Source organism: Canis lupus, chromosome 32, assembly GCF_048164855.1.
Source record: "Canis lupus baileyi chromosome 32, mCanLup2.hap1, whole genome shotgun sequence".
NCBI classification, from domain to species: domain Eukaryota; kingdom Metazoa; phylum Chordata; class Mammalia; order Carnivora; family Canidae; genus Canis; species Canis lupus.
This window is the reverse complement of record NC_132869.1, coordinates 26,477,474-26,621,652: the sequence shown is the minus strand read 5'-3', so window position 1 is coordinate 26,621,652 and position 144,179 is coordinate 26,477,474. Positions and strand designations below refer to the sequence as shown.

The 144,179-nt window shown below is 40.5% G+C and overlaps 1 protein-coding gene and 1 long non-coding RNA gene across 2 annotated transcripts; one reads left to right on the top strand and one right to left on the bottom strand.

Moving 5' to 3' along the window:
- Nucleotides 1-42,680: 42,680 nt before the first annotated feature.
- Nucleotides 42,681-138,823, top strand: ALDH1A2 (aldehyde dehydrogenase 1 family member A2). The gene is made up of 13 exons (XM_072808809.1): nt 42,681-42,910; nt 82,843-82,947; nt 83,132-83,272; nt 86,328-86,457; nt 98,806-98,867; nt 100,876-101,004; nt 101,133-101,246; nt 124,326-124,428; nt 126,155-126,339; nt 127,716-127,880; nt 128,549-128,706; nt 129,075-129,149; nt 136,991-138,823. The coding sequence occupies exons 1-13, from the start codon at nt 42,794-42,796 to the stop codon at nt 137,061-137,063; spliced, it is 1,557 nt and encodes a 518-aa protein (XP_072664910.1). The 5' UTR covers nt 42,681-42,793; the 3' UTR covers nt 137,064-138,823.
- LOC140622975 (uncharacterized) lies at nt 130,304-130,957 on the bottom strand. Its single transcript, XR_012022641.1, has 2 exons — nt 130,831-130,957; nt 130,304-130,428 (listed from the first exon to the last, which is right to left on the bottom strand). It is a non-coding gene; the product is annotated as an uncharacterized lncRNA (long non-coding RNA).
- Nucleotides 138,824-144,179: the final 5,356 nt, after the last annotated feature.

Below are 144,179 nucleotides of genomic sequence, written 5' to 3'. Positions count from 1 at the left end.
CTTGATAGTGCATTAGCAATAACAACCATGTATAGCTCAGTTACTATAATAGCTGCAACTTTAGTATTACAGAAGCCTAAAGTATTTGTCAGGTTGGGGATCAGGGTGAGGAGTCACATGTCCCACAAGCACACGCGTTGCTCTAGAAGTCCATGCAACCCCCCCACTAGCAAGGATGCTGAGCCCAACATCCTGAGAAAGGCATTGAAGTAACCCCAAATCTTTCAGCAATTGGGATAGGGATACATTGCTTGTTTTTCAAACTCTGCCAGCGGAGAGCCCCAAATGCCTACTGCTTGCTGTATTATAATAGCCCAGTCTGCTCTCCATACAGTCCTGAGAACCTGGAAGTTCTTTCTTATTTTAGCAAATAGCAAACATTTGTACAGTTGGTTATATTGTCATTCATATCTATGAAAGTGCTAGATCAGAAGAAGTCTTTCCTTTCAGAAGCACAAATGTTAATTCTAACTGCTTCATTTAGGCCAGAGGGCACAAATATCTGTTTTTAGAGCTCTTTTCTGGGTAGCCCTCTTCTGCTAATTTTATATTTATTATAGCACACTGGAGAGAGACAGCAATGATTATTGATCCACTCCCCAGTAAAGAGATTAAATAAAGGGTTTAAGTAGAAGGTGACATTTACCTGATCCTTGGAGAAGACATGGCATTCTAAGCTAAAGAGCATCCTGGAGCTCTCCGTAGACTTGTAGGAGACTCCCATGAGACACTGAGGCACACATGGGAGGTAAGTTTCCCTCATCTCCTAAATCCACTAAGGGCTTTATTATTATTACCATTTTAAAAAATTAACTTCTTAGCTGATAAAAAATAAAATGACCTCTAGAAATTTTAAAACAAAATCATCTTTTCAACTAGACCATTATCTGGGAACTCACTGCAAAGCACACCACTGGCAGCAAAACTTTTGTCCTTGGTAGTAAGTTAAGAGTGTGCTTTGAAATGCTGTATTTTTCAAAGGAAGTACACTCTCAAAATACCTCTAAATGTCTTCTATTTTAAAACAAAGAATTTAGAGACTGTGATAGTGGCCACCAACATAGACCTTTTGCAGATTAATCTCCGAATAATTGATCAAATCCCCACATGGCTAAGGTGCTTAAACAGTTGAATTGAAAAAAAGTAACCAATCAATTAATAATCACATAAGCAGTATAGAAAAAATCTAAAAACTCCATTTTGACTGAATCATCTGAATTGAACGTAGTTATAACTAATGTGTGCTCATGAAGGGATCTTTGACTCCATGATTTTCATGACCTCTATGATCTGTGTTCATTGATCTTCTTGGTACAAAGACAAAGAATATCTGTTTACCCAAACATTTGCTCAGAGAAAATTTGCTTAAGGGAAAGTGTGTTGACTAAAAGCAAGGTCACTTTTATTTTTGTTTGTTCTATGATATCAAAGGGTTTAACCGTTGAAATTTGGTATGTCACTAAAGAACATAAGGGAAAACATAATCAGTTTGAAACAAATGGCAGTCACTCACATTTATTAAATGAGCATTTAATTTATACTTTAAAAATATCGATTATATTTTGTACACAGAGAGAGGTAAAGTGATATCTTTATCCACTACCTGAAACATATTGGGCATATTGCCTGTATTGCCTATAGTGTGGTATATTGTTATTATCCACATTGATTCAGTTCAGTTAAACAGTTTTTGAATATATAAGTGCCTGCCACTGTGCTAGGTCCTGGACACATGAATATCAGTGAAAGCAGCCTGGCCCTTTAAGATGATCTCAATCCAGTTAAGAAAGTACATAGATTGTTGGTAAATTTGCTAAATGCATGAGTGATTGAACTGGGTGAATCTAAGCACATAGAATTCCTGGAACTTCTTGTCCCTAAAAAGATGTTAAAGAAAAAAGCTAACTCTCTTATGAAAGGAGATTGTCCTTTGAATGGAATCAACTGAGACCCAGGATGTTGTCTTTAGCTTCAGAGGTCTAAAATTTATTTATTTATTTTTAAAGATTTTATTTATTTATTTGAGAGAGTGACAGAGCAAGCATGAACAAGGTGGTGGGGGGATGGGCAGAGGGAGAGGGAGAAGCAGACTCCCCTCTGAGCAGGGAGCTGATGCGGGGGCTTGATCCCAGGATCCTGGGATCATGACCTGAGCCGAAGGCAGATGCTTAACCACCTGAGCCACCCAGGCGCCCCCAGAGGTCTAAAATTTAATTTACTATGTTTCCGATATGTGACTAAGCCCGGAAGACTGACTCAATAAATGGCATGCCTGCTTATTAATTTGTAATGTGAATAACCACCAGGTCACTCTTCTTGGCTAATCCACACACACCTCTTCAGGAATGGAGAGGATTCAGAAGGTAACCTGATTCATGCACCGATTTCTACTGTGAGGATGTGTCCATGGAAGGAATCAGAATATGTGCCCATTGCTTAGGACTCCATCGGCAATTCTGGAGACCATTCCTTCCTTTGAGAGAGAGAAAAGGTAGATTGTGGGGTTGAATGTGTAAGCCTCAGAATTAAGACAGCTTGAGTTTCTATTTTCCTGTCACCATTCAATAGCTGTGGTACTTTGCAAGTTATTAACTGTTTTGCACCCCAGTTTCCTCACGTGTAGAAAGGGGATTATAATAGCTCATACCATGTTTCAGAGGACTTTCTTGAGTAGTAAATGAATTATTTCACACAACACAATCCATATGGCCACACGGGAAGCACACACTTGTTCCTGCTGTTTGTTTATACTTTTTCTAAGTTCCAAGCAGCACCTTTCCTTTAAGATAACACAATGACCTGAGATGTTTCACAATACAATTGAGTGGGTTATAGTTTCAGAGTAACACCCTCTTGATTTGATGCAGGACTATATTAGATTAGACAGCACGTTCACATTTGCATACCATCTCCAGAGTACGCAACTTAGCAGGTGCCTAATCACAGTGATAACAACCACCAATTATGGAGCACTTTTTATGTGCCAGGTACCACGCAGATTGCTTTGTGAACATTACCACACATAACGTTGACAACATCCTTGTGAAGGAAGGTATTGTTTTTGCAGTTCTAAAGATGAGGAAACTAGGCTTCCTAGCTTTAGGACATTTGCTTGAGATGGGTAGCAACTGGAGGAGCCCTGATTTGAACCAAGGTCTTCCTACTTTCAGAACCCATGCTTTTCTTCAGAACCCTCTGTTGTCTCCTTCATAAAATTCAGAGTGACCCTTTCCTTAAGTAGTCTGCATATTGAAGGGGTACTTTCTTATAGATTCCTCAAATAATGACACAGATCTCATTGTCCATAATCAATTCCACCCAGATTCCCAGAACTTCTTGGGACAATGCTGTCCTTGTACCCTTTGGCACTAGACTGTCCAGCATTTTATTTATTCATTTGCTTCTATTGTTGGTATTGTTATTTTGGCACCAATTCAGGATTTCTTATCTTAACAGGAGCCAACAAACTGAACTTTTTTGTCTGACTAGTCTTCTGACTGAAAACCAATTTACTAATCATAGAGTTAATGAATTCTTGACCGAGTGTTCTAAATTCCTCTTCTCCTGTGGACAGGACTGGTTCTGGGGTAGACCCCCAGGTAGAAGTCAGAATATCTCTTAGAGGAATTGGTGGCTACATATTGAGGGCATCATCTTCACGGCCATGAAGCTTCCATGGTGATCATCCCATCCCTTCTTGGCTCTACTCAATTCCTGGCTGAGGAAACACTTCTTAGAACTCTGTCCTTGGGTGCTCCTTCAAGCCTGAGTCTGGCTTCTGGATTTTCCACATACACACACATGCTCCCCTTAGAAATCCTAAATCATAAACTGGGAACGGGATCCTGGCCCCATAGAACTGGCTTGTAACTGGGGCCCATGGTTGCCAGAGTGCTTGGCTCCAGAAGTCCCACTGGCAGCTGACAAAATCCAATGGCAGAGAGATGAGTGTGGCGAAACCAGATAAAGGAATTTCTTTCAGTGAGGCCAGCATGGGGAAGACAGCAGGCTAGATCCCAAAGACAGTCTCCAAAGTTCTGAAAAGACTTCTGGGGTCAGGTAAGGAGAATGTGGGACAGAAGTCGGTGGGCACATGCAGGTGGACAGTCCAGGTCAGATCCATCCTGGTCTTGGCGTCAATTTTTCGGGCTCTTGTTGGCTCAGGGCAGTCTTTATCATCTGAGGGGAGAGTTTCGGTTCCCCTTAGGGGATGCTTTGCCCACCGCAGGGTCTTTTGCCTGAATTAAGAGATAAGCTAGAAAGAAGAACTTACTTAATCAGTTAGAAAGTACAGACCGAGGTCAGAATGGAGGTAGTTGAAGTCCTCTTTCAGGCTCTGTATCATGGGTGTTCCCCCATAACTTTTCCCAGAAAACTTTCTTGTCTTTCCACTTTCTCCATTTCTTGTTAACATTCTCTTGGTCTCACAGATTTACACACCTTCGATGTGTGTCTGTCCTTAGACTGCATGCTTAGCCTTTTACCTGTTACTCATACATCTATGTCATCTTTTCCTACCTCATTGTCATAGCCCTAAGCCTTTTGATTATGTGTATTAAAATAATCTGTGAGCTCCAGAGTTTTTAACCTAAGAACCAAACACCCCCTACAAAGTCAGTCCATAAGCTTTATGGGTCTGTAAAACCCCTGAAATTATTTTTTTTAATGGTGATGTGCTGGTGTACAAACATGCATTTTCTCTTTTTTTTCAAGTTTTTATTTTAATTCCAATTAGTTAATACACAGTGTAATTAGTTTCAGGTTTAGAATTTAGTGATTCATCACTTACATACAACACCAGGTACTCATCACACGAAGTGCCCTCTTTAATATCTATCATCCATCTAGCCCATCCTCTGCCCACCTCCCTCCATTAACACTTAGTTTGTTAACGGTCTATAGTTAAGAGTCTGTTTCTTGGTTTGCCTCTCTCTTTTTGCCCCTGTGTTCATTTATTTTGTTTCTTAAATTCAACATGAGTGAAATCGTACAGTATTTGTCTTTCTCTGACTTACTTATTCCACTTAGCATTATACTCTTTAGCTCTATCCACATCATTGCAAATGACAAGTTTTCATTCTTCTCCATAACTGAGTAATATTCCAGTGTATATATGTGTGTGTGTGTGTACCACATCTTCTTTATCCATTCATTAGTCTATGGGACATTTGTGTTCTTTCCGTAATTTGGCTATTGTTGATAATTATGCTATAAACGTCAGGGTGCATGTAATCCCTTCAAATCAGTATTTTTGTATCCTTTGGGTAAATACCTAGTAGTACAATTTCTGGATCATAGGATAGTTCTATTTTTAACTTTTTGAGGAAACTTCTTACTGTTTTCCAAAGTGACTACACCAGTTTGCATTTCCACCAACAGTGTAAAGAGTTCTCCATTCTCCATATCCTTGCCAATACCGGTTGCATCCTGTGTTGTTAATATTAGCCATGCTGACTAGTGTTTGTATTTTCCTGATGATGAGTGATGTTCAGGATCTTTTCATGGGCTCTATTAGCCATCTGGACGTCTTCTTTGGAAGACATGTCTATTAGTGTCTTCTGCCCATTTTTTAATTGGATTATTTATTTTGGGGGTGTTGAGTTGTGTCGGTTCTTTATTTATTTTGGATACCAACCAACCCTTTATCAGATATGTCATTTGCAAATATCTTCTCCCATTCCATAGGATGCCTTTCAGGGTTTTTTTTTATTGTTTCCTTCACTGTGCAGAAGCTTTTATTTGATGAAGTCCCAATAGCTTATTTTTGCTTTTATTTCCTTTGCCTCTAGAGAGATATCTAGGAAGAAGTTGCTATGACCTCAAAGAGGTTGCTTGCTGCCTATCTTCTCCTCTAGGATTTTGATGATTTCCTGTCTCACATTGAGGTCTTTCTTCCATTTTGAATTTATTTTTGTGTATGGTGTAAGCATGTGGTCCAGTTTCATTCCTTTGCATGTTGCCGTCCAGTTTTCCCAATACCATATGTTGAGGAACTATCTTTTTTCCATTGGATATTCTTTTCTACTTTGTCAAAGATTAATTGATCATAAAGTGTGGGTTCATTTCTAGGTTTTCTATTCTATTCAATTGATCTATGTGTCTGTTTTTGTGCCAGTACCATACTGTCTTGATCACTACAGCTTTGTAATATAACTGAAGTCTGGAATTGTGATGCCTCCAGCTTTGCTTTTCTTTTTCAAGATTGTTTTGGCTATTCAGGTCTTTTGTGGTTTCATACTAATTTTAGCATTGTTTGTTCTAGCTCTGTGAAAAATGCTGGTGGTACTTTGATAGGGATTACACTAAATGTACAGATTGCTTTGGTTAATGTAGACATTTTAACAATGTTTGTTCTTCCAATTCATGAGCATGGAATGCTCTTCCATTTTTGTGTATATGTGTATACGCTCTTCATTTTCTTACATCAGTGTTTTATAGTTTTCAGGGTACAGATCTTTTATCTCTTTAGTTAGGTTTACTCCCAGGTATCTTATGGTTTTTGGTGCAATTATAAGTGGTATTGATTCCTTGATTTCTCTTTTTGCTGCCTCAGTATTTGTGGATAGAAACACAACAGATTTTGTATGTTGATTTTATATTCTGAGACTTTACTGAATTTGTGTATCAGGTCTAGCAATTTTTTGGTGGAGTCTTTTGGGTTTTCTACATAAACTATCATGTCATCTGCAAATAGTGAAAGTTCTACTTCTTCCTTACCGATCTGGATGACTTTTATCTCCTTTTGTTGTCTGATTGCTGAAGCTGGGAGTTCTAGTACTATGTTAAATAACAATCATGAGATTGGACATCCTTGTCTTATTCCTAATCACAGAGGAAAGCTCTCAGTTGCTCCATTGAGGATGATATTAGCTGTGAGTTTTTCATATATGGTCTTTATGACGTTGTTTGTTGAGAGTTTTTATCATGAATGGATGTTGTACTTTGTCAAATGCTTTTTCTTCTCTATTGAAAGGATCATACGGTTCTTATCCTTTCTTTTATTAATATGGTGTATCACATTGATTAATTTGCAAGTACTGAACTACGCTTGCAGCCCAGGAATAAATTCCACTTGAGCGTGGTGAATGATTCTTTTAATGTACTGTTGGGTTCAATTTGCTAGTATTTTATTGAGAATTTTTGCATCCATGTTCATCAGGGATATTGGCCCGTAGTTCTCCTTTTTGGTGGAGTTTTTGTCTGGTTTTGGCATTGGGGTAATACTGGCCTCATAGATTGAATCTGCAAGTTTTCCTTCCATTTCTATTTTTTGGAATAGTTTGAGAAGAATAGGTATTAATTCTTCTTTAAATGTTGGAAGAATTCCCCTGTGAAGCCATCTAGTCCTGGACTTTTGTTTGTTGGGAGATTTTTGATTACTGATTCAATTTCTTTGCTGGTTATGGGTCTGTTCAAGTTTTCTATTTCTTTCTGTTTCAGTTTTGGTAGTTTATGTTTTTAAGAATTTATCCATTTCTTCCAGGTTGTCCAATTTGTTGGCACAGGATTTTTCATAATAATTCTTTTACAGCTGTTTGTATTTCCTTGGTGTTGATTGTTATCTCTCCTCTCTCATTTGTGATTTAATTTATTTGGGCCCTTCCTCTTTTCTTTTTAATAAGTCTGATTAGGGGTTTATCAACTTTATTAATTTTTCAAAGAACCAGCTCCTGGCTTCATTGATCGGTTCTATTGCTTTTTTAGTTTCTGTATCACTTATTTCTGTTCTACTCTTTATTATTTCCCTTCTTCTGCCAGCTTTGGGCTTCATTTGTTGTTCTTTTCTTTTCTTTTCTTTTTCTTTTTTTTTTTTTTTTTTGCTTGTTGTTCTTTTTCTAGTTCCTTTAGGTGTAAGATTAGGTTGTTTGAGATTTTATTTTATTTATTTATTTATTTTTTTGCTTCTTGAGGTAGCTCTGTATTGCTATATACTTCCCTCTTATGACTGCTTTTACTGCATCCCAAAGGTTTTGGACTGTCATGTTTCCATTTTCATTTGTTTCCATGTATTTTTTTTTTTTTTACTTCTTTGATTTCCTGATGATCCATTCATTCTTTAGAAGTATGTTATTTAGCCTTCGTGTATTTGTGATCTTCCCAAATTTTTTCTTGTGGTTGACTTCAAGTTTTATAGTGTGTGGTCAGAAAATATGCATGATATAATCTCAATCTTTTCGTACTTTTGAGGTCTGATTTGTGACCTAGTATGTGATCTGTTCTTGAGAATATCTCATATGCACTCGAGAAGAATGTTTATTTGCGGGCACCTGAGGGGCTTAGTTGGTTAAGCATCCAACTCAATTTCAGCTTAGGTCATGATCTCCAGGTCGTGAGATCGAGCCTGGGGTTGGGCTCTGCACCCAGTGGGTAATCTTCTGGAGATTTGTTCTCTCCCCCTCTCTCTGTCCCTCCCTCTGATCACTCTCTTTCTCTCTCTCTCTCTCTTTCTCTTTCCCAAATAAATAAATACATATTTTTAAAAATGGAAAGAATGTGTATTCTGCTTTAGTACATACATGCATTTTTCTATGTACGATGATAGTTTTCATCAGTCTCTCAAAGGGAAACATTTTGATAATAGGTTTGCTACTATCACTGAAATAAATTATCAAAAGTTTACAGTCCTAAAAACCCCAAAATTTATTCTCTTACAGTTCTGGAATGACAAGTCTAAAATCAAAGCATTGGCAGGGCTGCTTTCTTTCTGAAGACTATGTTCTGGTGGTTTTTTGGTTTTTGGTTTTTCGCTTTATTTCTATAGGCCACCTGCATCCTCTGGCTTGTGGCCCTTTGCTTGCACCTCTCCAACCCCTCGTTTCTGTTGCAATATCTGCTGTTACTCAAACTCATCTTCTGCCTCCCTTTTAGAATAACTCATGATTACATTGAGCCCACTCAGGTAATCCAGTATACTCTCTCCCCACTCAAGATCCTTAACTTAATCACATTTTCAAAGTCCCTTTTGCCATATAAAATAACATTTATAGCTTCTGGGGATTCGAATATGGACATGTTTGTGGGGGAACATTATTCAATTTACCACAGGGATTAGTGCTCCAAATATGCTATCTTAATTGGCTTCTTTAATAACTCCACAAATATTTCTCAAACATCACTCTTATCTTGTTATCTTCTGCATAAGTTTACAAATTTACGTGTGATTATCTATCGGATTAATATACTCTCTGAGCCCAGCATTCAAGGCTGTTAGTGGATGAGCCCCAATTGATCTCTCTAATCTCCTCCCTAATGTTCCCCAGGATGAGACACTCAAAGTCATTCCCTTAAGAATGCATTCTTATTCCCAGCTCTGCCCCTGTTCACCTGCCACACATAACCTCTTGACTCACTCCTCTCTACCACTGTAATTTCCTTCCTTTTTTATTCAAGACTTTCCTTCACATCATTTATCATCCATAATGTTTTCCTTTATGAAGCCTTAGAATCACTGCTGATCAAAACTATAATCATGTATTATCTCTAGCTGAGGATGAGCAAATATTCTAAGGGCAGAAGTTTCTTTTACATTCCTCAAAACAACTAGAAGAGCTTATAAATGAACAGCTCCTTCTGTCTCTTCCACCTTTCTCCAGAAAACAACTCTATACTCCAAAATTACACTGTGTCCTTCTTTCTGGTTCTTTCTCCACTATCTAACAATGACTATTGTGAAATATGGTCTACCATGTGACTTACACAAAGGACAAAAGCTTGATGGATAAGAATTTTAAAAAGATTTTTTTTCAACTAATAAAACCATTTTTTATTTCAACCTCTGATATTTAAAAGCCCAAGAGATGTTTTGCAGGTTTTCCCCCACTATAAGGGATGGAAAAAAGGCACAATTTAGAAAAGTTCGAAGGGGGGATTCTTTTAATTTTACTACAAAATAATGTGTTGTTTATCTATAGTGAGTTGAAAACACACTCAGTCTATCTTTCCCTCTTCCCGTCAACTGGAGATAGGCTTGGTCAAAGTGCTTGGACAGCTTCTTGAAAAATTCTCCTTAGAATCCTGAGCAAATCACCTGGTTGATAACAGGACTCCTCCACATTCACCTTCTCTATTTGCTTCTCTTCTTGGCTCTAAATGCAAATTGTCTTACATCTAAGAACCCAGTTACCTTTGTGATTCTATTTCCAATGCCTCATTCTTTTATTCCTTTCCTGTCTACATCTTCCTCTACCCTAATTCCACTGAGTTCCGAATTCTTTAGCCACATTATGTCCTAAAAACATGCAAATTCTCCATGCCCCGAACCAAACTGACTCTGCCCTATAAATCTTCTCTCTCTTGTGCCCCCATCTCCATAAATGGAGTATGAAGTGTATGGAGTATGGATAGGTATCATCATTCACCCAATCACTTCATCCAGAAACATCCTTAAAGTCGTGCTCTACTATAAACTCTGTTTGCAATCCATCATCATGTTGCCTCAATCCTGTCCCCTTTATGTTTCTAGAATTTGTTCTCTCCCATTGCCACAGATCTAATCTAAACTGATATATTTTCTTGTGTGGACTACCACAAGAGTTTTCTAATGGAACTGGCTTTTCCTCTGGTCTTGTTCTCCTCCAGTCCATCCTCCACACTGCCATAAGAGTGACTCTCCAAAATGCAGAGTAGAACATATAATTCTCCTATTGTCAACCCTCCACTGGTTCAATCAGTCTGCGTCTCATTTGAAGGATCAGGCCAAGTGAGATGAAGTAGAGTCTATGGGTGATTTTTCTAGGAAGCATTTCCTGGCCTTTTCCAGGTGGAATGCACTCCTTCCTGCTTTGTACATTGTCTCTCACACATACTCTGTATGTTCTTCTACCACAACACTCATTACACTACAACACAGTTGTTCATATGCCTATCTTTTCCTATGCAAAGAAACCCTCTTGAAAGCAAAGACAATGTAGCAGACGATGCTGATGCCCTGCTTTATGACCCTTTTGCTGATTCTGAGCTTCCCTATAGCTACAGTGGACAGCTACTGGGCACACTGACACCTTCCTAGCTCAGGTGTTATGTTGCTCTATTTTGCTGCTTGAGGGCTTTCTCCTGTGCCATTAGAATTTGCTCTACTATGCTCTGGAGAACAGTTCAGAAATGCCAAGGATGTATTGCTTTCAGGAGAGAAACCTTAGCCAACAAGTGAAAGAAATCTATGGAGAAATGCCCCACCTTCCTGGCCCTTCATAGGACAATTCTGAAGCATGTTCTACATAGTTCCCAAGAGGATTCACAGAGGAACAGAAGACTTTTTTAATTTAATTTTATTTTATTTTTAGAAGACTTTTTTTTAAAATCACTTTATTTCCAAAATATTATTGTCATTTACAACTTTGTAAAATGCCCATTGTTACAAAAAGAACTTGACAGCATGTTTGAGTCTCTCATATAATATTTTTAAATTATCTTGAAGAATGTAAATCATTCACACTTCGAGCCCTTACTTTTACTTTTGGTTTCTTCTTTAATTTTCAACTGAATAAGTGAGTGTGCCAGAGCACAGAGAATTAAAAGGATTAGAAGAAACACAATGGTCCTGATAAAAAACAAAACAGCAAAACCCATTTCAAATTCCAAATCAAGAAGAGCAGGTCCATGACAATTTTACATGTGTACATCCAAATTCTTATTTTTGGCCAACACTCATGTTCATACACCTGGCAGGAAATTCCATCTCTGACCCAGGAAACGTATGTTTCTAAACTTTTTATATTGATTTTCCTTAAGTAACTACCCAAATATTTTCAACAGAGAGAGAGAGACAACTGATTGAATTGAGTAGAACCAACAAGGTCCTGAAATACTTAGATTTATAGCACAAGTGAATAATGAAACAAATAAACAAACCCCAAGATGGAACCATGTTTGGAGACTAAACCAAAGGCCAACCTCTCTCCAGTATGAACTGAAAGGAGGAACTGATCTAGAAACTGACAAAATGTAAGTGTCTGTAGGGGAAGGTGACCTGAAAATTGTCAACAGAGTCTGACGAACTGCCCAGGTTTATTCTGGAGAAAAGAAGAATAGGGTGGGACATAATAACTATCTTTGAAGGTATAAAGGACTTTGATGTGGAAGACAAAGCAGATGGCTCCAGAGGCAGGACTAGGATCAAGGGATGGAATTAATAAGGATGCATATGAGTTAATTGTTAGGAATGGAACATTTATTTGTTCATCTCATGCCTGTCTTAGGCTTAATAGGAAAGATATGGGACTCAGCCTACTTAGGAGTCACAGAAGGGTCTATGACCCTTCTTCCCAGTGGGTTTGGAGGCAGCTTGCTCTTGTTACCCTCATCACCACTTCCCCCACTAGCACTACATGTACTCCAAAGCTGTCTCTTTCTGTTGCTATTGCTATCAGTGGAGTCACTTCTTTGCCATAACTTCCTTGCAGACTCTGCTCTGTTTTATAATCTAGGGTAGAATTCTGTCCCCAAGTGATTACAACTCTTTTGACCAATTTTACTGTTAAGTCTTTGAAAGACCTGAGAGCTGACTGCTGGTTTTTACGTGAGGAAAACCAAAGGTCGGCCCTAGCTGAATCTATTCCAATATAAACAATAATTAGCAAAAATGTCCCTACAATACCTAATATTTGAATGCCACCTTTATTAGTTTCTAGCGCTGATTTATTTTATAAGATTTATATCCCGTGGACCATCATGGAACATCCAATCACTATCTTACCAAGAGTTCACTTTATTTACCTTTGAATTATTTTTGTCCAACATAAAACCAGGCTCTTGGGCTTATAAATGCTGAGGGAATGAATGAAGTCTACAGGCAAATCTGAGGTGCTAACAGGAAAAGAAGAAATGAAGGGTACCGTGGGTACTCACTTTTCACTGTTTCTCATTGTTTCATGGTCCTGTTTTTGTAAAAATTCCACTCAGCCTTAAAGATTCAGGTTTTTTGTTGTTGTTTCTTTTTTTGAATTAAAAGGGAACTTCTAAATGTTTTTCAAATAGATAAATGACTAGACTGAAAAGGGCACTTTGATGCAAATCGGTAAAATACTCACCCAGTGGTGAGGACTGAGGTGAATGTATATACCATGGGTCAGCTCAGGGAGCATAAAGACAGTCTAGCTTCAGCTTGGAGCAAGTACCTGGAGGGAGTAGGTGGCAACACTTTTTATTAACTAAGCTTGGCCTGGCCTGCTTCATTCTTGGTTCCCATAGCAAAGCTTTCTTCTGAAATGCATTGGGCACCAGCTCTTTTCCTACCTCTGCTAGGCTGCTGTATATTTAGTATAATAAAGAGAAAGGATGAAAATTTAAAATTCTTTATCTTTCCTTTCTCTGGGTTTTGAACATGTGCTTGGGGACCAATATCAGTCTCTGTCCAACATAGCTCATCTTAAAAGTTGGGAACCAATATAACCATCTTTAAGGATAACAGAAAACAAAATAAAATCTCCAGGCATGTGAAAAGATTCTGCTCTTTAAAAAAAAAAAAAATCGCTCTATGTAATAGGAGCAAATGTCTTCTTATAAAAGATTAGCTTCTTATTTAAAAAAAAAAGATAACTTTGGAAAATTTCTAATTCATGATTTCAAGATGATTTAAGAGCAAAAGAAGGAATTCCTGAGATCAAGAAATAAATTCATGGAGATGAAAACTTAAAAATCACAGTGGAAGACTTCCATGTAAACCTGGTGGTCTCGAGTAAGATCACTGATTTTTTCCTCCCCTACCCACTTTCTTAGGAAATTTACTAAAAATAAAGAGTGAAAGATTCCTGAGCAGCAACCAGTCAAGAAAGGAGTAGGACATTCCACAAATGGTCCGGAAGAAAAAAACATAGATAATATGAGTCTGAGGCAGTCCAGTGTGGCACCTAACACGGCCCCAACTCTCAGAGGCCGAGTGAAGGGAGAAGGTGAGGGAATTCAATCCTGAGGATTCTCAGAACATTCTCCAGTACTATAGCACCAAGTCAGGAACCTTTGTAAAAGCTAAGCGGAAGCCCTAAGAGCAGATGCTTTACCAAGTCACCGTGGAACCCTAGCGAAGGCTGGAGGGATTGCAGACTTGCCATTATCTGGGGCATGTTGCTGGCTTGGGGGTAGTCAGCTGGCATCCATGGAAGCGGTGCTTATGCCAGCCAAGAGGATGGGAGCTGATGGACGATGAGCGCATTCGTTTCCCATAGCTGCTGTAACAAATCTCCACAATCTTAATGGCATGAAACAAAATAAATTTATTATATTACAGCTCTGGAGATCAGAAGTCTTGAGCTATTCAGAGTAAACCAAAAAGAAACACACAAGAAGGGGGAAAAAATGAGGGAAAGAGATTAAAGCAATTAGAGAGAAGGGAACAGAGGAGACATTCCAACATAAGGGCAACCCCTCTCTCTATTGTAGAAAGCCCAAAAAATGAGACAGAGAGAAAAAAAGTTTTCAGAGAACGTTTTAAACGTCTCTAAAGTAAATGAAAAACTGAATCTTCAGTTTTTGGTTGAAAAGACAAACCATACATACCAATAAAAATAATACAGAATGATAAATAAGGGCATTGCTAGTTAATGAGGAAAGAATTCTTCAAAGCAAACAGGCAGAAAATGGGACCTATATTCATATACACAACACGAATATCCAATTAGTTGTTTATGTAAAGTATAAGGACGGATACTATGAAGTTGAAAATGTCATATAGTTGTTGAGGCTTTTGGGGGCATCCATGTGAAGAATATAAGACTTCAGAGGTTGACGTCACATGGTTTTTACCTTTGAGAGTTTGATGGAATCTGTAGGTGGGCAAGTTTTTATAACTGTGTAGTAACATACCTGGAGAGGGACAGCACAGCCTTAAAAAGTGCACGTAGTATGTGAACCTTGTTATGACCTAGGTAGGTGTAACTTTGACCTAAACAGATTCAGTTTAGCTTCAGCCTGGTTGAAGCAGGGAATAAGTCATTGGGAACTATGTCCTATAATTCCAGGAAAATTTTACCTCAAAATAGAGCTTCAAGGTACAAGTGTTTTAGGCATTGGTTTGAGGAACAATTTTCATTGCTTTTATTTGGCGTATCAACAGTTAGCAACTCTTTAGTCTATAAAGACAGGCCAGTTCTACTTGGGCTATAAAGCACGAACACGTGAGTTTCTTGCCAGGCCCATTTAGGAAGAACCAGATAAGCCCCTTTGTGTTTGAGCTGTTGCTAGAGCCTAGCGAAGTGGTGGTGAATGAATTAGCCTTTTAGAATTACATCGTTTGTTCATAGGCTCAGGTGCTCTCTCAAGCTGGCCCTGGTTTTGTTAACTTTGTCACTTATGGCTATGCTTTGGGATCTGTTTTCTTCTACAAAGTTATCCATCATTTAATTGTCCTCATGAACAAATCAAAATAGGACAAACATTATATGGTTTCACTTATGTGGGGAATGTAAAAAATAGTGAAAGGGATTATAGGGGAAAGGAGAGAAAATGAGTGGGAAAATCAGAGAGAGGAACAGAACATGAGAAACTCCTAACTTTGGGGGTAGTGGAAGGGGAGGTGGGTGGGGGGATGGGGTGACTGGGTGACGGGCACTGAGGGGGGCACTTGACGGAATGAGCACTGGGTGTTATGCTATATGCTGGCAAATCGAACTCCAATTAAAAAAAATCCAAAAAAAAATAGAACTTTTATTATAAAGAGACTATAGTATCCTTGGGTTACAGAAAAGAAATTTCTTAATGAAATTATTACAAACACAAAAGTAAAGAAGAAAACAGAAAAGGCCTATATCTAAAATATTGTCTTTGGAAATAAAGTATGTTTAGAAAATAAAGAAGGTATTGTTTGAAAGGACTAGATGTGGATGCGGGTTTTGTGAAGAACGAAGAGCTACAATTTGGGCACCTTCTTTAAGAAAAAGAGTACAGGGACGCCCGGGTGGCTCAGTGGTTGAGCATCTGCCTTGGCTCAGGTCATGATCTTGGGCTCCCCACAGGAAGCCTACTTCTCCCTCTATGTCTCTGCCTCTCTCTGTCTCTCATGAATAAATAAATAAAATCTTAAAAAAAAAAAGAAAAAGAATACAACATTTTAAAGCAAAATTAATGACTCAACATTCTTAACTTTAAATGTAATCCAATTTATTAGTCTTTTGTAGTTTTTCATATCTTGTTTTTAAAAATCCTTCCCCCCAAAACAAACAAACAAACAAACAAACAAATGAATAAATAAATCCTTCCCAAATCCTAAGGTCACCAAGGTATTCTCTATAAGCTTCTTAGAGATTTCTAATTTTGCCTTTTATAAAAGATTTTTAATTATCTAGTATCGATATTTCTGTATAGTGTCAGGTAGAAATCTAACTTCATTTTTCCTCATCTGGACAGGCAACTATTTCAGCCCCATTTGTTTAAAAAGTCTTTTTTTTCCCTACTGCCCTGTAGCACCTGACTGTCAGTACTCATATAGATCTGTTTCTGGCCTCTCTATTCATTCCAGTTTTCTATTTCTTTATCTCTGAGCAAATGTCACACTAACTTAATTATGATAGCTTTAATATAAATCTTGATATATGGTAGAGTAAGTTCTCCCATCTTGTTCATTTTTAAAAGTATCTTTGATCTTCTGGGTATTTTGTATTTCTGCATACCTTTTAGACCCAGTCTGTTAAGTTCCATAAAAATTTCTATTAGGATTTTTACTGGAATTGCATTAAATATGTTAATCGTGTGGGCCAAATTGGCATATTTATAATATTAAGTCTTCTAAGCCATAAATATTAAATATCTCTCATTTGTATAAGTGTGATGTTAATATTAGATAAAGACCAGTTTCTCTTTGGTATTTGCCAGATGATTTTTTTTAAGATTTTGTTTATTTATTCATGAGAGACACAGAGGGAGGCAGAGACATAGACAGAGGGAGAAGTGGGCTCCATGCAGGAAGCCCATTGTGGGACTCGATCCTGGGACTCCAGGATCACGCCCTGAGCCAAAGGCAGACACTCAACCACTGAGCCACCCAGGCATTTCTTGCTAGATGATTTTTGATTTTTTTTTTTTGACAACTGTTGATTTTCTTTCAATAATTCTGGGAAAATTTTCAACCTCATGCCTCTTCAAATACTGACTCTTCCTCTCTGACTCTATTATTCCTCTCTGAAACACCCAATGACACATTCATTAGTCCTTCATATCCTAGACTCTGTGGCTCTTTACCTCTTTCATATTTTCTATCCTTTTACCTTTTTGGGCTACACTCTGGAAATTTTCTTTGACTCTATCTTCAAGTTCACTAGCTATCTCTTGAATTATGTCTAATCTTTAATATCAAACTTAAATTTTTTAATTTCAATCACATTTTTATTTCCTAGAATTTCTATTTGACTCTTTTTTAAGTCCTCTTGGTTGTTTTTATAGTCTCCTGTATATGTTCAAATCTTCTTTTTTACCTCTTAAAGTATGTTAAACATATTTTAAATACATATTAAGCATGAATTTTATATTTTTCACTAAGTCAAATATCTGAAATCTTTATGACTCTAATTCTGCTATGTATTATTTCTGCTGGCTTTTCCTCACAACTTATTTTCTTGTGTTCTGAGATTCTATGATTTCTTAAGTGGGAATTCTTTGAGACTGAGGCTAATCTCTTGTTCCTTCAGGAAGGATTTGAGCTTACTTATGAAGGTTGCTGGGAGGATTATCTTTCCAGGCTCACTACATTTTCACTTCACAATGATACTTGTATTTATATTTTTTAAAGAACCTCAAATTTGCAGAAAGTTGCAAGAATTACACAAAGAGCTATATCTCTGAACTATCTGAAAGTGAGTTGCCAGGTGATGTTCCATCACTTCCATTTATCCTAGTGTTGCCTACACACAGGGACATTCTCCCACATAGACATGATACAACCATCATTGATATATTACTATTATCTAATCCTCAGACCCCATTTATGTCTCAGCAATTGTTCCAATAATGTATTTTATAACAGAAGAAGCCCATCTAGAATCATGTGTTACTTATAGTTATCACAGTAATTCTTCAGTCTCCTTCAATTAGGAAGGGTTCCTCAGTTTTTCTGGACTGTCTTGATCTTGACACTTTTAATCATTACAGACCAATTACTTTGTAGAATGTCCCATAACTTGGATTTGTATGCTGCTTCTTTATGATTAAACTGAGAAAGAACACAACAAACCAGGCAAGATTCTGGGACTGAGAATAGAAAATAAGCTCAAGAATGAAGGTATAAGGTAAGCCCTAGCCCAAAAGAATGGATTTCTTTAGAAATAACTAATATTAATGAGATGATTTTTAAAAATCAAATGGTGAAGCTGATTAGGGGGAAGTTGAAGCACTCGTGTCCTGTGGCCCACTCTGTACCGCCAAATATCTTAAAAGGCAAGTCTGCTTCCACTTCCTCTTCACCCACTCACTTCAATCCCATCATTTCAGAGAAGAAATCCCCCTTTTAAAGGTCACCAGTGAACTTTTAATCATCAAGTTCTAAGGTCACCAACAAACTTTTAATCATCAAATTCTATAGCCTTACTCAGTATTCATTCTCCTTGACCTTCCTGCAAAAAGTGACACAATGGACCACTCCCTTTATTATTTTTTTCTTAAACAGCTAGACTGAGATATAATTCACAAACCATGCAATTCATTCAAATAAAGTATACAATTCAGTGGTTCTTATTGTGTTTACAGACTTGTGCATTGATCACAATCCATTTTAAAATACTTCATTACCATTTGCTTCAACGTGGATGGAACTGGAGGGTATTATGCTGAGTGAAGTAAGTCAGTCGGAGAAGGACAAACATTATATGTTCTCATTCATTTGGGGAATATAAATAATAGTGAAAGGGAATATAAGGGAAGGGAGAAGAAATGTGTGGGAAATATCAGAAAGGGAGACATAATGTAAAGACTACTAACTCTGGGAAACGAACTAGGGGTGGTAGAAGGGGAGGAGGGCGGGGGGTGGGGGTGAGTGGGTGACAGGCACTGGGGGTTATTCTGTATGTTGGTAAATTGAACACCAATAAAAAAAAACAAAAACAAAAAAAACTTCATTACCCTAAAAGAAACTCCACTCCCTCCAATCCTTCCACTTGGCCCCAGGCCTAGTAACCAATAACCTGCTTTCTGTCTCTATGGATTTGTCTATTTCAGACAGTTTATACAAATAAAATCTCATATGTAGTCCTTTGTGACTGGCTTCTTTCACTTAGTATGTTTTCAAGGTTCATTCATATGTAATATGTAACAGTCCTCTATTCCCTTTTATGGATGAACAATATTCCGTTGTACACATATATCACATGTGTTTATCCATTCATTGGTTGATGAGCATTTGAGTTGTTTCCATTTTTGTCTTTTGTGAATAATGGTGCTTCTCTTCACCTTAAAACCCTTCCTTCTTTTGTCTTTGACACCACTGTATGTCATAAATAGTTTTTCTGTTACCTTCTGAAGAAGGAAGGAAGGATGCGAGAGGGAGAGAGAAAGAAAAAGGAAGGAAGGAAGGAAGGAAGGAAGGAAGGAAGGGAGGGAGGGAGGAAGAAAGGTATAGATTTGTTTTTCTGTCTCAAACTCTGCTCATCTCTTTTTTTGTTTAAAGATTTATTTATTTTTAGACAGAGCATGAGTAGGGGGCAGGGCAGAGGGAAAGGGAGGAGAAGAGAAGCAGATTCCTCACTGAGCGCAGAGTTCAATGAGAAGGTTGATCTCACAACCCCTGAGATCATGACTCAAGCCAAAATCAAGAATTGGATGCTTAACCGACTAAGCCACACAGGCACCCCTCTGCTTATCTTTTTTAACTGGAGGCAAACCATATCCAGTGATTTTAAGCCTGGATTTTTAGATGCTTTTTCATATGTTCCATTCCTGCCAAAGCCATCATTTTCTATCTTTCAAGGACCAAACAAAATCTTCCAAATCAAAAAACAACAACAAAAAACTCAAAATCTTCAAAGTTCATCTCAAATGCCACCAGAAACTTTTCCATAACCCAATTTTTAAGATAAATTTTTGCATGCTTTGTTTCTTGCCACTCTTCCAACACATTCTTCACATTATGACTATTTGTGTACTCACTACCTTCCCTACCAAACTTAGTCCTTGAGGACAGAAACTAAGTCTTATCTTGTAGCACCTTGCAAACTTGACTTATTCAAAGTAGGGTTTGATAAATATTTACTTGTGAAGCTACTTGAGGGAAATCATGTGAATTGTCTCAATATTTCAAAAGAATATCTAGACATTTGGGGGAGAGCTATTTTGTGATTCTAAATTATCCAGAATCCAAAACTTCAGTTATTTTTAATTTGAGGCATGACCACAGAGAAGACAGTTGTCTTCTGACTAATTCCTATCATATTTGTTAAAGATTTTACTTATTTATTTATTTGAGAGAGAGAGAAAGAGCATGAGTGAGAGGAGGAGCAGAGGTGGAGAAAAGCAGACTCTGTGCTGAGTGTAGAACCCACCGAAAGGCTCAATCCCAGGACCCTAAGATCATGACCTGAGTTGAAATCAAGAGTCAGACACTCAAACAATTGAGCCATCCAGGCACCCCTTCCTATAATATTCAATTTGAGACAATGACTCATTTTTAAAAATATACTGTGATTCGACACTACTTATAATTAAATATCTATGTATATAAAATGAATGGTGAGTGACTTACAAAAGTAGTTGATTCACTAGAGGTGGGGGATCATAGTTTCTAAAACAGTACTAGATTACAGCCTTTTATTAAAAAAACACACACACAAAACCAAACAACAACAAATGCTACAGCCACATTCAATGGCAATGTAAGTTAAAGAAGTTCTGTCGTCAACTGAATGGAACTACCACCATGGCCATTATATGCCTGGATTTGTGGCAGAGGAAGACTTTTGAAATTGATTGTAAAATAGTGAAAAAGACATCATTAATCATTCTCAAAATGCACACTTTATGAAGCATTCTTGTCTATACAATTTGGACATGAACACAATCAAGCCTCTGGATCCAACCACCCATTTACAGGAAATGTAGGAGATAGGGGAACAAGTTGAATAACACCATGAATCCAGAACAAAAGCTGAATCCAGAATGTGAATAATTCTATGACACAAATAACATGTTTGTTTTTAACAAATCAGTGGCATAAAGTAAAAAATATTTTTTTAAAAGAAGAAACTGCATTTATTAAAAGACATAATGAATGCAGTTTGTGGGTCTTGTCTGAATCCTTATTCCAACAAATTGACTAAAAATAGTCACTTGAAGATAATCAAGAACATTTGCATATCAACCAGGTTATAGATGATATTAAAGAATCACTCTTAATTCTGTTAGGTATAATAACAATATGGGGGCAAGCTAGAGATGTGTACTAAAGTATTTACGTGTAACAGAACAGAAAGTGTTGAGATATAAAAGGAGTTTGACAAACTGTTGACATGTGTTGAACAGTGGGTAGTGGGTACACGGGGGTTTGGTATAATTCTTCTTTTTCCTTCTGTATGTTTGAAAATTTCCACAATAAAAATATTTTTTAAAAAATCCTAACACAACGGACTTGGATTTAATGAAGATATGCCATGCACTTTCTATAGGTACGGCCCTGTGCTAGGTGTAGCACTGTTATAAGCTAGACTCTATGTAATTCTCAGTATAATCCTGAGAGAGCTATTCCTCTCCCCATTTTATATATGAGGAAGCAGAGACTCAGAGAAAGTAAAGAATGACATGGCCTCACAGGGTTGGTAAAGAGCAGAATCAGAATATAAATCCAAATCCTATGACTGTAAATTCAAAACTCTTTCACAGCTGTATTACAGCCATTTCATTATCTTATCACTAACTTTAACATGATTTTTTTGCCACATAAGTTAAATTGATCATTCTTTTATGTTATTTATTTTTTTTTCTTTTATGTTATTTATGATGGGAAGACAGAACAGAAGGCTATGAAAAAATTCAGAGGTTCATTTCTTTCTTATAGGGGATAAAATCTTAAAAAGGAGGTGCGGAAGTGTTGAGTACTACTGATCAAATGAGAAATCTACTTTAGGAGAAGGAGAACAAGAATGAGTGAAATCAATGCATTCTGGAAAATGGGAAATCAGACAAGACAATTTTGAAGATCTCTCATACTGAACTGCACTGACTCCATTCCCCATCGCCCTGGTTGTACCTCCTCCCCTTACGATAACGGTATTTTAGTGAGAAAAACCACTTGCAAATGAGCAACAGGATGATTAGAGCTATTTGATTATAGCCCATCCATTTAGGAGCATGTCCCTTCACGTCAATCTCCCAATACCTCCAGGAATGACTGATACAGGAGATGTGAACCTACAGTTTTTTTGTCCTGACAGCACATGCTTAGCTGCTTCCTCCAACCTCCGTCCTTTCTTTCTGCTCTTTACTGATTGCCTCCTTGAGAAAGCCAAGTCACAACTATTTTCAAGTTAAATGATCAAAAACCTCCAAAGTAAACCCACAGAAAATACTCTGATCAACGTTGGCATTTCCCAGCAGATCCACTTTCTGTGTCACATAAGCATAGCAGCACCTGGCAGGTCAATGGCAAGTCACACAAGGGGCTCACAGGGGTGGCTTATTCTTCTCACTTACCCTCCCTTAGAACTCAGCAATCCAGCCAAATGCCCGAGAGGATTTTAAAAGCTCTCGTACTCCAACTGCCTATACAGGTCTACAGGTCTCCAACTGCCAGGGACAATATCCTCGGGAAATTCTGGGGATTTACATAATACTAGTAACAGACCACAGCTCCTACCCAGTAGATGTGTTCATGTAAAATAATCTAAGTAGTCACGCTATGCTTCCCCCCATCCCTGCCCCATTCATATGTTGAAGTCCTAATGCCCCCGGAGAATGTAACCATATTTAGAGATAAGGCCTTTTAAGAGGTGATTAAGTTAAAATGAGAAACTAATCCAATCTGATTGGTGTCCTTAGAAGAGGAAATTTGGACACACAAAGTCATACCAGGGATGTGCTCACACAGAGAGAAGACTATATGAAGAGACAGCCAGAGGGTAGCTACCTTCAGGCCACAGGGAGAGGGACCTCAGGAAAAACGAGACCTTTTGGGACCTCGATGTTGGACTCCCAGCCTCCAAATCTGTTAGAAAATACATTTCTATGTGTAAGCCATCGATGGCATTTTGTTATGGCAGCCCTAGCAAACTAATACAAGTCATCACTTATTTTGTCTAGATACCAGGACGACTGAAGAAAGAGAGATTTTTCAAGTTCCAGACAATGGAATTTTTAAATTTTGGTTGGAAAATTAGACAGTGAAAGGAAAAAAACAACACAGCTATATACATATCCACACATAACCACACATAAATGTGTGCTATTAAATTGTCATACTGATTCCATACTGATTCCTTTACATTCCTGGAATTGTAATAGTAGTAGTAGTAGTAGTAGTAGTAGTAGTAGTAGTAATGTTTAAATAGCATTTATGGGATCCCTGGGTGGCTCAGCGGTTTAGCACTTGCCTTTGGCCCAGGGTGCAATCCTGGAGTCCCGGGATCGAGTTCCACATCGGGCTCCTGGCATGGAGCCTGCTTCTCCCTCCTCCTGTGTCTCTGCCTCTCTCTCTGTGTGTCTATCATAAATAAATAAATAAATAAATAAATAAATAAATAAATAAATAAATAGCATTTACTATGTTCCAGGCAATGTTCTAAGACCTTTATCTATATTCACTCATTTAACACTAACCACAAACTCACAAGACACACACTGTTATTATCTACATTTCAAAGGCAAAGTCACTAAGGCACAGGGAGGTTACATAATTCTTCAAGGTCAGAGAACTAACAAGGGGCAGAGTTAGGATCTGAATCCAAAGAATTGGCTACAGAGTATGAGTTTTTAAGCACCAGAACTGTCTACAAATGCTCATAATTGAATGGAAAGTGATCGAGTGACAGGACAGTTGCTCACACAGCGCTAGTGAAACTGGCCACATATTAAGAGGCTTAGCAACCCAGATCTGAACATCTAACCAAGCATTTGGGTATGACTTGTCAGTCTGTCACTATGTGAATAAAAACAAATTAAATGATCATAACTGACAAAAGCAGTTTACCTTCAGTTACAGCCGCTGTAAAGATATGGCCTCAGCCCATCATACTTTCGGGTACACAGTAAAAAGAATTTTGAATCTGAAAGCTAAAATACCTACCATCAGGGCCCTGCTTTATTATTGAGAGCCATTTAACCTTGAGCATGTCATTTAACTTAGAATCAGGAAAGTTTTCCTAACTATAAAATAGAGATAAAGCACTACTTTGTGGACTTAATGTGACAATTGAGTAAGGTCATGAATATGAAAGATCCCGGCAGAAAAAAAATTGCTCAATAGGGGAATTCTGAAGAAGTTGAATCAAAAATTCTAACAAAATGAATAAAACTGCGTGACAGCTCATGTAAGATATTACTGCCAACTACTTCCAGATAAATTTAGAGATGAATCTAATATTTAGTAGGAAGAATGAAGCATAAATGAAGTACAGGAAAAAATTTAGTTCATTTTATTTTGGGTCTGTATTGCTTTTCTTTTTTTTTTAATTTTTATTTATTTATGATAGTCACACAGAGAGAGAGAGAGGCAGAGACACAGGCAGAGGGAGAAGCAGGCTCCATGCACCAGGATCCCGATGTGGGATTCGATCCCGGGTCTCCAGGATCGAGCCCTGGGCCAAAGGCAGGCACCAAATCGCTGCGCCACCCAGGGATCCCTGTATTGCTTTTCTAAATATCTCTTAGACTTTTACATTCTACTATATATACTTGACAGCTGTTAACAGTTAAAGAGTCTTTTTATAAGTGGTAAATGATATTATACTGTGAACACACTATGACCAAATTATGTATATTAAGAAACACATCATTACTCCTTCGGTATTTACAATCATCTTTGGCGTCAAAATGGTACTCAATAGTATAAATCATATAAGTCTCAGGATTATCGTTATTTTACTCATTTATATTGAAAAAGCCAGGATCTACCTCCCCAACAGTTGAGATCCTCTTTCCCTCAAACATGTCCTCCCACGCCCCCTACAGATCTCCATGACTAAGGTTTCCTCTGAACCCAGAAGCCCATGAGCTAGAGGCAACAGAAACTCTAGACTGTAAGACTGGCACCATGACCTTCTTACTTGGAGAGAAGGCAAGGAAAAGACACCAGCCAGGTGAAAAGATTCCTCAGCTAGGAGGAATGTGCCATTGGCCACAAGACATCATTAGGAAGGAGTGAGGGCACCATGAACATAGACTCTCAAAGTCTAGGATCTGTATATAAGAGCAGAGAGGAAGGCAGGAATCAGAGAGTGAAAGAGAATCAGCTCAAGTATTTTGCTGTCTTTATTGACTGTCACTATTTGGGTACATAAAAGTAAGAGAATTCTTACACTGGCCAGTGTAAATGGGGACACTGGCCAGTGTCATCCTCCCAGGTCTGGGGTCTAACTCGGGCCAAGGGCCAGGTTTCTCCATTTGACCTGGCCTTCCTTACAACATACTGACTTCCAAAGACAAGGGTCCAGGAAGCAAGCGATGGAGGCAGGAGGAGAAGATAAAGAGGGAGGGAGGGTGGGTGGGGTGGAAGCACAGCGGGTGGAAGCCATATTTTATTCTATGAGCTAGCCTTAGAAGAAGCCTTAGAAGTCATGCTGCAGCACTCCTGCCACATCCTATTGGTCAGGGAGGTTACAGAGGTAGCCAGGTTCAAGGAGTGGGAACAGAGACCTCACCTCTGGATGGAGGATTGTAGATCCTGTGGGATGGGATATATATTGATGAAGCCATTTTGAAAAATGGTATCACTTGAAAAATACAGTCTGCCCTATGGTAGACCCTTCACTTCCCATCTACCCCTTCAGGATCACTTCCTTCTACTCTTTGTCACTCACTCTAGATTTTCCATACTGAAATTCTGTTTTGCTTAGTTTTTTTCTTTGAACGTGACAAAGTTTTCTGTGCCTCTGTACCCTTGTGTATGCTGTTCCTTATACTTGGAATGTCCTTCCTTCTCCGTGTTAACTCCGTAGTAAAAACCTTCCCATGCTTCAAGTCCAAATTCAAGTGTAGCATCTCTATAAAGCCTTCTTGTTTCAGCCCAAAGAAGGTTAACTATTCAGTTCTCCAGGATGCTGTGTATGTTACACATATCTCTGGCAGTATTCTCTGGTTGGCTTTTCATCCTCACCAGACTGTGAGCAAGTCAAAGAAAAAGACCAAGCCCTGTTATTTGTTATTATTATTATTATTTTATTTTATTTTATTAATAATATATCTCCCCGTTCTCTTCTGGTTGCTAAATATTCAACATAGTCCTTACTTAACACAAGGTCCCCACTCACTAAATATGAACTAATGGCTGAAGAAAAATTTAAGGCAACCTTTGGAAAATTATCATTTCAAGGGCAAGGTGACTTCCTTGACTTTCTATCACATTTTTTTTTCTATTTCTACTACTGCCTGAAATAATTTACTTTTTTAAGTCTTACAGAGATAGATAGAGAGAAAGCTGGATGGTATAAATGCCCGGTCTAAAGCAAAACAGTGCCTCAGTCAAAGTATGGCTGATGACAACAAAGCCATTTCTATGTATCTGGAGAAGAAAGGGTTGAGAACAAGGACTCACTGAGGGGATGAAGAGGTGAGGACACTAACAAGCCAGAAAAGGAAGCAAAAAGGGAAAGCTAGAAACGCCAGCAGCAGATTCTGCTGCACTCACAATTTTGCCCACAAGTCAAATCTTGTGTACTTTCAGCTGTCTCTGAACAACCAGAAGCTTCTGGTTGGGGCCAGAAGCTGGGGATGTTGCTGTCACGGCCCCATGGGAGTGATGGGAGTGGGAGAAAGGCCCCTCCCTGCCTGGATCATATACTGCTGAGAGCCCCAAGGTGGACCTTAGATTAGGCTCTGTCACCAACACTCTGCTGACATTATCATGAGGTCTGCAGTCTCATTCACAACTCTCCTGCTTTCAGGTCCCTCCATTCTGGAATATGGCCTATCCTCATCTGTCAAACAAGGTCGTGGACTCTCTCACTGTTTCCCCAAACCACCTGAACATCGGAATACTCTGGGAGAGCTCCGGTTGTTAAACACACACACTCCTGGGCCCTTTCTTCGGAGACTGATCCAGTGGGCCTGGGAGGACTCTGGGAGTCTATGATACTCATAAGTGATGAGGGGAGTTTAGGAAAGCTCAGACTGGGTGACCTCGAGTTCTCTTGTCAGGCTTGAATGAATGGTCTACTTCTCTCAACATGGTTATACAATGGACCCTCCAAAGTCATAGCTCTGATCATTTTCTGCCACATCAAGGAATTTGGGTTTCATCCTATAGGCACTGAGAAGGCGCTATGCAGAAGAGTAGCAGGTTCATAGTCGAGATGTCAAAAGGACACTCTATCAGTTGCGTGAAGGGTAGGACAAGACCAGAAGCGGTAGGACAGAAGTATTATAATAGTCCAGGAATCCTCTTCTCTTATCAGTGGCTCAAAACATTCCTGCTTCCGACATCCCACAGGAACTGACCTGGTGTCACTTAATTTCAACTGAAATTCATTCTTGTCAATGTAGAACTTTGCAGAGCTACCTATGCTATTCAGGACATGGGGAAGAGCAGGACCAAAGCAGTGGAACAGAGCTGGAGAGAAAGGGCTGGACAGGAGAATGGTAGTGAGCTAGAAGATAGAGTTTGGTGAGGAGACGGTTAACACAGAGACCAGCCTGTACCTTGCAAGGTACTGTAGCCAGTGAGGTGGAAGTGACTCTTACCTCCTTCTTAGCAACACCTCCAGGCATCTCACAACTCTTTCTTCATCACCTTGCCTCCTTCTCCTATAACCCTAGGAATTTCCCTCATTCCTGGGAATCCTTTGATTCATAGACCTTTTGAACCTTTTTTTGGTTTCACCTGGCTATTTACAATGTTGAATGGCAATAGCTTACACATTACACTTCTCTACCATCTATCTAACTCATCATATCCTCATGTAAAGAGGTGTGTGTGTGTGTGTGCATGTGAGAGAGAGAGAAAGAGACAGAGACAGACAGACCGACAGAGACAGAGATAGAGAAAGAGACAAATAGACACTTTACTTGAGCTCCCTGTTCTATCCAATCATTTCTTAGCTTATCATCTAGGTTATGTCCTTACCATTGGTCTGCAGGTATGTTATACTTTTCTTTTCCAAAATTTGTTCCAGTCTTCCTACCATCATACTAGTCTTGCCTGTGTGCCCTACCATGTAGGTACAGCTCAAATGCCATCTTCTGGTTGCCATGGAGATATAACTATTTTCTCTTCTGATCTCTGTAGCACTGCACACCTGTTAGAGCACCACTACGCTCCCTGCTGGTTTGAACACAGACCTCTTTCATCTGAGGCAATGGCTTATGCATCTTTATAGCCCTGAGTTCCTAATAGTGCTGTAGGTATTTTTGTTGGATTATAAAGATGTAATGTAATAATCATATTTCACATATACCATAACTTGTTTAGCTCAACCACATCCTAATTCTCTATTCCACAGTTTTGAGAGTGGCTTTGTACTATAGAAAATTGGCATTGTTTACCTTTGTGGTTTAAAAAAAATGCAGATCTCCTAATACAAACTTTGACACTTTCACATGAGGATATACTCACATTAGCATAAACGTTTTCTACCAGGGGATGTTTCAATGGCTAAAGCATAGTGAGTAAGGGAATATTCAGGAATAGAATTTAGGTTTCCTGAATCCTGATCCAATGCCCTTTCCATATTGATATAGGGTAAACAAACCAAAAATTATCATGAAAATAAACATCAAAATCAAAAGCTTTTGCACAGCAAAGGAAACCATCAATGAAACAACAATGCAACCTAAAGATTGAGAGAAAATATTTGCAAATGATATATCCGAAAGAGGTTACTATCCAGAATTTATGAATAATTTGTACTGAAAACCCAAAAACCTACAAATAATCTGATTTTAAAATGGGCTGAAGACTTGAATAGATATTTTTTCTTCAAAGAAGACATACCGCTGGCCAACAGACAAATGTAAAGATGATCATTGTCACTAGTCATCTAGGAAACGTAAATCAAAACCACAATGAAATATCATTGCACACCTGTCAGAATAATAAAAAGATAAAAAATAACAAATGTTGACAAGGACATGGAGAATAGGCAATCTTTGCGCACTGTTGGTAGAAATGTAAATCGGGGCAACCACTGTGGAAAACACTATGGAGGTTCCTCAAAAAATTAAAAATAAAAATACCATATGATCCAGTAATTCCACTACTGGGTATTTTCCCAGAGAAAACAAACAAAATAATTCAAAAATATATACGCACGCCTATGTTTATTGCAGTATTAATTATAATAGCCAAGACATGGAAACAACCCAATTGTCTATCAGTAGATGAATGGATAAAGAATATGTGGTATGTATACAATGGAATATTACTCAGTCATAAAAAAGAATGAAATCTTACTATTTGTGACAACAGGGATGGATCTAGAGGGCATATAAAGCTAAGTGAAATAAATTAGAGAAAGACAAATATCATATAATTTCACTTACATGTAGAATCTAAAAAAATAAAAGAGTAAACCAACAACAACAGCAACAAAAGACTCAAATACAAAGAACAAACTGGCAACTGCTGAAGGGAAATTGGTAGGTGATGGGGATTAAGAGGTAAAAATTTCCAGCCACAAAATAAATAAGTAATGGAGGTGTGAAGTACAGCACAGGGAATATAGAAAAAAAAATGAGAGAGAAAACCTCAATAACATTGATTCAATCTATTAACTATGCATGAAAACAACTTATAACTAAAAAGGTAATTAACATATTAAGTTCAAATTCAAACAATGTTTCTAGAAATACTTTACACCCCTTTTTAGAGAAAGGTTTTAAAATATGCGAGGGAAATATCACAGGATAGTCAACAAAAGAAAACAGTTACCAACTCGCCTAGGTTCTCCTAGAAGTTAAGGGGAATCAGGACACAAAGAAACATAAATCTCTTAAGCCCCTGGAGAAAAGCAGATCCTTACATATGGGCCCACTCCTAACATGGGTGGGGTCCAGATAAAGAGAACAAATGGAGACCCAAATACTATACATTTAAATATTTTATAATTTTTAACTAACTTACAAATTGTTAAATATATTTTTCTTTTCTGATTTAATAGAATTTCACGATGGCAACATCTTTAAATATGTAAAGCTATACTTTTTTATTTGGCTGAAAGTCAGCAAAATGTCAAAGCTACTGAATTTCATTATCATACAGCTTTCTAGATCCATACATGTTGTCACAAATGGCAAGATCGCATTCTTTTTTATGGCTGAGTAATATCCCACTATATATACACCACATATTCTTTATTCATCTATTGATAGACACTGGGGTTGTTTTCACGTCTTGGTTGTTATAATTAATATTGCAAGGATGCCTGGGTGGCTCAGTGGTTGAGCGTCTACCTTTGGCTTGGGGCATGGTCCCCAGGTCCTGGGATCGAGTCCCACATCAGGCTTCTCTCGGGGGGCCTGCTTCTCCCTCTGCCTGTGTCTCTGCCTCTCTCTCTCTGTGTCTCTCATAAGTAAATAAAATCTTTAAAAATAATAATCAATACTGCAAAAAACATAGACATATTGTGTATGTTTTAGTGTTCTGTTGACGGGCCAGCAATGTGTGGGTAACTAATGAAATAAAGAGTTGGGTGGTTTGTAAATTATATATGTATTCCACAGAACGCAAAATGCAGCTTTTCCTTTCATTTCACCAAAATCACTATATTGTTACAACCAAGATTTTCACATAATTTGATGATATTGATTTGAAGTTTTTTAAGAAGGAATTATATTTGAAGTGTACAAATTTGACTATGTTTCATTAGAAATGTGAATTAAATAAAACTAGAAACTGGGTGACGGGCACTGAGGGGGGAACTTGATGGGATGAGCACTGGGTGTTATTCTATATGTTGGCAAATTGAACACCGATAAAAAATAAATTTATTTTATTTTTTTTTTAATTTTTATTTATTTATGATAGTCACAGAGAGAGAGAGAGAGAGAGAGAGAGGCAGAGACACAGGCAGAGGGAGAAGCAGGCTCCATGCACTGGGAGCCCGATGTGGGATTCGATCCTGGGTCTCCAGGATCGCGCCCTGGGCCAAAGGCAGGCGCCAAACCGCTGCGCCACCCAGGGATCCCAAAAAATAAATTTATTAAAAAAAACTAGAAACAGTAAAATATTTCTCATAAAAGCTTTCAAAAGTTATTTTTTCTAAACTATTTAAAATTTTCTATTAAAAAGGCAAAAGAGAAATTAAAATTAATGAGTATCAAACTTAAAATTACCCAGTTTTTAAAAATATAATTACAAAAATATATATATAATTACATCTCATAAAGTGCTTTTATAAAAATAAAACTCTTAGACTCTACATAATAAAGGTCCCATATGAAAAACCCATGGCTAACACCATACTCAATGGAAAATAACTGAGAGCTTTTCCTCTAATGTGAGAAATAAGACAGTCCACTTTCATCACTTTATTCAAATAGTTCTGGAAGTCCTAGCCACAGCAATCAGTCAACAGAAAGAAATAAAAAGCAACCTAATTCATAAGGAAGAATTAAAACTTTCACTATTTGCAGATGACATGATATTATTTATGCAAAACCCTAGAGATTCCACCTAAAAAACTACTACAACTGATAATGAATTCAGTAAGGTTGCAGGATACAAAAATCAATGTGCAGAAATCTGTTGCATTTCTATACACTAAGAATGAAGCAGCAGAAAGAAATTAAGAAAGCAATCCCATTTACAATTTCACCAAAAATAGTAAGATAAACCAAACCAAAATTGTGAAAGATCTGTACTCTGAAAACTATAAAATATTGACAAAAGAAATTGAAGATGATATAAAGAAATGGAAAGACATTCCATGCTTGTGGATTGGAAGAACAAATATTGTTAAAATGTTTATACTACCCAAAGCAATCTACAAATTTAATTTAACCCCTAACAAAATACCAACACCATTTTTCACAATACTAGAACAAAAAAATCCTAAAATTTATCTGGAACCACAAAACACCCCAAATTGCCAAAGCAATTTTTAAAAAGATTTTATTTATGTATTCATGAGAGACACAGAGATGCAGAGACACTGGCAGAGGGAGAAGCTGGCTCCCTTCTGGGAACCTGATGTGGGACTCAATCCCAGGACCCTGGGATCACGACCTGAGCCAAAAGTAGATGCTCAACCACAGAGCCACCCAGGTGCCCCATCCAAAATAATTTTGAAAAAGAAGAGCAAAGCTAGAGGTATCGTAATTCCAGACTTCAAGTTATATTATAAGGCTATAGTAATAAAAAGACTATGTACTGGCACAAAAATAGACACGTGGATCAGTGGAACAGAATATAAAACCCAGAAAAAAAACCCCACAATAATATGGTCAATTGATCTTTGACAAAGCAGAAAGAACATCTAATGGGAAAAAGACAGTCTCGGGGATCCCTGGGTTGCTCAGTGGTTTAGCGCCCGCCTTTGGCCCAGGGCGCGATCCTGGAGTCCCGGAATCAAGTCCCACATCGGGCTCCCGGCATGGAGCCTGCTTCTCCCTCTGCCTGTGTCTCTGCCTCTCTCTCTCTCTCTCTCTCTCTCTTTATGTCTATCATGAATAAATAAATAAAATCTTTAAAAAAAGAAAAGAAAAAGTCTCTTCAACAAATGGTGTTAGGAAAACTGGACAGTTATGTGCAAAAGAGTGAAATGAAAATAATGCTACATGGAAAATAATGAAATGGGACCACTTTCTTACACCACACACAAAAATAAATTCAAAATGGATTAAAGGCCTAAGTATGAGACCTGAAACAATAAAAATCCTAGAAGAGTGTACAGGCAGTAATGTCTCTCACATCATCTGTAGTAACATTTTTCTAGACATGTCTCCCGAGACCAGGGAAATAAAAGCAAAAGTAAACTATTGGGACTACATCAAAATAAAAAGCTGCACAACTAAGGAAATAATCAGCAAAACTGAAAGGCAACCTATGAAATGGGAGAAGTTATTTGCAAATGACATATTCAAATAAGGGTTAGTGTTCAAAATCTAAAAAGAACTTACAAAACTCAACACTGGAAAAAAAATAATCCAATTAAAAAAAAATAGGTAGAAGAAACAAATAGACATTTCTCCAGAGAAGACATACAGAGCGCCAACAGACACATGAAAAAATGCTCAACATCACTCATCATCAGGGGTATGCAAATTAAAACTACAATGAGATACCACCTCAGATATATCAGTATGGCTAAGATCAAGAACACAGGAAACAACATATGTTGGTGAGGTGGTGGGGAAAAGGAAATTCTTCTACACTGTTGGTGGGATAGCAAACTGGTATAGTCACTGTGGAAAACAGTGTGGAGATGCCTCAGAAAGTTAAAAATAGAACTACCCTATGATCTAGTAATCATGCTACTGGATATTTACCTCCCAAATACAGAAACAGTAATTTAAAGGGATATGTGTGCTTCTATGTTTATAACAGCATTATTTACAATAGCCATATTATGGAAGCAGCCCAAGTGTCCATTAGTAGATGAATGGATAAAGAAGATGTGGTATATATGCAATGGAATATTATTCAGCCATTAAAAAGAATGAAATATTGCCATTTGCAATGACATAGATGGAGCTAGGAAGTATTACCCTAAATGAAACAGAGAAAGACAAATACCATATGATTTCACTCCTATGTGGAATTTAAGAAACAAAACAAATGAACAAAGGAAAAGAAAGAGAGAATGAGAGACAAACCAAGAAACAGACTCTTAACTATAGAGAACAAACTGATGGTTACCAGGGGTGGGGGAGGGGGGGGAGATGGGTGAAATAGGTGAAGGGGATTAAGGAGGGCATGAGTTGTGATGAGTACTGGGTGTTGTATGGAAGTGTTGAATCACTATATTATACTCCTGAAACTAATATCACACTGTATGTTAACCACACCAGCATCAAAAATTAAAAAAGTAAAACTATTAGAAATTCTTGAGTTCAATATCTGTCTAGTTGCCAAGATAAAGAATCAATATCACACTTAATGCATGTGATGTCTAGACATACATATATATATGTTTTAGAGTATTACAAATTATTTAATATTGCAAAATATTCCTCAGTTAATTTACACAACTGGCAAGAACACCATGTTAATTTGTGACTACTGCAAAAACCATCTACTGGAATACAAAGAGAAGCAAGAAAATGGACACTCGGCATTCTTGGGCAACGATGCTTCCACTTTGGGATCCTATTGCATTCACGCTGTCTGGGGAGAGGACGTGATGAGGTAGCTCACTTATTCTCTATCTCACCTCCACTCTCGCACGGCTCAGACCCTTCCTGTACACTAACGAGGACCATGCTTAAACACACTAACTTTCCAGCACTTGAATATTGTCTTTTGTTTTCAGGAAAAAAAGACAATAGAGATGAAGAAGAGCCTTTCCCAGAGGTCTGAACCGTGATCAAGGGTGACCGTGGATGTTCAGGGCTCACTAGCACTGAAACGCCAGATCTTGACCCACCTAGGTGCCTGGGTTTTTTTTTTTTTTTTACTAAATTGGCTCCTTTTGCATTTGTAACTTCAGGGACCTCTGTAGCAAGGGTACCAGGGCAGGCTTCCCTCTGACTCAAGTATTACGTGTTCTCCTTCCAGGCCACCTGAGCCGATCAGGAGCCTTTTTTTTTCTTTTATTTCCTTTTTTTCCTTCTGTTTCTTCCACTGGGAGCAGCATGGAGAAGATTTACTCACACAGGCACTATTTTTCAGACACTGAACAGGATAAACCACCCTTGAAACCCAGCAAATCTTGTGGGACTGGGTATATGTGTTGTCAATTATAGAGATTTTTTTATGAGGATCAAATTATTAATCCCTTGAGGTGTGACCAGAATTTATATTTTTCTTTATCATACTCCCAAGGAGTGTGGCCAGTGCTAGGCACGTAAGAGGCCATCAGTAATAGACATAATGAGTATCATAGTAATTCATTTTAAAAATATTTAACAGGGGATCCCTGGGTGGCACAGTGGTTTAGCGCCTGCCTTTGGCCCAGGGCGCCATCCTGGAGACCCAGGATCGATACCATGTCGGGCTCCCGGCGCATGGAGCCTGCTTCTCCCTCTGCCTATGTCTCTGCCTCTCTCTCTCTCTGTGTGACTATCATAAATAAATAAATAAAAATAAAAATAAAATATTAAAAAAAATTTAACAAATGTGCACTGGATACTACAGCAAGGATATTGGGACTATGCAATTCTATAATTAAAAGTAAGAAATGTGGTCTTTGCATGATTCAAATGTTAGCTTGAATGTAAGGAGTATAAAATGAAAAAAAGAATAAAAGATTTATAATCCCTCAATATGGTAGGATGCACATGTCCTCAGTTACTAATTACTGTCACATCACAGACACAAGTCCAAAGTCACTTGTTTAACTCTTGCTCCGACGTGGGACCTATCACATGCTTGGGAGGGAATCTGATTATTTTCCTCACAATCTTGCCATCTCTAAAAAGAGTCTTTCACATGAATTCTAGCTCCAGCCACCTTTCCTGAAACTCATGACTTTTTCATGATTACTAAAAATGTCTGTTTTTCATAGCCAAAGAAATAAAAAAAAACAGAATTTCAATAATTGAAAATATTGTGGAAATTCATTTTAGACCCCTGAATTATCTAGACTCCCAAAATAACAGATTACTGAAATATCCAGTTCCTAAAATAACGTCTGGTCCTATTTTTAAATCTATAAAATCACCTGAGCTTGGAATGATCCTAAACTTTAACAGTAAGTTAAAGATTTTGTTTAATTTGTGACATTAGTTTTTCCATTGAATTTATTTTCTTAAGCAGTTTTCATGAAAAATGCAGGTTAGAAAAACCTCAATAATTTGAAGTGAAAATCTAGACCTGTATGGGTTTTATATCGCAAAGGGTCTGTACATGTGTACTTCTTTCACAATTCTGATTCTCATATTTCTCTGTAAAGGCAGTTATCTCTGGAGAACATATTGTCTTTCCTATGTCAGCAGACCCCTAAAATTCCTTCCGGGCATTATAGTAGCAGAAATGGGAAAACTGAAAGTTCAAGCTGTTTTAGTTATGTAACAGATTTTTCTTCTTTCATAGCAGAAAAGTTTGAGTCCTTTCAACGGCAAGCAGATGTTGACCTAGTGCTGCCTCCATATTCATTAGCCCATAATGAATCTATTAATTGAATATGTAAGTTTGGCTAATTAGATGTAAGACATTTCTTCAGATTTAAAGGGTAATAATAAAAAATTTAAACTGCAACACCAGATCGAGCATTTAAGAGTTGATAAATGTGAACTGGAAAGTGCACGATTCCAATATAAATTAGTTAATTGCCTCCGTTAATTTAGGTGAAATACATTAGCAGAAAGGTCAATCCATTTGAGGCTTGATGTGTTTTTCAAATAGTAAATTAAAAATAGCAAATCAAAGAGCACTACAGAGTAGGAAGCATGGAATCCACTTTTCCAACCCAGAGGCTGCAGAGTGGACTCAAGTAACTCCAGAGTTAACCTCCCATGGGTTGACCAGTTGGTTCTCCAAACAGGCTGTGTCTTATAGTCACCAAGAAGCTTTGTTAAAAGGAGTGCCTTGGGTGTTAAAAAGCAGTGTCTGTCTACCTTAGACTAACTGGTATCTTCGGAGGTGAAAGCAGGCCTCCATATTTTTTAAGGCTCCCAAAATGAGTATCATCGGAAGCTGGGTTGAAAACCACTGGACTATTCCATGCCTGTCTGATCCCCTCAGCTCAGCAGGAAGGAGTAAAGTGGCAATGTCAATCCATAGTAGGTATGTCAGCATTAGAAATATGACTTAATGTCACACTTAATGCTTTCTTTTCTCCTAACCTAATGAGGAAAAAAAATCTGCTGCCCTTGGTCCTTCTACTTTCTCTTCTGGCCAGGTCTGTACCGAAAGGTCTCCTACTTGAACACATTTCACTCAGATTTGGGAAATGGGAGGAATCTCAGCTCTGAGTATTTGCTTTTGGGAATTGCCATTTTACAAAGTTAAGCTCTCCAATCACGTTAGCTAGCTTTCCACCAAAAGCTATCAAAGGAGCTCTTTGGGGGACATGTTTTGGGGGATGCTGTCCTTACCACTTGTGTCTTATGTTCCCCATGGCACCAAGGATTACAAGGCCTGGGGAAAGGCCGACTGAGGTATTTGCCAACAGCCTGTCCCTGTCTGCCACTGCCTTTCGCTGTCGTTGTACACCGCATCTTCTGACTTCTTTCCTGTCCCTTCCAGCCCTTGAATAGCTTCGTAGATGCAGCTCCTGCCATCCCACACACTCCTATTTTGTTCTCCATAGACTCCACGTCAATGCTTGGCTCGTAAGGTGCTGTCAGGGAATATTTGTTCACTCGGAGCTATCTGACCGGTAGAGGGAGGACAAAGTCTGTGTTTAGCACCAGTAGTCAAGGAGTCACAGATGCCCTGGAAGGGAGAAGACGTATGCCTGAAGCAGGAGATCGGCCTCTGCCATTTGGGGCAGGAGGTGTACCTTGGAAGTCAGGGTTCTGGCTCTGAATGTCTCCCATGTGTGCCCCGTGGCTTTCACAGATTGAACTGTGCTGCTGAGAAGAAAGGAGCGGCATTCCCCTTCTGTTGCCAAGACATCTACCGTGAAAAGATCTTCGGTGGCTCATTCTAGCATGTAAAAGAGGGAGACAGTGACTGTTCAATTAGCCTCGCTTTCTAGTGAACATGGATACGGATCCCAGTCCCAAATATCACCAAAGTTCATGTGACAATTCCACAAGGAGAAGGACCCTTTGGATGACTGACTGCCTAAGGGCAGAGGCACCTGGAGAAAGAGCTATGTTTAAGAATGGGAGAGCCCGAAAGTAAGGAGTAGCAGTTAAGAGTTACATGTAGATGTGACGCATTTTAAAAGTAAAAGTAAAACTGCAAATTAAGGAACATGAAAGGAAAACAGAAAAGCAAACTTAACTTAGTTACATGCCAAAGAGTTCTTTTTTTTTTAGTAACCTTTCCTCACCCACCATGATAAAAATAGTTGCTTCCAATCTGAGACACACTCATGTGATTTGCTCAGGGATACCACATGTTCTGAACTACTGTGTGAGCAGGACTGGGGGGGGGGGGGACGCGGGGGTGGCTGAGTATTTTACTTTCTATGCTATCCTAAAAGCCAAAACCTTTTTTAATGAAAGTCCCTCCTAAATTAACTGTAGTTTGAAATCGGTCTGCATTCTGAGTTGCACCCCCCACCAGCCTGATTCAAATTAAAACTGTAACATCTCCATATATTTCTCATCAATGGTGGATAAAATGCACTAAATTCAAACTATTGCCTTTTGACATTTCGCCTTCATTTGCACATACATGCCATCAACTGCAGAGGGAGCTAATGCCTTTTTCCTGGGGCCTGGCAGAGAGGGCTGTAGAGCTGGGATTTTAATTTCTCCCTGTGCCTGTTAAGTATGACTATTGATAAAGTGCTGAGCTCATCCCTGCCCCTAGATTGATGCCTCTAAAACATATATGAGGTGGAACTGGGCTTTATAACAAAGACAAATCTAGTTTCCACTTTTAAAATAGTCTCTCGAGGCTCCCTAAAGGTAGAGGATATATTTTAAAAGGAAAGAACTGTGTTTTGTATCAAAACATTATTTTTGGAGTCATAACCAATTAGGAATCTAATCCCTGCAACCATAAATACCCCTTTTCATGGAATACAGTGACCAGAGGCCACACTGGGGTAGGAGGGACTTAATATATAGAGAATTTTTATAGTTAATAAATGCCACAATCTCAGCCTCTTTTCTTCTAGATGTTGGAAGGAACAGGATAATTAAATGAGTGTTTAGATCCCAAATAAAAAGTTACTATTCACGTTAAATAAAAATATAAGTATATTTGTTTTATAGAAGTTTTCAGAATGGATCCAAAATACTTCATTAAGCATTTCTGGATAAAAACATGCAACGCTCTTTACAAGCTTTTGTTAATAAATTAAATACCATCTCTCTATAAATATACTTCGCATTAAGCTTTCCTGTTAGAATTTTCAGGAAACATTTTAAATGAAGTAGCTGAGCATATCCCGTTTGAGATGAATGAGATCATTAGGAAACACTTATATCTGAAATAAGCACTGAGATCATTCTGCATACAACCCAAGGGCCCTAATTTTTTAAATATTTCAAACAATGTGCTCCTTTTAAATCACTAGAGTTAGAGACATTTAAGGAACTGATTCAATTAACCCGGAAGAGAGAAATGCCATAACGTGTGATTTATTTTTGCAGATAAATTAAAATGCGAGTGTATCTGTTAGAAAAGGTAGGCTGTCAGCATGGTTAGTAATGGGAACAGGAAGGCAATTAAGCAGAGCCACCTGAGGCTGACACAGCCCCTGAACATAGAAGCTTGAAGTTCAAGCTGGACATTGTTGTTGTCAAAACCAGAAGCGTTCCTTGGTTGGGAGGAGGAATCTTTGTGCTCCGTTCAGTTTCCTTCATTGATTTTTCTAAAGCATGTTTCTCAATTTGTTTCCCCATAACTGCCAACTAAAAATAAGCCCAGACTGCTATGGTTTCATATTTTTTTAAAAAAAAATCAAACTTCATATAAAGCGGATGCCTTAAAATTACAACTTTGCATTCTATTATTTAGGTGAGGAAATATGAGGCAAGAATTTATTTTTCTCCTCTACAACTCCAGGATATTGGCTCCATCAGGCCTAATAAATTGTTTTCACAAGGAAATAGAGCATGCTGTAGCTTGTGTTCCCTTGTGCAAGGGGTTTTATAAACATGATGTATCCTAAACAATAAATAATTACAGATGGGAGGGGGTGGGAGAAGGAAACATTATAAGGGTGGGGGAAAATGTTTCTTAACCAAATCACGGAAAAGAGTGATTTTTAAAATGCTACAAATCTGAAGGTAGTTGTGGGGAAGATGGCCTCTTTAATGGTGGTGAAATCTACAGAGGAAATGAGAAAGTAAAAGAACAAGAGAGTAAAAGAAAGAAAAAAGGCAAAGACTGAGAATGTGAGAAGAGAGGTTATGGCAGCCTTACAAGTAAGTAGCAAAGTCCTATGAACAGAAATGAAGAAAAATGTACACTGAAGAAGTAATTGTAATCCACTATTCTTTTCTGCAAAATCTTGTCTCTCATCTTGAATTGGACAAAGAACACAAAAACCAAAAACCAAAATACTAGACCTTTTGGAGTGGCTTAGGACAAAAAGCTAAGAGAGCCTCCTTTTCCTGCCTGGAGAAGAGGGACTCTCTTTATTTGTTCCCCATCACTGTGCAACCAATGCTAGTGATTCCATCATACTTCCCTGGGAGAGATTTTCCAGCCGTGGTGCTAGAACCAGAGTCAGCAAGCAAGAAGTGAGGTCAAGGGTGAACCATCCTGTCTCGTACTTTGCGAAGAAGATAGCTCAATGGTTTCTAGTTTGTGAGAGTCTTTCCTGACAATATTCATTCATCAGTCCAATTTATACAGATTTCCCTTTTTCTCATCCTCAGAATCTTCTGATGGCATCTCAGTGTCTCGAGAACTGAGGTCCTTACACCCTGAGTCAACTGCCTTGGCAGCCTCATCCGCTGCTCCCCCAGCCACATTAATCCTACCCCCTCCCCCTGAGTTTATATACCTTTGCTATTGTGGACTCTACTGCCTATTCTCTCCTCTCCTTTGCTGGGGGTGTCTCACCTCTCCTTTTCAGGCCCAGCTCAAAGGCCGTGGTTCCCAGAGATCAGGCCTCTTCCTTAGCGGAGCCCCAGATCATATGGGTGATGCTCTGTTCTAAGTTTCCCCACAGACACAGTCAGTGATCCTATCTCCCTGTGGAGAAGGGATTCCAGCTCAGTGATGGCAAAGGCTACTCATCTTGCTTGAAACCCAGCCTCCAGCCTCCTGCCTTGCAAAACATGTTGGCAGAATGAGCACCATTGGTTGGTTCCTCCTTGTTTCTATCTTCTCCCTCTCTCCCCAACTAACTCTGGGACCGTTTTCTTCATTCCTCCATTGTATCTCCGACTCTCTCCAAGGCTTTAAAAAAAAAATCTGTATCTCACCAACATATACGATTTACTAAAGGACAATTTTTGACCCTAGTGATCCCCTGTGAATTGAGATCTTTCTATTGCCTAAGCTCAGGCAATTCACTCAGGTAGCCTCGGGTAGTTAACTTTGGGTTCTGAGGGGCTGGAATTTATTTCTACGGCCCTGAAACCAAAATGAAATATTTTTGTCTATTTCTGCTATTGGTTAGCATCCAGGCACTGACTGTTTGGCACTTTTAGTTAGGGAAAGTACCTGAGGGGAGATCTCTTCTGGCTGTCCCTTAACATCCAAAGAAATGAGGTTCGAGGGACCCTGAAAACGGCATCCAAGATTAAGAATCAGTAGGCCCTTGTCACGCTCACACTGGAAATCTAGAAAGGTCTAGATTTTTTACCTGAAGCCCGGATTTGGCCCACCCAGCCCAAAGCCCATTCTGGGATGGGATCTCTGGGCTCTTGATGTACATCTATATGCTGACCTCTAGGATCCCACAAACTAGAAGAAGGCCTTTTGGAGCTATGTCGATACCTAAGTTGGGGGGGCGGCGGGTATAGATATGGAAGCTCAACACCAAAGGAGCAGCTCAAGTAAGGAACCCGCTCCAGTGCCTGTCGGGATCGTAGCTGTTGTGAGAAACAACAACAAAAAAAGCAAAGCGAGCATATCCTTGTATTATTTGGGGGCGAGGAGGGAAGGATTGGAAGGGGGGATCCGAGAAGCAAGATGCAAGAAGACTCCGGAGAGCGCGTGAGGACCAACGCCCGCATCCCGGGGCGCAGCCCCGACCGCCCGGGGTGGTCCCCGCCGGCAGAGGGCAGCAGCCGGGCGGCAGAAGCCCGGCCAAGGCCGCCTTGCGGGGACACTCGGCTTTGAGCGCGGGGCGAGGGACTCGCACTCATCACTCCCCGGGCGGGATCCCGCGGCCGCGGCGCACCCGGGCTCCGGTGCGGGGCCGCCTGCCCAGGGCGGAGAACGGAGGGCGCCCCGCCCCCACCCCGGGGGTCCGGCACCGCAGGGGCGACGCGGGTCGGGCCGGCCCCGGGACGCGGGTGGGTGGGAGGGGCCCTGGGTGCGCCCCGGCCCCTGCCCGGCCCCTGCCCGGCCCCTGCCCGGCGCCCCAGGAGCCGCCCTCCGCCCGCTGAGCTTCTGGGGCCGCGACCTGCGCCGGACACCGGCCGAGGTGCGCCCCGCGGCCCCCGCCCCCAACCCCCCCCCGCCGCCGGGCCCGGGCCGAGCGAGGCGGGTGCAGCTCTCGGAGCGCCGCGGGTTCCGACTGTGGCCGTCGGGGCGGGGGCGGGGGGCTGTCCCCGCGGCCGGGCGGGGGCGGGCCGGGGGCGGGGACGGGGGGGGCCGCCGGGCACCCTTGACCGTGGGCGCCGCGAGAACCGGCCGCGCAGCGCGGGCGGCGGGCTTTATGTAAATCGGGGCTGCGCCCGAGGCGTCCTAGGTAGGATGGACCAGCCCCCCGCGCCTCGGCCCTCACGTCCAATAAGAAAAGCCCCAGCTTGACACCTGCCTATATACAGGCGAGCGCGCCCCCGGCCCGCGGACCGCGCGCACCGCCCGCACCGCCCACGCCGCGGGCCCGCCAGCATGACTTCCAGCAAGATCGAGATGCCCGGCGAGGTGAAGGCCGACCCCGCCGCCCTCATGGCCTCCCTGCACCTCTTGCCGTCCCCCACGCCCAACCTCGAAATCAAGTACACCAAGGTAAGCGGCCGCGAGGACCTGCCGTCCGCCGGCGCTTTCTAGAACCTTCCTCCCTGTCCAGGGTCCGTTAGGGGGCGAGGGCGGCGTGACGGGGTCGGGGCCGGTGGGGCGGAGGGTGTGTGTGTGTGTGTGCGTGTGTGCGTGTGTGCGGGTGCGCGCGCGTGGCCGGCTCCAGGCTGTCATCCGTGCGCGGCGGAGGGACGCCCCGTCCTCGGGGCTGGAGCATCCCGAGGCCCCGGGGGTCGCCGTCAACGGCTCCTTAGGAGGCCGCGTCCGCCGCCGCCTTCCGAGCGGGCCCTCGGGGTGCGCGCGGCGTCGGACTCTTGCACCCTCCGCTGCAGGTGGGAGCCGGGGTGGCCGCCAGGTGGGCCGCGCGGCGCGGCCGCTCTTCCCCTCCGCCTGCGGGCTCGGGCCTCGGAGGGAGCGACCCTGCGCCGCGCGCGGAGACCTGGCCGCGGGCGCCCCGCCGCTCCGGGGTCCGCGTTTCGTTCGCGCGCTGGCGGCAGCTCTCCTGGAAGCTTCGGAAACCCTCTCAATTCGTGCAAAACGAACGGGGCTCGCCTTCGGACTGCAGGAAAAAAAAAAAAAAAAAAGCATTTCTTAGAACGAACTCTGACGTCTTGGGTTTGCCAAGCAGGATTTGTCGTTGCTGTTGTTGTTGCTTTTGCACCACATTAAAAAACAAAAAAAAAAAAAAAAAGACTATGCCATTCGCTGCCTTCGTGTAAATTGAATTGACTTCCTACGAATTTCACGTAGAGAAAAATATATTAAGACACACGAGGGTGATGATAACGTTATAGCATGATGATGATGGAGGGGGGAGAGGAGGGAGATGGATGGGACTGAAAGGCATGTTGCTGGGAGTTCATCTTAACAGTTCTCTTGATTTTCTATCCTTTCAGTTGATTCCTTCCTCAGATTTCTCCCGGTTAACTAAAACACGCGCTGTGCGCACACAATAGGGTTAAAGTTGTTTTCCGTCCTGCTGATTACAAGGTAAACTAGATCCGTTAAGGAAATTGTTTGGTTCCCGGCTTGATGGTTAAAAGAGAAAGTTTTTTTTTTTTTTTTAAAGATCCGAATATCCAAATTTGACTTGCATTGGTTTAGGACACCAGTCAAGATGGTTCTTGTTCTGAATGCCCAATTTATGATGGCTCTGATGTACCTGTTAGCTTTTTTTTTTTTTTTTTTTTTAAGATGGTGTGACAAAGTTTTGAAGGCCATTTTAATGGGAGGTCGTTAATGGTTACAGCCATTTAGACACTGTTTGCATAACAATAGTGCCAATGCGGGACCCATCGCTGGGTTGGGACACAAGCAGGGAAAGTACACAGCGTAAACGTTTTGTTTTATGAGGGTCCCTAACCTCTTCAGCTTCTCTTGAAAGCTCTTAAGATCCAAGATCTACCCGGGAGACAGGACCAAACTCTCACGTTTGGGAGGGTTTGATTTTAGTCTTGACTTTTGTTTGGATTTTCTTCACAGCCCCGGAAAGGAGTTTTAGGTATGCAGTAGGTATCCCGGAATTTAATTTGGAGGCTCTTCCAGTTCTCTTTTTTCCTCCAACTACCCCCGCTCTCTTTTTCTCTTGTTCTCCCCCAGTAGGAAAGACAACTGATTTATAGCTAATTGAAGCCTTTAATGTGGAGTCTTTTAGCTCGGGAGAGACTTTTATCCAGGATCCACTTTCCCACTTATTACAAAGAAAAACAATCAGAAATGAAATAATGGATTGTAACTTGACTCTTTAATTTGTGGGGAGGAGGCACCTGATTTTTGGCTTGACAAACAACCCTCATAAACATTGAGTAATGCTAATCTAAAGGCAGGCTCTTTGCACAGAACCTTGTTAAATCAGGTATCTGTGAACGTTCCCAGCAGCTTTCTTCCTCAGCTTTTTAGCGAGACTTCTAAATTTTCTGAGACAAGCGTCATGGGCGAGCAGCTCTTTTAACACGAAGAGCAGAAGCTGCTCTTTTGGTAGCTGAGGGTAATGGGTAATGATCTTTTACTTACAAGAAAAAGATTAGTGGAAAGGTTTCTGAAAGTTCACTTCTGATCCGCAGTGAGGGATATTAGTAATTTTAAACAGGAGAATGAAAAAGGGAGAATGGACAGCTCGTCCTTTCGAACAGTAGTACCACACTCATCAGGAATTTTTAAGAGTAATGGCTTAGAAATGACTGTGCTGGAAGGCTGGAGGAATAACATAAACAAATACGGTGTTTGTGTCACAAAGTGGTATAAGGCAAACAAGACGGATCCTTCATCCCTTTTGTCTTCTTAAACGAATACATCTTTAGGGAAGGCTGGTACGACAGGATTTTTAAATGTGTTCTGGGGACCAACATGAAGTTACTACCTATGGGTAAATGGTCAGAGTATGAGGATTTCAAGTAGCATGCATTTAGAAAACTTTGCCTTTGTGATCTTGCATTTCCTGTATTTTTCATCATTCTTCTAAAAGTATTTTGCATTTTTTAAATAAAAGGGGGCGTGGAGGAGATCATCAGAAATAAAAGTTACAGCTTTGTGTGTCAAAGGTCCAGTGAAAATGCTCCAGCATTACAGCTCAGTCCCCGTGGATGCTGAAGGGGCTAAGGCTGTGCTCCTGTGTTGACTTTCATGGAGTTAAATTTAGTTTTTAATATAAACCTGCCTCTGTGAAGTTCTACTACCCATCTTAGACTAAGGATCAATGGCAGTACCGCTTTTGGTATATGTCTAATTTTATTTCCTTAGTGCGGTGAGCTAGATCCCAAGAATTAAAAATGATTCCTTATTAAGGAATATGGGGGTGGTTGTTGGGTTTTTTAAATTATTATATTTTAAGACTGCGTTAGTCAAGAAAGAGTGCTGACTCCATCAACAAGAAGTAGCAAGGGGACCGCTTGGAGCCTGAGAGAGTGTGTACTCCCTTGCTTGTATCCTGAGAAGCCTGCTTATCAACTGTCACAGGAATCTGATTGCTTTTAGCTGTGTTTTTATGAATTAAAGCTTTTCTGAATTGTTTCTCTTTCTTCAGGCTGGCTTAAAACTTCGTATGACTGAATATATTATAGGAGCTCACACACTGTCAAATAGAAGCTAGCCCTTCACTGACTGCCCCGAACTGCAGGGGAGATTTCTTCCAGATTCCCCGAAGGTCTTTGGAATCTTCCCGTCTTTATCCCGGCCCTACCTTCTCTATTGTCTCTATCATCTCTTCTGGCACCACTAGTTCCTCCCTGCTGCCACATCCCCCTTCCACGTACACACACACACACACACACACACACACACACACACATTGTGCTGTCTCTGTGTTGAGCATTTTCTCAGGGACAGTTTATGCCTATAACTAATAGTAATGTAAAGGGTGTGTTTTATTGCAGCATCTGATGCTGTGGGGAGCTAGAACAGGGGGAGGGAGGGAACATTTACAGAGTACTGACCTACTGAACTAGAAGAGAAAAAGTAAAAGACAGCTGAGAATCAGCGCTTATGTGTGTTGGGTAACTACTGTTTATTTATTTATTTATTTATTTATTTATTTATTTATTTATTTATTTAAAAACTTCTTATTGATCATCTGCTCTTTTCTAGAGTCCATTTCAATTCAGTCCAAAGGATGTTTGGGTGGTCGTTGAGTGTCGTTCGTGTTCTGAACAACAGTGCTTTCCATTATGCTAGTTGGGCATTTGCCTTCCAGGAGCTTAGGGTCTTATCAGAAAGACTGGGTGCCAAAAATTAATTGTCAGCATGGCAGGAGTTGACTCGATCGATGTAGTAACAATAGTGATAATAAAATGTATAATGCCACTTACATAGTTTATAGGGCCTAATGGTTTACTTAGCACTTTCATTGTGTCTTATTTGATCCTTGCAAAACCTTTTGAAGGAGAGAGAATAGAAAGAAGTAGAAATAATTGATAAGGAAGACCTTGGCCTTGACTTTTAAAAAACTGCCAGAAGGGCCCCTGGGTGGCTCAGTGGTTGAGCCTATCTATGCCTTTGGCTCAGGTTGTGATCCCGAGGTCCTGAGATCTAGTCCTGAGTCGGGCTTTCCACAGGGAGCCTGCTTCTTCCTCTGCTATGTCTCTACTTCTCTCTGTCTCTTTAAATAAATAAATAAATAAATAAATAAATAAATAAATAAATAAATAAAATCTTACAAGAAAAAATAAACTGCGGGAACTTGCCTCACCGTACACTTTGTTTTTTTCTAGCAGTCACATAGTTGCTTGTTTTTGTTTTGGGATTTTTGTTTTGTTTTGGTTGTTTTTTTGTGAGAAAGAGTTTAAATCTTTATTCTTTCTGTTGCTTCTATTGCAAACATGGAGAGACCAGGTACTGGCCCACTCCTTTTAAGAAGCAGCTGCATCTGTGGCTTTTTCGTTCTCTGACTTTAAATTACTAATTTTTGATGTGCCTTTGAGTTTTGTTGTTGTTGTTGGGTCTAGGGCAAGATTCTTGCCTGTCCTAGGGATTATTTCTTAAAAGATGGGGTGGGTCTAGTTCTTTCCAAACCTCTAACCAAGGATCTCTTGATGGTAAATTGTGACTCACACACTTCCATGTTTATAGAAACATCAGATTTTCAAAAGAATACTTTTTCATAATTGTACAGTTTTTTTGAAGTTTATGTCATCTCCATTTAAGCTAGAGAAGCTAGCCATCTTAATTGTATGGCTTGAATTAGATAACTCTCCTGGGGTCCTACCCTGATGCCTTCTACTGTACAGGTGTATGCTACCGTATGGAATCATCATTTGCTGAGACAATTCTATAAAATGAGGAATGACAGAGTTTTTTGATAATTTTTGTATTAGAGGGTAGAAGATTCTCTGAGGAGCCTATTCTATAAGGTCTTATTTCCTTGTAGCAAGGCTTAGGAGAAGCCAGGCATGCGTAGTAAGTTCTCTGATGCATTACCCAAGCACAGTGATCAAACCATGACCACATCAAAAAACATCTCAGAGTACCAACATTGGTAGTTCTGTCTCAAATCTTGCTCAGCTGGACAATGAAACAAATACTGATGTATATTTTTGTCTTTTTCACTTATCTTAGTGACATCTTGCAGTGGTTAGCAAACTCCAGACTGTCTGCCTGATTTTGTAAATAAAAGTTTATCCAGCTACGTGTTAGCTGGAGCTACTTTTGCACTGCAATGGTAGAGTCAGGTAGTCACAACAGAGATCATATGGCCTACATTTTAGAAAAAGTTTATAAGCCCTTGATTCAGAAAAAGAAAGGCTCGGAGTTAAACTAGGACTTTACTCAAACCTTAGACATGTACTTATTAGCTATGTGGGCAGTTAACGTGGATTCAGCACCCAGGGCCACCTATGCATGCCTCCAGGCTCTGGAGGTGCACGGTAAACGAGGTGTGGATGTTGTCTCCTGTTGGGAGTTTCTTCACTGAGTGCCAGTTTCTACATCTGCCAAATGCCAGGTAATAGTAGCTACCTTGTGGGGTTGTTGTCAGGACTAAATGAACAACTATGTGAAAGTACATAGGATGGCAATCAGCCAAGGGCTAATTCCATTTCATTTTTTCATTTGGAGCTATGGATTAACTGAGGCCCATTTTAAGAAAGATCAAAACTGTATGGTCAATAAAGTTTTATAAAACAGGCCACTGTTTACTGTTTTAATTAGTCATAGGAGTTTAATATTATGGGTAGCTATGGATCCCTTACAGTTTTACACTGGATTTTCATCAAATGAGATATCTTGGAGGTTTCCCTACCAAGGGTCTTCTCTTTATTAAAAAGTCACTAAATCAAACAGTTTCCCAGCCAGTATTTTAATAATCAAATCAGATATCTTATTAGGTATTAATATGCCTCAGTATACCCAAGTGGCTGGTCCTAAGTGACAGATGGCAAACAGCCATTTCTGGCATTTTAAGTTGTTTGGGCAAAGATGTTCCCTTGTTTTTGGCACATAAATCTGGGAGGTACGGCAGCATTTGAGGACATTCTCAGAAGTAGAAGTGGGAAGGTATCTCAGTTCATATGATTTAAAACTAGAGAGACTTTGACTGATCCTGACTGCCCAATTTTATGGCACTTCACCTTCCAGAAAGTAAAACCACCGCGCAGTGACTCTTTTGAAAGCCCTTCTAGCATTTCACTAGTTTCTTTATTCACTGTGACAGACCATTTCAAAGCCAGTCATTTCCCCTCAGACACCAAATCGGATGCATATAAAGACCATTGCCACAATGTCACTTGGCACAATTTTTCCAAAGATTTTATTTGTTTATTTTGAGAGCGTGAGAGAGAACAGGGGTGAGAGGCAGAAGGAAGGAGAGAATCTCAAGCAGACTTCATGCTGAGCGTGGAGCCAGACGCAGGGCTCAATCTCATGACCCTGAGATCATGACTTGAGCCAAAATCAAGAGGCAGATGCTTAACCGCTTGAGCCTCTCAGGCCCCCCACTTTGGATAATTGTTAATTGCCTTTTCATACATCTTTGAGCTCCATTCCATTTTATCTTTCAGACATGAGATTATCCACATTTGAGAATTTCTAACCTCTGGCATTTCTCATTGCTCATTTGTTGGCCTTTATGATGAAGTTATGTTTAAATTGTTTCCCTTCAAAATCTTAGGTCTTAATGAGTTTATTTACAGCACGTCTCTGTTGTGTCACATGATTTGGAAATACTTCCAACCTTTGAAAATTCCAGTTGGAGTAATTGGGTGCTTTCACCACCTAGACTTTTGCTGGGCTCTCAACAAAATTTCCCTGGGGCTAAACACGGGGGTTTATTGACCTCTATAGAATGTGGTTAAAAATTAGAATGTCTGTGAGTGAACATTCAAATTTTTATTATAGAAGGAAGCTTTCTCCTTACTTCAGTTCAGCTCTGTTACCTCCGAAAGTAGTTAGCTGCTCTGCTTCCTTTCCCCCATCACAGGCTGACCTTTGGAGAGCCAGAGAAGCTATTGCTTTAGCCCTAGATCTCTGGAAATATAAAACTTACTGTCCAGCTAAAACTGGACACACCTGTCTCTTATTGGCGAAGAATTTAGGGTATCACAGGTACTCATACACTTTTGAGTCTTGATTATAAAATATAGGAGGGAAATTTCAAAATAATTTCAAAATAGTTAAAGATTATATTTTTATACATTTTATTGTACATTTTTTTCATTCCTCTAGTCTACATCTTCTGACTTCAAGTCCAGTGACTCTCAAGAGTTTTTTGTTTGTTTGTTTGTTTGTTTTGCCCCAGGTCACTTCTAGAGATTTCTCAAAGATTAAACTTAGTCAAAAATGGTGGTTCTTCCAATAGATAAGTGGATCTTACAAAATATTGTGGGTTAAGTAAACCAAGAAATAGGCAAAAATAACCTAGTTCTTTCCCTAGTCCCCACAACCAATACATGCACCCATTCTGTGAGCTGACTGATAGGTGTGTAATGATGGAGTGTTTATGGTCGGAAGGAAAAGAGGACATAGGAAGGCCTTACCTGAGAAGACAAAATTATGAAATGTCTGTAGAAATCTATAGAGAATAACTGAAGTCATACTTCCCTACATGTGAAAATTGGACTTTTGCATAGAAGAGATTTTGGGGAGGAGATCAGGAATCAATATAACTGGTTAAATTCCCAAGCAAACCCAAGCCAGTGAATTTTGGTTTATCATGTATGTTTTAGAGTCTGATACTCACCATACCAATATACCTTGATTTTCATAGGAAAGGATATCTAACTGTAATCTCTTGAGGTCATTTTTATTTTTAACTATAGCCAAAGCCACACTTTGGCTCACCTGAAGTTATTAATTTGTTCATTCATTTGACATTTATTTGGGCCAGTTGTGTACAAAGCATTGTTCATCACTCTGTGGCATGAAAAGTTACACAGATGTGGGCCCTGCCCTCAAGAGGCTGGGGAGAATTTCCACTTGGATGCGGGGTAAGGACATGCGCACAACTATGGTGCATAATAAAAGATGCAGATGCTTGAGATGAATGCACTGAAAGCACCATGAGCATCAGAAGGTAAAGAGATGCTTCAGGCTCGGCCAACCAACTGCACACTGTGTTGTTAGACCTACTTGACAGGAAATGAAATGTTTCAATCCTATAGAAGATTATAGACAATAATATAACTAGCATGTCCTGGCATGTCCTGTACCTGTACCCAGACGTGTTAGTGCTTAACAACAATCCTTGCTTCTATTTTTTTTTTTAAAGAAATGCATTGAAACTCCACCTATGAACTTCTTCCATTCCTCTCTTCTTCTCCGTTCTTTCCTCAGAGACATTTATCTCTACCTTGGGTTATGTATCTGTACATCTATTTGTATTCATAAATAATATATACTCTTATTTTGCATGCTAATTCTATTTTTTTATATAAAGGGTACCATGCTACAGTTTGCTTTGTTTGCATAGCATAATATTTTCAAGATTCCTCCATGTTACTGGATGTATTTGCAATTCATTCATCATCATTCATTTATTCATTCGTTCATCGTCAGATCCGATTCTTTGAATATATTACATTTTTTAATTCATTCCACTAGTGACTTTTTTTCACTTTTTAAACTTGATTTGTTCATTCTACTAGTGACTTTTAAGATACTTCCAGCATTTTGCTATTACAGTAAAGCTGCATTAAATATTCTAAGCATATCTCCTTATGTGCCTGGATGAGAAACTTTTCTAGGATGTATACTGAGAAGTGATATTGCTGGCTCATGGAGTATGTGGATCTAGATCTTAATTAGGGATTGCCAAACTTCCAACACTGTTAAACTGGTTTCCCCCTGCCACCAGCAGTATATCAAAGTACCTGCTACTCTATTTCCTCACCCATACTTGGAGTTCTCATACTTCTTACATTTTGCCAGTCTATGTGAAATGATATTTCATTGTTGATTTAATTTGCATTGCATCGATTTCTTGTGAGGTTTAGTATCTTTCCATATCTTCATTGGCCATTTGGCTGTTCTTCTTTATGAGTTGTTTAGTATATCATTTGCTCATTTCTGCTTGCATATGTGTGTATTTTAACTGACTTGTAGCAATTTTTATGTACTTGGGATTATAATTTTTTGACAGTTATGTACCACATGAAAATTTTCTACCCCTTTGTACTTTTTCTTCTTCTTCCTTCAAGGGTAATGCCATATGGTTTTAAATGCAAAAAGAGAGGAATATTTCTTTTCTTTATGTTTAGTGCTTTTGGTGTCTTTCTAAAGAAATCTATCCTTATTCTGAGTTTTTCAAGATATTCTTTTATATAGTCTTCTGAATCTTTTTTTTTAAGATTTTATTCATTTGGGAGAGAGAGAGACAGAGCACAAGCAGGGGGAGAGGCAGAGGGAGAAGCAGACTCCCTGCTGAGCAGGGAGCCTGATGTGGAATTCGATCTCAGGACCCTGAGATCATGACCTGAGCCGAAGGCAGATGCTTAACCATCTGAGCCATCCATGCGCCCCTGAAAGTTTTTTATTACTAAAAAATGTATCTTTCTCATTGTGTCTTAAAAAATGTATCTTTCTCATTGTGTCTTAGGGCATCTGTAATTGGTATTTGTACGTGTATAACAACACAGGTAGATGTTAAAGACAAGTGATGTAACATATGGGAAAATAAAATGATACTAATATGTAAAGAATTTTTCAAATTGCATTCCAGGCAATTTTTGAGATTAGGAGGTTCAGAATGTGTGGTATTCCTAGTCTGTAGTTTCCTACAGAGAAACCTAGTCTTCTCTGTAACAGGAAAATATTAGAAACTAGTCCTACTTCCATGGATGATTTTAGTACAAATATGTTTTAAACTAAGAACAGTAGTACATTCTATAAACCTACCTCTAAGGACTCATTGTATAAAACTTTAAGATAATATGATCATTATAAGTTTTTCATGTCAAAACTTTTTTCCCCACCTTTCTTGTTTGTATTCCCTAGAACAGAATACATGCTCATGTTAGCTACTGTTCTCGCTCTCTCTCTCTCTCTCTCTCTTTCACACACACACACACCCCTCACTCATTTATTGAAGGAGCATTACCAGGTAAATAGGTAAATTCCTCACCATGTGCTATTTGTTTATATGACTGGAGAAAAACTAGAGGGATGACAACTAATATAAAGTGAAAAAGAACTTCCTGTCGACTTTTCTCTTGAATGACTAATTCAATACTGTGCTTCACCCTGTTAGTTTAGAGAATTTAAATTATTCCATAGCACCCAGCTTGAAAATAACACTACTTTGTATTTCATTAATGTTTTAACTCCTTGTGTTTTAAGCTTAAAGCGGTATTACACATTCACATTCACTTTTGTGTTTGGATTTCGTAAATTATTGAATGTGTGCTTGTGTACCTCTAGCTCTAAAGAAGCTACCGAGGAAGAATGAAATTTTCCAACCTTAAAATTGAATCTAGCCCTTTTGTGCATATTACAGATGTAACACCTGACAGTTGGCCCCACACTTTTTTTTGGGGGGGGGAATAAACCCATTTTCTCTGAATGCCTAATATTAATTGTTTGCAGTACTCAATAGTACGATTTTTTGCATGATGATTACATTTTCTTCGTAACTCCCTACTCCTAACCTGTACTAGATTATAACTCTTGCTCATCTTGGTATTGCTGAAACTTTTAGCTCAGTGCCTTACAGGGAAATGCTTAGGAAATGTTTGTTGAATGAATACTTGTTATATTGTATTGTCATTACTGGCTACACATAGTTCTTTTTAATATTATTACTGTAATATCCAAAGTGCTACGTGCATATGATTACATTTAATAATTGCAGCCAGCAGTCCTATGACACGGATATTACGTTAATAGTCTCACTTTATAAGTGAGAAAGTCAAGCATATTGAAGTTAAAAACATTCTTCCTAATAGCTAGGAAGTGGCCATCCCAACTTGGTCTTCTTCTTTCTCTGCTCATAACAACAGGAGCAAGCACGAGAACCACAACAAAGCCAATAAAATTGGAAATATTAACCTCAAGCTCTGCCAAGTATTGCATAGGACAATCCCAAGCCCAGCTCTCTGACTACAGATCCCAAACTTAATTATAGGAGGCACTGTAGTAGCTACCATTAGCAACAATTTCAATTTCATATAAAGATGAGAGAGTTCATTGAAAAAAATCCCCACAATAAAGGATTGATATCATCTTTCAGGTAGGTGTAATTCTTTGGGCTACAGTAAAGAACTGTGTTTTTGGATTCCTACTGGTTGGGTGCCTCATACTGCCCTTACCAACACCTGCTTGTTTGTTTGTTTTTCCATGCAGAAAGTGCTTTTCTTTGTTATGTGTTCTTTAGATTTACCTGGAAATAAGTATTTATGAGACCATTGAGAGTAAGTAGATTTCACATTCTTTCTAGTGCATCCTCTCTCCATAGGCCATCATTTTTTGTGTAACTTGACTGTAACCTATGTGGAAGAGATACTTGCCAGAAAGAGTCGGGGGGGTATGTTCCGCCCTGACTTTTATAAGCCATCATTTCTCACTAAGGTTTAACCGCATTAGATTCATCTGTTGCTTGCAGCCTCAGTGGGAATGCAGAATAGAGAAATAGAGAGTGGGCCCCAGAAATTCATCCAATATCTATCCTTTAACAGAGCTTCAGTGCCAGGAGGGTAGTAGTTGGGATGCACGATTAATGTTTCATTGTAAATGATTTCAAAAATCCTACCTAAGGAATCTGCTAACAAGTTGTTTCCTTGAAGCCAGATCTCATAGTCTTCAGATTTCTGTCTTCACTTCTCGAGAGAGGACATTTTTCTTTCTTCTCTACTTCTCAATCAGAGTTACTCTTTCTCACCTTTTCCATCTTTTTCTCTTCTCTTCCTTGTCTTTCTTCTGCTTCTCTTCCACCTCCCTTAAGTGTTTCTGTCAGGCGGGCCTTTGAGGACCCTCATTCCTTGGTCAGATTCATTTACCTGTTTTCATAAAATGTCTAGTTATGCCTGGGAATCTTTGTAGTCAGCTCTTCCAGCTGTTGGCCTGAATGCTCCTTTGGGAGACCAGAAGCAATGAACCTGGAATAACCACATTTGACTTCTGTGAGCCCTCCTGAGAATTTAGTAATTACTTAATGGATTGAATTGGTGACATATACTATTCCAGATAACAGCCTGGGTTGCATTAAATTAACCTTCACAAATGGGTATTTATTGGTGTACTCTTAAAAGACTACATGTGTTGGCCGTAATTGCTCTTCCATGTTTCTCCATGCTGATAGGTATTTGTACTGAGTGAAAAATTTCTCAGATTAGAGCCTGGGTGGTAGTTTCAGCCATTTAGTGATGTGTGTCATTGTGTTCAGCACATTGAGCATAAATCCTGTCTTGTAAACAGCAGGGAGACTAATGAGGTTTGCCCACATTCTGGTATCATTAACAGGAATTCCAGCAGAGAAAAAGAGAAGGCTTGGAAAAGAAGCACACAAATCGGTGATTTTAGGAGCTCTTGATGATCTGAATTAAGGAGAGAGATTATTGCTCAATATATAGTGTAGATGTGTATGTACAAATATGGGTACATAAACTATATTTAGCTAAAAAAAGAAACCAGACATTTGCTTTTAATGAACATTTGCAGAGTCACCAACTTAGTTCTACAGAGAGCTAATGAGGGGCTTATTTATGAGTGTCTCTAATTGTGAGTGGTATAAAGGAGAAGGCTATTGAAATAATGCAGCTGTTAAAATGATAGCACACTCTTCTTTCTGAGGGCTCTTCATCATTTCAGCCAGCTAAAGTTTCATACTAATTTTAGTCTTACAAGTCTTGGAATGATTTGGTTGTTATTTTTATAATAAATGGCTTCTGAACTTGTTGCAAGAAGCCTTTCGAATGTATTTTTTTAGGTTTGTTTCAGATCTTTATTTTTCTTATTACTGTCGAATAACTTGCATCTCTGATAATACCAAAACAAGGGATCCAATTATTGCTTAATGCCTAGACTGGTTTTCTTCCTGGACTCAAATTCTCATAGAACCGAGTTATCATGGTGGTCTTGACACAGAGTGTGGTCCACCCATCTTCGTGTTTGAATAAATGAGTAAATGAATGAGTACTAGGAAAGAAAATTGTGTGGTTTCATTTGCATGGTTACTAATTGAAAAAATCCCAGGACTAGAAAGTGAATTCCGGCTAAAGTATTTTGCAAGGAATAGCTCTCTTCTGAGAATAACACACACGCACACGCACACACACGCGCTTTAGGATGAAAAACTGCCCCCCTTCAGTCCCACTCACCTACCCTAGCTTTGAAATAGAAAATCTTTAGGCTGCCTGTAGAGTCGTGAACAAGGCAGCAGACTGGTCCTACCTCTGCCACTGACGCATGCTTTTTAGCAGTTCTTTGTACATGCAGGCACACAATAAATATTCTTGGAATTAATGAATGAACAGATTCTTTGGTAACTTTTTTTAGATTATTTATCTATTTATTCATGAGAAACACACAGGGAGAGGCAGAGACATAGGCAGAGGGAGAAGCAGGCTCCCTGTGGGGAGCCCCATGCATGACCTGAGCTAAAGGCAGACTCTCAACCACTGAGCCACCCAGGTGCCCCAATTCTTTGATAACTTACGGAGTCCTTTCTTCTATAATTGATTCTGGGGATATGAAAATGCTTTATAATACTAGGTTAGTTACTCAAATTCCCTGGACATCAGTTTTGTTACTTATAAAATGATAAAGCAGAATGAGAGGCTTATTTTTTAAAAGATTTTATTTATTTATTCATGAGAGACCCAGAGGCTTATTTATTAACCCACATACTTATAGAAAGAACTGGATTAGAAGAACTGTAAGATTTCTTTACCCCTACCTTGACTCTTGAGAACTCTTCCATTTCCGGAGCCCAAACCTGGGATTATGAGAATCAGAAGGAAAATACTGAACTTGTTTGTACACCTCTTTGCAGTCTTTTTGGAACCCCAAATTTTTATTCAAAGCAGTGTTTGAAATATTTGGCTAATGATGTCCTTATAATGACCAGAGAGCAGTCCACAAAAATCTGTTAAGGATTCTCTTTACGTGAGTGAGTGATTTAGCAGTGTCCTGACAATCCACCAGAAATTTAAAACAAAAACAAAAACAAAAACTATGTTCCTTAAAGACTTATAGCACTAGAAATTAGAGCAGTGACCTCCCCCACCCCCCGCAAGAGAGTTCCTTCTTTAAATTTTAGGGAAAATTGATTTTAGTACGGGTAACAGTGGTAGAAAGAAAAAGCCTATTGGCATTTTTCCTGCAACCCATCTCAGCAGCTTTTCTGTTAGCCGAAGCTCGTGGAAACCACGGTGGGCCTGGTGAACTCCGCGGTGAGGGAGCTTGTCAGAAGCCTAGGGCTTTTCACTTGAGTCTAATAGAGACTTAGCACTTTGCAGGTCAGTGCCACTGCTATTTGTCTCTGACCCAAGAGATCTGGAGTTCTTCACATCAAAACCACATCTTGCTGAGCAGAGATCAAACGTAGGAAGGTAAGGATCCTGCCAGTGATTTATCATGCCAGTGAGGGCGATCAGGCCATATGGGGCCACTGCAAATGAAGTTGACATTCTGGCAGTTTCTCATATAAGGTCTCACATGTAGTTATGGCTAGTTTTTCTTGTAGAGGAATTCCGGGTCAAGTGGCAGTTTTAGGTGGCATTTCTTAGCAAGACTTAACCTCTAGCATGAGGTTATTTCAAAATCAAGTCCTAGCAAGATTTTTCTAATATTTTGTTTAAATGGCAAAGAGAGATTTTTTGCTCAGATATTTGAAGGTTAATTTGAGCCTTTCATTCGACGTCTCCTTTCCTTTTCCCTTTGTTGTTAAGGTGCCTATTTTAAAAAGAAAGGAAGAAAAGAAGAAAAATTCAGGTGATCTGAGGTCTGCAAAAAAACCCTTTCTTCCTAAATATTAGACGTGACTTTAGGGTGATGAAATTGGCTCCATAAGCTATGCACAATTAGGCTTTTTAGTTCATCACATTTTATGAACTGAGGGGTGTTAGGAATGAATTGCTATAAATATTCCATTCCAATTCCCGGGTAGAGGAAGGCATCACACAGACTTTTTTTTTTTTTTTTTTTTTTTTGCATATTTGTAATGGCAGGAAGCAAGGAGGAAGAATTTAATCATTTACAACATAGATATAATTATGTTTAACAGTATTTGCTCAGATTTGAGTCAAGGGCAATAATTTTAATTTTAATTGAAAGAAAAAAACCAATAATCCTTCTCTTTAACTATATCAGCAGATACATGGAAATGATTGTGCTGTGTGAAATCATGGAAATGATTGTGCTTGCTTTTTGTTTACTCTCACAAGCAAATGTTTAGTCTTCTGTGGAGAAATCACTTATTTATTGTTTTGAAGGCCTCTTCAACCTTAGGATATGCACTGGGATGTTCAGCCTCTCTCTTTGCACAGGATGTTTGCTTTGTAACATAAATGAAAGATGACGCTGACATTTAAATGTAGTAGTTCATGACATGAAGTTCTAATTCAACCAAAGATACCAGTTGTCCCTTTTGTGTTTTCCTTTTTCGTAATGAGAAAAATTAAAATAAATGAATGGGTTTTGGTAGTTAAGAGTAGGCCTCCTTAAAAAAAAAAAAAAAAAAAAAGAAGTAGGCCTCCTCCTGTAGTGAAAATTCATTTGGTTTCCCAAGGTTATCTGTTTATCTCTTCATAAACTGGGAGTATTATTCTGACTAATGAAGTACTTCAACTCTGCAAGAAGCCAGTTTAAGTAGGATAATGAAATAATGAAATGGAATTTCTCCTAGTTTCCACTTGGCATTCTTGGAGCGTGTACAACATCCGTGAAAACCTGGTAGGGTTGCCAGATAAAATACACAACGTCTAGTTAAATTTGAATTTTAGGTAAATAACGGATACTTTTTAAATATAAGAACGCCCCATGATTTGCCAGTGGTTTGGGACATATTCATACTGAAATTCAATTAATTGTTTTTCTGAGATGCATATTTTACTGGGCATCTTGCGTTTGCGTTTGCTAGACTGGCAACTCTAAACCGTGAGGCACATGGTTTGTGATTTTTATCTGTGACCAGCAAATAAATATCACTTTAAGGTAAAATTAATTGGCAATAAAAATCAAAGACTCAAGGAATTTTTAAAAATCCCTGCACTAGAATAACAAAGAGTGTAGTAGAAAGACTTCTCTAGCAATACCAGTGAACAAATAGGGCAACTGGGCCCATTGTAAAGACAACTTAATCTCCTAAATGAATTGCTCCAACCTTTTAATTCAAAATCATACAAACAAAAACATTGAGATAAGCTGGGTGCTTTTTCAAATGGGGACCCCTGTGGCTTTGAAAATAAACACTTCAGCCTTCTCCCCCCAGCAACACCTACACCCACAGTCACTAGCCTTTCTGATGTCTGCCATTTGCAAATGAACAGACTGAATTCTGAGAAAGACAGAAGACTAATTAAACCTAGGGAAGATAGGCAGAGGAACATTTGTTTCCGAGCAGAAGACCAAAGAAATCATGTTACACTCCTCTCTCTCAAGACTGACGGGAACGCCTTAAAGCCCTTTGCAGAACTTCCTCCTCTCAGAGCACATTTCCCAAACCGCTGCTCAGACCCTCTCAGGGCCCAGCAATCAGCCTGCCTCAGCCTCCCTCAGGGGGAGAGTCAGAAGAGGGCAGCGGTCAGAAATTCCCAGAGACCAGTTAATGTGTTGGGTGGCCTTCACCATTGTTACCTTCTTCCCTTCTTCCTCCATCCTTTTGCCCTGTTTGTCTCTGAGAGTTTGTCAAAGTTGCCTCAGTTACTAGCAATGGGAAGAAGAATAAAATGAACGAGCGAACAAACAGAACAAGCAGTGGCTAGTTTTTTTTTTCTTTTAAAGATTTCATTTATTTACTAATGAGAGACACAGAGAGAGAAAGAGAGAGGCAGAGACACAGGCAGAGGGAGAAGCAGGCTCCATGCAGGGAGCCTGACATGGGATTTGATCCCAGGACTCCAGAATCACACCCTGGGCCGAAGGTGGCGCTAAACTGCTGAGCCACCCAGGGATCCCTGAGTGACTAGCTAGTCACTCAGGGGCCAATAAATTGGGGGCCAATAAATTGCCTTAGGTTGGTCATTTACATTCAGAATCTGAATCAGTTAAAAGCTTGAGTGCATGCTACTCCAGGCTTTTTGGCAATCCAATTAATTCTTACATCCACTGGTCAAGGTAGTTTTGTTATCTGACTTTACGAATGGGAAAATTGAGCCACAGAAAGTTTATTTTACATAATTTATTTTGTTTTTAAAATATTATTTATTTATTTATTCTTGAAAGACACAGAGACACAGGCAGAGGGAGAAGCAGGCTCCCCACGGGGAGCCTGATGCAGGTCTCGATCCCAGGACCCCAGGATCACACCCTGAGCCAAAGGCAGATGCTCAACCACTGAGCCACCCAGGCACCCTGAGCCACAGGAAGTTTAAACGACATACCAAGTCACACTATCTAGTAATCTTTTTTACACGTAGAAGTACACCCATTATATATATATATATATATATATGTTATGAGAGCAACGGGGAGGCAGAACTTGATTTTAGGACACCTTTGTCCATTTTTGCGATTAAAGAAGACCAAAAGGACATCCGTGAGATTCAACCTGGGTGCCCATACAATCAAGATCTGGGAAAATTAGACCGTCTCAGTCTGTGGCAGAAAAACCCTGCCTGCCCCGTGGAATTCTGAGTCAAATGGAACACTAGGTCTTCCTTGATCTGGATCACAGGTCCCTGGAGTGACCCCAAAGCCCTTTAATCTGGAAGATTCAGGCAGCCTCCTTCAGGGAAAGAGGCCAGCCTCCCCCACCCCTTACCTCACCTCCCAGTTCATTCGGAGCTAGCCTTGTTCCCCGAAGGCTGCCCAAACTGAACTGTCCTCTGGGAACATGACTAATGAATGACCTTTTGTCTCTGGACTCTCATCAGTGTCCTTTCACTTTCAGAAACAGACCTTGAGGTTAGATGGATACGGGAAAAGCGGGGTGGATCTTTGCTACCTAGAACTGCTAAGGTCATAACTTACTTCTGTTTACAACACTAACACAAGTCGTGTAAGCATTGTACATTAGTGTCATGTGTTGGGCATGCAACCTTCATTTTTAAATACTCTGGCACAATTGCTTTGAATTAATATTTTACAGCTATTTAAAAATGTTGCCTCTCATTTCTCAGTTCTTTTGACCTTGTGCTATTTGCATACTTTGAAAGTCTAGTTTGTAGTCTTTCCTAGTGAAGACTTTTCCCTTTTCCTACCTTTCAGCCTAAGACTCAAGATAAATGGCATTCAGAGTATGTAATATCAGTTCCATTATTTAAAAATGGCTAATTGATTTAAAATTAGAATTGGTAAGTTAGTCCTTGTCAAAGCAAGCTTTATAAAGCCCTGCTTTTGCCAGTAAGAGATTACACCTATTGAACCAAAGCCATGTCTCTATAATATCAAAACACTGACTTTAAAGTGAAAAATGCAATCAATCATCTAGGTGTTTTCCTATACATTGCCATTTGGGTGTTTTTTCACTTTTTAGCCAGATGTTTTGGCGTGAAGCAAAGCAAAGAATGGAAGTCAACAGATTCACTTCTGCTCTAACTACCTAGATATTTCAACAGGAGGCTTCTCTCCTCCCAGGAATGATCTGAACATTTGCTTGATTATTTTACTTTATGTAGATAGCCTCTTAATTAGAAGTAAGGTAGGGATTTTTTTCATTAAAGTTAAAAATAACCTTTTTACCTTTGATTATAATAATCAAAGTCTCCCAGCTTTACAGAGTAGCACACTGAGGTGATCAGTACAGCTCCTTATTACAATAGAAACTTAATTTTGTATAGTTAAATGATAGTGCTGTGTGTTCTCTTTTGTCCACAGATCTTTTTAAAGTGCAGTGTATCAGTAGAAACAATGGAGCAATCACGTAAAAGGAGATAACGGATATATGACAAGTCCTTAAACTACTTCTTTGTACTGCTTAATTAAAAGTAATTGAACTTTTTTCTGTAGATAGATCAATCTGGTTATTGATTTTGCTATCTGCTACTCTCCTTTGATGAGCCAAAAGCAGTTTAAAGTGGCAAGCTGAGTAAAATTCAACTCTCCAAGGCACAATCTACTGCAGGGTTTAATACAAATCATTTGAAGCATTTACTATTAAAAAAACAAAACATTTTATTACTGAAATAAAACGTGGCAGCTTTATGTTAAAGATTCATTGAAGATAGGAAATTATTTACACCTAACTCCTATTAATGCCTGCTGCTTTGGAATTTCGCGGGGGGTTTAGAGTCCCCAATTAGAAAATTCATGGCAGCCTCTCTGTATTATCACAGTCACTTTGCTGTGGGCTGGAAAGTGTGGCAAATCTGATTTATCCTCGATTATCTTCCTGCTGCAGAAGTGACCAAGTAATGTGGCTTGCCTTGCGTGGCTAAATTCACTGTTTTGAGTCTTTATCCAGGTAACTGCTGAAATTTATAAAACAACGTAAAGGACTTCTAGGTGCATCAGATCCCCGTGGACAGTCAATCTGGATTCCTTATCCCATCTTCACTTCTTTCCACAGTGATGGGATTTGTTATATCCCTTGAACACTGAGTGCATGTTAAGTGCTATTTAGTATATGGAGGAAGCCAAACGAAGCCAAGCGAGCTTTTCTCAAGTAACTTAGAGAAGGAAGAAACTTCTGTCTTAGCCAGCTAAGCCTTAGGCACAGTCACGTTTTATCTCGCTTAAATGTACAACAGCCCTGCAAGGTAGATGGGCCTTATTTCTGTTCTTACAGAGAAGGGAACAAAGCTCAGAGAGTTTGAGAGTCTATTTGAGATGGCTCAGGATTGCATAAGTGATAAAAGGCAGGTGTACATGGGGGTCTTTGAGCTCTTGTATCTCCACTCTGGTTGGTTCTATACGGAAGATAAAGGAATATGCGCAAGATTAATCACCTCTTCTTCACTGAATTTCCTTATTTCTCTATTCTGTTTTACATTCACATGCAACTCTCATAACACTTAATCTTGGTGATTGATATATTAAGCAACATCAGTCTCTCCCCTTGTCCTAGGGAGAACAGACTTCATGTTGCTTTGTTATCCTGATGGTTTCATTTGGAAAAACAAAATAAAACAAAATTGTATAAACCAGCCCAGGCACCTTGAGTTGGCTTTCAAAAAACCTGTCTTTATGGTTCTTACTGTTTTAATCCAGAAACACAATGTTATACTCCATTCACATTTCAGATCACCTCTCTTGGATCCTGAGATACTGTTCCTTTCAGATTTGGGAAAGCACAGGTCTGTTTGGCGGAAGCCTTTGTTGCAATAGAGAGTTGTACTTGTTAGATTTCTTAAACATATTCCATCAGGAAGGGGTAATATTTCTGAGATAGGGAAAAACATGACGTTTCCTGCCCAGAATCTAGGATGCCATGAAATATTTACAGGAGAAAATTATACTTACAGATTTTTTCCTCCAAATACCTGTGTAGAGTATTCCTAACAAAGTGCCCTAATGAGTTTACACTTTAATTCCTTTAGCCAAGAAAAGGAACCACGAGCCCAACAGCTATGAGCATATTATAAAAACTTCAGCATTTGATGCCCTTTTCTTTCTTTTTTTTAAAGATTTTATTTATTCATGAGAGACACACACACACACAGACACAGAGAGAGAGAGAGACAGGCAGAGGGAGAAGCAGCCTCCATGCAGGGAGCCCTATGTGGGACTCGATCCCGGGTCTCCAGGATCAAGCCCTGGGCTGAAGGCGGTACTAAACCTCTGAGCCACCTGAGGGATCCCTGATGCCGTTTTCTTCTTCAGTCTTGGATGCTTAGATTCTATTGAGAAAGGAACATATGGAAAAGGAATCACTTTGATGCAGTGAAATTGTTACCAGCTCCTAAATGAGTCAAGGTTGGTCATTCCCATTCTGCTCTGTTTATCCAAGACCACCTGCCTGCCCTGTGGGAAGTCATTAGGGTGATTTCGAAGTACCCTTCCTGGGTCCTCAAAGATAGCCCCATGGTTGTAAGAGCACAAAGCTGTTCTTTAATAAGTCCAATAAATAATTTTCTACCAGCATATCACAGTAGTCAGACTGCTGCCTGTCCTCTGGCAGAAATTCATGCTTCCACACTTGGGGGGACTGCAGAAAACATCCCAGGACCTCATCTCTAAGCAGAATCACATCAGGAATGGAAATCACCAGTTTCCCTAACACATTTTGCTTTCAAAAAAGGAAATGAAAAATTATTTTGCTGTCACCTGTGTTGATTGTGTTGAAGAAAAAGGGGACTCAAGCAACATTCCTTGTGCAGAGTAATTGTTTAGAGACACGGTGAAAGAAATGCAGTGAGGATTGCTCTTATGACCCAGGAAGCCATCACATCTGCTTTCCAGAGGAACATCAGCGAAGATTAAATTTAGAGAAGGCACTAGAATGGGAATTAGGATGGGGGATTTCAGTCCCTACTCTGCCACTGGCGGTGGGGGTGGGGGGGATGTAATCTTAGGCAAGTCATTGGACTCCTTTTGAGAAGTTTATTTAGTAACATTTCTCATTGGCGTGGAGTATAACTAAGGCCCTTTCCAGCCTTGTGAATCTATCTCTTCTTGACCTGAGCAGACTCCACTAACTATATTTAGGTCAAGAAAAAGATATTCATTCATTAATTAGTGCATTTAAAAATAATGCTTTAATTAAGATTTGGCTGCTAATGTATGATTGTGGCATACCGCATAGTTTCACAACAATACAATACAACCAGTTCTTTGGGAGAGGTGGGCAATTTCCAGTTGTGCTCAGTGTTGACCTTGCGTGAGTTTTAAAATGTTTGTTGTGGGACTCTTTTTGACCTAAATTTCGCTTTTTCAGAATGGTGTCTTTCTAGTATATCAGTTGCATGTTCAAGTACTAGACATAATTGGAAGAAGAGACCACCGCTTCTGAACCCAGAGGACTGACTCTGATGTGGGTACAGAAATAGGTTTTTGAAATGGTTGTAGAAACATCAACATGCACTTGGAGAAGGAGCAAGACAAGGCTGTGGGGGTAACAGAACTGATAAACTCCTATTGAGCGCCCACTGGTGGCCATGAGTGTTGGACACCCAGTAATTCAGATGAACCCAGTCATTAGAACTTGTAAGCCACTGGGGAAGACATCTTCCATTCAGGTGGCAGTAGCTTTCTAACGTGACATGTTGAAAAGTATCCAGAAGTTCAACTGGAAGATATTGTGATCAATTATCGATATCTGTCAAGGGGCTGGACAGGAGGCTATCACAAGTACCCTAGATTAGCCTGTCCTCAGTTACCGGGGATGGTACCGTCATAGACACAGAAGCTGAGGGCTGTGGAAGCTGGGAGACTTGCCACACAGTTGGTGTGAAGCCAAGAGCAAAACGCTAGCACTCTGCCTCCTTCACCTCCTTTTACTGTAGAAGAAAATTAGACTGCTGAAGTGATGTCGCATTATAGATAAACCCCTCGGCGTAGTCAGTTGAAATAATGAACCACACTACATAATTGGTAGTGGTCAGATGAGAAGACTACAATTCCAGTTTGGCTTTGCAGATTGCAGATCACTCAAGAGAGCTCAGGTGTCGATGTCCAGGGCCCCAGAAGAAAGGGGTTCCTTCTGAACCAGCTTTATCCTAAAGAGACTTAGCAAGGTACTGTGGCTCTTGCAATCTTTTTAGGTAAGTAAATAACTCCATTATCTTGTTGTCACAGAGTGTATCTAGAACAATGTCCTAGATGAACACTGATTGTCGTAATCTCAGTCCAGACAAGAAAAGGTAGGGAGCATTCAGTTAGTGGGATAGTATTCAGCATCGGGTAGGGGCCTGCTTCTCTGGATGGATGAAAATGGTTCTAGGAGTCCAGAGACCTGGCTCCCGGAATTAAAACACATATGGTTTTGGTTTTTGTTGAAAAAAAGCAACGTCTAAATGTTGAGCAACTACCTTTTCACGGTGCCTTTTGTAGGTACTGGAGATACAAAAACAAGGATGACATAGGGACATGGTATTTGTCCTTAAGGAGCAAACAGTCTAGGGGGGACCTAGGTAAAGTATTATAGGAAAATATGACACACAGGCAGAAGTCAGAGAACAGCAGTTAGCTTTGAGGGGATTTGGGAAGACATTCTCAAGTATTTGAACTGAGTTTTGAAGGATGACCACATCCTAATGTCATGTCAGGTAAAGAAGGGAGGGAAGGACAACAGGCTCAAAGACCCTTACTTATGACAATTCATGGCATGTTTGGTGTGATTTCAGTATGGAGGGCATAGAGAGGAATTTAGATGCACAGATTTTGTATCATTGTGCTCCTCAGTTTATGGCACACTATATGAAAGAGGAGTCTTATTTTTTTTTCCACAGGCACCCACCCCGATCTGTATTTAAGTATAGGCATATCCTTGATGGGAAGCACAGTCTTACTTTGTCACGATCTGTTTTTCACTTACATGCGTGGTGCTGTGCTATAGATGTCAGTCCAGCTTAGATACTTGGTGAGGACTGGCTAGGGATGAGACTAGAAAGGCTGGTTGGGACCAGATTATGAAGGAACCCACCCCTTGGGAAGAAATCTGTATATTTATTTTGGAACAGTACAAGTGTCCCCTTGAAGGTCATGCAGTAGTGAAGGAAACTGCCTGCCCCAGGGCACTCATCAGGGTCCAGGGCTGAGGGACGAAGGTGCCAGACTATGTAGGTTTTTTTTTTTTTAAGATTTTATTTATTTATTTGAGAGAGCAAGAGAGAGAATGGGTGGGGGGGAGGAGCAGAGGGAGAGGCAGAAGCAGACCTCCAGCTGAGCAGGGAGCCCGGGGTTGGACCTCAATCCCAGGACTCTGGGATCATGACCTGATCCAAAGGCAGACTGAGCCAGCCAGGTTGCCCAGACTCTGCAGGTTTTGAGTTCCAGTTCCACTAAATGCCTAGCTGTAGGCAAGCTCCTTTACATCTCTGAGTTTCAGCTTCCTCCTCTATAAAACAGGGATAATAGTGCCTGCTGCATGTGATAATTTTGAGGATTAAAAGAAGTTAATACGTGTAAAGTGTGTAGAACAGCACCTGGAAAATAGTAAGCACTCATATGTTAATTTTTATCATCATTCTCTTGATTGGCTGGGTTTACGATTCTGACTTTGCGGGAAATGTTCTAATTATATTCTTTCTGTTGCTTTTGGCCAAACTGAACATAGATCTTTAACTTAAGGTTATAGTTTAGCAGAGATGGGGAGCGGGGTAGGGTGGGGAGGGGACCAGTAATGTGGAAAGGAATGGAAAAGCTCTGTACTTAGCATTTAGAGACCTACACTCAGGTTTTTGCCCTGTAAATTATTCTCAGGATAAACTTGCACTTGTAACGTGAGCCTTCATTTATACATCTGGAAGGAAAATACCTACATCGCACGTTTGTGACATAGATGAAATGAAATAGTGAAAATGCTCCAGGATACCATAGGCATCTAATACTGTTAACAACCTGAATTATTCATTGACTGCGTGTTATGCATGTACTTTGGGTTAAAATAAATTCCTCTCCCAGGTTCTCTTTCTGCAGGTGGTTTTCCTCTTCACGGTGTAGTGAGGCATGGTTAGATGGTTCTCTGTTAGCAGGACTCTCAGAGAAGGCCTGATTTAGCAGACAGCCTGTCTTTTTAAGCTGTGGGTCCACAGAGCCAGGGCTTTTTCTGAGGTCACCTGTGTCCCATCCTCATAAGGATGTCCTCCAGGCTTCCGCCAGGCAGGTGTGGCTCTTTGGTTGGATTTCTCTGAGGCCCACCAATGACCAGTCTGGCATTTTAGAAAATTGGAATATAGAGGATATTACCTTTCAGTGGTATTCAGAGTAGGTGTTCCATAAATACTTGTGACTTGTTGCCAAGTCGTGTTCTCAGAGCTTGTACGGTGACAGTCTTCCCTCTGCAGAGCAGGACACTTGCTCCAAGGGCAGGTGCTGATGCTCCCGTATTTCTGTCCCTGTCATGCCTAGCACAGAGCCTCAAGGGAGGTAGGTGCAGACTGAGTGGTCATGGCCAGAAGAGGTAAGGACTCGAAGGGACACAGAGAGAAGATGCCAGCTGCTTCCCCTTTCCCACACAGCTCCCCTCCCCTGTCCTCCTCTTCCCTCTCTCATTCCAGCTCCTCCCTCCCCATAACCAGTGTGGTGACTCGCTTCCTAGTCTGAATTCCCCTCTTTAGGAGATAGTACAGTATTTCTTTCGTGTCCTCTCCTCTCAGAAATGAAAGGAGACTTTTCTTCGTTTATAAAGAAATGGCCCTGGCCACTTCTGGAAAAACTAGTGGTTAATCAGTGACTTTGAATGTAAATACATATGCTTAATACAGAATTACATTGTAAAATTCCCAGGCTGATTTATGGCCTCCGTCCGCCTTCATTAACGTCGATTCTGGGGGAATAGTAAATGGGAATGGCCTTCACAATTGAGGTTGAACAATGGACGCTCTGGGTGTTGTCCACTTTGTAACATGATTTACATGGAAGCAAACCCTTCCTTTCCCAGGGTCACCCCTTTTTCATCTGGAGTGTAGGACGGGTTATATATAATCCAGAGATAGGAACATTTGCTGTCAAATACTTGTGCTGATTTAGAGCTGGGCCACGAAATGGTCACTATTAATAAAGAAGGAGAAAAAAACCTAAGCTGAGGCTTTGCAGGGATTCCAGGTTCTTGCTATGTGTCATCGCTTGTCCAGTCTCTGGCGTTTTTACGAAGTGGCCATAATGAAAGTCAGATTAAATGCACAGGATATATACATTTAATCAACAGCCCTTGGAGTCTGTGGTGCTGGAAGAGTTATAAGAGCCCCGTGAATGCAAATTTATTGCAAAAGAATCCAAGGGGTGGGGGAATGAATGTCTGCTGAATGGTACTACCTGACACGGGACACCAAAAAACCTTCCAGTGTGAGTGATTTAAGTGTAAGGTTTGGCTTGTAAAGCTGCCAGCTGCTTGGTTTCAAAACTTGAAACATTTCCAAAACATTGGATGAGGCACTTTATATGTGCACTAGAGTAAATACTCTGGTTTTACTGCCAATTTAAATGTGCTCAGTTTACAGTAATGAGCTTGTATAGGCATTACCTTGTTTATAGAAAGTGGAACAGGAAGAAATGAACATTAACCATTACCAGTAGCAATTCCCATTGCCTTCTACCACAACACTGACGGCAAGTATAGTTCCTTCTAATTTGGGAACATGTCACAACTGACATTGGTGAGTACTTGGCTTTAAGGCCATGTTGCTTCAACAGAGTAACAAATGCTGTAATTCAACGTGACTCTGATAAAGCTGCTCAGACCAGTTGGCTGTTTCTTACTATTTTTCCTAAAACAGATGTCAAGAGCATTCTCAGATATGGGAATCGTGGGGCCGTAGAGTAGGTAGGACTGATTATACATAATTGAGTTTGTTTTAGCCAAATCTGTTCTCTACGAGTGAATCAGTCATGGGAATGATTTATTTTCTCTTTAAAAAATTACTCGAGTGTGTTTTGATGCACTCCATGGAAGCAGTGGCCTTTGTCTTTTGGGATAACTGGCACCAGAACCCCTTTGGCCCTCCTGTACTTTTGAGATCCTACACTGGAGCCAGGCAGACATATGTAGCCTGAAAGACATAATTTGCTCAGCCTAGAAAAGAAAGAAAATCTAGAAATCTAAGGAGACACTAGCAAGCACAATGCCTAGAAGAGAGTAGGTGCTTCATAAAAACTGTGGAAGGAGATAAGGGAACAACGGATGGGAGGTTGTTAATAGGAGGAGAGCATGGAAATTCGTATCTTAAGAGACTTAACGTCATGAGTTCTGCTGTGTTTAGACTAGACTTTTTATAACAAAATTGTCCCTACTGATTGCCTGGGACTCCCTGTCTTTATTTCTGCATTTGTTTACATGGCTTCTGAGAACCTTTTGGCCCAAGTACATGTACTTAGGATAGCAGGATTATGCTACCCAAGAATACCACACTTCCCCCACAGTGTAATCCCTTCTCCATTGTGTGGGCTACCAACAAAATGCAGATGTTGACCAAAACCACGAACATGATACATGTCTGCCAAGAGCAAGATTCTGATGACACAAGTCTACGGCTATCACATTGTTCTTCTACTATGAGCTGTGTATGTTTTCTGGCCAGTCTGGCTTTAATGCTTTTTCTGATTGTATTTGCAGGGCAAAAAAGAAAAGAAAGCTAGTTACCCAGTATTGAATAGTTCAGAATGCTCTCAGACCCTCTCCTTTTCCCTCTTACCCCCCGCCCCCCTGCCCCATTTCTCTTCCTCTTTGGTCAGTAGGAAATCCATAAGGCTTATTTTTCTCAGTCTCTTCTATTTTAACAACTGTATTTAACAAATATATTTGTTTTCTAACACTATTTTTTCAGTGTTTAGTTTTATCTTCTCTAAGTCTCTTCTTCCTATTTCCTCTGCCATATTTTTCACTCCTTTTAATTGCAGCTTGTTCTAAATATATCAATTTATAACATTTAAAAGAATCTCTCCCTTCTTTCTGTGACTGTGACTAGTTTGATGAGTCTGACCTCTGTACTCTATGGGTTTTTGTGGTTTGGGGGCCCTGCTTGCCCAAAGGCACCCTGCTTCCTCTGAAGACAGTGCTGCAGCAGAGGCTGGGGCCAGGATTCCAGGGCTGCTCAACCACCAGAGCTGCTTGGTAGGGTTCAGTGACTGCTGGTGGGAAGGAGAGCAGCTAAACTTCCATTTCTTCCTTCTCTGTCACCCTCCTTAAACCAGGGTATCGGATCATCTTCAAAGAGGAACTGAAGTCAGGGAGGAGGGGCTGATCGGGCCAGCTGAATCATTTTATTAGGGATAGAGTTTCTTTCTTCTACTTTATCCCTGGGTCATACTCCCTCATTATTTCTTGTTTTCCTGAAGTGTTCTGCTAACATGTCAGCCCACACTGATGTCTCTCTCCTCTCAGGCAGACTCCTTCAGTGGTTATCTCTATCATTCATCTTGACACTAAATCATAGAATACCTTACAGTATTTAACTTTTCTGAAAGTAATCTTGTCTTTGAAACATAATAAGCTCAGGACAGCAGCGAGTAGAGTATGTGTCTTCTGTGGGTCTTCAGTAATACCTGCAAACAACTCAGTGTTTAGAATTGGCTTTTTGGTTTTTTTTAAAGATTTAATTTTAGGGAATCTGCACAACCATTCTGCAGCTTGAACACACAATCTCGAGATCAAGAGTTGCATGCTCCATTGACTGATCCGGCCAGGCACCCCATAGTAGGCTTTTAATAAATATTTGTCCATTTTTTCTGTGAACCCAGATTTCTGCTCAACTGTTCCTTTCTTTCTTAGTTCCAACTCACTTTTTTTTTTTTTTCCTATCGAAACCTGTTTCTACAGAGGAGGTTTGGGAGGGTGAGAGTTTTGCAGGTCCCTCAGTTTTGTGAAGTGGTTACATGGCACCTAGGAGTCATAACTCTTCTTTAGACCTGTTTTTTATTATTATTTTTAAAATTCACATAATTTAAAGGGTTAATAGTTGCTCCCCAGTATTTCCTCTTCTGGCATTAAAGTAAACTATATGTTCTAAATAGAAGGGACTTTCTTTAGAGTTCACAGAGATCTAGTTCACAATAAACTAGATCTTGCATGAACTAATGTGTGTGAATAAATATATGCATTTAAATTTCAATTTCCAATGATTTGTTAGTAATATATTGATCTTGAATCTTGAGGTTTTGCTAAATTATACCTTTGGTTTTGTGTTTTGTTTTTTGTTTTTGTATATTTCTTAGGAATTTTTACACAGTCATGTCTGAAAAGCAAGACAATATTACATTTTCAACCTTTTTTGCCTTTCATTTCTTTTTCTTGCTTTATTACATGGTATAACATGAAATATTACAATATGACACCAAAACAACTATCCATGCATACTTTAATTTTAATGCATTGATTAATTGAAAGAACATTGATCTTAAAATGATTTGGGGACAGAAAGAAAATGGAAAAGCTGGCTTTTCCATAAAATCATGCTAATATCACCTTTAAGAATAGTAAAGTAAACCTCCATCAAACAGCAGCAGAATATGCATTCTTCTCAAGTTCACATGGAGCATTCACTAAGATAGACCACGTTCTGGACTAGAACGCACACTTTAACAAATTTAAAAGAGTAGGAATAATATAAAAAAACACTCTCAGACCACAATAGAATTAAGCCATAAATTAGTAACAGAAAGATAGCTAGAAAATTCTGAAATATTTGGAGATTAAGTAGCACATCTATCAAAGAGTAAGTCTTGAGAGGAATTAAAAACATTTTGAATGAAATGAAAATAAAACTGTTCAAAATTTGTGGAATGCAGTGAAAATACTACTTAGAGGAAAATTTATAGCATTGAGTTATATATTATAAAATAACAAATAGTCTAAGCTTCTACCTTAGGAAACTATAAAAAGAAGAGTAATGTAAATATCAAGCAAGCAGAAGAAAAATTTAAAAAATTATGGCAGAGATCAGTGAGATTGAAAGCAGAAAAACAGTAGGGAAAATCAATGAAACCATGGGCTGGTTGTTTGAAAAGGTCAATAAAATTGATAAATATCCAGCCTGTCTAACAAAGAGAAAAAGAGGGATGACATAAATTACTAGTAACAGAAATGAAAGAGGGATCATCATGGACATTAAAAAGATCATAAAGGAATACTGTGAGCAGCTTCATGCCCACATTTGATAACTAATGGGCCAATTTCCTGAGAGACGCATTCTACCAAAACTCACACGAGGAGAAATAGATAACTTGAATAGCCCTATATTTATTAAAGAAATTGAGTTTATAGCTAGAAAACCTCCCAAAGAAAACTCCAAGACCAGATACCTTAACTGGTGAATTCTATCAAATATTTGAGGACAAAATAATACTACTTCTACACAAATCCCTCCAGAAAAATGAAGAGAATACTTTCCATATTACTCTTTGAAATCAGTATTATTCAGATACCAATACTAAAGACTTTTTAAAAATACAGAAATTCTTAAAATCTCAATACCTGTTTAAGTTGGCACCCACTCGAGATATTCATCACTTGTTGCCTGCCCCTCCACAGTTCTTTTGAAAAGAAAGTATTCTGACCCAGGACTTGGCCCTTTAATATAAGCCTCAAACTAAACTACATGATCTTCTTCTTACTGGTTTCGTATATTTGGACCTAAGAGCAGTCATTTAATTTACAACTGGAGGTGTTTGAAAAAAATGTGCTGGAACCAATCAGATGTTCTTCTCAGGAGGTTGACCTAAGAGACACATACAAAAGGAATAAATAGTTGATGGTGAGAGCTGAGAATGGAAACTCATATTTGCTAACCATAGATGGGCCCATATAAATTCAAGAAATTGAATTACGGGATCCCTGGGTGGCTCAGCAGTTTAGCACCGCCTTTGGCCCAGGGTGTGATCCTGGAGACCCTGGAACGAGTCCCACGTCAGGCTCCCTGGATGGAGCCTGCTTCTCCCTCTGCCTGTGTCTCTGCGTCTCTCTCTCTCTCTCTCTCTCTCTCTCATGAATAAATAAATAAAATCTTTTCAAAAAAAGAAAGAAATTGAATTAATAATGAATAATATTCCAAAAAAAGGAGCACTGGTCCAGATGGTTTCAGTGGTGACTTCTACCAAACATACCAATTCTCTGCAATTTTTGCCAGAAAACAAAAGCAAAAGGAACACTTTATAACTCATTTTATATGGCCAGCATTACTCTGATACTACTACCAGATAGACACTTATAGGAAGAGAAAACTACAGACCAATACCTCTTACTAACATACATGTAAAAACTCTAAAGAATATTGGCACAGGGGATCCCTGGGTGGCTCAGTGGTTTAGCGCCTGCCTTGGGCTCATGGTGTGATCCTGGAGTCCCAGGATCGAGTCCCACATCAGGCTCCCTGCATGGAGCCTGCTTCTCCTTCTGCCTGTGTCTCTGTCTCTCTCTTTCTCTCTGTCTCTCATGAATAAATAAATAAAATCTTTTAAAAAAAAAAAAGAATATTGGCACATAAAATCCAACAATATTTTATACACCACAACTAAGTGGATCTATTCCAGGTATACAAGACTGGTTCAAAATTCAAAAATTGTTTATTACAATCTGTCAGTCACATCAACAGGCTACTGAAAAAAATCACATGATAGTATATATACATCTAGAATTAGCATATGACAAAATCTAACATCCATTCATGATAAAAAAAAAACTCTTAACAAAATAAAAACAAAGGGGAATTTCCTCAACTCAGTAATAAACATCTACATAAAACCTATGCCTAATGATGAGAAATTAGATGCTTTCTGTCTATGGGAACAAAAAACTGCATTTTGTGACTCTTGCTTAGCATTGTGCTGGAAGTCCTAGCTAACACAGACCAGAAAAGGAAATAAACTGAGAAGGAAGAAATAAAACTGTCTTAGTTCATAGATGACATGATTGTCTAGGTAGAAAATCCCTAAGAATTCACTAAAAACAAAACAAAAAACTCAGAAAAAAAAAACCCCTTCTGGAACTAATAAATGATTGCAGGATATGAGGTTAATGTACAAAAGTCATTTGCTTTTCTGTATATCAGCAATGAACAATTGGAATTTGAAATAAAATACACAATACCATTTACATTACCACAAAAAGAGAAATATTTACGTATAAGTCTAACAAAACATGTATAATAAGATCTGTATGAGTAAAATTGATGAAATTAATCAAAAGAGAGCTAGATAAGTGGAGAGATAGTCCATGGTTTGGAAGACTCAATATTTTTTAAGATGTCAGTTCTTTCCAATTTGATTTGTAGATTCAGGCAATCCCAATCAAAATCCTGCTAAGTTATTTTGTAGACATAAACAAACTAATTCTAAGGTTTATATGGAAAAGCAAGAGACTCAACAATATTGAAGGAGTAGAAAAACGTTGTAGGACCTGCAATACTCAACCTCAGGACTTACTGTGAAGCTATAATAATCAAGACTGCGCTGTTGGCAAAAGAATAGACCAATTAATAGAGAGCCCAAAAATAAGTGCACACAAATATAGTTAGTTGATCTTTGACAAAGGAACAAAGGCAATAATGGACAAAGAATAGCCTTTTTGACAAATGGTACTGGAAAAACTAGACATTTACATGCAGACACTGAATTTAGATACTGACTTTACACCTTTCATACAGATTAACTCAAAATTGGTCATAGACCTAAATGTAAAATGTAAAACTATAAACCCCTGAAAGATAAAATAAGAGAATGTATAGATGATCTTGAGTTTGGCAGTAAGTTGTTAGATACAACACCAAAAGCATGATCCATGAAAGGAAAAATTGATATATTGGATTTTCCTAAAAATGAAGAGCTTTTTTATCTGCTAAGACACTGTGAAATAGAAGAAAAGACAAGCCACAAACTGAGAGAAAATATTTGTAATACACATATCTGATGAAGAACTTGTATCCAAAATATACAAACAATTCTTAAAATTCAACACTAAGAAAACAACTCAATTAAACAGTGGGCAAAAGATCTAAGACACTTCACCAAAGAAGATATATAGACAGCAAATAAGCATATGAAACCATTTTTAGCATCATATGTCATTAGGGAATTTCAAACTAAAACAACAAGATGCCACTACACTCATGTTAGAATGGCTAAAGTCCAAAAACTGAAAATACCAAATGTTGATGAGAATGTGAAGCAACAAGAGCTCTCTCATTCATTGTAGTGGGAATGCAAAATGACACTCACTTTTGGAAAACAGTCTGGTAGTTTCTTACAGATCTAAGAATAGTCTTACTATCTAATCCAGTTATCCTGCTCCTAGGCATTTACTTACATCAGTTGAAAATTTATGTTCGCACAAAAACTTGCACGTAATAGCGATTTTATCCATAATTTCCCCATTTTGGAAACAATAAGATATCTTTTAGAAGGTGAATAGATAAACTGTGGAACATCCATACAAAAGAATATTATTCAGCCTTAAAAAAATCCAACAAGCCATGAAAAAAATATGAAGTAAAATTAAATGCAGATTGCTAAGTGAAAAAAGCCAACTTGAAGAGGCTACCAGCTATGTGATTCCAATTATATGTCATTCTGGAAAAGGTAAATTGATGGAGACAGTAAAAAAAAAAAGATGAGTGTTTCTGAGGGGTTTATAGGAAGGGGATGAGATGAATTCGTGGAGCACAGTATTTTTATGGCAGCGAAGAAACTACCTGTATTACACTTTAATGATGGATACATGATATTATGCATTTTTCAAAACCCATTGAAGTATACAATTCAAAGAGTAAAGCCTAATGTAAATTATAGACTTTAGTTAATAATGTATCAGTATTAGTCCATAAATTGGGACAAATGTACCACTCTAATGCAAGATATTAAAAAGAGAAGAACCTGAGGAGGGGAATATGGCATATGGAACATCTCTATAACTATCTGCTCAGTTTTCTACAAACTCAAAACTGTTCTAAAAATTAAAGTATCAGTTTTGAAAACCAAGACAGCATGACCAAGCATATTTGAAAAAAAGTACAGCAAAACTCTTAGAAATAAAAATATAAACATTAAAAATATAAATATTAAAATGAGCAGATTAGACCCAGGTAAAGAGAATTGGATAACAGGACTGAGGAAATAGCTCAACTGCAACACAAAGGAAAAAGGAGATGAATGGAAATAATTAAGCATTCTTCAGTAGAAAGTTGAGGAGGGAATAAATTCAGCTACACACATACATGCACATGTATAACCTGCACAGTCACCTATATACGTAAACATACACATTGGGATACAAATAAACCATTAAAAATGTCTATAGCATATTGTTAAATTTTCAAAAACAAGTTATAAAGCTCATGTATATGGGATATATTGTTTTATAAAATTATGTGTGTATGTATGTATTGGGCCTAGAGATATGAATATATGACCTTTGGTTATCTGTGGGTGATGAAATTTGAGGTGAAATTTTACTTTCTTGTTTTTTTTTTTTGTTTGGTTTAAATTATTTAGAAGAATATATCCCACATTTACAAAACAATAAAGCTATTTTTACATAAAATATTTTTAAAGAGGGGTAAAACATGAGTAGTTACTGGACATTGAGGGTAGACTACAATGGTGTAACTCTTAAAGTTCCAGAAGGAGACGGTACAGAGAAAGGTGTTCAAGGAAATTATGATAATGATGAAGAATACTCCAGAATTTATGAGACAATTTCAGACACTATAAGCACAATGCTTTACTGTTGAGATAAAGAAATTGGTACTTGGACATACTGTGATGAAACTTAACACCAAGTCAAAGACAAGATCTGAAAAGCAACCAGACAGAAAAGGCTAATCATAAACAGGAAGTTATAATCAGAAATTTACGGCAGACTTCTTATAAACACCATTGCAACTTAGAAAATATAAGAATAATAGATATACCCAAAGTATTGTGAAAAAATACTTGTCTATTTAGAATTGTCTAACCTTCTTGGGATATCTGCTGAGAATGAGGGTGCAGTAAATATGTGTTCAGAATTTAGACTTTATTCCCCCAAAATCTTGACTAAATGAAAATCTAAGCAATCATGAAAATGAAAATCTTTAAAAATAGCAAATATAAGAAGATGTTTGCTATATAAAATAATAATTTACAACAAATAAACCCCTGGAGGAGATTAATTAGATTAATTAGATTTAGTGTTCTAAAACTATAATGTTAAGATATATATTAACTTTAAATTTGAAGTTGTTAAATATGCATGATAAAATATCATGGATAACCAATGAAAGAATAGAAATATAGTGTACAACTTCCAAACCAATAAAGTGAGGAAATTGAATTGTAAAGCCAACAACAGTTACTTAACTAAAAAAAAACAGGCAAGAGGAAGTAAACTAAACCAAGACAAATTGAAAGCATCCAGCCCGAATATCACACGGTATAAAACACAAAATATAAATACAATAAATACAAATGTATTAAATTTGCCAGTTAAAAGACAGAAATTTTTATATTGACTAAAATAAAATTTAGCCATACATCATTTGAAGACACTCAGCAAGACAATAAAGACATAGTTGAGAGTAAAACGATGGGGAAGATCTATCAGGGAAATGTTACAGAAATACACAAAAGCTTAGGTAGCTTTACTTATATTTTTTTTTAAATTTTTATTTATTTATGATAGTCACAGAGAGAGAGAGAGAGAGAGAGAGAGGCAGAGACACAGGCAGAGGGAGAAGCAGGCTCCATGCACCGGGAGCCCGACGTGGGATTCGATCCCGGGTCTCCAGGATCGCGCCCTGGGCCAAAGGCAGGCGCTAAACCGCTGCGCCACCCAGGGATCCCAGCTTTACTAATATTAAACAAAATAGGCTTTAAGACACAAAGCTTTGTTAGTAATCAGGAGGACTACTTCATATTGATAAATGGTTCTGTTTACCAGAGAATTTAATAGTTACGCACTTCTATTCGCTAACAAAATAACCTAAAATTTATAAACCTAAAAATGATGACCCTAAGGGATATGTTGACAAATGCACCACCAAAGCAAGAGATTTCATCACAGTTTTCTAATTATTGTTAGGACAAATAGATAAAATGTCAATAACAATTAATTTGTTCCATTACTGGCAGTGTTAACATTGATCACTTGATTAACGTGCCATCTGCCAAGTTTCTCCAAAAGTTCCTGTTTTCTCTTTGTAAATCAATAAGTATCTGGAGGGAAGATACTTTGAGACTACACAAACTATCCAATCTTTCATTGTGCTTTTATCCGCTAATTTTGCCATCCATTGATGATTTTTGCCTCTAGCAATTACTACTGTGTTATTTGAAAAATGATTATTATCTAATTTCATCATTCTTTCACAGCTATTAGTTGGAACTCTGCTATGAAGCAGAGCTTTACCTTATCCCCAATTTAGATATTCTTTTAAAAACTTGTATCATTTTGGGCTCTTGAATGTCTTTTTCATTCTATGGGTGATAATTGATTGCTATCATTATTTTGTTGCTTAAATTATCCCTGTATTGGTCATTGGAAGCCCCTTCACTTTGGCTTCTGTGGGTTTTTTTGGTAATGTCTCCATCAGTTTTTGAGTATGTACTTGATTTCCAGCACCACGATAGTCCAGGATCATCTTGTGTTTTCCCTGATACAGCCCCGAAATGAACTATTTCTCCAATGATCCCTGGTCAGAGAAGAACACTTTAGACAGTACTCAAAACTTTTAAAATTGAGAAGTTGAAAACCTGCAAATATTGGAGGTATTTGCTAGCCTGTGCACCAACCAAGTTATCAGTACAAGTTTTTTAAATGTCGTATTATAAGGTTAGGTCTACAAAAAAGAATAACCAATAAAAATACCAAATATTTTAACCTTCAGCATACCAGGAAAAATAGTCATCACATTTACTGTCTGGGTCCAACGAACTCTTTATATTTTTAAAAATTTAAGTTATTTTATGAAAAATTTACAGAAGTAAGAATAGATAAAACAAGAATTTAAACATAACAAACCAGATTTTTCTTCCATATTTTCCTGGGTCTTTGGAGGTATTGCCCAGAAATGGGCAAGAGCCTTTGAATCTGCTCATCAGTCATAATGTATGAAATAGGAAATACTCACATCATAAATATTGATTGCAGATTTTAAACACATCTCTAAAAGGTTATAGCTTATCATTACTTCTGGTTTCTTCTTGCATGTGTATTTTCACAATGTAATAGTATTGGAAAGTTTGAGTGCTCATAATTTTGTATAAAAGAGGATGGCTATCTTTCTACTCCATTATAACAAAATGTTTCTATTTTTAGTTTTATAAACAAATTAAATTGATCAATCCAGTGAAATTTTCTATTTCTACATAATATTTGTTCTTCCAGTCACCTTTGTAAATACATCTACCTTCAGCATTTGTCCATTTATGAACCATATCAAGTAAATTTTGCCTACAAATATAAAAGTTAAAAGAATTGTCACATTTGCTTTTGGCTAAGCAAGATGGTCCAGGTTTTTGTTGCAAAACAGTAAATAATTAACTCTCCTATTGAATCAGTTAGAGTATCATATTTTCTTTGTGTATTTATAAATATCATTTTTTTGCTTTTTGATTCTTGAGTTTGAGAAAATTTACTTATTTATCCTAAAGACTTGTAGTCCAAGATTTTCCTGAGTCAACTTCAGTAGTTTCCAGTGTTTCTCTTTGCCTTCATCTTCTGCTCATCTACAATTGCAAAAGATTCACCTTTCTTTGTAAATCTTCTCTATATCATCTTGGGCTGAGATGAAAAATTCTGAATTCCTAGCTTTTCAGTGAAAGCTAAAAGAATATGACAAAGATGGTCTCCGGACTTCTTGTATGTGCTTTCAAAAGATGCTGCATTTGTTTGGATAGCACAATAAGAAAACAGAAGGATGATAAGATAGTTGTAATGTACTTATTTATTCCTTATTGGGCAGTCCCATAATTTTTTGTTTTGTTCTTTTTAGCATGGTTGGAAATAAATGATGAGTGATAATGGAAATTCCTAGGATGATGAAATAGCAAATTGTTTCAAGATACAGAGAAAGGTCACTAATATCCTATAATGTATCTTAAATTTATAATATGACCGTGTACCTTAATGTATCTTAAAATTATAGTATGACCGTGTACCTAAAGGAAAACAGAGATTAAGTTTTATTCCCTTAAAAAGTAAGTAATTTTTCTCTTTCATCTTTGGAAGACCTCTAAGAATCAGTAAAAGTTGTGAAATATCAACTCTTACATATAATTAGAACTGCTCAGTGAAGAAATTAAAAATTAAAATTGGATTAAAAAGGTTAAGAAGTTTCAGTCAAAGAGTGAATAAAGAGAATAAGGAATATTGGCAAGACCCCTCTTCCTTAAACCTGATAATAGTTTTCACTCTAGAAGTGAAACTGATCTCTTAATTTTTTTCCATTTGTTTCCTTGGAGATCATATTGTGTTTCAAAGAATATGCAGATCTGATGAGCTGGGAACTGTTAGGAAGTTTGTTAAATGGAGTAGAAAGAGAACTAGACCAGGAGTCCAAGAACTATGATCTGATTAAGGCTTGGACTCTAACTAGTTGTGTTTCTTTGGGCTGAGCAGTCCTGCAAATTCTAATGTGGTAGAAGGAGCAGTTGACTGACCCAGAACCACAAGAATGTGCTCCGCCAGACTCTTAATCTGCCATCCTCCCAACTTTCTCATCTTTAGTAGAAATAATAAAATTCTGCCATTAGAATTGTTGTGAATATCTAATGAACTAGTAGAGACTGGAAGACCCTGGAGGGCTGGAACTGCTAGTCATCTTTGCCTGTCGTATATCTAGAAGTATCTATCTATTTATTAAATAAATGCATATATTACATTAAGCATGTTTATAAATTGTACATTTAAAATGTCATGCAATTACAAGGTCATTGTGTTTGTGCTTGTTATATATGAATTAAATGCTTAAGCAGATTTAAGGTTTTTTTCACTTGATCTTAAAAGCCTTCAAGAGGGCTCCTAGATGGCTCAGTTATTTGAACATCCAACTCTGATCTCAGCTCAGGTTATGATCTCAGGGTCCTGGGATTGAGCCCTGTATCAGGCTCCATGTTCAGCAGAGAGTCTGCTTGAGATCCTCTCCTTCTGCCCCCCCCACTCCCCCATATTGCTCTCAATAAATAAATAACTCTTTTTTTTTTTTAAACCTTCAGGAAAAGAAATCTTCTTCAACACAGGCTCATTGTTTTATCAAATCAAAGAAAAATAAAGCTTTGGAATAATCTAGAACTAGATATTTAAAATTGTAGATCTATCCTCATTAGCCTCATCTGTGACTATTAAAATGGCAGTCAATAACAAATCAGTTTATCATTGTGCTTATTTTAAACTGACTGATGGCTCATAAGTTCAGAAATTTTCATTGTCACACTATAAATTTTATAGAGTAAAATATTTTTGTCTATTCTTTGAGCTTTCATAGTCTAAAAATACCTGTTTGGGTTTCCCAATATCAATAAAAATTTTTATATTTCTTTACCCACATTTTCTTTTTCATCAACTCATTTCTTAGAAATATTCTGAGATATTAACTTGAATAATTTTTAAACTATTGGTCTCTTTGCCATTTTAATAGAATCTCCATTTCCTTTATAAGGAAACCAAAGGTCTTAAGAAATCCTTGAGAGACCAGTTTGAAAGACAGGCCTTTTCCCTTTGTTGAGCTGTGTAGCCTACTCAGCAAAAGGAAAGAAATCTAACTTGGATTTACACATGTAACTTGTTTAACTCACTGATTAGTTTGCTCAAAGTCATTGCTCAGTTTAGGATCTGACTCTAAATTAAGTGAATGCTTACTTATTCCAGGCTTCCTTGAGTTCCCCTGGGAAATTACTTATGCCTCTGACAAAGAAACTAGGATCTCAAGCTTGATGACTATCCATTTGTTCTATGATTTACTCCTTTTGGATAGTGGCCAGAGTTTGGACAATCAGTAAATGTATTCTCAGCCTTAGTGTATCATTTGTATGTATGTGGCACTCTGTCCTTCCATCTTTGACTCTTTCACTGGTTGGCAGGTTCACTAAAGGTAAGAAATATGTTTAATCTTCAGATGACCTTGGGGTAAAAAATATCATGGAAGAAATTCCTGAATTCCAGAAGAGGCTGGACTGCATGCTGTTGGAGGGTCTCTGGTAATGCTTCGAATTCTATGCTTCCCTTAGATGCCAGCAAGCATGGAGAACAAATACTACTACCGTGGTACTTCCATAATACTTCACCATTGGATGGCTTCCTCTCACCCGTCTCACCAACCTCTTTCTCTTGTTTGCTCCCTCAGATTTTTATTAACAACGAGTGGCAGAATTCAGAGAGTGGGAGAGTGTTCCCTGTCTATAATCCAGCCACAGGAGAGCAGGTGTGTGAAGTTCAAGAAGCAGACAAGGTATGTCTTTCTTAGAAGAAGGTTCCCTATGACATAACTGCCTTCAGACAGCAAAGCACTAAGCTTGTGTTCTCCCAATGCCAGCACTGACGTTCGTTCATCACCTCTTCTGGGAAAGCAGGTGGTGTTTTTCCTTGATCTGGAACATTCTGTCTCTTCAGTTGTGCCTCTTCCTCTCTCACAGGCAGACATAGACAAAGCGGTGCAGGCAGCCCGCCTGGCTTTCTCTCTTGGTTCCGTGTGGAGAAGGATGGATGCTTCAGAAAGAGGCCGCCTGTTGGATAAGCTTGCAGACTTGGTGGAACGAGACAGGGCAGTTCTTGCAGTAAGTAGTCAAAAAAAAAAAAAAAAAAATCAAGGCTTGACCGTAAGTTTACCATTCCAGTGAAATGTAGATTCCTCAGTTTTCCCACAAGTGTGATGTGAAGCCAACCTGGGAACGAGATGAGTACGTCATATATGTGAGAAAGGCGAGGTGCGTGGCTTGTGGGAGCAGGCAGGGAAGTGCAAGAGCAGCTCCGTGTCTCTTCTAACTGAATTTTAGAGAACAAAACCATAGCCTCCCATGGCTGGGAAGGAACTTCCTGCCTTCCTTTCCAGCCTTACTCTACCCTCGTCAGACAAAACCCAACAAAAACAGTTAAGTGGCAGGAGAGTCACCAAAGCTTGCAGAAAGCCAATCCCAGATGATTCATTTGAGAATCAAATAGGACTGGTCTTTTTGTTTTTGTTTTTGTTTTACCCCCCAAGAGTTAACCTCTCCTGACTAAAGGAGAATCCTTCAGAAGCAGAAGGCCTCTCAGACACTTCTCCCTTTGTTCTTCTGCCACTTTCTAGAACCAAGAAAAAGGAGAGAGAGGAGGGGGACGACAACTTTCTTTCCCTAAATCATGTTCTCACTGAAGGAATTCCTCTCTCCCAGTGGTTCTTCTGTGTGTTTGTTTTTGCTATTTTTTAAATTTTTTTATGGGTTTTTTTGTGGGGTTTAGGAATATGTCATTCAAATAGTAACATTTATACTCTAGAACTGCTCGATATGTCTATTTTTATTAAATGGACCAGATACTTCACTATTAATGGGTAATGGTTGTTAACATAAATATTTACCAAAAACCCCACATTTTTTGTGGGGTTGTTTGTTTGTTTGCTATTTTTTTTTTAATAAAAGTCTATTTCTTAGAGAATACACACGGCCTGGAAGCTGGAACCGTTTGAGAATGCCTGTGTTGTATGCCAGGGACCTCCACCCCCATAAGCCACAGTTGATTAGTTACTATTTAGGAGTGATCCTTGTGCCCTCCACGTGGGAAATCAGGGCACCATTGGGCTTGCTTTGGGAGAGGGAAGTCTGAGTGTCTTTCCTCACTGTCCCCTGTACTATGGCTCTTCCCTCCCACTGTCCCCTTGAGGGGTCTGCTCATAGGATGGGAACAAAAATGAATCCTTTACAGAGATGACTTAGAACTGTGACTGTATACAACATTTATTTTTCTATAAAAACACTTTCTAATCTGGTACATCAAGGAAAACTGTTCTAATGAGGTGTTCTCTGCACTGTGTGAAAAAGGTGTTCCATGATAAAGTAGCTTCTTCTCAGATATTCGCAGGACACTGAGCCTCTGAAAAGCCCTGCTCACTGTTTCTCAAACTTCCTTAAGCCTCAGCACTGCACTATTTTGCAGTTCATCTGTCTGTATTGTGCAAAACTGAATTCTTTGGAACCCTTGAGGGGAATGCTGGTCTGCATGCTTATTATCTTTCCACTGGATTATGATTTCTTTGTGATGAAAACTGTATTTTACTTCTTCTTTTGTGACCTCAGCACAGTTCCTGGCACATAAGTGGTCGGGGGGAGCACATTGATGGTCTGTGTCTATTTACTTGAGTGCAATCTATATAATATTCACAACATTCCATTAACAGTGTGTACTAGATAATGATATAGTTCATTTCTGCAGTTATATTTTCGTATCATAAAATTCAGATGCCATCCTTTTTCTGACATATGTCTCACTGGGATCAATTCCCTTTTGCCATTACATTAAATGAGATTTCTCCTTTTAAACATTTCCCAAGCTGTGGAAGGACTGTGTTTTAATAAGAGGTAGCCTCTAGAATATAGGGGAGTTTCTGGCCAGAGAGTGGGGTTAATACCTCATCCAAGTAAACGTAATTAATTGAAAATAAACACAGGTGAATTTGGCTGATGTCAACAGTTTATTGGGACCATATAGGTGGCCCAGATTCTGGTTATTGACTCGACTTTGGTCAGTGCTTTGTAGAACTTGGTTGTGTGCTGGCTGCATGGAATAATAAATTTCCTTAAAAGTACTGGGAAATAATTTGATTCCCTTTAATAAAAGGTGAGCCAATATACAGTGATAAGCAATGTGATCTTTTAAAATGAGTCCCATCTTCTACATATAGTAAGTGGGTAAATTGCACTGTAAGTAATTGTATTTTTATATCATTGGATGGAGAATATTTCCATTTTAATTTTGTCAGCGCTGAAGTCATTCTCGTGCCAGTATGTTATAAAATGTGCTTACAGAGAAGGACGTGAGATTATAAACATATGTTATTGCTTATTTAATTTGTTAAACTTGTAACACCTTTAATATTTCTCAAGTTGAAATACTCTTCTCATTTCAGTGTGTTCATTTGGATCTTTTTTGTTGTTGCTACAGATTTAAGCAGTTTAGGAATATGTCATTCAAATAGTAACATTTATAATCTAGAACTGCTCGATATGTCTATTTTTATTAAATGGACCAGATACTTCACTATTAATGGGTAATGGTTGTTAACATAAATATTTACCAAAAACCCAGCCCTAAAGTTGTTAAAGTGTGAGCTTCCCTAGAGGAGATCTTGCTTATTTGATGGTAATAAATAAACTCGCTGTGCACTGTGGATATTCCATTTCTCAGCAGGGGTCTTGGCAGCGGTGAAGAACGTTTTATATTCTCATCAGTTGCATAAAAGCCCAAGTCCCTGCTCCTCTTTATGGATTCAGATTACTGGTGTAGACTCCAGAAAAATCCCCACGCATTCTGATCATTAATATGACAGAAGCCGGTTTGACAAGCAGAACATTTCTTTATCATCAGTTGAAGAAATGTTGCATTTATGTATGATTTGGATAGTGGTTCCTGTAGACACACAGGCACAAGAACATGTTGATATGTATTCATTGTGGTTTTTACTGGAAGCTAAACTAAACTGGCAGTACTAAAAACCTGTTTATTTGGGAAATCAGAGTTGACCAGGTATGCATCATTATTCACATTCATTCATACTCTCTCTCTTCCTTTTTTCCTTCTGCTCCAGAAATTATGCAGTAGATCACTGGAAAGTTCTCTCCATTTCTTTTCCTACAGACCATGGAATCCCTAAATGGCGGCAAACCCTTCCTGCAAGCTTTTTACGTGGATTTGCAGGGGGTCATCAAAACCCTTCGATATTATGCTGGCTGGGCTGATAAAATTCACGGGATGACCATTCCTGTAGGTACGTGAAATCTCAGTACACTGAAAGGGTAACCTGAGGCTCCACCAGAAACACACTTTCACCATCAAACACAAGTCACAGAACGCAGAGAGGAGCACACTCACGGCAGCTTGAACTGAAGATCTGAACAGACCACGTCCCTAACTCTGACAGCATCTTTAATTCTGTACATGGACAGTCCACACCTAAGTGCAGGGGAAGCCACTTCCATCAGCACAGCAGTCAGCTAAGGCCCAGGTGGAGTTGTCAGCTGCTGAGTGCTCAGTACTCTGCTTTGTGAGGTGCTGGGGGTGTGGAGAGGTGTCGGATGTGGGGAAATCAGGGCAGATTCCAAGAACATTAAGACTTGGTCCTTTGCCTCCTGAAACATGAGATCTACATGTTTGGAAGAAAGTACTCTAAAATGTTAACAGTTGTCTCTTAGTGGTGAGATTGTGGATGATTTATGTCTCTTTCTCTGTATTTTCTCTGTATTTTCTATAATGAGCATGAATTACTCTCACAGTCGGTAAAAACAACAACCATCCTTTCTTTTAAGATCCAAGTTAGGAGATAGAACCAACAACACAAACGCATATCTCTGTGGGAAAGTGACAATCAGGTGCTGAGCCATGTGGCTTGGCCGGTCAGTGCCATAGTCCTATAAAGGGGAGGGAAAGTTTCCAAGCCAGGTTTGCCGGTGGACAGGTCCTGATCACATGCTAACCATAGCTAACACCTGATTGAGGGCTTTCACAGCAACCCCAAAGGGCAGGCAGCATTATTAGCATCCTCGCTGACAAAGGGAGAAACTGAGGCCTAGTGAAGTTAAGCTGTGTTCCGAATTCGCCAGCAAGCAACTTGTAGAGCCGAAATCCTGACATTAGAGTCCGGTGAATCACTTCACTAGCTGATCCATTTTAGATCCTGGGAGGAAGAAAGAACACAAGAGGAAATGAGCAACTGAAGGAGATACGAAGGTGAACAGACATAAGGAAAGGAAATAATGTTCATTGAGTGGCTCCTGGTGGCGGCTAAGTGCTGAGCCAGGTACTCTTACCTGTGATCTCCGGAAAACAGCCTGCTTTCTGTGGGTATGCTAGGAGGAGTAGAAAGTAGGGCTGGGCACTTTGGGGTGCCTCATGAGGGCCTTCCTAGGCCAAGTGTTGGTTTATCGGGAAAGGGAGTGGCTGGCTGGTAGTGCAGATGCCTTGGAGCGGTGCTACTCAGACTTTGATGCATGTATGTATTGCCTGGGGGCAGTTTCTGATGGAATAGGTCTGGGTGGGGGCTGAGATTCTGCATTCCTAATCAGCTGCCAGATGATGCCTCTGCAGGTGGTTCTCTGTCTTGAGCAGCGAGTAAAGGATAGAGACCAGCACCAGCCAAGTGGCTGTTGTGGTGCTTCATTCAGGCATGGGGCAAGAAGTCACAGTGAGAGTGGAGAAGGCACAGAGGTGAGACTTGAAAGGTCTGTTTTCAAATGACCTCCACAGGGGCACCTGGTTAGCTCAGTGGTTGAGCGTTTGCCTTCAGCTCAGGTCGTGATCCCGGGGTCCTGGGATCAAGTCCCGTATCAGGCTCCCCTCTTCCTCTGCCTGTGTCTCTGCCTCTCTCTTTCTGTGGCTCTCATGACTAAATAAATAAAATAATAAATAAATAAATAATAAATAAATAAATAAATAAACCTGATGAATGATGGCCGCACATAGAATGTAAGTCTTTAGAAAATGGGTTTGCAGTTATAGGTACTCTTCCTTGCCATCCAGAGGTTTTACTTGTTCAGCAGACTCAGGATGGAGAGGTTTGCTCCTACGAAACATCGGACTCTTTGTGCAGTCCTGGCTCTGAGGATATTCCAGAACACCTGTTCTCTAGCAATACCAGCAGGACTTATGAATGGCCTAGGTGGAGCAAGGTTATTATGTGGTATGAGCAAACCTATTGGAGGACTTGAGAATTAAAAGCTTTGTTAAAAACAGAATATGTGTCAGCCTTCTTAGGTTGGCATCTCCTATTTCAGTGTAGAAAGGTAAATTAACAAGACCAAGGCCCTGGTTCCCCCCGCACCCCCACCCCCACCAGCACCATTTCACTATTAAATACATAGTGGGCATTTAAATATATTTTCCAATGATTTACAAGCATCTTAAGAAATAAGGTGAAACAGAAGGCTGAACACACAAATCTTTATTTGGCCTAACAATATCTTAGTGTTCTTTTGCTTTCTTAGGAGAGAAGACCCTAATTAGATAAAGATTTACTGGAGTCTCTGATGTTTGATGCTTGATTTTACTTTATCTGAAAAGAGGCCTCACTGTTTTCATCTGCTGCTCTTTGGAGGTCCTGAGGACATTGAGTAGGAGTTAGAAACACAGGGCTTAGAAAAGGCTGTCACAGTAGTCTCTCTTACCTTTCTTTACTCAAGAACTGGTGTTCTGTCTTTGGAGGGAAAAGTGAGGAATTCTCTTAAATCCTAAATCATTTTTAGTTTCCCTAGTTTTTCTTAAAGTTCATTTAGGGAGCCACCAGGTGAGGGACCCTCGGGAGAGTCAGGAGGTTGGGCGGTGATCCTAGGACGCTGGGGACTTGAGATGCAAGAGCCCTCCTGGGGTACCTCACGCAGATGAGGGAAGGATGGAGGCTCTTGGGAACTTGGCAGCTTTCCTCTCTGTTCTGGGTTTAGGTACATTTGCACTTGCCCATAGGCTACTGAGAATTCAGCTCATAGGCCCCTCTGGGGCTAGTGCAGTGCTTAGGGAACCTAGCTGGACTGAACTGGGGTGAGGCGGTGTAGGGGAAGATCAGAGAAAGGGGGGGGTCATTATTATTCACTTATTTATTCTCACATGTGTTCAGTCAATCCGTTTGTGTTTGTCATTGTAAATCCATAATTTAACATCAGCTTCATTTTGTCCCTCATTCTTGACTTTTCCAACTGAACTCTGGAATATAAGAAGGTTATTTATTAGTCTTTAACCATGCGGCCTTTATTGTGTTACATACATTTCTTTGTGAAATACCCTAATTTTACATTTGGAATTATAAAGGAATAATGTAGTTTATATTTGCATAGTAGTTGATCTTGTAAAATGTTCTTACAGCCACAGGACCTCTGTGATTCTGTGGGTGATCCTGTGAAGCAGGTTGGGTTTTTAAAAGTATTGTGGGCAGCCCGGGTGGCTCAGCAATTTAGTGCTGCCTTCAGCCCAGGTTGAGATCCTGGAGGCCTGGGATCGAGTCCCATGTCAGGCTCCCTGCATGGAGCCTGCTTCTTCCTCTGCCTTGTGTTTCTGCCTCTCTCTTTCTCTGTGTGTCTCTCATGAATAAATAAATAAAATCTTTAAAAAAAAAAGTATTGTACCCATTTTACAGATAAGAAAATGAGACAGCAAGGGTTTAGTGTCTTGAACAAGATTACGTGGCTAGTAGGTGGCAGGCCTGAGAGTCTCGTTCTGCCTGAACCGTTATAGACCTTCTTACGGGGGGATTGGTTCAGCAGGATGGGAAGATGAAGAGGCCAGTCACCCTGGTGAACTCTCTAACACTGCAGATTTTTAGATTAATACACTTTTGATTCTTGTTATTCCATGGTAGTTATATTCTGTAAAGTTGGCTTGGACACTAATCAGCAAATACCGAACCGTTGCTTCTAGAGGAAATGCGGGAATGAAGGATATCCTATGGTTCGCCCAGCTTAGTATCTGTGGCAGTAAAGGGTAAGAACCAAGAAGAGTAAGAAGAATCGAATCATTGTCTCCTTCACTCCTTCCCAGTTAGGGAGGCAGGAGAGCTGTCATATCTTGGGAAGAACTTTTCCTTCATCTCCTCTCACAGGCATCATCTTTAGTCTCTGTCATTCACTCTTTCCTCCATGCATTCATTCATTCGACAGTTTTGTTTTGTTGTGTTTTCTTTGCTTGTTTGTTTTTGAGCATCTGCTGTGTTTCATGTCCTGTGAAACTCTCCTTGCACTGGAGATACAAAGGTGAGTAAGTGAGATGCTTAACGAGTAGTAAAACAAGTAAGTAGATAAGCAATTGAGGTACGGTGTGGCACATCCACGTATGGAAGCATGAAGTTCAATGGGGCTCCATAGGAGAGGCGTCTCACCCAGTATTAAGGCTTCCTGGAGAAGACAGTGGGATGAACAAGGTAACGTCTAAGAGGGCAGTTAAGTGAAGATGGAAGTAGGGCCATCATGGGTGGTGGTAGTAGCCTGTGCAGAGTATGGAGGGAGGACAGTGCAGTGTGGTAGTGGGCATGACGGTATAGCCAGGTGGAGAGGATAGTGAGGTTCTGGGGCCTGGTAAACCACGCTACAGCAATGGTGAATCACTGAATTATTTTAAATAGACAAATGCCTTGATCAAAATTGCATTGTACAGAGAGCACTTTACTTAGAGCAAGGACCTGCTTTTTTACCCTCCCCCCTGAAGGGTACCTTACCTTTAGAGTATTTGAGAACACGAGAAACAGGTTATGGCAAGAGCACTTTGAACCTTCCACTGGACAGCTGTTTGTCCCTCCAAATTGAAAGCTTCTCCCATCCATCCCCATTGCCTCTCACACAAGGCCCATAGTGGAAGAACATCACGGAGTCATGCAGCATCAGTGTGATTCACAAGGGTCTCGATGTTGTTCACTTGTCAACACTGGTTTTTATTTCCTGCCATGGTATTCAGTGGAGCTATTCTTTCTGACCATAAATCTTAAGCTTGATCCTTTTACTATGGCTCCTCCTAATTATGCTGATAAATAATAATCATTACTATGATTTATTGATCACTTCGTGCCCACTATATTATCTCTCATCTCATAGCAGTCCTGCAGGGGGAATACTATTGTACCCATTTTGATTATTTTTAACCTATATCAAAATCCTCTGCTGCTTCTCATGCCCACAGACTCCTTATAATGGAGAAAGAATCCAAGCTTGTTTTCCGTTTACCGAAGGAGAAATGCAGGTTAATCTATTTGCATGACTTAAGATTTTTTTCTGTAACACGTGTTGATTTTATTGATTTTGTGATATGTAAGCAGGGAAATGTCCATGCTTTAAGCTGAATTCTGAGACAAAGATGGCCTTGTGATACATTAGCAGAGGCTAAAAAATCTACCCAGACCATATGTGATTATTTATCTACTATACCCTCTTTCCGTTTAACCTTTTAAACTACAGTATGGGCTGAAAATGTGCAGACATTGACTCAGATCATAAGGTATTGCCTTCCGCAGCTCAATCTAGTTTAGTGCTGTTGACAGAGAATGTGTATGGTCAGGTATTTTGTTCACTCGGGCTGAGATTAAGGAGCTTTTTACTCTGCCCACCCAAAGAGAAGAAGCTGACGTCGTCAGTGGGACCTGAATTGCTAGTGACAGGAAGTTGTGAAGTCTGGCCCACATGTAACTTCTTTGAGAAGTGAAGGTTAAGAAAGACCTGAGGCCAGTCTACTCATTTTTCGGACAAAGAAACTGAGGTCAAGAAGTCACTTTTTTTCACAACCACTTAACGGAGTGGTGGTGAAACTAAGATATCTTCATGACTCAGGAGTACGTAATTTAACTTCTGAGAAGCTACTGTCAGACTCCTGGGAAGAATAGTGGTAACACCACTATATGCTAACACCAAGTCTCAGTGTTTCCATAGGCATTTATAGGGTTTATCATTATAGCTGTAAATGTTTAGTGAGGTCTGTGCAGTGTCAAAATACATAGATATTTGCTAGGGGACATAATGGGAGAGCTCAGTGGAATTGGTCTAATTGTTCAATACTGGGGTCATCAAAAGAGTTATTTACTCCTTGAAACACAGGTTAGAGAGTCCATTCACTGAATTGTGTTTAACAGATTTTTATGCTATTAAATAAACTCACTTTTAGTGAGTATATAAAATTTGCTGCAGTTCTTGAAATACTCTTAGTATTATAATCGGAAGCTATATCTTGAGGTCTGTATTAGATAAATTTCTCCTCAATTTCTGGCACATTTCACATTTTACTGATTTTATTGACATATTGTCTAAATATACTCTAGTTCATAGAGAGTGTGCCAGTGGCAGATATTCCTATGAGAATAAAAATTCTGTAAAATAATTATTTCAAGCAACAATAAAATTTGCCTTAGCAAGGATAACTCTGCAGGAATAATTCAAATAATTCAGTTCTGATTAACTAAATAATTTCTGTCTCTCCTATATAATTTGACAAGTTCCCATCAAAGAACATAGAACAATGGCTTACCATTTCCCAAATACAGGCGAGGTTTACTCTATTACTCAAGGCTTTTCTCAATATAATTCTAGAAATGGCTCAATCTACACATAGTCAATAAAATTTGATCCATAGGTCAACCAGATTCTTGGTATAATAAAATACTTAATTGTAAGATTTTAATATTCTTCAGGAATTGTAAAAATTCAAATATAAAAACATCTCAGAGAAGTTGTCTCTGGATGTATCTTAAACTCCTTTCAAGAGCAGTATCCATTACTCTGTATTTTTTGCTTTTTCAAGTGAAAGAAATAGGAGGCTGAGAGATAAAATTCCTACATGTATGATTTTGTATTTCTAGTTTGGTATCTCATCTCTTCTGTAGTTTTCCCCACCATAGTTATGTTCTAACTTGTTGGCTCAGAATTTGGCATCCAGAACATTCTTCTGGTATTCTCATCAAATACAGTCTTTCTTGCAGAGTCTGAGCTCTCCCTGTAATACTTATTTAGTAAGAAGACCTAAAATCATCATAACCTTAAAACAGAGTATCTGAGTTTGGGTGGAGATTTTTCTTTTCTTTTCCTTTTTTTTTTTTTTCCCCAGAGAAGTGTGCAGAGGGAAAGAGAGGAGCTTAAGCAGGCTCCGCACCCAGCACAGAGCCCAACACATGGCTGATCTCACAACCCCAAGATCATGATCTGAGCTGAAATCAAGAGTCAGCCACTTAACTGACTAAGACACCCAGGCGCCCTGAGATTGTTTTCTACATGGAGCTGAAGCACTTCTATATAGCACAAAGCTAGAGAAATGAAGGGAATACCCTTTAAGTCATCTTGCCATATTTAGAGAACATTATTAACAACTATGGGAAGATGGGCTGTAAGTTTCTCTTAGAGAAGAGTACTCATTATGTAGCATCTTAGGTATATGAGAAAGAGTTGACTCTGCTTCCATGAAGAGGAGAGAGGCACTCAGTCCTGCGCTGCCCCATCTGAGGGGAGGAGGTGTTACTCTGCAGTGTTCCCTTTGTTTCTTAGATAGTGGAGTTTATGTGAGTTCTCTGCGTCCACAATAACAAATGCTCAAAAAATCATCTTCAGTCATCACAAAAAGGTTATCATTTTTCCCTTATTTGCACAGCTAGACATCATGCTGTCATTATGTGCTTTGTGATATCCACCTAAATCCAACCTCTCTTCACAGAAGAGTCTTTAATATATTTCTAAGGGGAATGAACTTGAAATCTGATGACCTAGTTTCAAGTCCAGGAGCCACAGTAACCAAGTTAAATCACTTTAGACTTAACCTCTCTGTGCCATTTTTTCTCTACTTACAAAATACTCATAATAACTATTGCCCTATATTTTTTTCATACAGTTGAGTATGAAATGAGATAAGAATGTGAAAATGGTTTGTAAAGCTCTATAGAAGTACACATTTTTGTTCTTGTTTTAGTATTTTTAAAATATTAAGATTGATGAGATTCTCCTACACTTCAACTCACTTCAGGCAAATTAGTAGAGTTATCAGAGAGGCAAACAGTAAATAAACAGACATGAAGTCAGCAGCTGTGGGTCATCATGATACCCATGGACCCTCTTTGCTCTTTTGGTTCCTATGAACCTCACTACTTGGAGTGGGGTCTGTTGATCAGAAGCACCATAATTGGCTGGGAGCTTGTAGAAATGCAGACTCTCAGGTCCTACCCCAGACTTACTAATTCAAAATCTGCATTTTAATAAGCTCTCCAGGTGCTTCATATACACATTTAAATGTGAGAAGTACAGTAGCATACCCCATGGCACTGGAGCATGCAAGATTATTCTACACAGTAAAGTAGTGAACACCTTTCATTTTAATTATTAGGTTTGAAGAAAATATTGCTAGTTCACAAAACCTCTTGTTTCATAGATTTTTTCAAGGTGAGGCTAATTTACATATTTCTAAAAGATTATTTAACAAATTATTAAGTAACAGTAAGTGATACACTTGGATGAGATAAAAATTATGAAGGTGTCTCTTGAGTGATTGGCCTTTGGTAACAGCGTACAAGCTTGGTGGGATACAGGGCAGTCCAAGTAGCTTGAAGGACCTCTGTGGTGTAGTTGGCCCTAGCCAAGGGTATGTGTAGAAGGCATAGCTCTCATGTTTGCCAGGCATCTCTAGACAGTCTCAGGGTGTCCAGAATCATCTTCCAATAACCAGATTATTCAAGCTCAGGGCCCTTTATCTCTTTTACCCAGATTCTTTGGGGAAGAGTTCAAGCACCCAAAATGTCCTTGATATCTTTATTTCCTACTTAGAGGAGCTGTAGGGATAGAAGACTCTTCAGTCCATTCTTTGTGCCAACTGTTAGCTGAGCGTCAGATCTATGGACAGTTCATCCAAGGAAGTGTTCATTCCCCATAGTTCAGTTTCTCTTGAGACACAACTATGGAGTCAGGTTCAATTCCTTACAAGGTCAGCTTTGTCAGATTTCACCTATATTTGTTTTCTCTTTCATTTCTTCAGCAACTTTCAAAATGATGCAAGTGATACAACTAAATTATTCAGCTCTTAGAATATACAGGGGTTGGAGGGGGACATGCTTCACCTGAACTGCTTCAGTTCCCACGTGTGCTGCCACAGGGAATGCCTGTGGTGTTCTTCAGTTCAGATTCCCATCTTTTTCTCAGCCCATTTGCTCCCCTTCTTGCCATTATACTCTGGTTCTGTCGTCTGTGATTATCCATCCGGAGCCGGCGCCATAGCCAAGTTACAGTTTAGTTGGGAAGAATTTCCATGTAAATGAAACCATCTAGCCTCTTGATCAGGATTATTGTTCCTTTTGAAAAATCTTCCAAGAATAGCCTGATATCACATTTATATCTCACACACATACAGAAAAGTGAAGCAGTAAAAGATACTGATATTAAAATTAAAAAAAATTCTCCAGAGATTGTAAATTGAAAAAGCGTAGTGACTTATAAAGAACAAAGCTAAGATAGTTGATTTGATTTTTTTAAAATATTTTAATTATTCATGAGAGACACAGAGAGAGAGGCAGAGACATAGAGAGAGAAGCAGGCTCCCTGTAAGGATCCCAATGTGGGACTCGATCCCAGGACCCCAGGATCATGTCCTGAGCTGAAGGCAGAAACTCAACCACTGAGCCACCCAGGCATCCCTTGATTTGATTTTTAAAGTATTACTCAGACTTCTTATTGTAATTCTATGGACAGTTTCCACATTTGGGTTTTTTGTTTAAATGGAGATATGGGCTAAAATAATTCCCACCCAACAGTTGTTCCCTAATTTCTTCCATTTAAAGCAATGCCATAAAACAAAATATGCACAAATTAGGAAAAAACCTCATACATACATATTACAAAGACCTGATTTCCTTAATATATATACGTAGAGTTCCTCAAATGACTAGAAATTTGAATAACCCTATAGAAAAAAGACAAAAGATATAAATCTGAAGAAAATAATTGCAAATGGCCAGCAAACATGAGAAGATACTCATGCCATGTATCTCTCATGAAACTCAAAACAAGGTGTCATTTTCCACCTGTCACGTTTACTGAAATTAAAATGTTTGAAAAGCCCCAGTGTTGGGACGCCTGGGTGGCTCAGTGGTTGAGCATCTGCCTTTGGCTCAGGTTGTGATCCCAGGGTCCTTGGATCGAGTCCCACACCAGACTCCCCACAGGAAGATTGCTTCTCCCTCTGCCTATGTCTCTGCTTCTCTCTCTCTGTGTCTCTCATGAATAAATAAAATCTTTAAAAAAGAAAAGAAAAGCCCCAGTGTCAAAGGATAGGAAAAAATACTTTGTTGTTGGAATTATAAATTGTGTAACTTTTCTGAAGGATAATTTGGCAGTAGTTATCAAAATGTGAAATGCACGTACATATACACTTTGACCATGAAATTCCCCAGATATGCAAAGATAATGTAAAATGATCATGTTTAAAACATTATTTATAATAGCCTAAACTGAAAGCAATCTCTGTCCCTCAGGACAGTTTATAGTAGTACAAGTATTTATTGAGCCAGTAGAATAGCATTCAGCAATTTAAAAAATGTGTAAGCCATATATGAAAAAAAGGTGAGAAAAAATATAGAAGACTGTGAATAATACGATCACATTTATATTTTTTTAAAGCCTGAGGGAGAAATAAAAGTATGCTACATATACTTGTATGTGAAGGGGAAAATAAAGGTTCTTTGAAAAGATGCACCGCAACAGATATTCTGAATTCTGTGAATTCTGGGAAGAATTCCAGGAGAGAGAGAGAGAGAGAGAGAGAGAGAGACCTTTCATTATTTTAAAATGCCTAGTATTGAATTTAATTAAAACAGTTCTGTGTGATAAATAGGAGTGGTTTAGTCGTGTTGAGAGACAAGGATAAACAATCACTTCCTTTCTCTTCCCCCAACCGACACACTCCTCCTGTCCCTACTTCATCCTCATCTTGAATATTAATGTTCTTCAGGAGAATTAACTGACGGTCTTCACTTTCCCTGCAGGACAGCTTTTGAGACAGAAAACAAATATGAGTGAAGTGGCCAAAGGGTTGGAGGTTGAGGGAAAAACAAACACTTTGTCCAGTACTGACATTGAAGTGTCTTATGCTAAATTCAGCTAAGATGTGTGTATGAATGAAATATTATCCAGCCATCAAAAAGAATAAAATCTTGCCATGTGCAACTATGTGGATGGAGCTAGAGTATATTATGCTAAGTGAAATAAGAAATAATATACTAGAGTATATTATGCTCAGAGAAAGACAAATACCATATGATCTCACTCAAATGTCGAATTTGAGAAAGAAAACATGAACCTATGGGAAGGAGGAAAAGAAAGAAGAGAGGGAAACAAGCCATAAGTGACTCTTAATGACAGAGAACAAACTCAGGGTTGATGGAGGAAGGTAGGTGGGGAATGAGTATTGAAGAGGACACTTGTGGGGATGAGCGCTGGGTGTTGTATGGAAGTGATGAATCATTGAATTCTACTCCAGAAACCAGAATTGCACTATATGTTCACTAACAAAATTTAAATAAATGAAAAAATAATAGTGTTTGACACAGAATCTATTAGGCATCATTGATGGCTGTACAAGTTGATACAACATCTAGGGAGGTCAAGTCAAAAGATTTATTACTGTTTAATATGAACATATGCTTGCTTTCAGCAATTCCACCTCAAGGAATTGATCAAACACATGTGTACATGTACATAAAGATGAAATAGTTCATTGCAGCAGTGTTCATACTAGCAAAAGACTGGAAATAATCTAAATATTCATTAACAATAGACTGTTTCAATAAATAATACATATATAAACAAATTTAAAAATAAAATAATTCACATAAACATAATGGCATTTTCCTAAAGAAAAATTTGGTTTGGATTTCCTGGGTAATTATTCCAATTGCTCCTCTAGTGAAAGTAAGGTTATTAAATCGTCCTCATTTCCATGACTAATTTGAGGGTGGAGTCTTTGGGTTTTTGAAAGAATCTTTTTTGAGATAGACTTTTGCCTTCTTGAAAAAGGCCTGGACATATCTGTGTTCCCCCCCCCCCCCCCCAGTGCCCAGAAAGTGTGTTCTGATGCCTGGATTCAATTATTTAAAAAATCTTTCTTTTACTACTCACCTTTTCTAGTTGACTCCCATTTAAAATTTACCCAGTAGCATTTTACTTAGATTTTTTTTTATTACTTCAGAAAGTTATTTAAAATGTTGAGGTACCTTTTATTTATTTTTTTAAATTTTTTGAGGTACCTTTTAAATAACTGTTTCACCTTTAGGTATCCTTTTAATACTTGACATAAAATTTAGTATTTACCATGTTCTGGTTCCCTGCCCCTCTACTCCCATCACCTGTCCCCTGCCCCCACGTCCCTGGAAGACTGCTTCTAGGGTCATCAACTTGTCCTTCATTTCACCTTTGAGGCACCTTCATCAGTAGTCTGGGTGTCCAGAAGCCATAGCTGGAAACACCCTGTGCCACGTGATAAGCTCTTCTACGACTTTCCTTCACGGTTGAGTAGGATGTTTTCTCAACTTTATTTATGATTTTTTTCATCACCACCCAAATTCTCCCTCTACATATTTTTCTTCTAACCCAACTTCTCTGGTAGTGACCATGCTCCTTTCTTTCAGATGGAGATTATTTTACCTTTACCAGACATGAACCCATTGGAGTGTGTGGACAGATCATTCCGGTGAGTGAATCTCCTCACGCCTCCTATTTATTTTCATTTGAACCAATTCTCTTAAAGACACATAAAACATGGACCTCAGCGAGGTATGCTTTCCATTACTGGGGGAAAAAACTGAGCTCATGTTGTTGACATATCTTTAACAGCCTCCCCGCAAATGCTTATTTGAACAGGTTAATAGGTTTTCGGCTCCGTTACCAGGAGTTGAGTTCTCAAGCCGTGGAATTCTCATGATTAAAATAAGCAAAGCAAAGCCCAGTGTATTAATAACCTGCCCTTGGTTATGGATGTTCATTCTGCTTATGGAAAATTAATGCTTTGTTATATTTGCTTGTTTATTTTTTAGGACTATGACTCACCATCTTTCCAGGCATATTGTTTTATATGGTCTTTTAATCCCATTCTTTCCCACTGTTTCTTTTCACAAGAATCTAGATAGAAGACTCTACAGAAGACACAGCAGTACAATTAACGTCACGGTCATAATTGAAACCATGCCGGGCTGTTGTATGTCTTGTAAAGGGAAATAGATGTAGTGCTTAGTGTTTGGATTGGAACATTAAACATTGTCTTTTTTTTCCCCTCTCTCTCATACACAGCCTTGGCACTGTATAAAACATCATCGAATCTTCCAACAGTACTAGCTAATCATTCTGGCAAGGATTTCAGGGGAGGCTCAAATTAAACGCTTACAGTAGAGACAAGAAGTCTTCTCTTTCCAAAATATAGAAGAAAGTAATCTTTGGCTTGGGGGAGGGGGGGCAAAGATTTTTGAGAGGTTTTAGTATTTTTTTTTAAGAGTTCCACAAGCTGCAGGTTTCTGTGGATTTGATTAGAGAATGAAACAGAAAATGAGAGGTTGGTTTAAGGTCTGCGGCTCCTAAACCACCCAGGGAAATCCCACGTGGATCAGGACATGGGTGAGGTCTGTCACCTTAATTGCGGGCACTCAAACCTGCTCTTCTCGCCCTTCTCCAGGCTCTCGGAGCTTCAGCTTTCTCTGACAGGACAAGAGCCGCTTGTCAGCCAGCTCCAGCTCAATTACCGCACTCCAAGATTTATATACTGTAGATGGAATTAAAACATCACTGTGGACTCCCAAGTTTATAAACAACTAAGGGGAAAAGAAATTGGGTGTTTGGTGAAGGCAAGACACTTGTATATTTTTGCAAGCTTGCCAGGGCCAGTGAGAATCTTTCAAGGGTGGCAGCTGAGATGCTTCAGGCAGAAACACATTGTGGTCAAGGGCTGAAGCCAGGGGACCAGGATTTCTGTTTTCTTTCTTAATGAAATTATCAATGACACCTGATAGTACTGAGGTTCATCCCTGTGCTTATGACAATACAAGCTTAATATCCTTCTTAAAAAAGCAGTTTAAACTGTTTGAGGTCTCCAATTCAGATACTGGCATGTAGTTCTCCGCCTCCCATTAGTTTATTTTGCAAGGGAAAGAAGACAAATGAGCAGTTTTGCATACTCACCAGTCAATAGGGCTTCTTTTCTGTCCTTGCATGCTTTGTGACAATACCTGTATCTAAAGAAAAGGCACCACCTTGAAGTGCACGTTGACTTAACAGCCAGTTTTCTTTTCTAGCTCTTCCGCACCCAGTCTGAAATTCCTGATATAAAATCACAAATGCAAGAAAAAAGCTTTCATACACAAGAACTTACGGGAACCAAAGTCTCATTTTAAAAAACCTATAAAACGATAACAGTGAAAAACCAAACAAAAACAAAGAAAAAACAAAGACTCCCTTTTCACCATGAGATTTCCTTTGGTGGGTCGTTGGGCTATAGTAATTTGCTGAACAGAGAGAAAAGGAGAGATTTTCAAGGTCACTCCTATTCTCTTCTTAATGAAGTCATTAAAATACCCAAACATCTATACTTTGTGGTGGGACAAGATTTATGTTGAGGACCAGTCTGAGAAATCCGAGCAGTCACAGCTTGAAAACGCAGTCGTAGAGGAATATTTTTTCATTTATCAACCTTGAGTTTTTTTTCCTTTCAGTGGAACTTCCCCCTGCTGATGTTTGCTTGGAAAATTGCTCCCGCTCTTTGCTGTGGCAATACAGTAGTTATTAAACCAGCAGAACAAACACCACTCAGCGCGCTCTACATGGGAGCCCTCATCAAAGAGGTAAGAGAAGCCGACTTTAGGAGTGGCTCCCACTCCCCTCGTAGTTGGGGCCTCTACTGGAGCATATCCGATTTAATGTGCTTCCTCAGCTCTCACAGGCCACATTTCCTCCGATTCTGTTTTGTTAGGCTGGCTTTCCGCCGGGAGTCATCAATATTTTGCCAGGATACGGGCCAACGGCTGGGGCAGCCATAGCTTCTCACATTGGCATCGACAAGATTGCGTTCACAGGGTCAACTGAGGTAGGTAGCTGAGAAGCCATGGGTTGAGGGACAGTCCTGCAAATGAGAGGGTTTGAAAGAAGACGTTATGTGTTACCTATAGGCGGGACACCAAAAGGGCAGGGAGTGTCCAAGCCCTCAAAGGGTGGTGGGGGTACTTGCTGGAAGACCTGAGAGTGGCAAAGTAAAGCTGTGCATTGACCTTCCGATGGTGCGGCTCTTGGGGCCTTTTTCGTGATGCCATCTGTGTAAAACCTGTCCCAGAAAACACAAAAACACCCTGTTATATTTCAAAGGAAAAGAACACTTCTCAGAGGCAAAAAGAAGCACACAAACAAAATCTATCCCAGAAGCTGAGACTCTAAACACTTTTCTGAGTCAAGGACATTAATGGCAGAAGCAGGTTAAGAAACTGGAAGTCCAAACGAATCTCCAGTAGAGATTAAAATGGAAACACAGTGCTCTTTCTCTTCACTATTTCACCAAACCTGTAGATGCGGTTGGCATCTATGCCCCTGAGCCGTAAGGGATGGTGAAGAGCACAGGAGTCAGCAAACATTTCCAGTAAAAGGCCGGATAGCAACTATTAGAGACCTTGCAGGTAATGTGGTTTCTGTTGGGACTACTCACTCTGCCCTCGTAAAGCTTGAAGCAGCAGTCATAGGTGATGGCCAAGCTGAGCATGACCTCAGGCCCAGAAAGCTGTATTTATAGATACTGAAATTTGAATATCATATAATTTTTACACATCCCAAAATAATAATCTTCTTTTGATTCTTCCCCGCCTGCCCCCAACCATTTAAAAAACACAAAAACTGTTTTTAGTTTGCAGACCATACTAAAAGAGGCAGTAGGCTAAATTCGGCTCGAGGGCCATAGTTTGTGCTTAGAAAGATTTATTACAAAATGTTACTCTAAATGTCTTGGTTCAGGTAACAGAGATGATAAGAAAGAAGGTCTGATTGATTGTTTCAAGTAGAACTTCACAGATGACATCCCCATTCAACAAAAGATGCGTGCAGATCTGGAACAGTGCTGCCTAACAGAAATACAATGACAGTAACATTTGTAATTTAAAATTTGCTATTGGCCCCATGAAAAAAGTTTAAAACAAGTGAAATTAATTATAACAAAATATTTTATTTAATCCAGTATTTCCAAAGTATTATCATTTCCACTTATGATCAATATAAAAAGTCACTGTCACAGTATTTTGCATTCTGTTTCTGGCATGTATTTTACATTTACAGCACATCTCAATGCACACTAGCCCCTTTGTGGGTGCTCTGAGCCACATGTGGCTAGTGACTACCACACTGAACAGCACAGGCATAGGGGCTTGACTCTATCAGCGGATGCATTGAATGATACTTGGTTAAATTGACTCATGTTAAAAATTTTCCTGAGAGATTGGTTAATAAACCTGTTAATTTATAGTTAGAGATTCTTGAGTTTTAGGTTTATAAAGAGTTAACCTTGTTTCCAAACCTCATATTCTAGTTGTACTTGTTACAGTAATTTGCAGTTTTAATGAAATATATAAACCAAAATTGTGGACGTGAAAGGAAATTAGAGTTCCTATTTAAGCTAAGTCCGGTGCTTTGAAAAGATTTGCTAAGGGCTAGATGCCTTAAAAACTGCAATCAACTAGGAGTGGGCAAGACAATTATAAAAAGTTGGGGGAAAATATAAAGCTAGATAGAATGTGCACCTGGCTTGCTTTGCAAATATTTTTAAGTCTTCGATCCACTTTAAAGAAACTGAAACCAGAAATCCTAAACAGTGTTTTAGGGGTATAGTTTCATCAGAAAGGAAAGGTAAACCCATAATTAAAGAAAAGTCCTTGGTTCCATATCCAAAGACTAGAGAATGAACGTACATATTTTTTAAATTAAAATGAAATATCTAAAGACCTTTCCCTGCTTTAACCTTTTTAAAAATTAACCAGTCATGGGGCATCTGGGTGATTCAGCCGGTGAAGCATCCGAATCTTGATTGTGGCTAAGATCATGATCTCAGGGTGGTGAGATCGAGCCCCATGTCTGGCTCCATGCTGGACATGGAGTCTGCGTAAGATTTTCTCTCTCCCTCTCTTTCTGCCCCTCCTTGCATTTGCATGCTTGCATGCTCACGCAGACGTACTCTCTCTCTCTCAAAAATTAATTAATTAATTAATTAATTAACCAGTCAGTGGTCCAGATTGAGTCAGTTTAGGGCTTTCTACTGTATAATATTTCTTTAATAATACGAGATCGTAATATATAAAATGAGATATAGCAGCTTATATGCAGTAATTACAGATCTCCTTCATTCATTTTAAGAGCTGAGTGGCATACTCTTGCGTCAGTGTATCATCATAGTTCAATTAATCCTTACTAATATACACTTCAGGGTTTTAGGAGGCTTTTTTTCACTTTTTTTCGCTATCACACAGATCCCTGAAATGAAAATCTTTGGAGATCTAAGATAAATTTTTTTTCATACATATTAGACATTCTGCTAGATACAGTTTAGAAATGGAATTGTGAAATAAAAGAATGTTTATGTTTTAATTTGCTTATAACCAAGAATGCATTAGAGTGATGGTTTCATTTATAAAATCTCATTATGTATTAAGTATGCTAATTCTGTGTTCCTTGTAGGATTTGCAAATACTCTCAGTTCTTTGCTTTTTAACTTTTCAAAAATAGAATTATTTGCCATGCACAAGTTTTAAATTTGTGTGTAGTCTTTTCTTTTATTCTTTTCATGGCTTCTGGGTTTCCTGTCATCCTTAAAGAAATCCTTTTAAGATGATACAGATGGTACTTAACATTTTCTTTCAGTATCTTTATAGTTTTGTTTTGTTTAATTCTTTAATCTGGTTGGAGTTTATTTGCTTGTGTAATGAAAGGTGAGACCTAAATTTATTTTTTATTTTTATAAGTTTTCATTTAAATTCCAGTTAACATACACTGTAATACTTCAGATTGTACAATGTAGTGATACAACACTTCCATACCATACCCAGTCCTCATCACAAGTGCACTCCTTAATCCCCATCACCTATCACCTATTCCACCCATCCCACCCCTACCCCTACCCCTACCCCCACCCCCACCCCAGTAACCATCAGTGTGTCATCTACAGTTAAGAGTTTGTTTCTTGGTTTGCCTCTCTCTCTCTTTCTCTGTCTCTTTTCCCTTTGCTCATTTGTTCTGTTTCTTAAATTCCACACATGAGTGAAATCATATGGTATTTGTCTTTGACTGACTTATTTCACTTAGCATTATACTCTCTAGATCTATCCACATCATTATAAATGGCAAGATTTCATTCTTTTATGGCTGAGTAATATTCCATTGTATATATACACCACATCTTTATCCATTCATCAATTGATGGATGTTAGGGCTGTTTCCATAGTTTGACTATTGTAGATAATGCTACTATAAACATCGGGGTGCATGTTTCCCTTCAAATCAGTATTTTTTTATTCTTTGGGTAAATACCTAGTAGTGAAAATCCTGGGTTGTAGGGTAGTTCTATTTTTAACCTTTTGAGGAACCTTCATACTGTTTTTCAGAGTGGCTTCACCAGTTTGCTTCCTCAACAGTGCAGAAATGTTCCCCTTTCTCTGCATCCTTCCCAACACCTGTTGTTTCCTGCGTTGTTGATTTTAGCCATTTAGACAGGTGTGAAGTGATATCTCGTTGTAGTTTGATTTGTATTTCCCTGCTGATCAGTGATTTTGACTAAGTTTATTTTTTATAACTGAGTATCAGTTACTCCAACACCATTTATTAAACAACCTATCCTTTTGCAGCTAATTTGAATACAACAGTAACATTATATGATAAATTTCTACATATACATGTTTCTGTTTTAGGACTCAAAATTTTATTTGTCTGTTCTTTCACTAGTACCAGATTGCTTTAATTACTAGGTTTTAAAAGATGTTGCAATAGGGGCTCCTGGGTGGTTCAGTTGGTTAAGTGTCCAACTCTTGATTTTGGCTCAGGTCATGACCTCAGGGTCTTGGGATCCGGCCCCACCTTCAACTCTCTTTCCCCCTGCCCCCCCAAATAAATCTTAAAAAAATATGTTGCCGTATAGCAGACAAGATACCCTCTTGTTTTTTCAAAACCTCTTAGCTATTCTTGCCCATTCTTTCAGATAAAATTTCAAATTGAATTTCTTTGCCTTCTCCCTAAAAACTCTCATTGGAATGTTGACTGGTGTTACCTATCTACTAAATTGAGGTTGCATGCTTTCTGTACAAGACTTACTTCTCTTCTAGGAGCACCATGCAAATCTTTTCATTTTACATGTCAGTCATGTAGATTGTTAAAGTCACAATATCATGTATTGGCAAGTAACATCGATGGATGACCCAATCTTTCAGGCTAGATAAGAAGTGGCATAGAGAGGGGCACCTCGGTGGCTCAGTTGGTTAAGCATCTGCCTTTGGCTCAGGTCATGATCCCAGGTTCCTGGGATCGAGCTCCCTGCTTCTCTCTCTTCCCCCCTCTCCTCCCCTCCTCTTTCTCATGTTCTCTCTCTCAAATAAATAAATGAAATCTTAAAAACAAAAAAGTAGCATAGTGAATCAGTAAGACCATAAGTACTTGTTTCCGGGATGCTTGGGTTCAAATCTCTGTCTTGCCATCTCTTGTCTTTAAGATTTTTTTCCAACTTTTTAAAAGACTTCATTGAAGTATAAAGCACATACAATAAAATGCCTAACACCAGATGTACACAAAATTATTCATATAATCATTGCCCAAATAAAGATACAGAACATTTCCATACCCTAAAAAGATGTTTCATGCCTCTTTATGGGTAGTATCCTTGGCCCCAGGCAACCACTGATCCTTTTTGTATTTTTGCCCATTCTAGAATTTTATATAAATGGAGTAATGCAATACGTACTCTCCTGTGTTTTTTTTTTATTGTCGTTTAATATTAAAGAATTACTGATGTGGTTGGATGTAAATCTCCCATCCTGGTTTTTGTTTTCTACTTGTCCCATCTGTTTTTTTGTTCCTCTTTTCCTCCTTTTTCTACCTTCTTTTGGGTGAAGTGAGTACTCCATTTTATCTTCTATTTTGGATTATTAGGTTTACTTCTTTCTAAAGTGTTTGCTTTTAGTAATTACAATATGCATGTTAATCATAGTCTATCATTAAATATGGTGATTACTTCATATATAATATAGTGGCTGTACAAGAGAATTCTATTTTTCATCCCATCCTTTATCCTGTTGCCCTGTAATTTACTACTATATATGCTGTGTACCCTTTCTGGCAAGTCAGCTATCTTTTAAGAAAATTTAAAGTGAGAAAACAAAATTATTTTACATTTACTCACAAACTTGCCATTTCTGTCCTTCTTCTTTTGTTGGTTGTAGACCCAGGTGTCTTTCCAAATACGAATTTCCCTGCATTACCATCTTTCTTTAACATTTAGAGTGCAGCTTGTTAGCAGCAACTTCTCTTGGCTTTTGTCTGAAAATGTATTTTGTTTTCTTTTTTTTAAAGATTTTTTTCTGAATATAGAATTCTGATTTGACAGTTTTTGTTTTATTTTGCTCTCAACACTATAAAAATACCATTCTGTTTTCTGGCTTGTACTGTTTCTGATGAGAACTTAGCAGTCATTATCTTTGTTTTTACCACATGTAGTATTTTTTCTCTGGATGCTTTTAAGATATTCTCTTTTCACTAGTTTTAAATAATTTGAGTTTTATATGCTTCGGTGTAGTTTTCTTTGTTTTTTCCCTTTAATTGAGGTTCATTGAAAATTTTTGGATCTAAGAGTTTATAGCTGGATCTGTAAATTTATAGTTTTCATCAAATTTGGAAAACTTTGAACACTATGTTTTCAAATGTATATATAGTTTTCAAATATATATGTATTTTTTCTATATATATATATATATATATATATATGTAGTTTGTTTTCATGTCTGTTAATTTTGGGAAGGATTGTTACCATGTGGATTATGTTGTCTTTATTTAAAGAGTGCTGGGTTTGTTTGTGTTTAACAAATGGTTAAGTCACTTGTAGACAGCTTGACCCTTTTGACACTAAATTTTAAGCTTTGTTGGGACTAGTTTATTTTTTACTGAATATTGCAATTTACTGGGACGCCTGGGAGGCTCAGCAGTTGAATGTCTGCCTTCGGGTTAGGGTGTGATTCCAGAGTTCTGGGATCAAATCCCACATTGGGCTTTCTGCCTGTTTCTTCCTCTTCCTATGTCTCTGCTTTCTCTCTGTGTCTCTCATGAATAAATAAAATCTTTTCCAAAAATTAAAATAAAATTTACTAAGATAACGAAGATAAGTTCCTCCTGGAGCTTCTGCTGAGTGCTCCAGTGTTTAACAAGGTCTTTCCACTCTGGTTGGTCCAAACTCACATGTCACCCAGCCCTATATGAGCTCCAGGAATTATCAGCATACAGATGACCTGGTCTTGGTTCTTTATCCAGTTTCCTGGAGTCTCACCCTATGTATTCCTAGCTTAGCAATCGATTTTTAGACCTCATTCTCTCCCTCCGGTACTAAGCCCCTCACCTTTTAGCCACTAAACTCTGATCTTTTTCATCAGTTTAGTGAGACCACCCTGTTCTACTTGCTCTCCCCATCCCATGCTGCAGTCGAGAAAGTCTTTTGGTGGAGAAGTCTTCCCTTACTCGTTTCTCTCACCTATATGATCACAGTCCCAAACTGCCTGCTGGCCAGTTTGAAGACAGCGGTTTTATATACTTTTCTAGTTGTTTATAGTGGGAAGACAAGTCCATTGTCATTAATCCATTATGAACAGAAGCAGAAGCTTCTGTGGCATCTTTTGATTAATTTTGAAACTGTTCTTTGATTTCTTTCTTCATATTTTAGGGAGATCACTTATCCTCACAGTTTCTTCTTGTCCTCATTGCCTCAAATTGGATATATCATAGTCAGTGAGGTTATAAACGTATTTACTTCTTGGCCACATATGCAGATTCTTGCGGTGGCATTCTCTTTGGAGCCTATCTTAGACATTCTCATCACTTCAGGTAGTATCTGATGTGTAGTTAACAGGCATCATAAATATCCACTAGCTCTGTAAAGGAGGAAGGACTGAATTTGAGGGGGGAAAAAAGCTTAATCTCAGAGCTAAAGGGTAATGATTATGCTACACTCACCCCATCTTCCACCATAAAACACTATCACTATATCAGTAGTTCAAGATATTCAAGTTTAAATGAAAAGCTACCTCATTCAAAGATAATATTTAAGAAAAAGACAATTCTACCTCTTAATTCCACAGTTGTTCATATTCACAGCTGGGAAAGTGTAGGCCTATCTTCCTCTTCTCTGAGGAAAATGAAATGGTAGTGCTCTTGGGACCAATGGACAAAAAGGCCTTGGAGGAAAGTAACCCCCACTTTTGGGACCCTTGTGAGTGATGTGTTGCTGGACACTAGCAGATAATCAACAAGTACTGGCAACCATTCAATTCTTAGAATCATTTCCCAAGCCTGATATTAAGGACCAGCACTTTCAAAAGCTCGATAACGTGTTTTGCTGGGATGTGAAATGGAAGATGAGGTTTCAGTATTTGCCTCTCAAAAGCAAATGTAGTTTTCATTTTTCTGTCATTTCAGACAGCTCTACTTCTAACAGGCATTTAAACTTGAGTGCTGTAGATTTTATATTACATCAGTGTGTATCCTTAACAGTCTCTTCTGGAAGTGAGAAGCCTCATAGGGGTGGGAGGAAAAAAAAACAAACCTGGTCCTAAGAACCTAAATCCTGACACACGAGACATCTTGAGGGATTGGTGCGTTTAATTTTCTAGCACCCCAAACACTTGATAGAGTGAACCAACACTGGACAGCAGAAGTTCAGTGACGGCTACAACAGAATCTTATTGTTCTAGTGGAAATATTTAATATTCAGAGGACACAGAAATGGGCCAAAGTTAGGTAGAAAATTAGGTTTTATCCTACACTTATTTTTCATAAATCAACTTTCTTTTCCTTGGATTATATCACCCTCCCCTATTTTCAGGCCGGGTTAATCTTCATCTGCAAAGCTATCCAGTGGCTTATCATAACCAAAGTTAGTCACTGAGCCAAACCTTTAGTAATCAATCCAATCAGTCTGATGATAACAAAGACCTGACCTCCTCAAAGAATCTCACATAAGTTTGGGAATTTTAGAGCTTTAATGTCATTAAACTTAAGTTAATTTCTTTCAATCCTTTATTGAGAGCCTCTTAAAGGAAAATAAAGTATTCCTTTTGCTAAATGAAAGCTTGAAAGAGCACTGCATCACAACACCACATTTTGCCCCTTTAAAAACAAAAACAAAAAAATGGAGAGGGCTGGAAAAAAAAAAGAGGAAATCACGTTTTCAGTAAGAAATTCCAAGCACAGTCTTCAAGTCATACTAAAAGAAATCAAGTTTAAATAAGCTATGTCAGATCCCTCTGAAAAAAACTAGATATAATTTAAACCTCTAGAATGGTGGTGTGATTTGTTCACAGTACGTGTTATTATTTTATCCTTCCAGCCCTCAGATGCCTATCTGTAGATAAGGGATGAAGGTATCTAATTCTAATCCATGGATTTTGAAGCTATAATAAGCTAATGTAACATGTTTAAGACGAGGGCCTGGTTCTCTTAGTAAAGCAGCAGTAAATATTAGCTATCATTGTTTTCTATTAATTTTCAAATGAAATTTATAGAATAATTTATGCTTGAGGAAGTGGGGGGAGAATAGAAGGGGGCTGGATTCAGCCAACCTGGGACCTGCTGTGTGACCTTTGGCAAATTATTTAGTCTTTCGGACCTCTCATTTCTTCATCTATTAAGAGAGGCTATGAATAACTCCTAATTCCTGCTGTCCTCTAGCAGTTTTACTTTCCATTTGTTTGTCTTATGGCTTTTATAAATAGTTTACAAATATTTTTGTCCTCTAATAAATGTGGGGGTGTCTTTGTTTTTGCTGTTCTATTTTACTTTTTTGAAAGATCACCTAGGTACTCGCTTGGATTAATTGATTTTGAATCCTTTTTTCCTTTTAACTGGAATAGTGTACTCGATTTAGAGAGCCTGCTAGAAGAGGACACTTGGTACTTATTAAGGAACTTGTGTATGATTCCACTGTGGCCTAGAGCAGGGGCCACTCCCACAGCCTGTATTTGCCAGAACCAAATCCCGAACCAGGGAGAATTTCTTTGTGGCAAAGTGTAAAGTGGTTACCATGTTTTCCAATAATTTTTCAGGGACTCTCTCACCTACAGGGACTGGAGGGGGGAGACTCGCAGAGGGCAGAGGGGCTTGTTTAAATGCAGATTCCTAGGCATCACCACCTAGGAGCCTCTAAGTCAAAACACTAGGAAATAAGGTCCAGGAATTCTCATTTGAATAAGCTTTTCTAGTGATTCTTATGTTCATTAACTTTCAGGAATCACTAGTTGATACATAATTGGACTAGTTGAGTCATACCCCAGGACATGTTCCTAGGCCCATTTAAGAAAACAACTACAAGTCTTGAGTTTGTTAACCTGTGCCAAAGAAAACATCTATGCGAATGGACAGCTGCCACTCACAACGTCCGCTGTCTGTAACTTCATCACAGGGATACTAGCTCTTCTCAGTGCCAGAAGGGGGAAAAAAATGAATTCAAAATCAATTTAGTACAACAAGGACTTCCCAAGCATTCCCTCTACCCTTCATAATTTCTCAAAAGAGAAACAGCAAAAAGGGCCTATGTTTTATTTAGAAGTTGACAGACTTTTCCAAAAGCTCACACATACTACAAACCTATGCAGTATTGGCAATCAGGGAAAACGCTGACCGAACACAGGGGAGCTCGTTGTCACGGGGGCAGAGTTCTGCAGTGGTTATATTTCTCAGAAGGAGCTGTAACTCATGCAGTGCAACTGTAAAGTGCCAAGGCTCTTTCCTTATTTCCATAAGCTGCACCTCTTGAACAAGAACTGTAGCAACTCCTTTGCCACTTCTCAGTCTGTGTACAGCTAATGACGTATGTCTCCTTCCTGCTCCGCATGTGCTGGAGCAGCCCCAGAGCCCCGAAAGGCCCAGACGGACTTGCCAGCCGCCACAGAGAGAGGACTTTGAGACTCTGAGTCCTTTTTCATCCAGTAGACATTTGGACTCCTCCTGTATGCCAGGCAGTGCTAAATGCCCTTAATCACTTCTTGTTTTACAAATGACCTTGGGCCTTCCCTGGCTCACAGAGCATAGAACGGACACTCTGGAAGGTCACCTGAGTTCTTCGTGAGCTTTCTCCTCCCTCTCTTTGGTAGTTTCTTTGTGCTTCAGGCCTGTTTCTCAGAAGGTTCTCTAGACTTAGCATAGCTCCAAGGCTGTGGCACCGTTGTGTGCCCCCTGCAGAGGCCGTTCAAGGGAGCCCAGAGAATCAGCTGGTGAATTCATAGAAAATTTTACACTCCAGGCTTAGCTGCTCAGATTTTCTTCTTACAAGCCATCTTTGTTGCCTTAGCCCTTAACCTGCATAAAAGCGCTATTCCTAAGGGAAGGTATAAGGTTCATTTCAGTCATAACTCTTGGTTTCTGAACTTGGGAATAAACCACCATTTCCCATTCCAACTCTTCCTTCCCAGAAGACCATCAGTAAAAAAAATTTTTCACCTATAGTAACTTAACTGGCTCATTTTAATTTTTAATTTGTCAATATGAGATAATCCAGTGAGGGAGTCAACACAGTACGTCATTTAGGATATTTCCTTAAAGTAGTTCACTGTAGTTATTACCCTCTTTTTTGAGCTTTAGACTTCTGCTTCTCACTGCAGAGTGGATGTCCGAACTCCTCCAGGTAACAGACAAGTCGGTTCCTGACCTGGCCCTGCCCCTTCCCCTTTCTCCAGCCTTCCCAGACTGCTTGCACCACGGCATGGGCCATGCCTTTCGGTTGTGTGCCCTCCTCTCCATTATCTGCCCCTTGACCCCTAGCACAGTGGTTTTGTTATGTCTTCTGTGCAGGTGAATGAGAACTGGTCTACTTCTGTAGTAAGTGTGGTGCTTCATTCTTACTGAGACTGATTATCTCAAATGTTGCCTCTTTCTAGTTCTAATCATAATTGCTTCTTTTGCCCTTTAATCTGTTCTTTCTCTTCAGCACCTTTGGCTTTCCTGTTTTTTTTTCCCCCCATCACTTCTTTCTCCCTGTCAAGCTTAAATTATCTTAACATTTGACTTATACCTACCGCATTTGACTTTAATACTGGATGGTTTTCATTAAAACCATCCGGGGCAATGCTGGGTGGCTCAGTGGTTGAGCGTCTCCCTTTGGCTCCAGACGTGATCCCAGGGTCCTGGGATTGAGTCCCACATCAGGCTCCCCACAAGGAGCCTGCTTCTCCCTCTGCCTAGGTCTCTGCCTCTCTCTCTATGTCTCTCATGAATTAAAAAACAAAAACAAAAAAAAACACAAAGCTACCAGGTCATATATAGTCAGGTAAATTAAATATAATTTCCCCTATCAACAGACCACAAAGTCCAAATAAACACATCTATTTGTTGTGTCTAATAAAGTAATGTGTATTCCATTGTTTAATGTATCTTTATTGACAGCTTTATTGGGGTGTAATTGATACACAGTAAATTACACATAAATGTACAATTTGATACGTCTTAATGTATGTATTTACCCGTGGAACCCTCACCACCGTTCAGAGAGCAGACACCTCCATCACCTTGGGAAGTTTTCTGCTGGCCCTTTGTGATCTCCTCTCTCCCTTCACCCCCCTTCCCATTCCTAGGCACTGATCTGCTTTTTTACGACTGCAGCTTGTTTGTGTTTTTTTAATTTCGTATAACTAGAAACACACTGTATGTACTCTTCTAACTGTTCTTGCTTACACAGTAATGTTAAAATCCATCTTTGTTGTGTATCTTAGTAATTCATTCCTTCTTGTTGCTGAGTTGCATGAGTTCCAGTGAGTTCCATTTTATGGATATATCACAATTTGTTTATCCAGTCATCTGTTGGTGGACATTTAAGTCGCTTCTAGTTTGGAATTACTGTCAGTAAAAGTTCCTATGACCATTTCATGTGCAAGTGTTTGTGCATCTGTGTGTGTGTGTGTGTGTGTATATATATATATATTTCTGTTAGTCTTGGGTTAAATACCTAGAAATGGAATCGCTGGATCGTAAGGTAGATTAAGAAACTGCCAAACTATTTTCCAAAGTAATCGTATCATCTTACATTCCTCCCAGCAATGTGTAAGGTTTCCAACTTCCCTACCTCTTCTCCAGCATTTGGTATGGTTGGTCTTTCTAATTTTGGCCATTCTGATAAATGTATAGTGTTATCTCAACAGAGTGTTTTAAATATGTATATATAGACTGTGAGAGAGAGAGAGGTTGGGAACTTTTGACTATGCACCACATTCTTTTAAAGTTTTTTTAAAATTACAGAAGCCCATTTGAAAACATTTTGCTATAAATTTATTTCATAAATACATAATTAATGCCAAATTCCACCTGATTATAAGTTAACTTTCTGAGTTTATTTTCTGTGAAATGGGGAGTGACTCCTTAGTTTATGAAGTGGTTGTGAGCATTCAACTAGACAACATCTGCAGAAGATCCCATTACTGGCTTATAACTGATTCTTCTGGGCTGTGAGTTGAAATCACGCATTGTATATATTAGTTATCCTTAACCGTTTTTGAAATTAGGTAATAATCAGTCCAAACCTTATCATGAGGCAGATCAACATAACATACCTAATGTGGCATAATTGAAAGTCAGTTCTCATCATTTTTTTAAAAAACGCTTATTAAAATAGTTTACAGGTGATTTTGGTATATCAGTTGGAGATCCTTTCCTCTTATTTCTAGAATCCTATCACTTATGCATTTATGTGCATGATCTATAGGTAGTTGATTTTATGTGGTGTTTCCATTGCACATTTTTTACTTTTGGAAGCTGGCCCTCCTCACTGCAATGTTAGTTTCTGAAGCACAGGAGCTAAAATTCTGAGTGCATACATACTGACAGTTGTGGTCCTGGAAGAGAGTAAAGCACCTGCTTTGTAGATGGAGAACCTGCAAGACAGGCTGTCTCCATACTTACTGTTTTTATGTTAGCCCCCCTTCGAAGAATTTGGTTTATTTAAACTAAAACAAAAGCAATTCACCCTTTTCTCCCACTCACCATCCCCTGCGTCTGGCAACCCACCAGTCTGAGCTCTGGATCTGTGAACTTATTTTATATGTGTATAAATATATATACATATATATAATATTTCTCTCTCTAGACAGGTTTGCATGTAAATATATGTATATATGTGTAATATATATGTGTATATTATACATATATGTATTATAGATACATGTATACATATATAAAATATATCTTAGATTCCACTATAAGAGAACTCATACAGCATTAGTCTTTCTCTGATTTATTTCACTTAACATAATGCCCTTGAGGTTCACCCATATTGTCACAGAGAGCAACAGTTTAATTTTTTTATGACTGAATAATATTTTATTGTTTACATATATCACAATTTCTTTATCTAGTCACCCATTAATGGACATAGTTCTTTTTTTCCATATCTTGGCTATTGTAAATAATGCTGCAATGAACACGAGGGTTTAGATATCTTTTTGAATTTGTGTTTTTGTTTTCTTCAGATAAGTACCCAGAAGTTGGATTGATTGTTGGATCATATGATAGGTCTATCTTTAATATTTTTAGGAACATCCATACTATTTTTCATAATGGTTGCACTATTCCCACCAAGAGTACCTAAGGGTTCCTTTCTCCATGTCCTTGCCAACACTTGCTGTTTCTAGTATTTTTGATTCTAGCCATTCTGAGAGGTGTGAGGTGATATCTCATTGTGGATTTGATTTGCATTTCCCTGCTGATGAGTGATGTTGAGCATCTTTCCATGTGTATGTTGGTCATCTGTATATTTTCTTTGATGAAGTATATTTTAATATTCCTCATTTTACTGTATTATTGTTATTTTATTTGTTTTATTGTTGAATTTTAAAAATTCTTCATGTATTTTGGGTACAGGTTCATTGTACTTTGCAAGTATTTTCTCCTACTCTGTGGCTTATCTTTTCATTCTCTCAACAGTGTCTTCTGTAGAGCAGAAGTTCTTAATTTTCATGACATCCAGTTTATTGATTCATTAATTTTTCAATTTTGTGGATAGGCTTTTGGTGTCACGCTTGAGGAATTTTCACCTGATTTAACATCACAAAGATCTTTTCTTATGTTTCTTCTAGAAATTTTACAGTTTCATATGTAACATTTAGGTCTGTGATCTCTTTTTAGTTAGTTTTTGTGAGGAACTAAGTTCTTTAAGAAAAAAAAAGTTGATACTAAGAGTTCCAGCACCATTTCTTGAAAAGGCTTTTTTTTTTCCCCTATGGAATTGACTTTGTGACTTTCCCATGCAGCAGTTGTCCATATTTGTAGGAGTCTTTTTTTTAGACTCTGTTCTCTTCCACTGATTCATGTGTGTGTCCATTTACCAATACCATACATTTTTTTATTACTGTACCTTTACATAACATGGGAAATTCTTTACCTTAACAGAAAGAACATTAAAAACTAAATATGTAATCTTCAAAGGTGCAGATCTTAAGTAGAGGGATCTAAGTGAGAAAGAGAGAAGGGAGAATTTGAGAAAGAGAATGAGGTGGAAGGTGGCCCTATGAAGAGTTTTGCTCTTAGAAATCCTCACAACAGTGAGCGAGCCTGTTGCAGTGTGCAGAGAGCAAATTTAAACCTACTTTTTCTGACACAGTCTGTATGTGATGTTTCTCTCTCTAGAAGGGCTTGCATTCACGTGGAGGGAACCCCTCTGATGGCCTTTAGAGTATCTCCTTGTTTCTTCCCTGGAACGATATCATTGACATTAGAAGACCCAAGGGAGAAGCATCTGTCTGGAATATGAAAGCCAGCTTATAATTATTCATGTTCATGGTGGTGGGTAGAGAATTTTCACAGGCAAATCCAGTGATCACATAATCCCCAAAGGCCTTTCCACCCTGTTCTCATTGGTCTTTTACTTCTTTATCCATCTGTTCTCTTAACTTTATACGCTGCTTGGGAAGTTGCATAGACTCTTCTAGAGGGAACATGTCACTTAAATGTGGATTTGAGCATGGCTCCAGGTCTGATGACCCTAGGCAGAGGAGACTTACTGGTACATCACAGAATGTCTGCAACAGTGACAAGAAGCTTGTTTGAGGTGGCTCCTTTCCATTTCACTGGAGCAAAAGGCCTTTGAAAAACAAACAGAGTTACTCAGATTAAAGATAGGATTAATTTCTCCTTATACAGCTAAATACATAAGCAATGCATGTAAATATTTAATAAGTGAATATAAAAGGGCCTTATAAACACAGAGTCAATAAACAACCTCAGCCCAGTACAGGAAAGCAGTTTGCACTTTGCTTGGTGTGGTGTTTTCTTTATTCAGTTAGATTAACAAACCGTGATTTCATCATCAGTCAACAAGATAGTAGAGAGACCATCAAAGCAAACTACAGGAGAGTCCAGATCGATCCGTGCCAAACAAATGTTTGTAGCTAACAGCTGTATTAGCACTGACTCTAATTGACGCAGCCGGGGTTCTCCTCTCACTTCCTAAGTGAGAGGGATGTCCTGTTGCATGGTCCGGACCCCCTCACTGCTGCTGGAGGCCATTCTCTCCTCTTGTAGCGTCACCACCTCTTTATAGGTGGGGGAGGCAGCCTACTAGTGTTTTAGCTATTTTTTGTTTTTAAAGGCTAGTGGGCCTCTCCCTCAGGGTGTGTCAGTCCACAAGTAATCCAGCACTTGAATCAAAAATACCAGTTTGATGTATCAAAGCTTTTGGGTATACAGGTCTTAAATTCTTTTTTTCCCCCTTTCTTAACACTTAAATCAAAACTGGAGTACTGAAGAACAAGAAGAGGTCTGCTGTGGCCTCTGCCTGCTAGCGGAGATTGTTGATTTGTTCTGCAGCAGGTCTCTCTCTGTGAAGCTCTGGATGATAATGAACAGGTCCTAAGATGCCCAACCCTTGAGTTAGTTCATCTGGCTGGTGGGAAATGTAGTACCATTGAGTTGTGTACTCTAGGAGTCTTCCTATCAAAGCAAACCAAAACATCAAACTCTTTTGCCTTTTTTATTTATCTGAAATATGAAAGGGAGGGTCCTATGTAGTTAACAAAAGAATGCTTAAGTGTACCAGCCAGCCAATCTGCAATATCTGTTAGCTGCAGATAGTGTGTTTCGCTGTTGGGATTCTTGTCCTAGCAGAGGAGACCTAATCCCCAGGAGGGCATCTGGTGAAGAGAAACTGTAGTGGAGCAGAAAGAACTGGAGGCTGGGGATAGACATTTGGAGTCCCATCCTGGCTCTGCCTCTCGGTGGGTGCCTATCAGCAAGTCATTTCTTGATCTCTCGGAGTCACATTTTTTTTTTTGACTACAAAATGGGGGGTGATTTCGCCTCACTGAAACAGCATGAAGATTAAATGAAGTCCTGTTTATGAGAGCAAGCAGCACAGAATGCGAGCTCAGCAGACAGTAATGTGGCGCAGCTAGGAAAGAGAAGCAGTGATGCAAGGTGAGAGACAAGTGTGGAAGAAATGCCTTTAAAAGTTCTTTGATCTCCTGGTTCTTAACCCTAGCAGTACATTGGAATGTTCTGGGGAACTTTTAAAAATAATCCAGAGTAAAATAATCAATCTCTGAAGGCAGAGTCCAGCCATAGGAAAAGTATTTAAGGGCCCCAGGAGCTCTGCAGCCAGAAGTAGATGAAGTCCTCCCCCTCATTAAAAAGAGGAAATTTAAACCAAAGATAAGTGAGGGAAGCCCAAAGCTATTCTTGTAGCTGTGGCAAAGTACAACTACCTCGGACATAGGCATCCTGTATTCCAATCTCCCACTTATTTCCATAAAGCCCTCCCAGTCTCTGATTTCCAGAGACCTCAAGAGCAGGTGGAGTGACCCAACAAATCTCTTTTATGTATGTCAGATAGATGGATGGGTGGATGGATGGATGGATGGATGGAGAATCTATCTGCTCACAAATTGAGTCTAGAAGACAGCTATTAAATAAGAATGGTGTAAGAGGTTTTTTGGATCAGAGGATCATGACCACCAGATTTCTAGGGAGGGTGGTTTCACAGAGGTAATGGCAGAAGTAGGTCTGGAAAAATGAATTTATCAGTAAGCAAGGGGAGGAAAGGCATTTTAGGCAGATGAAACAGCTTTTACGAAGACATAGAAGTACGTTTAGGGGAAGGCAAATGGTTTCATGTGGCTGGAAGGACAAGATGTGATGGTGGTTAGTGGCTATATTGGTTTTCATAATCTGAATTTGACAAAGTTTGGAAATTGTTGTTATCACTGAAATTAAAGGAACTGCTTAAATATCTTAGTCTTTTTATTTTCTGGTGGAAATCTGAACAGACTGATTTGGGCTATCGTTTCTAGGTATTTGAGAAAATGTGTGGGAAATATCAGAAAGGGAGACAGAACGTAAAGACTTCTAACTCTGGGAAACGAACTAGGGGTGGTAGAAGGGGAGGAGGGCGGGGGGTGGGAGTGAATGGGTGACGGGCACTGGGGGTTATTCTGTATGTTAGTAAATTGAACACCAATAAAAAAAAATATCGAATTACACATATTTTCAGCATTTCTATTTCTATCATAGGCAGTAAGCGCAACAGTGAAAAATAAAGGAGAGGAGGGAAAAAGCATAGAGTCAGTCTGTTTGATGTTTAAGAAACAAAAATATACTCCAAAAAACAGACATCTTCAACCAGTTTACTGAAATTTTTGTATTTTCTTTTAAAGGTGGCATATTTCTGAGAAAGAATCCACCCTTATTAATATATGTAATTAGCTAATTAATAAAAAGAAATACTTCTGAGAAAGAACCTATCCTAATATGGACAATTCAGTAATTAACAAAAGGAAAAATTTTTACCTAACATCAGAAACTCTGTCCAGGGAGCAACAGCCTTAAATACAGAGCACAGAGTGCATGGGGAGGCCTTTTTTTATTGTTCTGTATAACAAATCCTTTCCCTTGCAAAGCACCAAATTGCGTTTCCCTACCCTGCTGTATTGCAATGAACGTAGTCTGGTACACTGTGGCTCTTCCAGGGATACTCCTAATATCAATCTTGAAGCCTATTCAAAGCAAGGATGGGAGTCAGAGTTATCTGTGCCAACATTCCTGCTGAGAATTAGCCCAGTTCCATTATGTGTGGGGGAGCCCCCACTTCGCACCCTTACGCCTGTTTGGGGTACACAGATACAGCTGACTACAGGGAATGCAGAGTTAAGAAACCACATGGCAGGAACACTATCACTTACTCTTTCATAATGAGCTCCGTGCGGGGCAGGGAACTAAAAAATTAAATTAAATTAAATTTTAATTTTCTATCCTTCAGTGCAGCTGGGTACTTCAACAAAAAGCTACTTCTCCATAAGCAAGAAAAATGCAGAGGAATTGTGGACTCTCAGAACAAGCAAGGGCTCCAGGAGCCCTATGTGTCTTTTAAAACTCTTCCAACTGGAGTACTCCAGGCATTAACTGCTTGGCTTGTGCCTTCATTCGGCACATGAAGAAACTGAGGCTCGAGGAGCCTAACCCCTGTTTCCCACATTGAAACAGGGGTTAGGAGCCAAGCCACCGTTTGTAGTACCTGGATCTCCTGACTCCTGTGGGCCAAACTGCAGTCCCTAAACCTGAGTATTGTTATAATGAGCCAGCTCATCAGCAATAGGTTAGGAGAGGTTGCCTATTTTATCAGAATAGGAATTGGTTTTATGAATCCATCCCTATGGACTTGACCTTTAATCACTCACAAGGCCTGTGTGTCTTGCAGCCCCATTTGGGTCTTCATGCTCCTCCACCTCCTGACCAGAGCTGCACTTACCCCCAAGGAACACTGTTCACTACTTCCCCATCTCGGAAGGGCCAGTTAATCCCAGGCCTTGGTGTGGTGTCTGTATTTTGTTCTTCCTGAAATTGTCTAACTCTGTAGATTTTTGCTTCAGAAACTTTAGCATGAGGTTTGTACAAGTAGTATTTTAGGTTAGTTTGTACAGGACCTATCATGTTTTGTAAGTGGACATGGAGTCAGTTCTCACTTGAACTCTGTTTTTATGCATTACTTTTCCCTCTAAGAATCTCCTGCTTGGGGTGCCTGGGTGGCTCAGTTGGCTAAGCATCTGCCTTCAGCCCAGGTCATGATCCCGGGGTCCTGGGATAGAGCCCTGTGTCAGGCTACATGCTTAGCAAGGGGTCTACTTCTCCTTCTGTCCTTCCCCCCTGCTTCTGATCTCTCTCTCTCTCTCTCTCTGCCCCCCTAATAAATAAAACCTTAAAAAAAATCTATTGCTTTGAAGTTGTATCTGTTCTCCTGTCCATCATCTCTTTTCCCTTTTTGGTAATGTTAATGAGGAGTGCCTCCCATTTGGGGTCATTTACCCTCTCTCTCCCAGAGAGAATTCGTGAGTAATAGTACATCTCCAAAGCGCAGTTCTGTACATAAGGACCAGAGTGCTCTGACTGGCTTATAACAAACTACTGCAGAACCATAATCCCATCTGCTCAGATCTAGTATTAAATCTGACTCAGATATTTCTCCAAGTGAACCTCAAAGCTGCACTTAACTGAGCACCTACTAGGTTTATATGGCAGTCCTCTTAGCTGTGAGTTCCTTCCTGGTACAGGACTGTGCCCCACACTGCACCTGGCACAAAGTAGAACAGGAATATGTGTTGAATGAAGGGGACCAGTGAAAACTGGGTCTTCTCAGAGTGTCCTGTCCTGAGGCTGTTCTAGATGGGAATGGTTCTCCCATGGCCTAACACATCCAGTTGTTTCTTGAGGCTGAGCTGCAACTTGACCTTCTTCCAAAGATGAAGAGGAAAGGCATTATTCATCTGAGATTTGCCTTGCAATGTTTAGCACAAATTTGGTTTCTAAGGAAAGGCTGGCAAAGCACTGACACAGGAAAAATTATTCTTAGGTATTCTCTGATGACCATACACTGAGCGAGGTTTTTGTATAGTTACTGTAGCCATGAAAATAATCACTGGACAACATTTGTAGTCACAAATAACACCAACCCCTAGAACTTTTTGATTAATGTCAGGGAGTAGGGCTAACAGAAGTGTGATGCCAGCTGGGCCAGCATGCCCTTTACCAGCCCCAGACATTTATTCAGTGAATAGATGTGTGTGTGGAACCCGTGATCTCTCCGTGCTTTTGCTTGTTTTTTTAATGTCAGTCTGAAGGCAAAATACAGGCTTTGCAACTGATGGTTTGTGACCATCATTTGTAGCTACAAAAAGTGCTATTCCTCCTCACTTTAAAATCAATTTGGGGTTCACGGACAGGTTTTTGGTGGCATGCAGTACAATTTAGATGCTCGGTAAGTACAGAAAGGAAGACAGAAAGGGCAGAAAGTTGAGGGAGAGGGAGGCGCATAGAGGGAGTCACCCGCTCTGTGTGTGTCCTGGCATAGTCTGCCTGGGGTCTGACAGGCTCTGCAGCCACCTGCTGGGTAACCTGGTGACATCCATTGACTTCTGACTCTTAAGTTTGGTCATCGATAAAATGAGATAGTACCTACTGTGAAGGGTTTTTGAGAGACTTATACATGTAAATGTCTGACAGAATGACTCAGTAAATGTTAGTTTTTTATTATAATTCATAATCAGTTTGTGAATTCCAGTGATCGCTTTCTTTGAGAAAACACTTGCTTGTTTACCTTCCTGGACTTCAAGATGAGTCCCCAGCAGTGAATATGGATTCCTTAGCGCAGAGAGAGCCAAGAACCCTAGAATTCCTCGGGAGAACAGGTGGTCACAGAGGATAGCCCAGCCAGGGACTCCCCGTGGCTGCTGTCCCAGCTGCCCTACATACAGGTTTCCCCTCTTGCTGGGGCTCTCAGGCATCAGTCATAACTGTCACCTGATTGCTGCTTTCTTGCCAGAACGGAGCACCAGATTTCCTTTCCATTGTATACCTGTATTTTCTTCCTGAACGAGAGGGAGAGGGAGCTTGTTTGCCTGAGAACAGGGCCTTTATTCACCTGTCTTCCCAGGGACCTTACCTTGAGGTAGAAGACAGACAAGCTGGCAAGACGGGAGAAGGGCCATCTGGCTGGTGGGCTCATGCTCCCCCCCCCCCCCAGTAATCTTTAGGGCCACATGTTAGTACTTTTTAACCCTTTGGAGACTAGCATTTTCCTGCAATGAAAACTCTAGTTCTAGCTTTTTCAAAGACATCACTATTCCCTCCCCCCCCATGGTTAGGTTTCCTCAGAATTAAAGTATATTTTCTACATTTATTTTTTGCCATGAGGGAGGGTAATAATAAAAACATAAAAGCATTTAATCCAGTGAATGCTGGACTGAGGGAAGTCAGATCCTTTCCCCAGGATTTTCTTGTAGCAGTTGATTTGCAGAAGCAGTTTGAGGGGTCTGGGGGAGACCTGCTTTGGAAAGTCTAGCAGCAGTAACTCTTTTTAACAGTGACCTCCATTTCTCTGCATCGAATGTGAAAGAGGGGCCTTGGCTTCTCCTGCCCGCGTGTAGTTATCACATGTGGTTACTTACTTACCAGGCTCAGTCTTAAGGGCCAAATTTCTTCTCTTAATCCTCAGGACAACTGGATTCTTGAGGTAGATACAAATTTGAGTCCCATTTACAAAGGAGGGAACTGAGGCTCAGAGAAGTTAAATAAATTTCCCAGGGTCAAACAGCTGGTAGGTGATAAAATCCATAAAACTTTCAGGCCCCAGAGCCTTTTCTCTCGACCAGGACTATACTGCCTGAGGAGTTACAGTCCTACTAGAGGATTTCAACAGGGGTAGGAGGGACTGAAGTGTAGCATTTCTTCTCCAGGCTTTTAAGATATTTTACATTTGTAGGATTCGAGGCAAAAGCAGTATTTTTCATTTCAACAAGAGCAAACTACCTATGTGGGCTGTATGGCATTTTCCATAATGTGACCTCTAACCCATAGTCGAGCAGTTCGCCATTACAGGTCAGGTTCTCCGAAAGTGGTTGCTGAGATGGTTTGCCATGCAGATTATTTACTGGGGATCCCTGCTGAAGGGGAGTAGGCACAAGGGGAAACTGAGCTGCAGTGCTGGCCCGGCAGCTTCTGCCAACAACATGCAGCATGGAGGAGCATAGATGGTCCTCTGGAGCTATCCTGTGGTGAGCTGAAAGTGAGGGCCTGTATACCCTGCCACCGGTGGATAGGCCACCCCGGGGAAGGTATGCTCTTGGGCAAGGAAACTATCTTCCTCTGAGGCAGACTCTGAAGGAGTTGACAGCACTTCTACTCACCGAGGCAATCAATGTGTTCTTCCTTGAAGGGAGGCTGTAGGTGGTAAGCTACGGTTTCCATTTCAACACTTGAAATTTCATTAGAAATGTGAGTTTACACAGTAGTAAATGCTGTCTTCAACCCAGCCTATTGTTTGCTTGGCTTCTAAGTAAATAGGCAGTGCACTCATATAGACAGATGCTTAGCTGCCTGGAATCCTTTTACTTATAGACCCAGGGAGAGGCAAAGGTGTAGTAACATCTATATTTTCTTTGAACCATGTGATTAAAGACATACCTGGCATTTTTGTAAATGCATGAAGAGTTTGTTTTATATTCATCATGTCTTTCATGTGGAGCCAGTTGGCTTTTTTTTAGAGATTAGAGTCCAAAGCCACAAGCCACAGTGCAGTGGTGGAAAACCTCTAGTCACATTTTGCCTGCCAGTTGCCTTTAGAAAAATCATTCGATGATTAAGATTCCAGATTAAACCCCTTTTCAGTGCTCTTTCCATCATGAAACTAAAGCAGTCTTCCAAATCACTTCGCCACAGACATTAAACTGCATCCCAACTGACTTGTATCTTGTCCACCCACCTTGGCCAAGTTGACCACAGGAACTATTCCTGTGTCGTCCACAGGGCTGGTTTGCCTTGCAGAATCCATCACCACTGCCTCCCACTACTGCTCATAGTTGACTTTGGCCACTGACTGTCTCAACTGCAAGGTGTACAAAATCCCCCTCTATTTCCTTTTTTTCAGGTTGGAAAGCTTATCCAAGAAGCAGCTGGAAGAAGTAACTTGAAGCGAGTAACTCTGGAACTTGGAGGGAAAAGTCCCAATATTATTTTTGCTGATGCTGATTGTAAGTCAACCATGGATCTCATACATATCCCAGTACACTCCTTCGGTGCTCTTTTGAATCTCTAGTTTTGACAGGACACTAAGAGAAAGATCCATGAAGCTAAGAAGAAGCTTCAAGTAGAAGAATCTGGACCCTTCCTCCTCAGGGGCAAAGAATTTAGTATTGGGAAAGAGCATTTGCTAGTTGACAGCTGGCCAGAGTTTGTTTCCTAGACACTACTGAGCTGCTTTGGCTCCGAGACACTGTAGAGAAGGGTAGAAGAGGTGAAGGCTTATGTAGTGCTGTGTAGTGGAAAGAGCAATGGTCTAAGCCTCTGAACCCCTGAAATATACCCTCTCTGCCTGGATTCAAGAAATCTGAAACTTCTCAACTGTGTCTGGTGGCTTTGTAGATCATTAAGAAAAGTTCTAGTTCACTAGCCCTGCCAACATTTTCCCAGAGCCACAGCCCCTCCTCTGTTTAGTCCTTCCATCCTCTGCTGCTTCCGTGACTTCCAGCCAGAATGACTAGCACTTTGGTCAGTTCTGTATGAATGGGCCTAAATTGGAGGTGGTCAAGCCTTGAAGGTAGGACTTTATGGCAGCGTGGAGCAGTCACTTAGGAAAGCCCATGTCTCCAGGCAGGAGGCCCTCTAGGCCACTCTGCATAGGTGTGGTCTTTCTGTTTAGAAAAGCTTTCTAAGGAATAAAAATTCAAAATCTCTTTCAACGCCTTTTTTCTCCCTTCTCCTCCCACCAGGCAGGGCTGCTTTCTCTTTCACCTCTGGAGACGTCAGAAAGCAGAAAGCAGATTGCTTGACTTTCAGCCCCAGCTCAGAGTCCGTGAAAAGTTCAGCATCAGCTTCATGTTAGTTGTCAGAAGGATCGGAACTGTCACACCTAAATTTCTCTTGGGCAGTGGACCCTCTATTGACACGATTGATTGATTGATGAGTGACTGATGGATTCAGTCAGTCATTTAGCAATCAGCACACACCAGATTAGTCCTCTCTTGAAGTATAAGCTCTGAGATGAAGGAACTATGTGCTGCTATACAATTCCATGTAAATGTAGAGGAAATTTGGTGTGTTTCAAGAAGATCCATTACTGTTACAGTTTAATTCAGCACAATACTAGTTAAACATACAGCTACAAGGCTCTATAGATCAAGGATTGCAAGCTGGCAGTCCCCAGACCAAAAGCAGGCCATACGTACGTTTACCTGTTTAAATGTCACACAGCATTTTAAAAAATAAAAACTAAACATTAAAAATCCTGATTTCTGTTTTTTCTTAAAATTGGATATCTGGCAACCAGTGGTGTACAGTCATGCATAGCAACAGCCAGATGCGGTGGCTTTCCTTCTGAGTCTCCATCAGATTCTTTTACTAGCTGGCAGATTCATACCATTACATTATCTGCTTAGCCTCTTGGCATACGGGGACTTGGGACTCCTGTTCTAGATGCTGTGGTCCAGCCCCCCTTTTCACAGAAGAAAGAGACTCAGAGAAGTGAAGCTGTCCAAGTTCCAAGTTCACATAGCAAGTAATGTCAGGATCTAGTTAGAACTTCCAACTACACTGTGTTCTCAATCCAGGCCTTTCCCCTGTGTTGCCAACTTACCGTTACGCTCTGTGGTGAGCGTGGCATTATACCCGGGGCTCTGGGAGAGGGAAGGGAGGCAACTCCAGAGACGGACCCCTCTGCAGGTGAACTAGAGCTGAGGACGCGGCTGTTTCCTCTTGCAGTGGACTACGCCGTGGAGCAGGCTCACCAGGGGGTGTTCTTCAACCAAGGCCAGTGCTGCACCGCGGGGTCTCGCATCTTTGTGGAGGAGTCCATCTATGAGGAGTTTGTCAGAAGAAGTGTGGAGCGGGCCAAGAGGCGCATAGTGGGGAGTCCCTTTGATCCCACCACTGAGCAGGGACCCCAGGTAGAGAAATCATAAACATTCCCTTTCTTAATCCCTGGCGAGCACCGGACACTCTAGTGGGACCCCAGAAACAACTTCTTTCTCCACTCCCTGCTTACTCTTCCACCCCATCTTCATGACTGGAAACGTCACTGGGGAGGCATTGCTTATCCTAATGCTTCCCTTGCCCTGTCTAAACTTTATCTCTGAAACGTCAAGGGGTTAAGATTGCCTCAAGGATACTTTGAACTTTGGGGGTAAACTGGAGTCTCTTAGCTCTAAAGAAAGTCCTGAGCATGACAAAATGGATGTTGACCTGAGACCCCAGTCCCGGGCCTAACCACTGGCCTTCAAGACATCCCTACAGATGCCACAGTCATGGAGAGCGACTATCTGCCTTTCTCAGAGCCCTTTACCCTTTCATCAGTGGCTCAGGAATCTCTCTGCCAACCTGACCTACTTTGGGGAGGTCACTCGTGGCTTGTGAATGTGTAGGAACTAGAGGGCTGTCTACTTACCCTTCTGCTGTGTGGTTATCTCTTACTCTGAATGCTTCTTGCGATGGGGTGGGGAGGGCCCCATAAGTCCCCGCAGTCCATACTGTTTGGCTCTGCAGGTTCTCCACAGTCATCAAAGCATATTTCCAGGTAGAGTTCTGGTTTAATTTTAAACTGTAGATCTATCTACAGTTAAAGGATATTTGGATCAGATTGCATCTGGATCTCTAGCATATGGGTCTTCACGATAAGAAACAACATCTAGGTTTGGGGACCATTTGAAAGAGGATTGATGTTCTAGTGGAGCAATTCAAACTCAAATGAATTTAGGTTTTTGTATTTACCATAATAATGGAGTGATGACTATGACTTGGTGGAGGGCAAGACTAACCTTATTTTATGGAATAGGAAGCTAGTCCTTGCTTTTTCTACTTAACCTTTTCCTCTAAATGTGTAGTAAGAGCTCCATTAAAAATAGACCCCAATAGGATTTGGAGCACCATATAGTTTACCTATTGTTTTCATTTTTTTAGTATCAGTATTTGTTGAACTGTTCATTTGGTTATAGTAGTCAGTTTTTCCCCATTTAGAAGCTGCAAATAATCAATTAGCCAGTTTCTCCATCATTTAGAAACATTGTCTAAATCTTCATCTGGTACTTCTGATTTGGCAGGATCATCAGGGCAGTACATTTATTGGAATTCTCAATACATTAAGTTGAACTATACAAAGTCACCATTTTTTTTCAGGGGAAAAAATGGCTAAAATGGCAGCAGTTCCACATAACTGAACTAGATATAATGGAGCTTTGAAAAAAATCACAAGTGAGAGATCCTTGAGTACACATTTCTGTTTTCATAGAAGACTTTACACAGAGTCATTAGAAAATTTCTTTTGTAGATTGATAAGAAACAGTACAACAAGATCCTGGAACTCATCCAGAGTGGTGTGGCTGAGGGTGCCAAGCTGGAATGTGGCGGCAAAGGCCTGGGCCGAAAGGGGTTTTTCATCGAGCCCACAGTGTTTTCCAACGTCACCGATGATATGCGCATTGCCAAGGAGGAGGTATCAAAAATGGGGATCTAACAAAAGCCACACCTTTCTTGGGACAGCTTCCAGAGCATTTCCTGCAGATGATATTATGGTTTGGGCTCTTTATGTTTTATATACATTCTGTAACTGCACTAAACATGGCTGTGAAAATCCTGTTTTCAAGAAAACGTTAAATCAGAAGGTAAACAAGCTAGATGGAGGCCGGGTGACATGCTGTACGATTGCAATTATTATTAGCCGAGAGGACAATCATAGTAGCCCATCATTCGCCCTAGCAATGTGCTGGCGACAGTTCAGTTCCTTCAACCGTGGGTTACTAAGTTGTTCATCAGAAGAAGAAAGCATCCAAGCAGCCTCACATTTGTGCAAGAGAGGGACCAGGAACACACCAGCCAGCAGTCTAGGGCAGTGGTCCTGAGTTCTGGAGCAGTGTCTGGGGAATCACAGAGAAAGCAGTCTTGTCAGGGAGGGTGGTGGAGAAGGGCGTTAAATGAACCCTAAGGTTAGACTCCTGTGTAATCCCGTTCTGGCCAGTTTGAGAAATTTTACAGTTCTGTGTTGCTACAACTTAAATGTCATTTAAATAATGAAGGCAGAGCAAACTTGCTTTGAAATGCGGAAAGCAAGTAAGTAAAGGATGGCAGAGCAACCCCATGTTGGGTCACATGATTTTGTTGCAGATCTTTGGCCCTGTTCAGGAAATTCTGAGGTTTAAGACTATGGATGAAGTTATCGAAAGAGCCAATAACTCAGACTTTGGACTTGTAGCAGCCGTCTTCACTAACGACATCAACAAGGCCCTCACAGTGTCTTCTGCAATGCAAGCTGGGACTGTTTGGTAAGAGCAGAGTCAGCCTCATGGCTCTGGCCATAATGCAAGCCATTGGTAGCGTAGGGGCGTAGGGGCCTCATAATCTCTGGAATGTGGGTGAAATAAGCATATCCTCCCAGGGGGAGGGAAAGAAGGAAGGCAACCAGCCTTCACCCTGGGAAGGGATATACACTCCTTACCAGCTAGGTCAGGAAATCACAGCAAATTTTAAATTATAAATATTTCATATGCAAAAAAAAGGGAATTAAAAAATAAAACTTTTAAAAGAAATATTATGCTGTGGCATATATATTTAACTATACTTAGTAATTATATAAATAACTACTTCTGAGCAAGCAGATTCATACTAACGGTACTATGTTTCCTTCTCTTAGGATCAATTGTTACAATGCCTTAAATGCCCAGAGCCCCTTTGGGGGATTCAAGATGTCTGGAAATGGGAGAGAAATGTAAGTGGCCAAAGTTGGTGGCGCCTGCAGAGAAACAGGGATTGCGCAAATATCAGCCTAGAGGAGTTTGCAAACAATTGTTTAATTCTCTTACTCTCATCCATTCACTAAACAAACATTTTGTTGAGTGCACACTTCTATACACGAAGCACTGCACTCCATATCACAAAGGTCAATAACACACAAGTCCCTTCTCTTACATGGAGATGGCTAAAAATTAATATACCATCTAGTTCATAAAATCAGGGCTACTTTCTTGATGGAAATGTGCCAGACATCTTGCAAGTACAGAGGAAACAATCCATTGATTTTGCCTGATGGGGTCAGAGAAGACTTCACAGAGCAAATACCGTTTCAGTGTTTGGGGGGCAGTCCTTCCATGTAGAGGGAGTCACAGGAACAAAGGCATGAAGGCACAGCAAATACAGAACATCAGGGAGTTTGGTGTTTCAAACATAGGTCACCCACTGCCAGCCCAAGGACAAATCTGGCCTGCAGAAACTTTTCGTTTTGCCTCACAACATTTTAAAATCCTTAACTGACATTCAAAAATGAAGAGGCTTTCCGTAAAATCAGGATTTCTTGCTTATTCTCATTCCCCCATAGCAAAATTGCTGCAGCTGTGAGCTCTAGAACACGCCTTATTCCCCCACCATTCCTGCTGCTTCTGGGCTGAATATTGGTTACCATTGACTTCCCAAGCCCCTCACTTTTGTCCCCTACTCTGCTCCGGTAGGTTGTCTGAAGCTGGGACCACAGGGTTTTGGATGTAGGATGGCTGGGGGGGACTTGCCGAAGGCACAAGTGGGAAGGTGGTTGTAAACTCAGTCTCAGAGGGCTTAGGCATTCTATGGGAGCTGAGGAGATCCCAGAGGTTTTAAGGCAGAGATCCCTGGCCAGTAGAGGATGTCCTGGCAAAGACTAGAGGAAGAAGACCTGCCCCAAGGATTTCACAGTAACAGTGATAGATACCATTAAATGCCTGCTCTGTGTATGGCTTTATGTTAGCTTCTTTCCTGACGTCTCATTTGATTGTCACGACGACAGAGTGGGATAGATACACCGACCTTCCCACCCACCGTGGTTCGGGTGGGGAACTGAGGCTTACACTAGCTAAGCAGCTTGCCCAGGTCACACAGCCAGTAAGTGGCCGATGTGGAGTTTGAATGTCGGTTTCAGTGACTCCTGTGATATCCAGCCAAGGAAGCAGGGGGGGCCAGGTGCACATACTCTTCAAGGAAGAGATCAGAGCTGGGAAGAGTCCTGAGAGGCAGAGGACCTGGAAAATGGGATAGTAGTGGAGGTAAATTACACTCAAGGGGATTTTATTTGCAGCCTTCATATATAAATGGATTTTTTGAGTGACATTCAGAGGCTGACCCAGGTCATCCAGGGTCTTCCTAGACTGACACGTCCCTCCCCATAATAAAAATGTTTTTTTAAATTTCCCCCTGGGGTGCCTGGGTGGTCCATTCAGTTAAGTGTCCGACTCAGCCCACATCATGATCTCAGGGTTGTCAGATCGAGCCCCGTGTTGGGTTCTGAGCTGAGCGTGGATTCTGTTTGAGATTCTCTCTCTCTCTCCCTCTTCCTCTGCTCTTCCAACCCTCTGCCCCTTCTGCCCCAGCTCACACACTCACTTTCTCAAAAACAAAACAAAAAGAAAAAACAAAGACCTCACCATTTTCCTTCCTCTTCAAAGGAGCCTGGTTCCATGTTTCTTAAATCCTGTGACTCCCAAGAGGAAACATCCTCATGTCTGTTCACTCCACCGTTATTGAATGTATCCTTGAATGAGCCAGTGCCAGTTCATGGTCAGTCTGCTGTAGTATTGAGTGCTTGGCTCGTGGGGGAAGATGTGGCTCGTCAAAGCACTTGACATTTTGCTGGATAAATGAAATATACAACATCAAAAGAGTCAGAAGAATTCCAGGGAAGACCATGAAGTCATAAAGGAGTTCAGGGATAGGGGAGATCATTGTGAACTATAGAAGCCTGGAAAACCTTTAAGTAGGACCAAATATAGGGATTTGAATTGGCCTTTAATGGAGAGCAACATTGAGGTAGATGGAGAGGAATAGTTTGCAGGGTTGGCGGGCAAAGTGAGGTAGGAGTGGGGAAGAGTGAGTAGAGGTATTGTGGGAGAAGTAATTATGGTGTTGGGACAAAGTACAGTGAACCCCTAAGACCGGCACAGAGGATTTACATACGATTCAGATACTTCAGCTGGTAATTTCTAGCTCTTAGCCATTAAACTGTAAGTTAAGCATAGCTGTAAGGCTAAGAGCAGAGTTTCTAGAATCACATTGCTAAAGATATATATCCTGGCTCTATTGCTTAATACCTGTGCAACCTTAGACAATTTACTTAATCTCACTAAGCCTCTGTTTTCTCATCTCTAAAATGGGAATATTTATAGTACCTACCCCAAAAGGTTGCGATGAGGATAAAGTGGTAGGATTTACCAGGTATCTGGCAAACCTCAAGAAATGTTAGCTGCCGTCATCACTGGTGGTCAAGTAGATGACTGTTATGTAGGTGATCCTTCTTTTTCTTAATAAATGTCTTACTTTGGAAGTGTGGCAGAATTTTTCCTGAATTTCAGCTTGTATCATCAACTTCTACTCAGTCCCTGGGAATGCCAGGAAGAAATCTCTCTTGCTTCTGGCCTTCAGTGTTTCCCACTTGCTTTACAGCCAGAACCCAGAACCGGTCATTTGCTCGGTTGTTAGTATTTTTTCAGCTTTTATGAAGTCTTTGTGTGCTCCGAGTATCTCTTCTTCTCTTGCATATGGCCTTAACTTTCTGTTTCCACCTTTCAAAATGCATTTATCTTGGTATTCTGTGTGCTTTCCTGGTCTCTGAAATGTTAGGACAATCACTGGCTCTGGGAGTACTGCTCACACTGACTGCTTTATTACAGATCATTAAGAGGGTGAATCATGGGCATAAAATATAATCAATAATTGCTGGTTGATAGAGCTTGTCCCAGGCTAGCCCTGGACCCTCAGCATGGACAGGATTCAGGCTTGTGACATTGTCCAGGTCCAGTCTCTTCCCATTAGAAACCTTACCCTTGCCTGGAGTGGCCCAGGAGATAGTTTGACTATGTCAGGCTCATATGGAGAGCAGTGGCCCAAGAGACCGAAAAGCAACCTTTCTCAACTTACCTCCTTGGTGCCATAGTCATTTGGCCTTCCCAGTACAGTTAAAAAATAACAGTTCTCTTTGATGAGACTCACTTCATCTTGTCTAAACGATATGGTTCTTTGTCCCTACTTGCTCCCAAAACATGTTTTTTCTTCCTTAAATGACTTAGAATGGTCTCAAAGTCTTCAAATTAAAAAACCTTCCCTATCCTGGTTCCCCACACTTCCTTCTCACGGCCATCCCAGAAATTCCTCTTACCTTCCTTTGGACAGTATTATTCATCTCATGGCCTCACGAACCCCATGTGGCTCTGGTCCCTGGCACTCCTTTGCCCATCTCTCGGAGGCATAGAGACAAGAAGTAGCTCTTTGTGCAAACAAGCTCCAAGGTGGGCTGTGGGCGGGTGGGCTGTGGGAGCCCCTGAGGCTGCCCTCTGCAGATTACCTGGTGGGCCCATCTCTGATTCCCAGGGTCACAGAGGGGGCTCGCTCACCTCAGGCCTGCCCTTCAACCAGTTCCCCCTGTTTCACTCTCCCTGCCCCCCTCCCTTACTCCTCTTTTAAGCTTCCCCGAGCCAAGCTGTAAATACATGTCACAAACTGGGAGCATGGAAAGAAAGCTGTGGACCTCAGCATTTTAAAAACTAAGGACACAGGCCTTGAAGATGAGAAGCTTATTAGGATATTCTAAATAAGGGCTTCCCAAGTTTGCATGTCTGCATGCATGTGTGCCCATAGATATACATACATGCATGCGTGTGCACAGAAAGTCACATGCAGTCTGGGCGAAGGGGCTTGCTGAGACTGCTTATCTGGGGACCAACTCTCAGAGATTTTGCTTTAGTAAATCTGGGCTAAGACTGAGGATCTATGCTACTAACAAGCTTATGGAATGATTCTGGTGCAGGTGGTCTGGAGACCTCACTCTGAGAAATGTTGCTGTAAGGCAAAGAAAGGAGCAGGGATGTATACATCCTACGTAGAAATCCCTCTTTGTTTTAGGAGTGATTTTCTAAAATAGCTGGCTCAGAGACCCCCAAATCTAACATCTTACCTTACTTGTAGGTATGCCAGGTTTGGTTCATGGTAGAGAATATAAGCCAGTCTGGCTCAGAAGCGGGAATACAGACGTCGGGGCGTGCGTCTGCCCGGGCGCACTGTGGGGCTGTGGAGGCGACCGGACCAAGAGATCGGGGTGCGGCAAGAGCAGTGTGTATGCTTTTGCACTGTAGTGCTGTTCTTCCATGGAATTTAACCGGATTAAGTTAGATTTGAGAGAAAGCCCCCGGAATGAGATGGCGAAATAGCTGAGGAATCTGTATGTGGGGCCTTCGGAGACTTTCCAGCAGTGCTTCTCAAAGGGTGGCCCAAATAACCACCTGCATCATAATCTCCTGGGCTCTTCCCCAGACCTACTGGGACAGAGTCTTTGGTGGGGATGGTCAGGAATCCACAATGTAAGCAAGCTCCAAGGGTGATCCTTGTGTTTCCGAAGGCTGAGAGATGACCGGGTGCCAAGGGGATGGGGTGGCTCTCCTGGAGCCACACAGCCAGCCAGTGGCAGGGCTGAGCCGACATTCCTGCCTGTTGCCCCCCAGCCCCAGGGTTGTTTCTGTGGCAGACCTGAGTCCACTCCTCATCCTCGGAGCACCGTGGTGGCACAGGGCTGCCCGGGACCCAGGGGAGGAGCTCCTCCAGTCCTCGATGATTTCCCATTGCACCCAGGGATTAGGGGACCCTGTCGTCCCACCTGAAAGCCACCATGCCACCACACTCTGACTCTGCAGGCTTCCTTACACTTCTCACAACCGACTTAGAGATCTGAGTGGGAGGAAATGATTTGGGGTCTGCCCCATGTGCGTGCACAAGCTGAGAAAAAAGAAGGGGGTGACCTCACTTCAAACAGGAGGCAGATGATGTCCATGATGAAGAGGCACTTTGAGAATTGCCCAAGGGCAGGAAAAAGTCCTGAGAGAGCCAAAGCTGAGCTGGTAATAAAGACTCAGGGCCTGGAAGGAGCTCATGAGGGAAGCTGATACTGAGTGGGACAATCCCAGATTTATTCTCATTCCCGTGAGCAAGAACGGTGGTCGCCACAGATGAGAGAAGGGCACAGGTGCCCTGCTCCCTCCGAAGCTGCCTCTCCTATCCTGGTGGGGAGGGCACAGGCGCAACGACTCAGGTGACCTCGGTGCTCAGAGGTGCTGCTGCTGCTGGCAAAGTGACTGGAGCCTTGTGCAAGGCAGGGGGTTTCTGGAAGGAAGGAAGAATGAATCATTTACAGCAGGTCTTGATTGTAAAGACCAGTTACGGTAACACACTATCTTTCATACATGACTCCTTTTTTAAAGATTTTTTTTTAAAGATCTTATTTATTCATGAGAGACACAGAGAGAAAGAGGCAGAGACACAGGCAGAGGGAGAAGCAGGCTCCATGCACCGGGAGCCCGACGTGGGATTCGATTCTGGGTCTCCAGGATCGCGCCCTGGGCCAAAGGCAGGCGCCAAACCGCTGCACCACCCAGGGATCCCAAAGATTTTTTTTTTTAAAGATCTTATTTATTCATGAGAGACACAGAGAGAGGCAGAGACACAGGCAGAGGGAGAAGCAGGCTCCATGCAGGGAGCCCGACGTGGGACTCGATCCCGGGTCTCAAGGATCGCGCGCTGGGCTGAAGGCGACGCCAAATCGCTGAGCCACCTGGGCTGCCCAAGATTTATTTATTTTTTGAGAGAGCAGAGGAGGGGCACAGGAGGAGAGATTCCCAAGCAGACTCCATGCTGAGCGCAGAGAGCGACCCGAGGCTCGATCTCACAACCGAGACCAGGAACCTACCTGAAACCAAGAGTTGGCCGCGTAACCAACTGCGTCCCCCAGGCGCCCCATCTGTGACTCTTTTAAAAACAGCCCTTATTAATATTAATATTAATTATTAATATTTTCTTGTTCAGATATATCTCTAAGTGTTCTGTTCATTCCTGGCAGAGGTGGTATATCAACAGGCTAAAACTGGGGACGGGGGTCCACGGGTGCCACTGGAGCTTGATGCTGCAGGCTGCCCACTGGGTTCGGTGAGGGCAGAAAGCAGGGGCAGCAAACCCCAAGTCCCTGGGAGGAGACAGGCTTGGGCAGCCGCCGTGGCAGGGGTGCGCACAAGGTGCTCTGTGAACGTGGAGGGAGGAGCACCTCCTCCTGAGAGAGCCAGGAAGAGCCTCACTGAGGACTGACTTTAAAAAGGATGGAGGCGGGGACACCTATCTGGGTGGTTCAGCAGTTGAGCGTCTGCCTTCGGCTCAGGGTGTGATCCCGGGGTCCCGGGATCGAGTCCCGCATCGGGCTCCCCGCAGGGAGCCTGCTTCCCCCTCTGCCTGTGTCTCTGCCTCATGAATACATAAATAAAATCTTTTTTTAAAAAAAAGGAAAAAAGTTCAGTTTTCTAAAAAAAAGGAGAATGTGCTTGATTTTACCATGAAATAAAGAAAAGCGGGAAAGGGCACTGAAAATGTGGTGAAATGAGAAGAGGACAGAGGGGAAGAGAAGGAGCACTGTGGCACGAGGCGTGGCCCCACCCCGGCACCCCGAGGGCAGGGCTCAGAGACCTGGTGTGGAGTGTCCCGAGGGCCCCATGGAGACAGGGGGCCCAGCTCCCACCTTCGAAACCATTACCCAGTGTCTGGGTGCGCCCAGCTCACTACTTCCCTTATGGTCAGTTATTCTGATTTCTTCTCTCTTCCCCCCGACTGGGGGGGAGGGGGGCAGCCCTGCGGGCAGCACATGGCAGGGTTGTTTTTAAGGCATTGCTGGCGATCTGCGCTCTTCCCTGCTAGGCCTTTGGGTCTTCACTTCCATTTGTTAAGTCTAAGGACCAGTGAAAAGGAAATCCAGAGCATCAAAAAGGGGGCGTCGCAGCCTGGAAATCTCTGTTTCTTTCAGCCCAGGTGGACTAGGTGTCTAGGGGAGAGACTGGGACGCAGCCACGCCGGGGGGCGCCCAGCGGCAGGAGTGGGTCTGAGAGGAGGAAAGCACCCATCGTCCTCGAGGGACGCAGTGGCGTGGCTGGGAATGCTGCACCCTCCCGCGCAGTGCTGTGAAGACAGATCGGCCTCTGCCTTTAAGAACCCGTCACTGCGGGCAGCCCGGGGGGCTCAGCGGTTTAGCGCCGCCTTCAGCCCCGGGCCTGATCCTGGAGACCCGGGATCGAGTCCCACGTCTGGCTCCCTGCATGGAGCCTGCTTCTCCCTCTGCCTGTGTCTCTGCCTCTCTCTCTCTCTCTCAGGAAAAAATAAATAAAACCTTTAAAAAAAAAAAAATCCTGGGCAGCCTGGGTGGCTCAGCAGTTTAGCGCCTGCCTTCGGCCCAGGGTGTGATCCTGGAGACCCAGGATCGAGTCCCGTGTCGGGCTCCCTGCATGGGGCCTGTTTCTCCCTCTGCCTGCCTGTGTCTCTGCCCCCCCCCAAAGAATAAATAAAAAATATTAAATAATAATAATAATAATAAATTGGTAAAAAAAAAAAAAAAGAACCGGTCACTGCTCGTGACATGACGGCTCTCCGCTCCTCAGAGGAGGGCTGGGCTGGCCACTCGTTAGACGTTTCTCCCTGGACCCCCAGGGCTGCTGGGTGCAGGTGCTGAAGGGCCACGCCAGGCTGCCGGGGCCCTGGTGCCTGACGCTGCCTGTTTCTGCCTTTCAGGGGGGAGTTCGGCTTGCGAGAGTACTCCGAGGTGAAGACGGTGACAGTAAAGATCCCCCAGAAGAACTCCTAAGAAGGCCAAGGAGGACGGTGGAGGCCAGCCCGCAGGACTCTCCCTCTCTGCTCTCCCTGGGGGGCCCGGCTCTCAGGAATCCAAAGTCCATACTCGGTCCTTATTTAAAGATTTAAATAACGACACGTAGGCCAGGCCGTCATCGCATAACGAAAGCCGACCGTGTGGGCCCGGTTTCCTGGCACTCTGTAAGGGATCACCTTCATGATACCAAATATTGGGGAGAGTGGGACGGAGGCAGGAGGCGTCACTGTCGGGTACCTCCAGTCCCCCTTTCCGTCGTGATGGGCAGTTCCTTTTATCCCAAGGAACTTTCCTCCTGAGGAGAGGTCATCTTTCCATTGTCTCCCTTTATCCCCTTCCAGCCTCTCCCCACTCACCCACTCCTCCCACCCGTCCAAGGAGATCTCTCAACTGAGCTCATTTGGGGCAGATGTTTGGGCCGGGAACAATTTTCCAAGGTCTTGCAGCCAAATTACCATTTCATGTTATCCACTTCTTCAAAGCAAAACATGAAATGGTTTTAGTTAGAGCCAGACCAGACTGAGACTGCCAGGAGCTGGTACGCTGCAGATGTACCAAGAACTGAGACCTTGGGGTGCTCCTTGACCCAGCCTGGCTTTCTCACATCCGTACAAGACAGGAGTGAAAGATCAGGAAGATGGAGATCCAGAGATCGTCACGTGCAGCTTGCGGCTTCTGAGCTTGCTGCTTGGGTTTTAGGGTGTGTGGGTGTGCGTGTGTGTTTCCTTCCTTCTGGGTGATTCTGGAATAAGGCAGGGGGGCGGGTTGTTTTTCATAAATTGATAAGATCTTTTTCCAAAGCCTCTCTTACCAATCAACCCCAAAACGAATCGGGGAGGCTCAAGAATTTGGTAAAAAGTAATGCTGGGGGCCTTGCAGAAATAAGTTCATTTTCAATCCTAGCTGACAGTTCTCATGAAGTGAATTGTCTCTGCGGAGGGACTCCACTGGCTGCTTCTGCCCCCTGCTCTCCCTCCCGCCCCCCTGCACCTACACCGCTACTCCCAGTGCTCTGGGTGTCACTCCGGCCTATCGTGCCCTAAATCCACTGGCAGTAACCTTGGAAAATCCGGCCAAGCCCGGAGGTTCCCGTTTCCATTTGCAGAGCTGCAGCGTGCCACGATGACCACGCTCCACCAGAGCTCAGCCGTCACGTCCTGTGCCTCGTCCACGCGTGCTTTTCCCTCCTGGCAAAGCAGTCCCTCTCCCTCTCCCCCAGCCGCGCACTTCCTCTTCCACTCTCCAGCTCATCCACCCGTTGACAGACAGTGTCACCTTCCTCTCCTCCTTCCCTTTTCCCGGTTGCTGAACCCAATCCAGTCTGTAACCTAGATGAAGATCATTTATTTAAAAGTACCAAACATAACCTAGAGTACACGGAATATGGACCGCACGTAGGTAGCCTTCTGTATGTAATGGGTTTCTGCTTTCTCACCAGACCAGTTTTCTATTTATAAGTCTCGTCTATTCATGATGTTTAAAAGGAAGCTCCATTTGCTGTTCTCTACAAACGACAGTGCATTCAGTGGCCCGATGCCTCGAGAGATGCCATGCTTCTGAATCCTTCCATGTGAATGTCATGCTCTCCTCCTATAGCCTGTGTCCAAGTGAACATACCCATTAACCAGCTAGTTACCTTTTCGACTGCAATATAGAATGTGAAAATGAAGATTTATTTCTTTTAATTTACTTAAAAAGAAACCTCTGTGCTAGCAATAAAGCATTTATATTGTGTACTCCTTGGGATTATGTGGCTGTGTTTATAAATCTTTGTGTCATACGGAGTATATTTGGGTCCTTCTCTCAGCTGCTGGGTTTTTCAGCTGTGCCGTTTTCTCTGGTTACTGAGCAGAAGTCTGCGAGAGTGTATTTTACCAGAATGCAGCAGAGTAAACAAGGCCCTTGTTTTCTGACACTATTTAAGATCTGTCTATACATACAGTTTTGTGTGGCAAACAAGTGCAATCAGGTATGAGATCTATGAGATGACTGTTTTCATTCAAAACAGCCTCTGTGAAAGCTAAAAAACGTAAAGGAGTGTTTAGGGCCTAGTCCTGAGAGTCGTGGGCTACACGGCAGAGCTCGCATTGCTGATGGCACTTGGCAGTAGCTTTATTTTTATTTACCGTGGTGAGATGAAGTCAAAAGCTGACAACCTGCTGCGCTATTTTTGCAGCTGTATTACCAACCAGAGCTTGTTTGCTTTCTCCACGTTCTCAGAGTAGAGCTTTTGGGGAGTGGTTTCCACTCTCCAGACCTGCATGTCCCTTCCTTAGAATCTCCACCCGAGTCCTGGTCGAGTGAGACAAAACAAAAACTGAAGAGTTAGTCGGCCACAAAGGGAATCAGACTTGGGGAGACATGTGCTGCTCTGACCGCTGATATCTTGTCCCTCAGATGAACGAACTGAGGCTGAGGCACGTGGTGCCCAGGGCACTGGGATAGACTCTGAGATAGACGATGTGGGCTCCCCATGGATCTACCCCATGTCCGTTATCTTGGGCCCTCAGGAAGAAAACGAGAATGGGATGGGCATAGAGGAATCATTGAAAGGTCATCTGGAAGGTGGCATTGTAGAATTTATAAATAACAGGAATCCAGAATAAGATAAATAAAATTTGATGGTTCTTCAAAGCATAAAATTCCTCAAACCTCATCCCTTTATGGTACCAACAAAAAGGCAAAAGAAGACCGTGTTACAAATGTCACTAATGAAACTAACACGGAGACATTGATCATTTACCATCAGCCCTATATATTCACGGTCTTTTTTTTTTTTTTTTTTTTACTGTAACCCCTGAGATTCCCACTATACCTTTTCCTCCAAAACTCCTTCAGTGCCTTCATATTGATGGTTTCATGCTTTTTCATGACCTTTTAGATAATAAAGGACAAGAATATTACAATGTAGGGACTAAGGAACCGAGAGAAACAGTAAATACGACTGTACTGTGTGGTAAAACAGGAAGATGCCCAAGAAAAAAGGACAATCCAAGAAGCTGGCAGAAGATGTGGGTTTTGAACTGAGCTTCAGGAAGGATTGTAATTCTAACAAGCAAGGTGGCAGGAAGAAGGCGCTCTTGTGAAACAGTATTGTGCAGAGATGCAGAGGTGAGGTGAGGCATGCTCATGTGATCATGAGATGTGTCAGGCACCACGTGTCCGCAGTTGTTCCGATTGTCCCCTGGGGGTCAGCCAGAGCTTCATGGTACTCTAATGAAAAATGGGGGGTCCGTGGTGCTTTTGGGGCCAGAGAATGACAAGGAAGTGTTGAAAGCATACTGTTCAGGAGCGGTATGGATGTGGATGGCAGGAGAAGCAGATCCGATTGCAGGATGAGTTTGGTGTGGTCCTGACTCAGTCATGGGATGGAGAGGAAGGAATCAAATCAGTGGGGAAGTCACCAGAACTCAGTGAATGAATTTGAAAGGATGAAAAGTGAATGAGTATGTCTTTAAGCCTGAGAAGGAAATGGCAGTGCCACTGCCCAAAAGTCAAACACATGTAAAGAGGTTTTGGAAAGAGATCTTGACTTTTGACTTTGGACGAACAATTGTGGGATTGATGAAGGAATATCCAGACAGACCTGCAGGCAGTTGGAGATAAGAGATTAGAACCTGGCTCGGGGGACTGGACTGTGACATGACCATGAGAGTGATGGCTCTATGTACAGAGAATGCAAGAATAAAAACAAAACCCGGCCAAGGAGGAGGAGGCCGAGTGAGACAAATGGAGGCAGTAGGCAGAGACCTGGGAGGAAATCATGTTAAGTGTACACTCTAGAAACCCAGGGAAGAGGGCTTAAGAAGAGGGCAGGCAGCCAAGAGGTTGAGAGGATGGGGATGGTTTAGGAGCCCTGCACTGGGGGGTTTTGAATTTATCTCTTCCTTTACAAAGTAGAGTCGGGTGGTGGCGGTGAATTGAGAGAGGTGATAAGTGGCTACTGCCATGCGTGTGCTTCATGCCACGAGCTGGGAGGCCTTCCCTGGAGCTCCCCACCATGCTCAGCATCTGCCGCTACAGTTCCTGCCTCTCCTGGGCACCAGCGCAGGCCAGTGACTTCGTGTGACCTGCCCTACTCTCACCTATCCTGCTCCGTGCTCTTGCCCATCCCAGGGCCCCATGGAAAGAGGATGTGAGCTCCCAGTCAATAAACGCCACCTTAGGTTAGAAGAAACTCAAGCTGGATTAGCTGGCGGAGGTCAGGAGGAGGAAGCTGGCCTCGGAATAAGCATCAAACCACAATGAGATACCATCTCACACCAGTGAGAATGGGGAAAATTAACAAGACAGGAAACAACAAATGTTGGAGAGGATGTGGAGAAAGGGGAACCCTCTTGCGCTGTTGGTGGGAATGTGAACTGGTGCAGCCACTCTGGAAAACTGTGTGGAGGTTCCTCAAAGACTTAAAAATAGACCTGCCCTACGACCCAGCAATTGCACTCTTGGGGATTTACACCAGAGATACAGATGCAGTGAAACGCCGGGACACCTGCACCCCGAAGTTTATAGCAGCAATGTCCACAATGGCCAAACTGTGGAAGGAGCATCAGTGTCCATCAAAAGATGGATAAAGAAGCTGTGGTCTATGTATACAAAGGAATATTATTCAGCCATTAGAAACGACAAATACCCACCATTTGCTTCCACATGGATGGAACTGGAGGGTATTATGCTGAGTGAAATAAGTCAATCGGAAAAGGACAAACATTATATGGTCTCATTCATTTGAGGAATATAAAAATTAGTTAAAGGGAAAAAAAGGGAAAGGAGAGAAAACGAGTGAAAATATCAGTGAGGGTGACAAACATGAGAGACACTAACTCTGGGAAATGAATAAGAGGTAGTGGAAAGGGAGGTGGGCGGGGGGTTGGGGTGACTGGGTGATGGGCACTGAGGGGGCACTTGGTGGGATGAGCACTGGGTGTTATGCTATATGTTGGCAAATTGAACTCCAATAAAAATTTAAAAAGCAACAGATCTCTTCAGCTGTTATTAATAAATGATACTGGCAATGAAAACAAACAAACAAACAAACAAAAACAAACAAAAAAATGTGGGTAGCATTGGGGAAGGTGCAGGGAGGAGGGATAGCAGGACTCCCGGGAAAAATCTCCAGGCAGTTTTAATACTGGCTGCATCCTCTGCTGGTGGGGCAGGGTTGCAGCTGCGGGCAGAACGGAAATGCTCATTGCCAATTACCTGCATTTATATAGTCACTTCTTAGTTTTTCTAGGTTGGTTTTGTTTTTTTGTTTTGTTTTGTTTTTTGTGGCTTCTTTGGTTGACTAATATCCCCGAAATATTTGAAGCCAATCAAATGCTTAAAATATAACAAGAATGATAGAAACAACAACGACGACAGCACATGAATTAAAAACAGGACAAAAAAAAAGAAAAAAGATGAAGAAAAGGAAACAAAGGTGGGAAACGAACGCAGCCAAGATGAGGCTGGAAGACACACGTTCCACAAAGTCCTATCGCTGTTCCCGGGGGTCACTGTCACCTGGTCAGGGAAGAGCACTGCAGACCGGTGGCCCTGAGACACCACCCGCCTCTTCTACACCCCCTTCTCTTCCCTTCCTTCCCTCCACAAATGTTTATGATGCCAGCAGCTGGCACAACGCGGGAGCACAGGGCAAGCTGGGCACAGGCCCGACCCTTGTGAAGCTCACAGCTGAAGGCCCGCTGCTTTGCTCTCTCACTGTAACTCCTCGCCAGGCACATCCATCCAGTTTATGGAAGAGTCAGGTAGACCTTTTCCCACGTCCTCGTGTTGGTAACCCAGAGTGACAGCTTGGCTCACAGAGAAGCAGCTGACTCAGCAATGTGGCAAGAGTGAAAAGCACATTGCCTCAGAGGGTCGGAGGAGTGATCAGCACTTCTCCCTCCGGTGCCTTTACGAGCTGTGTGTCTCTGGGTAAGTCCCTTCACTTCGCTGGGCCTCCACCTCCCAGTGGGATGGAGGTGGTCATCCCCGCCCTGTCTATCTCACAGTGCGGTGCAGGCAGTTCAACATCACGGACCATCTGTTTCTTCAGTTGCTCAGAGACATCATGCCACGCACACAGCTCTAAGCTACAGAAAGTCCTAACAAAGTGACTGTTGCTTTGCCAATCAGTCCCTAGGACACCAGAATTTGCCATTTCTCACCCAGCTTTGAGGCCATCCTATAGACCCTGACTCTCCAGGATAAGACTCCCTGCCTGGAGGCAAGCCAGCTAGGAGCAAGGGGGAACGCATGCAGCTCCGACCGTTCCCCAAGTTTCAGTCCTGTGTAGTCAACACATTGTTCAGACACCGCGTGGGGTGATTACGAGGCCCGCAGGCTGCCGGGGCCGCCCCGAATGTCTTACACAACAACAGCTCCTCGGTGGAGACGGCTGGGAATGAGAGCATGGGAAAGTCCACTCCAGAACCGCATGAGCCTTCTTCCTAAACACGTACATTGTCTCATTCTCACTTGGTTATTGGCCAGATTAAAAGGAAGATCAGCTTGCCATGTAGCCTTTGATGTGAAACTGCTTAGATAATGTTTCCTTTGGCCATTTATCTATGTAGCAAGGAGGAACCTGAAACCAGCCTGGCCCGGGCCCCCTTCCTGCTGGAGCGTGAGCGCCTCTTAATGGTTTCAAGGTCTTTGAGCCTTGCTTTTTTGGTTTGTTTCTCAAAGGCAGGTCCCTGTCCCTCCTCTCCCTCTCATGAAATACATGTTACTTATCAAGTGGGCTCGAGGTGCCTCATTTCTTCTACGGCGTGGTTTCCCTAGTCTGTTTTCAGAGATGTGCAGTGGACTTCATATTTTATATTATGAACAGCATAAAAAAGTACTCCAAGCCCAAACACTCCTGAGCTCCAGTCCCTACCCTACCTGGAGTCAAACGCAGTGATTCCAGGACCTTAGGAAGTCCTCTCTCTTTCCAGTTCCAAGGAGAAATGTCCAATTTATGGAAGGATAGTGTAGAACGTTTCTCAGTTCCTCTTGGTTGGTGGCCTAGAGGGAGAACTTTTCAAAGATTCCCATGAGGGTAGCCAAGTAACAATGAACAAGAGCCCATAGTCCCTCTTCAGTTTGCCAAAGCTTGGCAAGCCC

What these genes read in the sequence shown, in the direction of transcription:
- ALDH1A2 (XM_072808809.1), top strand. Translation starts at nt 42,794, where the DNA reads ATGACTTCCAGCAAGATCGAGATGCCCGGCGAGGTGAAGGCCGACCCC. An exon ending in AAGTTCAAGAAGCAGACAAG is followed by an intron (nt 82,948 to 83,131) that starts GTATGTCTTTCT and finishes CCTCTCTCACAG; the next exon opens with GCAGACATAGACAAAGCGGT. An exon ending in CGGGATGACCATTCCTGTAG is followed by an intron (nt 86,458 to 98,805) that starts GTACGTGAAATC and finishes CCTTTCTTTCAG; the next exon opens with ATGGAGATTATTTTACCTTT.